This window comes from Apteryx mantelli, chromosome 4 (genome assembly GCF_036417845.1).
Source record: "Apteryx mantelli isolate bAptMan1 chromosome 4, bAptMan1.hap1, whole genome shotgun sequence".
Lineage (NCBI taxonomy): Eukaryota > Metazoa > Chordata > Aves > Apterygiformes > Apterygidae > Apteryx > Apteryx mantelli.
In genome coordinates, this window is record NC_089981.1 from 40701562 (window position 1) to 40845740 (window position 144179).

The window sequence follows — 144179 nt, forward strand, 5'->3', positions numbered from 1 at the left end:
GGAGACAGGGCAGGTCTTTTCTGCTCTCAGTAGTCTGCCGCTTGAGAAAGGTTGGGTGCCCTGGTGACGAAACATACAGAGAAGGCAGAGTTACTGAATGCCTTCTTTGCTGCAGTCTTTACTGTTAAGGACAGCCCTCAGGAATCCCAGGCCCTGGAGACAAGAGAGAAAGTCTGAAGAAAGGAAGACTTCCCTTGGTCGAGGAGGATTGAGTTAGAGATCATTTAGGCAAGCCTGACACCCACAAATCCATGGGCCTCACTGGGATGCACCCACGAGTGCTGAGGGAGCTGGTGGATGTTATTGCTAGGCCACTCTCCATCATCTTTGAAAGGTCATGGAGAACAGGAGAGGTGCCTGAGGACTGGAAGAAAGCCAATGTCACCCCAGTCTTCAAAAAGGGCAAGAAGTAGGACCCAGGGAACTACAGGCCAGTCAGCCTCACCTGCATCCCTGCAAAGGTGATGGAGCAGCTCATCCTGGATGTGATCTCCAAGCATGTGAAGGGTAAGAAGGTGATCAGGAGTAGTCAGCATGGCTTCACCAAGGGGAAATCATGCTTAACCAACCTGATAGCCTTCTATGATGGAATGACTGGCTGGGTAGATGAGGGGAGAGCAGTGGATGTTGTCTACCTTGACTTCAGCAAGGCTTTTGACACTGTCTCCCATGACATCCTCATAGACAAGCTCAGGAAGTGTGGGCTAGATGAGCGGACAGTGAGGTGGATTGAGAACTCACTGAATGGCAGAGCTCAGAGAGTTGTGATCAGCGGCGCAGTCTAGTTGGAGACCTGTAGCTAGCGGTGTCCCCCAGGGGTCAGTACTGGGTCCAGTCTTGTTCAACTTCTTCATCAGTGACCTGGAGGAAGGGACAGAGTGCACCCTCAGCAAGTTTGCTGATGATACCAAACTGAGAGGAGTGGCTGATACACCAGAGGGCTGTGCTGCCATTCAGAGAGACCTGGACAGGCTGGAGAGGTGGGCGGAGAGGAACCTCCTGAAGTTCAACAAAGGCAAGTGCAGGGTCCTGCACCTAGGGAGGAATAACCCCTGGCACCAGTACAGGTTGGGGGTTGACCTGCTGGAAAGCAGCTCTGCGGAGAAGGCCCTGGGAGTGCTGGTGGACACCAAGTTAAGCATGAGGCAGCAATGTGCCCTTGTGGCCAAGAAGGCCAATGGTATCCTGGGGTGCATGAGGAAGAGTGTTGCCAGCAGGTCGAGGGAGGTGATCCTCCCCCTCTACTCAGCCCTGGTGAGGCCACATCTGGAGTACTGCGTCCAGTTCTGGGCTCCCCAGTACAAGAGGGATGTGGCACTACTGGAGCAAGTCCAGCGAAGGGCTACCAAGATGATTAGGGGACTGGAGCATCTCTCTTATGAGGAAAGGCTGAGAGAGCTGGGCCTGCTTAGCTTGGAGAAGAGAAGGCTGAGAGGGGATCTTATCAATGTATACAAATATCTAAAGGGAGGGTGTAAAGAGGATGGAGCCAGACTCTTTTCAGTGGTGCCCAGTGACAGGACAAGAGGCAATGGGCACAAACTGAAACACAGACACTTCCATCTGAACATGAGGGAAAACTTCTTCACTGTGAGGGTGACAGAGCACTGGCAGAGGTTGCCCCGAGAGGTTGCGGAGTCTCCTTCTCTGGAGATATTCAAAACCCGCCTGGATGCGATCCTGTGCAACGTGCTCTAGGTGACCCTGCCTGAGCAGGGGGGTTGGACCAGGTGATCTCCAGAGGTCCCTTCCAACCTCAACCATTCTGTGAGTCTGTGAAAGCCTTCTGGGTAAGCTGTCAGTATGGGAAGAAAGGATTTCTCTCACCACCTCCAAAAGTCTGCATGTTACCTTCTAATTGGATGATTATCTAGATTAAGTCAAATCTGTCTTCCTTCTGCCAGTTTTAGTACTGTCTTTTCTTTTTAAAAATAAGTGATTTATTCTCTATGTCCTTACAATTCTGTCATAAATTTACTGAGGGGTCTCAGCAGACTTGGGCAAGCGGTGTGGTTTTATTGCCAACAAGCCAAGCTTCTTCAGTCCCCTGCTGGGTGGGCAGCAACCTAGCTTATTTTTAAATTGTCTGTCTGAAGAAATCCAGTAAATCTTGATGTGATTAAGGTGCTGGCACTGGTGCCAGCATGGGAACTGCAGTAGGGTTTGGAATGATTCTCATGTAGCCCATTGTCCTTTCTTTTTAGGTCCTAATGGCAGTGGGTTCCCCCGGGAGGAATGGTATTTTTGATGCTTACAATCTCAAGTCTACAGACTGAAAACTCTGACTCTTTAAGACTGCCTATGTGTTCACAGAAATTGTTCCTCCCTAAACATTCATTTTAAACTGTTGCATTTATGTAACATTTATATGAACTTTTTTTTTAAAAGTTCTGATGTAACCCAAAGTAGCCTTTATTTATTGTGACATATTGTCTGTTTAACTTTGCATGGGAAAGAGTAACCTTCACACTTGCTGGGTCTCATGCTTTCTGCTCCATGCTCCACAGTCAGCCTGGTGCAGGGGTAATGTTACAGCCTCCCTCCCTTGAGCTGCGTGCTGATCACGGCTGATCAGCCGGAGCAATAATTCACGGACCAGCTGCCACAGGTGTAGCCACAGCCAGTGGGAGGCCACGGTACAGTCACACAGCCAAGAAGCTGCTTCCCTAAATGGACTCCCTGCTCCTTCCTGACTCCCCATGTGGCTCTTTCCCCGTGCTAGTGACCGGGGTCGTGGGCCAGGGACACATTGATACCACATTACATGGTGGGGAGTTCCAGCAAGAGAAAGGGGATTTGAGTAGTGTCGTAACGTGGTGAAAGTTGGTGGCACTGATTTGCACTGCCCTTGCCAGAGCTGGGAATGCACGTCCTATGTTAAGAGCAAAATATACCGCCCATGCAGCAGGATGCTGACAGGGCCCTTGCTGTGCCCACCAAAACTGACCTGCAGAAAGCAGCACACTGTCTATGGGTCTTTCTCACACTTAGGGAAAGCTGAAGATGGGCAATTTTTAGGTACTGATGCGATGTAAGTGAAAGCAAGCTTCTCTCCTCATTCACAACTGTGAAACTTAGAGGCAGATGGAGATGTGTTCAGCTGTGGAAATTCCAGACAGCAAAAGCAAGTTGCCTTTCCTTCCCACTCCCTTCCTGCCCCTGTATTTTCACACCCTCCTACTTTGCAAAATCAGGACTGGAGCCCTGATCCCCCCCCCTCCTCACCTTGTGCTGGAAACGCCACAGCACCACCAAAGAGCTTTCCCTTTGCCTTTCTTACTTCCATCTCCAGCCCTGCCCACCCTTCCCAAATAGGGAGGTCTCCAGCATGAGGTTACTTCATACAGAAATGAATCATGATGCCTGCATGGGAGCTGCAACTAGCACCTTCAGCAGAACAAATTACAGGGTATCTCTTGCTCTTTCCTCTTTTGTAGGTGCTGTGTGATTAAAAACGCTCCCAAGTGGTGAGTGGGAGCAGTAAGCAGTCATTCGTTCCTGTGGTGGCCAGGCAGTGGCCCACAGTTCCTGCTCCTGCTTACTGTAGACCCTAACCTCCCGCTGCCCTGAGCGAGCTTCTGCAGTGGTATGGAGAGTAGAAAAACCTGAACAGCTGGAAAAAGGAACATAGATTGGGAGTCTAAAACAAAAAAAGAAAGGAAAAGAAAAAGACCTCACAGCCTCATTATGGACCAGTTCCTGCACTAGTGTACATAGGTGCCAGGGCCCTGCGGGTGCCCCCAGCCCCGCACCACCTCCCCAGGGAGGCAGGGAGCCCCCGCACCCGGCCCACGGCCCGGGGGGGCCCCATGGCAGCTCAGGACAGGCCTGGCCCTCCCGGGGCCGTGCCGTCGGGGTGCCCGGCTCTGTCCCAGCCCCCAGCTCGGCTGCTGCGGGACGGCGCTGTTGGCAAGGGTGCGCCATTAGTTCAGGCCCCCTCCTCACTGCACTAGAGCCAGGCTCCTCTTGGCTCTTTTCAACAGTCCCGTGAGTCTTCTGTGCATTTTGGTTAGTGGCCAAGCCTCAGAAAGGTGTGGAGGAAGATGGGAAAGTGCCTCCCTGTGTTAGCCTACCCTTCGTGGTAAAGTGAAAGAAGAAGAAATTTGTGCTATATATTGAGCCGTGAGTCAGGCACCTACACTCAAGGAAGAGGTGGGAGGTCAGACTGTGTGCTCCACACTGCTGAGTGGAGGCCTGTAGGCTGCCCATACAGGCAGCTGAGAGGGGGTGGCGACTGACTCTCGGCATGTGCCTTGCTTCGGCGAGCCGCTGCATTCAGGCAGGGTGGCTCGTGAGCCTTCCCTCGCTGCGCAGCGCACCTCCTTCTCTGCCCGGGCTCCGGTGCTCCTTTAGTCCCCAGCGAAACAACTGAGCCCACCTAAGTGTAGGAAAACTACTCAATTTTTTGAGCTGCGCTACCCTCCTGCCAGGTCGGTGAGCTGAACCAGCTCACGAAGGGCACCACAGAGCTCTGGGCAAGCACCTGGCGAGCACCGGGAGCCTTGGCTGGCCATCCGGCATCGCCCTTTCGCAGCCCCGAGCGCTCCCGGTGGCTCCGTGGTGCTCTGAAACCTCGTCCTGGAGCTTCATCCTTCCTACACCCATGGCAGCTGCACTGCAGCTGGGGGAAGAAGTGCGGCCTCGTGCTTAGAGAGGCGAGCACCAGCTGTTGTTGACTTGGTCAGCGTGCGTTTATTTGAAGATACAGCCATGCTGGTAATTGCTGCTTCCTGCGCAGAGTGACCTGGCAGCAGAGTTCAGGAAACCTGTGACAAAAAAAGTGAGAAAACAAGACTTATTCAAGTGCAGAACGTGTCAGGAAAGTCCTTGAACCTTTGTGTGCCATCCAAATTTCCCAACTTCTGTTGCCTAGCTCACAAGTCGCAAGCTAAGGATATTACTACAGAGTGCAGCCAGCCGCTGTGGTATCCAGGGAGTTTCCCAGAGGGAAGTGTCCCTCCTGCAGAGTACTGGAAATTCAGCATGTAAAGTCAGCTTGCTTCTTTCCTACAAACACTCAGGCTTCCTAGGAAGTCTGCAAGTTTTGCTCTTAATTCAAAGCGGGCAGAGTGTGGTTAGTATTTGGTCTTTCCCTGAGCAAAGAGGCGATGATTAGTTGTCTTACTCATTTTTCAAATGTAGAAGGCAGATTTGGCAGCACAACAACGGCTTAAATGAGATTTTGTTGCTTATCCACCCATTCAGAGAACACTTGCTGCCCCCTTGCTATCACAACAGCTTGTGGCAAGGGCACCGAGCACTTAACTAAATCAACAAAAGCTTCAAAACGTAAATGCTAGCTTTCAAAGCAGCCTAGCAGTCAGAGCAGTGAGGGAACAGCTTAGTCTCTTTAATACAGTGTTCAAACTGCATGTGATAACTACCACCTTCCACCTGTGAATTGGCTGCCTTTCATTCATTATATGCCAATGCAAGTACACCTGAAGATGCAGAGACCTTGAGCACCTGTATGAGTTACATTCAATCATCATTTCCACCTGGGAGAGTAAGTGTGTCTAATTGCTGTGTCAGTTTACATCTGCTCTGTACGTAAGTTAAATCCTTCCAGGGGTTGAGTCCTGCCAGAAGCACCTTGCCAGGCCTGGTGAAAGCTGCCTGAAGTACAGAGTTGCTGAGGGGCAATGCGGGATGAATTAGCAGTTTGGGCTGTATTTCTCAAGTCCCAGTGATAAAAGGAAATATTGATTCCAGTGAAGAAATAAGCAAATTGGAAATTCTCATTATTGAGTCATAGTTGCTAGTTGTAGGTGGCCAGCACACTCTCCAGGCCACAAATAGGGGTGAGTGTGTACAGGAGATGCATCTTTGTACAAGTGAATGTATGGGAGAGGGCAGTGAAGAAGGAAACATGAAGGCAAAGGAAATAGCTGACTAGATGAATCTTTTCAGTGTGAATTGCTATAATACAAGATGAGGTAAAGGGTTAACTTATAGTCTGGTCATCAGCTTGTTCATTAAACTAAGAGAAAGCAAATTCCTTAAAAAAGGAAAAAAAACAGCTTGAAGAGTCTTTCCTACCCTAACCTTCTACCATAGCTTACAGCAGCTTTTCAGTAGCTATAAATTGTAGCAATATTCAGGGAGTCCCTTTGAAATATCTGTCATTAGGCTTCAGAGCTAACTCCCAGTTATGCCAAGAGCTAGTTCGTAATTCTTATGGAGTAATTATTATAGACTGTATAGTAACAGCCTCCGTTATACTGGAAAATAGATTGGAGTCACAGAATCAGTTTTTCTGGTCTTGAAATTTATGAAGACAGCTGCATTGGCTCACATCCAGAAGTTTTCCTCAGTTGCTATCATCAGTGAAAATTACTATTCCCCCCCCCCTTTTTTTTTTAACATGAAAGTGTGAGTTCTGTGAGAATTGCTAAGGCTCCTGGAAGACCAGAGAGGCCAGGTATGAGATACGCCGGGTTAAAGTCCGTAGCTGCAGCGGTACCAGTGGGAAGGTAACAGAATGAAATTTATGTATATTAAATGTCAGTGAGAAACCAAAAATCTGGGCCATGTATCACCTTCCCTTTAGGACTCCTAAAATGATTTACAACCATTATTACTAAAAAAAGCCCTCTTTTTCAGTGTGGGTTTTTACTCCACTCCACTCTAAACAGCTATTGACTAATATATCTTAATGGTTCTTGGAGCAGAAGCAAGAAGCCCCCGCTTCTCTCCCGCGTATCTGAAAGGGGCTGGCTCACTTTTAAAAATTGCCAAGCCCGCTGTCTTCCTTTGGGCTCATCTCAGCCCGATGAGTTATCGTTTATTGGCGGCGCGACCGCATGCGGGAGATGGGAGGGTGTGAGAGGCCCCGCTCCGGGGCGCAGCCGGGCGCCTGCTGCCACGGGGTGGCCGTCCCCCACGGCCTTGCCGTCGCGAGCGCCGGTCCCTGCCTTGGGCTGGCCTTACTGCTGGTGTGACCGGGACCGCCTGTGGCTGTAACCCCGACCAGACGTGGTGGGTGTCCTGGACAGACCCGAGGTAAAAGTGCCAGCTGTCATCTGATCGTTCCCCTGTCAAAGGAAGACTGTACTCTAGTCTACAAAAGTCCAGCACTTTGAAATAAAAGTAAATACTGAGGTAAACGAGGCCTGGCAGCATTTGTTGCAAGCCAGCAGGACACCCCCACTACTCAGCCAAACAACCAAAAAAACCCAGCTTCAACCACTCGCTTCGTTAGCTTCCCCAGCGCTTAACCCAATCCACAGCTGCCTGCATCGTCCCTGCTGTCTGCAGAAATGCTCATTGCCAGCGCCTTGGATCACAGCACGCGTGGAAGTTAGTTAAGATACACCTGCCTCAAGTTTGCTTTTACCTGCGCTAGCACCCTCGTTAGCATGTGCAGCTGGCCAAAGCCGGTCGGAGCAGCAACCCTCTGCCCACGCAGCCTCAGGTACAGCAGTCGTCGTCGTCGATTTTAAATAAAAATCACAGCTGCATCTGGCACTGTGTACTTGTACCGACTGTGAAGGGGTAAGTGAATTAGGTTGTCAGAGAAAGCAGGTGTTTGCTTTGCAGTTATGTTGTTCCTATGTGCAGATGTGTTGTTCCTACATTGCTTTTTGGGGAGGTTGCCCTTAGTATGGGAGCCTCAGACAATTTCTGAGAGTCTTGAAGGAAAGCAGATTTGTTTTTGTCCCCTGCCCTTTCCCCAGGACCAGGCAGGTTGCCTCTGCCAACACACACACACACATGCACCCACACAGGCTCTTCCCTGCCTCTCCCTCCTTTGCAAACCAGACTCCCTTCACCAAGGCCATATGCAGCAAAGCCTGTACGGCCACCGGTCCTGCACCCTTCATGTGCATCAATGTGCCATGGTGCATCTATTAAGTAGCTGTTCCCAGCCTGTGACACTTGTAGAGATGTGAAGTGACTCTGAAAGCAGGCAAGTTCATTTTGTTTATGCTGTACAGGGTACAACATGTTGCTATTATTGCAGAAAATTGATTTTTAGGGGGAGGAAGGGCCAAGCTCCAGAGACCTTAGCACCGCACACAGCCACTTAACACGGCTTGTGGCAAAAGCCAGGTGTGCGTGCAGAAGGTGATGCTTTCTGGTTAGAGCAGCCATGCCCATACTCGGTATATCCTTGCAACTTTTTTCCTATCCTCTGCCCTCCTGAGAGTGCTACATAGGGGTCTGTCTTCTTGCTTACGTTGATAAAGCCATGTTTAACTAAGTATTGCAGTTCTGCTCTATCCAGTGAAGTGCCAGCTCTGTAAATGGAGCTGGTGGATAATAGTGACTCTGAACTGAGAGACCTAAACCAGTGCAGGTTTTGGGTGTGCCTTGAAGTCATGAGAGGTCATCTTACATTAGTATCAAATGCTACCAGCAGGCTCTGCAATAATCCCCTCATAAAACGGAGGATTGTGTCAAAATGCTGGCTGACGCTAGGCTTCTCTAGCATCAAAGCAAGCTGAAACCTCCCTGGAAGGGCAACCTTTGGTCAGGGTAACCGCCTGTGAAAGCAGGTCTAATGTGATCCTGCCATTAAATCTTACTTTTGCTTCAGACTCAGATAATAGCTACCAAAAACTGTAGGTCTATTAGAAAGCTGGCCATGAGAAACATCCTGTTAAAAGCGTGAATGGGGGAGGGAGGTCAATTATTTAGGTCACTGGACAGCAGGGGACTCTCTTATGGGAGAAAATTGTCCATTGACCCTTTTTAAGAGTTCAGCATACAGTTGAATGTGAGCATATCTTACGACTTCGAAGGAAAGCAAGCAAATACTATGGTTAAATGAGCTGTAACTGATTGGCTTGCATATTTGAAAATCAATAGATCATAAAACAGGCATAGGTAGCTCTAAAGGTTGAAGGTTACACAAGAAGGGGAAAGATTTATTGTAATTTTGCTTTGAATCAGAACTGCCTGTTCAGAGATAATCCTTGCTGTGCCACTTACCATCACTTAGTGCTGAACCATCCACCCGTGGGATTGGGGTCCAGGACTAAGAAATGTGTCTGAGAAACCTACAAATCAGAATCACTAAAGGCTGGGGGAAAGGGCAGGTTTTGTACTCATTTATGTTGCTGCACCCTCTGGGATTAGCAGAGTAAGTGTGAAGGGGGAAGAAGGTGCTGGATCAAAAGTGATGGGAAAGAGGCCTGAGTTCATGGCTTTTCTTTCTCAGACTAATATGACACCACTTGTTGAAAGAGATGGGGCGGAAGGAGTGGGGAAGGAGTTTTCATCTGTGGAAAAACTTCACTCAGTTAAGAAATTTTGCCAAGAAAAGAAATCTCCCTGCTGGGTGCCAGATTATTCTAATCAGCTAGTAAATGTTGCCTCTTGAGGCTGGGATTTATTGATGCTGTTGACGCCGAACCTGTGTAATATCGCTGTTGGACCTTTCAGGAGAGGCAGGAAAAGCCATGTGTGATAAAAGTCTGGCCCACAAAATTATGGAAAGACAAGTCAAGCAGTGTGGTGAGCTGAGACAGACCCGTATGGAGGTTCTCAGTTGATAATAAAGATTTCATATGATGGGCCCCAAACAGCAAAAGGCTGTTGCAAGTGAGACCAAAATAAAAAAACTTCACAAATCAAACCTTACATGGAGTTTTGAGGCCAAAATGACAGGGAGAAAACCTATCCATATCGTATTCATGAGCTATTAAGAGGACTTGCAACAAATTAGACAAACATCAAGCCCTCAGCAATTCTGCAAGGACTTCCAAGAAAATGGTAGCTTTTGACAGGAAAATTTTAGGTGTCCTTAAATTATGCCTTTGTAAATAGTCCTCCAAAGAAATAGACATTCAGTAGGAATTACAGTGGTGGAAGAGATACAGGGGGAGGACATGTTGCTGGTAATGTGCATTTCCTACTGAGTGTCAAATGGACCTATTGATGTTTTGGTATGTTGGGAGACTTGAATTTGTGGAAAAATAGCAAAAAAATTTTAAAAAGCATTGACCATGACAATTCTGTTAGAAGCAGTGAGTGGTCTGTAATGCTCACCATGGGAATAGCAGGATGTATGTTAGTTTGTAGTCTTGCATACTAAATTCTGCCTAATCCTGCAGAAAAATGTTTATGAGTTGGGAATCTTTGCCCTGTTACAAGTAACTGTATTTTGCTGGTGAACCTTAGCAGCTTGCCACACCAATTTGGAAGCTAGTACATCTTCTTTCTGGAAAGACCTTGTTACTTTGACTTTTAGGAGTTCAATTTAATGTCATGATAGGACTCCCAGACCAAAATGGGTGCAAAGATAATACATTGGCAAAAGCTTTGCATTGAAGAAGTAACTGAGAGAGCACGCGAGAGGATGAGGTGTGTCGCCCCGTACACACAGGTATCTGTGTTTGTTCTTGCATTCCTTGTAATGGGCTATTTAAGGGGCATCATCCTCACTTTGCCTGGGCTGCTGTGCTTTCAGGGAGCTACAAGCCTTGTCCAGTGATTACAATTAAATTCAGAGAGATAATTTAGATACAGGACCTTTGATTGCATTTTGATGCGCACCAGCACTCCAACTCTGTTATTCTGATAAATTACGGTAATGCAGCTGTTAAAAAAGTAACAAAACGGCTTACCCTTTCTGCTTTCTCTCTCTCTGAGGAGGTGTGAAGGTGTGGGAAGCACTGATCTGGCTCAAAGAGAGACAGACCTGAGGATGCTTTGGACCTAGGTTTGGACTGAAACTATCTTTATTAGAGTAAGATGCAGTGCCTTTGCATTCACACACTTGCTCACACTGCTGTCTGAAATGGTCTTGGTCTTCTTTATCCCCAAACCTACGGACACCTAAAACTCCCTTCTCAAAATATACCATCATCTTCTTGATTTGACAAGTAAAATTCACCAACTTTGCATTTAAGAATAGAATTAATTGTAGGCACTTCAGTGGCTTGACACAATTGTTTCCCTAGAGTTTAGGGTAACAGTCACAGAGAGGAATATCTGCTTCTGAAGACAGAAGAAGAAAACAATAGCAACTACCCATCATTAGTCTGTATGGCCTGCAACAGAATTGTCCTGAGTCTGCAGAAAACTCTCTTCTTCAAAGATCAGGTGAGACAAGTTAAGATTCATCTCATTGCTTTTTGTAGCATATTAATAATCAACTAAGTTACATGGAAATTGGTTTCTGTCTGGAAAGTGTAAAAAACCTGAAGATTCACATTTTTGTATAGTTCATGATGGGATTTTTAGCAAGCAATATCAGTTGTGTTTTTAACATGCTGAGAGACTGTAAGAGGTTGGTTTGTTTTGCCAAACCTGTCAGCACCCCACTGATAAAGCACCACTCCGTTTCGGTGTTGGCCTCTTGGTGCCTCTGACCTTTCACTTTTCCACACGGTAAGGCTTCCCCCCCCCCCAAAAAAAAAAAAAAAAGTCACCAGAAAAAGTATGTATGGCCTACGCACTCATTTCACTACAGGCTGGCATCTCGCTGAGCTAGGTCAGAGTGGCTGGTACCTCAGTGAGACACGATCAGCTAGCTCCTAAGGAGGAACGTGAGGTGATGAGGGCCTTCCCTGTGCTTCAGCAGCAAAGGAAGGGCTTGGCAGGGGCTGCGTGGCAGCCTAAATACTTAACCACAGTCACATTAGGAGCGGCTAGTGCTAGCCTGCAATTAAGAGCTGATTGGGACAAAAGAGCAGGCAAGAACAAGCTTCAGCTATCTTCTGCTGTTAAGATGAAATCACTAAACTCGGAAAACTTCATGTGTTGTACTGGCTCAGGCATTGGCCAGAGCACCAGCTGAAAGGGAAAGGAGGCTCCTCTGTCAAGGGCTGGACTGAAGCTAATAGGGAAATAAAATTCCTGTTTCACTATCTCTGCCTCTCACACAGATTCAGGAGTTTTCCCCATCCACCTGAGAGAGAGAAAAGAGCAGAATAAAAAGCTTTCAGAGCTGTAAAACCAGAGTGTTTATTGCAACAGAACGACAGGGTTCAAACAGCTGCCGTCACCAGGAGACTAGACAGTGAAGCAAAGCTCCAGGTTTTGACTAGAAAGATTAGCTGCATGATGCTATAGTGCTTAACCTTCATCTACCCTCCCCTTCCCCCCCCCCCCCCCCCCCCGGCAAATAGCAAGGAAATTTCATTTCAGCACTATTCTCTATTCTTTCCAACTAGAGAAAACGTGCAGTCCTGAAGAAGGAATGAAAAGCAATGATAATGGTTCTGCTTGGAATAAAACATCAGTGAGGGCAGACTCAAGCTATGATTACTACATTAGACCCTCTTCTCCTGCTTCCTTGCAGCAGGGGGAAAAGAAGCAAACAGGAGAAACAAACACAGTTCTGTCTGTGGGGTTTTTTTTTTTTTTTTAATCCTTATTTGCAAACTGCAGAAGACAGCAGAAATAGCACAAAGTCCTCAGACATTATGAGACATGACAAGCTTACAGTAAATAGGTGCCTCTGTGGTCATAGACATGTAATTAATTTTAGCAAATAAGTGAGAAGTTTGACAAAAAGAAATTAAAACCAGGAAAGGAAAAAGACATGAAGGCCACAGTGACCTGGAAGACAAAATTTCAGAATCTAAGCCTGTCAGAGCCTGTGAGGGCTGTGGAGTCACCAGGGTCCCCTCAGTGCCCAGGCCAGCCATCCCTCTAAGATGAAGCAGACAAAGGCTCAGTGGTGGGAAACCGAAGAGGGTGAGGCAGTGGTGACAGTGAAGTGGGCTTCCTTCAGCCAGTCTTCCTGCAAGTGTAACCATTTCCTTGGTGAACAGTGTGGGGGGAGCGGGGTGTTTTTTGCTGTTGTATTTTGGGTTTTTTTCCCTCCCCAAAAGGAACAACAGACACAATTCATCAGCCATTTTACTCATTTCATCCAGACAGGCCTAGTTTCCCTACCCCTTGTGTCTGGTCCATTAACCTCCAGTTCTATTGCTGTTTATTTTTTGCACATGATAACAGCACTCCCAACCCTCATCTGAGCTAACTCAGTAAGGCTATGTTTTCTTGACTTTTGCAAGTGTCTTGGAACAGGCTAAATAATAGACAAAGACGCTGAACGAGAGCTGCAGCACACACCAGGTAAAGTCTAGCACTGAATGTACTCACTGGGGATATTATAGCAAGGAATTGCATATGGAGTTTTCTCTTTCCAGATGAACACCTTTAGTACATGGCTATTGCTTTTCTGGGAGCAAAGTCCCGGTTCAAGTCTCTTGAAATGAACTGGCATTTATCCAAAAGATATTTAGTCAGAAAATTCTGGTCCATTGTTGTTGTTTCACTAGTAGACCATCAGGTCTATTAGTGGGGTCAATACTTAACAGAAACTTATGGGTACATAAGACCTATGTTCACATATTTGTATTTATATAGACATGGGCATACTTTTAATTGCTGGCATCTTGTATTTCTGCATGTTGACTTTCTATTCACAGGTGCAGCTGCATGTGCCTATTTTTTCTTGCTTGAAAAAAGGCAATTGCTTGTCTTTCGTCTCATCAAAGGAACATTTTAATGCACTTAGGAGTATGGAACATTAAAAATGGAGGATTAAAAATAGATTAACACAACAGATTCTGTTGTCTGACCATGCTTCCCTATCCATTATCAAAGGAAGGTATTAGGACCAATTTCCTCCATGAAAGATAAAGTCATAATTAACATCAAATTCTCAGGAAATCTGGTGGTATTTAAAGGTCTTCAAAATTATACACTTTTAGATTCCTCTTCCCTCCAATGCTGTTAAAAACAAATCCAGAAGAACACTGTGGCTGAGATAAATTAGCAGACTGCCATGAAGCAAGCATGTCTTTTGAGAGAGGAACTCAAACTCCTGCTGATTTCCGATCCGAGCCTCTTGCAAAAAGTTTCAACAAATAGTTGCTTTTGTGACCAACATAATAAGCAAGCAGGATGTGGCCAGATGATAGGTGACAATATGTGGGGTGTTTTTCAGAGCTGCATCTTGAATGACAGCATTGTCACAAGAATACTTAATTTATTATCAATTACACTAGCTTTGTCTTCTCCTGGTAATGAATAAAGCTAACACTACCTGTTAATAAACTACAGTTTTTAATCTTGATAGTGTTTGACTGCTATATGATACATGATCTCCTTCAGTATAAAACGGCCAACTCTGAAACCCACAAGACTGAGAAATTACTGGGCAGGTCCTGTAGTAGTTAATCTTTCTGAACAGCCCCTGATATGAATAAAGATGCAACATACATACACTACACAGTGTAATTAGTTTATTTTTCAAAATCCTGTCAGAAATATAGCTGTGCATTAATTACAAAATATATTAAACAATCTATTGATACTTCCCAGAGAACAGGAGCACTTCCATTCTGTTCAAATGCAACCAACGCAAACCTTTAACAGCAACCCCAGAATAACTTTTGCATCAGCCATCAACATATTTGATGAGAAAGTGTCACTAAATAATAATAGGAAGGCCATTCTAATTTTGTTTCATTAGCAAGTTTAACCCCTTGATGGCAAACATGACCAGGCCTATCATGAGACCACCTAGAAAACAAGTCTATACATCTTATGTATCTGAGTTCCCACATATACATGACACACCAACATTTTTAGTAAAATAATTTTCCCTGCCCTGCAGGGGGAGACATTCAGAGGCAAAAAGAAAACACTTTTGCAATATATTATACTTGGAAAATTTGTGCCGTAGCAGCTTTGCAAATACATATACTAAGAGTGTCTGACTTTAAATATGTTCAAGATTAGAAATATGAAAGATAAAAGAAGCTAAGCCACCTTCTAAAACACCTTGAGAACCAATAATGCAGCAAAGCATTAACAGTTACAGAGCTAAAGCACTCTATTCCTGAAAAAATGAAACTGGTTCAATCCCCGTATTACTCCAGATTTGTTTTAGAGAAAATTCTCAAGGCTGCATACTCTTCTGCTTCCATTCAAGTATTTCTTGTCGTTATACCTCAATCCACCATAGTATAATGATTTCTCAAAAGAAGAGATCAGATTGGAGGAAGGCAGGAAAAAAAAGAGGCTGCTTCACTGGAAGTGTATTTTCACACAGGAACTGAACCTTCTAGTGCTAGCCTTAAAGTTCGAATAAAGGCTAGCAGGACTACATCTGAGATGGTAACAATCTAGACTCGTAAGTTCTTCCATTAGCTGGAAATGATATTTGTAAGAGAAAGCTCTGGAACTGCAGTTAAAAGAAAGAGTAGTCTGGAAGGCGGGGGGAGAAAGAGGAGAGTTGAACAACAAGATGAATAAACCTTTCATTAACATTTACAATTTGTCAAAACAGAAAAGTTTTAACTGATATTTAGCAAATTAGCTATGAAAGTTTTTCATGTAAAACTCTGGCATTATAGTGATTTGGCATCATTCAGAGTTTTTCCTGGTAATAGTAAGATACAAAACTAGTAAAGTAGCAGCAGTGACTAAAGCATTCATATTACTGTGGTCAATACAGTATTATACATGCACTAGCTTTCTATTTCCTATTGGATTGTGCTATTGTACAATATTAACCTGATTCACTTAAACCCCTAAACCTGTCACCAAACCGAGCTTCCTCCCAAGCGAGAATTCCATCAGAACTAATGTAACGCTCAAATCAAAAATTCAGCTTCTTGTACTTGAAGGTTCATGATGCAAAACTTCCAAAGGAAAGTATTAATGCACTTAGTGGATCTTGGTTACAAACTCTTAGAACACAGACTAAGAGCATTTTTGTTAATATCACTGAGGTTGAGGAAGGAACTTAGACAGGAAGAAGCTCTCAAATTACAAATCTTTTTCCTACCTTTCTCCTGGATAAAAGAGAACCTCAGTAGTCTTAACATCTTGGGAAAAACAAAACAAAACAAAAAACAGAGAACTATCAGCCTGAAAAAGACTGCAGAACTAAGGTACAGTGTCAAGAACTGCCTTCTGTATTTACTAGACCTGGGCACTGTTACATACATTAAAAGCCCTTGGTTAAGAATGGTTTAACTACTACGAATGCTGTAACTGAAGACACACCCAAACAGTTCAGCTAATAGGTTGAGGCTATTCCATGTAACAAACTACTTAAGAGATTTTAAAAGACATAGTTTTAAAGCATGATCTTTTTATATTTTGAGTAATATAAGCTCACCTGTCCTCTAAATGCACAGACTTAGTCTAAATAAAACTGACTAAATAAGTCAATGAGACCGTCTGCATTTACCATTAGCCAGGAAGTTCAGGTTTCAGTAGTGGCAATACTCCATTGAACATAATCCCTCTTCAATTAATAGGCTCCATCTGCAAAATAAACTTTATTCAGCTGGATATGATGAAAAAGTGGTATATTGCATCTTGAAATTTTTGATCTCATGCAGGTAAGCAGAGAACCCCCAAATCAATATATTATAGTGCTCTTTCATTGGCCTTCTATGTATTAAATATGCACTTTCCTGACTGATGATGCTTTCTGGATTGCTTAGGGAGGGGTTAAATACCCAGGATGCTTTCAGTATCTTTTCAGTTGCAGTGTCTTACGTCTTTAGGTTGTTTCACTAGTTTGGAGAAATAATAGAGAACATATGCTTATGTATGGCTTAGTTCTTTCTTCTGTATCTGACTGTGTACTTAAGTTATGGGATGAACAATTCTCTCCCCCCCCCTTTTTTTAAAGACAAAATTCAGAACTTTACCAGCACCATGATACATTAAAAACTTATGTTAGCACCACTGAACTTCAACTACTCAGCTTTGACTGGTCAAAGCTAATTTATATAGCATACACTTAGTATAGAAAACAGTAATATATGCAATTTTAGGAAGCTCATGAATTCTTTAAACAGCAAATCTAGTGTTTGGTAAATGGGCCAGTATGAAAGCCAGAATTTTCTTCTAGAGAACAAATAGGATTGCAATCTTTCCCTCACACTAATTGGAAGGCTTTTCTTCCCCTCCAAAATGTTGAGGGTGGCCCAACTCCTATTATCTAATGGCACAGAGAAATACCCATGACTCTTGGATGTTGATATGGTCAGCTGTCCACTGAGAATTAACAGGAGACCACTGTATGTCCCCAGAACACCATGGAATCACTTGAACAGATGCAATTTTAGGTCACAAGTTCAGTTTTGGTGCAAATTCAGATTTGATTAACGGTTAAAAAAACCAAAAAAAACTCTGGAACACCTCGTCTAGTTAGTACATACCTTTGCTCATGTATCCGCTCATAACCTGAAAAATGTCTAGCACTAGGAGGAGGTCCTACCAGCCCAGAAGTATCCTGTTCTAATGCTAAACAATCTCTCTACCAACACTGATTGATATTGTTGGCCTGGAATACACACTTACAAAAAGATTGGTCAAATGAAGAGAATTTGGGGGGTGCTTTAAGACCACCTTACATGTTTCTTCAGTGAACTCAACTCAGAGTCATTTAGCCTTCTCCACAACACTACCACATGTCTTTCAGAAATTCTAATATCAATTCTACATCAACATGCAACTTCCTGAAGCTAACTTCACAGGAGAGAAGAGTCACAGCATATCTCACTTTAGGTGATGTTGGCAAAGCCTTAATCTGATTTAAGATTTCAAGAGAAGCACAGCCAATTCAAAATTCTTGATGAGTCAATATAGACACCATCTCAACCCCAAGGCAAATCTTCCCCGAGTTCTGTAAAACAAAACAAAAAACCCCCAAACCCTCAGCATTATTTATTTAGCTATTTCCCTGCTACAGCACAGGTACATCTATACCAAGGCAGTGAGGCACAAAGGTTCACAAGTCTTTTCTGATATGACTTTTGTTTCACCAAGCAGAGATGTCCAGGTACTTCAACAGGATTCTTCTGCAGGCAATTAAGCTTTGATTATTAACAACACTTCATTTAGTTAGCTTGCTACAGAAGTAGCTTACTACATTAAGAGAGAATGATAAGTAATATTTAAACACATGACCCCAGAGAAAAAAAGTATTGTGTACCAGCGACATCAAGTTCTATTCAGGTGAAGATCAACTATGTTAGCTTGCAGAGTGACACTGATTCAGACACTGAATCTTATGATCTTTACACATTCAGTCTATATAAACCAGGAAGCGTGCTTGTAATCCGTGGCTGAAGAACATGACCAGTGGCTCCATTCCCTTGGTCAAGACTTTCAGGTTAAACAGCCCCATCAGTACTGCGAGCCTGAAATCCTTCTCTGCGAAGACTGTTTAAGTCTAGACGTGTTAGGACCTCACAGCGCACCAGAAGAGTATCATCCTTTACAAAGGTTCTTTGCTTCAAGGTTTGCAGGTGCATGAAAGTCACATAACCAAAACCTTTTGGATTGCGGTGAATTGTTGGTCTCTGGAAGGCTAGCAACTCTGGCTTGGCTTCCATTACTTCTTCATGATTCTGCCTTTCAGGTCCTTCTGACTGATCCAAAATAGAAAGTCGTATTGTGCCTTGGAAAGGCCAAGGCAGATGGCTGTCATATTCTCCTTGCATAGTGTGGACAAACAGAGATATAAAGTTAGCACAACGCTGAGCATTTGGTAATTGGATATGCAGGCGCAAACACAGCTTGTAGCCAGGTTTTCCAGTATAGAAGCCAGGACTGTGCATCACAACAGGTCGCTCTTCTTCCTGGGCTTTCTGAAGTCCACTGAAGTTCTCAATCTTCCAGATATAAATACCATTACATTGTTGCGCCTCCATTTCAGTAATTTTTCCCTCCAAATTTCGGATAGTACGTTTGAGTTCTACCATGTGAGTATTCTGAGTCTCCATTTTAGCAATCAGTTCTCTGATTTGGTGATCTTGTCTTACCAGACGACCCTCCAACTGCTGAATAGTTTCTTTGAAGTTTTCGACTTCTGGATTACAATCATATGTGGCATGTGAGACGTGGGAGAAGAGGGTAGGCTCAAAGGGTAGGCCGTTGATATAGGGTACAGGATTCGTAGCAGTAACACTGATATTTTGAAAACTCTGAGCCATCATTCTCATGTGAACCTGAGTGAACTCTTGCATATGTCGTGCCAGTTCATTCCTCTGCATCTAGAATTTAATGAGATGTGGCATTAGGAACATATGAAACATTATCTGCAATAACAACTTAAAATTGGCTCCAAAGAAAACTAAACTACTGTTTGTTTCTCACTTCTATTATGGGAGAAAAACTGGATTGTGAATCAAGGACAGACAATGTGACAAAGTAGCATTTTACCAATGGAAGGCGCCAAGTTTAAGATCGCCAAATGAAACAAACTGACAAATGAAAAAAAAAGTGCAAATTCCAGTAGGCAATTACTGTTTAACTCGGAATAATCGCATGGTGAAAAAGTGCTAGGATTCCTTCAGTGATAAACATATTTAGTATTTGTTCTGTATCCTAAATCAGCACTGTATTCCCTTCACTGAACTGCTGAAATGACTCCAGAGTACCAAATATAAAGGCTTATGAGAACTGTAGGGGAAAGGATGAACAAAAAAATTCACTCTTAGAAAGAGTTATTGCACAACTACAATGAAGAACATCCAAATAAAATAATTTTATAATTTAATCAAAGTTAGAGCATTCTCAAGTTTCCTTCACTGAACTCCAACAGCCATGTTTGGTCGCAACTTTACAAGAGATGTTAGAAGAAGCTACTTTATTGGCATGAAAGCTGAGAATACACTCACAGATTACCAAAATTAGTACATCGAACTAATCATCCACAAAGAATTTTTTAAATTTGAGAAGGGCTTTTGGAAAGCACTGTATCAGGCCAACAGGAGTGTTTTAGAATTAAAAAAAAACAAACAAAACCCCCCCAAACCAACCAATCACACAAAAAACCACCCACCCACCAGTCCAAATAGTGATTTGTGAATGAGACAACAATAGGAACATCTCTTAAAAATGCAGAAATCTGCAATTAATGATTCTGATAAAAGGCTTACCTTTTCAGGACACCCAAAGGCGCTGTAAAAACATGGTACGGGGGCAGTAGGACAATCATTATCATAATGGTTAGGCATCTAGAACAGAGCAGTCGTGAAGTTAATTTTTCCATCAAGAGTATTCTCTTATAACATCTTAAAAGAATAGCGCTACATGGACACTGAATAGGCATCTGAAGTCAGATCAGTTTATTCCTGTATCATTTCTCAAAGACATATGGCAGTTTTGAACAAAAAGGTCAGCTAATGAAAATAATTTGACATCCTCCTTGCATATACTCTAGCACTTCATTGCCTTTGGTCTCACATTAGGGATCAGCAAATATCCAGGCTTTCTTGCTGTAATATAAGCCTTTTGTTTCTAGCTTACCCTCAAGCTAGATCACAGTTCATCTCCTTCCTGTCTGTAGCCCTATTTTCATATACTTAAAAATAGTTGTCTCTATTAACTATCCTCTTCCCTCAAAAGCCCAAGTTACTTCAATATTTCTAAAGGCCCATGTTTTCCAGACCCAGTTATCTCACTGCTCTGTTTTTGCCTTTGTCTTTACTGAACTCAGCCCTGTTTTTTCAGACTAGTTCTCCAATTTCACAAAATCATTCTTTATCCTAACCCAGGTCATTAGCTTGACTGCCATCCCATCCCAAAAAAGCGTGAACGAGAATGTGCGTGAACGAGAATGTGCGTGAACGAGAATGTGCGTGAACGAGAATGTGCGTGAACGAGAGTGCATGAGCGTGTGTGAGAGAGTGAGCAACCATGAGAGAGAACAAGGAATGAGAAAGGGAGGGAATGAGAGCGCAAGAAGGAAAGCGTGCATGTGAGAGACAGTGCGCGAACATGAGAGAGAGCATGACAGAGCACATGCGTGCACGAGAGACCGAGCACGAGAGCGCGCACAAGAGAGTGCGCGAACATGAGGGTGGGCATGAGAACGCGTGCGAAGGCAAGGGAGGGCACGCGAGGGAGCGTGAGCGAGCCCGAGAAAGAGCGAGCGAGAATGAGGGTGAGCACGAGGGTGAGTGAACGTGAGAGAGAACACGCGTGTGTGCCAAAGGACAAGTGCGAACGAGCATGCGAAGAAGCACGCGAGAGCGACAGTGAGCAAGAACGAGCAACAGAGAGCGACAGTGAGCAAGAACGAGCAACAGAGAGCGACAGTGAGCAAGAACGAGCAACAGAGAGCGACAGTGAGCAAGAACGAGCAACAGAGAGCGACAGTGAGCAAGAACGAGCAACAGAGAGCAAGAGTGTGCATGAGAGACAGAGCATGGTTTGTTTGCTAGTGGATGAACTGTTTCTTCAAGTTTAATCTGACCTTAAAGAAGCAATGTGGACACAAAACATCTGACTCAAATAAGGCCCAGAGGAAGGCTGCCTCTTACCTGCTCTCTGATGAGCACTGTATTGCAATATTCACAAAACACGTTGGCTAGTGGACAGGTTTGGTCGTGAAGCTTAATTATCAAACAGAGAAAAAGAAAGGAAATAAAGAATTAATAATGTTACCTATGGATAACTTAAAAGAATGCTGATAATCTCTGCTGAGATGATCAATTTTTATTTAAGTTTCAAATTTTGCATTTTGCTGAATTTAACTGTGGAAAAAAAAGACAATCTCCTTACCCTGAACAGCATGTTTCCTATACCTCTTGTTTTTTCCCGGTTGCATATGAGAAATTCATAAAGATGCAGAAATTTTACTTCCTAAAGCTCTTATGTTCCAAAGGAGTCTGAATTTAGCTAGACATTTCTGAAGTGCACATTCAGTTCCAATGGAAATGTATTAAATGATTTTTTTCTCGTATTGCTGGAATGTATGAGGTATCATTGACAATTCACAAATATGATACCATATACTTACAATAAACTTAAGAGTCCTTGAGATAAAACACACCCATTTATGGAGAAACAAATGGAAGCTAAAAAGGGAACGGGCTGTGCCCAGCATCACCCAGGTAGAAACACAGAACTACAGGAAGAATTCAGAAGTGATCCTTGTCTTGTGTGTTAGCAGATTCCCCCCTTAAGATGCATCTCTCTACACATTCTTTCTGCCCACAGAGAGGCAGAACAAACTGTAAAAGCAGGATACTGTTCTGTTATTTTGGGAGTAGATATTGCCCTCTCTGATGATCAGGCCAAAAATCAATGGTTCTTACACCAAGCCTTTGGACACCACAGGGTTTCCGAGTAGTGTGTCTAAGCAGAGTCCTCTCCCCAAATTTCTACTGTCCTAAACAAACATCCTGGAATTCACAGCTTCTCACCTGTGCAGCATGGAAAGTTCTGCTAGACAAAAAAACTTTTTTTTTTTAAACTGATGTTGCATTTACAAGCAAAAACACATGAAAGGAGATGAAAGACGCTCTTGCTTAAGTACCTCTTTATCTTCATAAGCCATAGATGTGGCACAGTTTGGACAACAGACTTGACGCCTCGGACACTCCTGTGTCATGTGCTCTTTTAGGTGGTTCTTCTGGAAGGATCCTTGGCACTGTGGGCACTCCACAGTGGAGAAATTGCACTGCAGCTGGTGATCCTGAACATGGGCAAAAGAAGGCAATTTGACACTGCAGACAGGTACTAGACTCTCAGCTGTCCAAGGGGAACATAAACAACTTGGAATCTTTCCTTCATGCAAGCAATCCTCATGGTGACTTTACTAACTAATGGCCTGTCAGTGTCCCATTACTAAGATGAGGACCTTAATCAGAGCTTTAACAATGCCCTCAGGTAAATTCAGCTGTATGATTGCCCTTATAACAGTGTATTATTTTCCAAAACAAATAATTATTTCATCTAATATATCTGACTACTTTGAGGGAATATTAAACTGACTTTAGGGAACCCGTGTGCAGTACAGATAAAGTTGATGAAAAGGCAAACAAGAATGATCCTAAAGACCAAGCTGTATTAATATAATTTTTCATGTGCTATGATGTTCACTTGAGAATGACCTAACTACAGTTACACTCTTCTTAAAAAACAAACAGTTATAGGCTTGAATGAACAATATATTGAATCAGCATAAACAGGTATCAGGTATGACCACCTGTATTAAGTTACTTTGAATTTTTACTTGCCTAAGAAAACAGGGTTCTGTATTTTCAAAACTAATTCTCACCTCCAAATGCCTCAACTCCATCTTCATAGAGCAGCCCTTGTTGGGACACCTCACCATTAATGAAAGGATTTCCCGTTTAGCGAAGTTGTCAGGAAAAAGTTGATTTTCAAGCAGAATTTCATTGTCTACTGGACATTTATGACCGGCATCTCTACAACGCAGAAAAGAAAAAGATGGAGACAAGGAAAAAGAGATTCCAAATTTTCTTTGCCCTTAATTTAAAATAATTTTATACTATCAAGACATTTGTGGCCAATTTATAACACATGAAGACAGTCTTTGAAAATAATGGCATGTATGCAGCAATTACCAGAAATTATACAAAGTAAATCAGAGAAATTGCCAATATACAAATTTCACTTGAAGCGCTACTATTGTGATTGCAGTACTGTTCTAATTTAGTAGTTTCTAATTGGACAAATGCCCTGCTGGATACTCTGGAATAAACTTGAGGAGGATATAGAGAAGCTGAGAACTTAGGGTCCTATTTCTGCAAATACTTCACACAGCTCAAACATCAGTGAAACAGTCCTTTAAAGATTCTTGGACCTTCTCTTTCTTTTGCACTTTATAAACATCTTATTTTGTTACAACAGTCAAGCCATTCGTACCAGAGAGAGAAGGCAGAGAAGTCTTCTCTTTTCCAGATTCATTTCATCTATTTGACAGAACTTTCTGTATAGCCCATTTTCCTGTCTCTGTTTTAAAACCATTGGACCAGTTGGCCCGCACTTCAATCTGTGTATTTCTGCACAGCAAGAATTACTAAGAAGGTGACATTAAAACTATGAAATGGCACTGGGTACGGGATCTGGTATAGTATCTGATACCATCTCAACAGCAAATTGACTGGACGTTCAATGCTAACTGGTGAAAGTCTGGAATCTGATGGTGAAGCCTAGGTGCATGCAGCTCACACAGGGGAAGTGACAGCATGTGGCACTTCGTCAAGTTCTGTCAGCCTGTGCTAAAACATGATAATCGTCAGAAGTGGAAGCAAAAGGGGACCCTCCCCAAATTTTCCTTAAAAAAATATTACCCCATATTAGCTCATTTCTGAAAGCAGTAAGTCAACATACACAACTAAATAATATAGTTAAGGTGCATGAGGGATCAAAGTCTCTGAGCTACAGTACTAATGGAAAATAGCAATAATATGGAAAAATACATGAGCTGGAAAAAAAGTCAGAGAGCATTTGCAGTGCAAAGATCAAAGGCCAGATCATTGTTTCTGCTTGCAAGGGTGAAGAGAAGCAGAACCTAGTGGGCTGCAGAGGACAGGAGGGAATTTGTGTTCTCTGTTGGACAAGGAAATAATTGGTCAGCAACTACTTTATTAGCAACGCTGCGAGAGGAAGTGGGGGGAAACGTTAGACTTCAGAAAGAGACAATGAACTTCCTTTCCAGGGTTTTGCTCTTAAGAGCTAGTTTGCCACAAGTCTGAGAGTCGCTCTCCTAAACAAATGGAAAAAAGAAAATGTTAGCGCACCATTTCATCTTGTAGCTCCCTCAGTAGCGTGCTGATCTTTGCCACAACCCAGAAACCTTCCCCCAAGTCACAGGCAAACTACAGGAAACCAGCTGTTACAGTACAATTTGGTTACAAATATCCTATTTAGTGAAGTTTATGGATAGTTCAGTATGCCTGCTGGTGAGACAGCAGCCTTACTTCAACGTGCAAAAGGTAACTACGTTTAATAATAGCCAACAATAGATTAATTTTAAATAATGATAACTGGATCCCCAGTTTAAATGACTAGCAGTCTGGGGTTAAAACAGGAATGCTTAAGGCCGCTTAGATCTAACTACAAAGAAGATGCTATAAATTTCCCCATCACAGAACTGAGTTCATGCACTTCAGCTCTAATTTACATTGCAGGTTGTTACTCCTCAGTGGACGCTTTCCTATGCTGGAATTATTCATCAGGGTGAGCTGTGCCACCCTCAATGGTACCTGTGAAACAATGATAACATACTATGAAATACAATGAATATTCATGTAATTCCACTGGCAATTTAATTATAGATATGAAAAGCAAAGCCAGAATAATCCTCTTTGAAGAAGTCTGTCCCATGTTTTTAGCAACTGAGTGGTTTAACCTAGAAGCAAAACAGCAGGCATACAGCTTAACTGCAGTCCTGCAGGTTGTCTGATGACCTGCTCGCATCCAAGGCTCTCCCGGCTGCCCCTTGTCAGCTCATAACCCTGCTCATCTGATGAAGAAGGGTCTGACATTTGGTAAGCCCTGCTACAAGCCCTAAGTTAGCTTTGACATAAGACACAGGAGAAGAAAGACTAGAGAGAAATTTAGTTAGCTACTGCATCTGAACTTAGTTCTAAAATTTCCAACGAAATATTTTGTGGACAGTAATATTTGTAAACTATTACTTGCAGTTACTTAGGTAGGCAAGCATCTTTGCTACTGTGACTGATCGAGCTTTACAGTACTTAAGACAGCTTTACTTAAAAAGATGCCAAGGCTTTCTGAGAAGCAATCATTTACTGTGATCAAGTCCATCTGGACTAATCATGTCCTGTGACAAGATCTAAGCTTAAAAAGCTTTTTTGGCAATTAAAAGCTTTTAAAAAAATATCTTCCTAGTTGCAGGCACATCTTCTTCAGCACGGACAATTACAGCCAATACAACTGTGTGCCTAAGCCACAAGAAGGCTGAACAATTACTCAACAATTACTTGTCCACCTTGTTATCATTTAAATTCCTCAGTCTTGGTGTTCACTCAGAGCAGACAGTGGGGAAATGAGGAAGAAAAACAGAAGCAATTTTTTTCTTGATCGAACAAAGGCTGTGACAATCCCTTAATAAACAAATAATACTTAACAATGCAAAAATCATTCTCCATTCTCATTTTATTTCTGCACAAGCTTCTCAATGACATCAATCAATATTGTACTATAGACACTACATACCCCAAATTAACAGCCCAACCCACGTATCCCCATTAAGCATCCAGTTCAGCCCTTCCACTTAGAGGAGTCTGGCACTTTAAGCACTCTGCTCTACTTTCACAAGCACTCACTCAAACTGCACTCCAAAGACTGATTTCAGTGGGGAATGAGGCAAAATATCTGCTATTAATTAAACATCTGAAATATCACAGTGATGTTCTATAGTCTCCAAGATGGAAAAAAAAAACCCTGCCACCTGGTTCAGTATTCACTAAAATAGTTAATACTATCCAAAGAAAGAAGTGAAGTAAAAAGAGGAAAGGGTGTAACACAAATAAGAGCTTCTGGTTATTAACACTGTTTACAGACCTGCAAATGCTCTGTTAATTTAAAAGGGAAGAGAAACCATTTCCCATGCCTGAGGTTTAAGAAGGAAGCTTTTCTACCTGCTATGAGATATGTTATGTTCTCAGCACAGACTTACTGTAGTTCCTCACTAAGTACTGTGGTAAATTCTAACTCATGAGCATAATTTTGCAGCTCACCAACAGAAGCAGAAGGACTGGAAAACAGTATCACCGTAGATACTAAGGTTATGAAAGGCTGGAAACAAGGGACCCTTTGCTGGTAATCTTAAGTTTAGTTATTATCCCCATCCCCTTTTAAAGCTAGGAATTTGGTCTTCTTTGAAGTGATTGGTAACTAGACATTTCTAAAACTCAACATAGTTATGCACTGACTAATTTACCTTCAGGATTTATAGACATCATGCTCTCATGGGAAGGTTTAAAGATTTCTTATTTTTTCTTTCTTCCACAAATTCCCAAGTTAAAGAAGCAGATAAAAATTGCTATTGCCAAGAAATACTGCAAGCTCAGAGACAGTAATTAGGGACTTCCAAATTTAACGGCCTTCATTAGTACAAAAAACCTACTTCTATGCTTACAAGCACATAATATTCTGTCCAATAACCTCTTGAAAGAATTTAGGTTGGAACGTGTGAAACAAAGGCTAGAAAGTGAAGCCTTAGCCTAAGCTGCTTGTGCCTAAGCAACAGGAAACACACAGTCATAGCTGACAGGTTTAGTATTGCTTTTGTCTTATTCTGTGCACTGAGCTGACTTGAATTCCACTAAGCAATGCAATTGGGCAAGGCCTGACTTATTTGTTGCAGAAGTAGTAATGTCGTGAATGAGGGGGGAAAAAAGGGTGATCTCCTGGTACAGTTAGTGGAGTTCTGAGCATGTCTCAGCTTCCTCAGCAGATCCATGGGACAGTCACTTTTCACAGGCAAAATGTTCTACATTTTCTGGATAACCAACTTGCACTCTTTTCTTAAAAATATTGATTAAATTAATGTCAACAAGAACTGTGCTTGCAAACAAATGCAATAAAGTTTTGCATTTCCTAGAGAGGAGAATAACCCACTCTTTTGCTGTCAGAAGTAGGGAACGTAAAATCAAGTTCATCTTTCTGTACCCAGCTCTAACACTTTCCTTCTTGATCTAAAAGGGATGCCATGAAGAAACATTATCAGCATCAGATACAACAATGACAGAAGCTACAAAGAAGCCCACAAAACCACAAAATACTACATTCAGAGAACACATTTGCCAGCATGCAATTAATTTATGTGAGCTACAAATGCTGAACTACGGGTAAATGGAAATCTAATAGAACTACAGATAAATGGAATGGAAAACCATCAAGAAAACACTGTCCATTCTGCATGCTAAAAAAAAAAGTGCCTAGGGAAAACAATGTTACAAGGCAGTGCTGAAGACAATTTCATGATCTTATGCTCAAAGGTGTGAAAAGTAAGGATGGAAATTAACTAATGCTGGCATTTTCTGATTTAAGTATGCAGCTTCAGAGCTCTAAGGACTTCAATGATCTTATAAATGCAGCACAGTAGGAGTATTTAAAAAAGAAAACAAACAAACCAACCAATTTCATTATGAGGGCCTCACACAGAATTCAGTCTTTAGATTCATACCAAAGAACCATGACATTTGAGCCAAGGGAGTAATTGATAAGACAAAATCCAGCTTACGCTAAGGAGAAAAGTCCTACAGCATAATATCTAACCTGTCAATGTGTTCCAGTCCTTGCTGACACGAGTGAGACGATGACTACTGTATTCCAGTTTGAGGGGAGCACATTCCACCTGCCACTGAACCTTCCTCCCTCTTTCAACCATTCACTTTTAGCAGCTCAGCCTCCTCTTGTCTTCCATATCTCACTCCCACTCCCCTGAGTGCCACCTAAGTAGCTTTTACATAAAGCTATTTTCTTTCCTTCAGCCCAGCGAGCAAGCAGGCGATTGCTAGGGGAGAACAGAAAGCAGAAATTGCTGCATCTGCAGCAAGAAACCTTGTTGTCTGTGGTTACTGAAAGAAGCAATCATAAAGAAAGGTCAGCTTTTACAATCCTGGCTTGAAGATGGAATTCATTTGGAGGATTTGGCTACCAGATTATTATTTTTTAATTTAAGGTTTGCTCAGTCAAAATTTTATACTCATAACCTGGGTGAGTTTGTATAAATGGCAAAATATCTAATGCTCTTGCAACCTCCACTGTGTCAAGAGCTTGCTTTTTAGGATCTTCATAGGAAGATTCCACAGTATGCTGTTCCAAAAGGATTCTTTTATGAATTTGCTTTTAATCCCTTAGATAAAACAACTTATTTCTTCTTAAACAAGTTTTTAAGAAAGAACACTAACATACTTATTTTCAGGTAGACACTTGGCCAAAGTAAGTCTGGCAAAGAGACAGATATTACTGTTTTATTAAAACTCATGATATTTTGGCTATACATGGTGTTTATTAGACAGCATCTTTAATGAATTATAAATTGAAGGAGCAGCATCACCATTCACTGATGTGCACCTTAACAAGTTCTATTCAGTTTACATTGCCTTTAAACTGTCTTACTTTGGCAAGTGAATTTCTTCTTAAAAGCAATTTCCACAAATTTTCCTTTACCTTATTGATTTGACAATGCAGCCTTTGCAAAAGCGGTGTCCACATGGTGTCTGCACTGCTTCCCGAAGAGCCATCAAACAGATTGGACATTCATATTTACTTTCCAAGGGCGGATCAAACTCCACATCATATCCTTGAGTTTCCTCTGTGAAAGAGCTTGGAGGATTTCCAGCCCCACTGTTGACGCTTACACTATCTTCTTTTGCTCCAACACTGCAGGCACTGGCCATGGCTGCACAGCAGCCACTTTCCAGGTCTCGGGCTCCACAACTGTTATCACTATGTAGCAGGCTCATAGTAGCTAATCAAGTATCACTCAGAAATGCTCTGCAAGATGACAAAAAGAAACATTAATTTCAAATATTCTAAGATCTTGCTTTCCAATCAAGAACAAGTCATTTCTATTTCTGACCAGACACACTGGAACATAGCACCTTCTGCAGATATGGTTCTACTCAAGATCACTGGTTTTGTTTTGTCCCAGTTTCTCTGTTATATATCTTTTTACATATCTTGTGATACATAGGAGAGAGCACCGCATCCTGTCACCGAGTTCTAACACAAACATACACACCTTTCTGTAATCTCCTTCATCTGACTACCTAATTTCTGTAAATTGAGGAATATTCTCTTTCCTGGCTATGTTTACTCAAAATGCCTCTTTCCCCTTTCAATATTATTTACTTCTAAAGCATTCAAAGACAATTTGCACGAAAAATGCTGTACAAAGCCAAGTTTTATTGGATGAAAATAGCTCAATTTCATATTTTCCTTGCAATGAATAGATGTTATTTAACATTTTTTTGTATAGAGGGATTTGTGGTATAGGTTTTAAGTTATTTGATAACACCAGTTTAGGTGCAAGCCCCCAAATAAAATGCAAATCCAGATAGCCAAACAAGTAGACACTGTGCTGTAAATGCAATTCAAATATATGGCAATGCTGATAACATATTAAAACTGTCAATAGGATTTTGAATTGAGTCAGAGAGAAAGGTAATATTTCTACAGCTCAGAAAGCTATCCACAAACTAATAGTAGGCAAATGACTTTCTTGCTCTCCTGTCTTTCTTTCAGTATAGTTGGGAGGGAGGACAGGGGTCATGACTGTAAGAACAGAACACAAAAGTCACAGTTCCCTGAAGAGGAGTGAATGACATAGCAAAGCCAGTTTTTAAAATATTGCTTACAAAGCAGGTTGAACTCATACCTGTGAAATGAATAAATGCTGGTATCCCAAAACTAATGTTTCTACACAGAATGAGGAAACTGTAAAGAAAAGTTTAAACAACAATTTTGTCATTATCATAAACATTTTCTTAGCTGAGTCCTCTTGTGGTCAGTTTTAGTTTTCTATAAATGACACTACTCTGAAACACAGAGACCATCCAGAGGCAAAGTGCAAGGTACTATGAGCTGACTAGGGTTACAAAGTCAGGCACGCAAAACTAGGTGCCCACCAAGCTCAGATTTGATCTTTTGCACAGACAGCGGGAAAACTAATCAAGAATTAACTGGAAGAAGATTAATCAAGAATTGAACTGTAAGGGTTGTTGCCCTGCAACATTACTACCTGCAACTTGCAGCAAGGGGGGCAGGGAGGGGGCGCAGAGCTGGAGGAGGAAGAGTTAAGGTGATCACAGCCTCAGGGAACTGACCTTCTTTTTCCTTTATCAGAACTCTAACATAACAAGTCATTTTAACAAAATGCTCACAAACAGGAGGATGATATGTAGGTAGTTTTATTTGGCTATTCAATGTAAGATACCTGCAGATTAAATCAACAGAAATGTTGATCATGCAAAGCCTCAACTAATATCTACTGGAAATACACTTGAACACACGCATAACTACAGAAATGCACTTTAGATCACCTTCAGGTGGTCTAAACAACTTTAATTATAGCAATACTGCCCATGCATGTTTGAGGTAATTTTGTTTTTCTAGCTAACCAGAAAAAAAGTAGATCTACCAAACAAAAAACAGGCAAAGTTACTATACTTAGGCCAGTTAGAGCTAGAATCAAAACAGAACTTTTATTGTATGGTGTAAATATGTAACTTTGCATTTTGTGGAGGTATGCAAAGGTATGAGAAATATCTGAAGAGTTGTGTTGCTAACAAATACCATTGAGATGCAGAGTCACAACCCACAGTTTGATAATTTGGGGTTGTATTGAAGCAGTCAGCAACGCTTACTTTATACAGAAATAATTCTAGAGCGGAGCTGTCTGGAACTTTATCCAAGGAGTAAAGTTTACTTCTGTTCCTTTTCTCTGTCTCCCTTACATTATCCCTACACGTTATCTCGCACAGTAGGCTTTATAATCAAGGCTTCTAAATACAACAGCAATACAAACTAAACACCAAATAACTTCTCAGCAGTTGCTTGAAGCACAATTCAAGAACTATGAACTTAGACCCATGGAACTGAGCAGCCCCCAAAATTACTTAGAATGGAAACAGAAGAATCAAGAGACAGAAATATTTAGAAAGATGCTCTGTAAAAGAAAAATTTTTGAGATTGCCATGGGTGGGTCTTCTTTCTCCAGAGAAAAAACTGTTTCCATGATTAAACTAACATAATTTTTATCTGACAGCAGCTGCAGATGTTGATTAATCCACAGGCTATATTTTGTGAAAAATCACAGGAACTCAATTTGGGCCAACAGAGTAAGAATGTTGGTATGCAGGATACCAGAACGCACAGGCCAATCCAGGCCTGAAAAATTCACGTTATTCTATGCCACAAGGGGCTACTTAGTGAGACTAAGAAAGAGAAATATGTATCCCATTAGCAATGGCACAAAGGAATTCAGGAAGTAGCAAGGAGGAAAATATCATAGCTTTCCCCAAATTCAGCTGTCATGTTAATTGCAAAGTGCACTGATTACAAGTCTCTTCCCTTGGGCTCCTTATAGAAAAAAAAATCCTATTTGAAATATTATTCTTATAAGGAAGAAAACAGGATCTGACTCAGTATAATCTTAATAGCTAAACACTCTGCAGATTTAAGTGCTGTGCAAGCGGTGCTCTCTTTCCCCATTTAAATTGTTCCTACAGACAGGAGGCAGCTATGTACATTCAGTTTACGGAAACAAAAATCATATACCAGACTCATTTTAATGATTGAGTCAGTGCAACCAGTCAGCATCCCAGTCTCATGCAAAAATCCCCTTATTCAGTGATGCACTCCACTCTCACATGGAGCTTTTTGTCTGCATGTAAGCAATGGGTTCACAAAAATGAGTGCAAGTATCACTGTCTCCTCTTCATAGATAGGGAAATTCAGGGACAAAGATGCAATTTAAGCAAGATGATTAAGAGACAGATTTTGAACTCTGCTCACATTTTAAATGGAATTTGTAATAGGATTCCTCCTACTACTCAGCTCTATTTCACCTTATCTATGAGGGAAATTCTCTTCCCCTCAAACATATTTATCAGTGCAGGGCAAGGCACACGTTTCCAAATCAAAATCTACAATGCTGTTACTCAGACTAATAACCAATGCCTGATTACTCCACCATAGCTTAAAAAGATTCACTCACAAGTTGTAATTATTTTAGTAGGCATTTTCTGGTTCTTGTTGCATTTATTTTTTTTTCCTCCAGGAGTAGAAGCACAGATTCAATCTTCATGTACAGAGCAGAGCTACAGCAAAACTAACTACAGAAGAGTGTAATTTTAATGTAGATGACAGGCCTTTCCCTTGAGGCAGGTGGAGCAGACCCAGGCAGAGCAGGCAATCTGTGAGCCTACTGGAGCAGTTTTACATGTTCTTCTCCCCAGGAATTTAAAATATTTTCAGGCTAGAAGAGGGTGGATTTAAGAATAAAACCTGTTTGGGTTTTGTATATCCCAAATTTCATGTCAACTTGCTACACTTTCTTTTTGATTACAAAACAGATTACCAGTGAAGTAAAACTTAACAAACATCCCCTGAAAACCACATCAGTTTTTCTTCCTACTGATAACATTTTTTCCTCTTAGTCTGTGCTGAACAAAATTGGTCTAGACAAACACAAGTATATCTATCTGCAAATATTAATTTATAACATCTTACTATGGCAGAGGCTTTAGAATTTATCCATTTTTTTGACACTGGTGGTGTGATACATTAAACACTTCAGTAGCCTGTTCTGTGACTTTTTATGTTTGGACAACATCAAACCAAACAGCCTTCAATTCAAGGAAACCTGAAATTAAACCGGAGCATTACATGGTGATTTTCCCCTTTGGTACTGTAAAGTTTCTCAGGCAGAGCAGGCCTGAAAATTAAGTTTGCTTATGCACCTGAACTGCCCTTTCCTTGAGCTAGGAAGTGCCACCCGAGTGGCTGAGTAGCCAGACAGAGGGTGTTAGCTTGCACATACGGGGCTCCCATTCCTCTCCCAGAGTCCTGGGGCCCCCAAAGGCTGCTGCCTCCTCCCGAGGCAGCAGCTTTGTATTGTTTGACAGCAGAAAGGAAGGTGCTTTCCAAGCCAAATGGTAACGGTCAGTATTTGATCATCATTTATTCTGCAGGAACCTGGAACGCTCCATCTCTAAGGATCAAACCTTCACATTCAAAAACCAGACAGGACACAGTTAAGACTACATGGAGCTTCCATACTCCTCCTCCGACTTTTAAGGTCAAACCATAATAAAACATTTCTTCAGCAAGTAGCCTGTGCTATGACACTATTTACTGTGTTGCATTACAAAGTGATTAGGTTAATCTGTGATATCACAGTGAGGCCAGAACAGCAAACTCCTGCAAGAATAATGTACCTCATGATTCACAAAAAACAATTTCAAACCAGACTCTCACTAAAAAACCATCCATATTTTAAATTACTGTGTGCAGTGGAAGTCCACACTCCAGCTTGTAAAGTCTCATAGTATAATGAAGTTTAGATGAGACTTTTACAGATTTTCATGCTCCACCTAAGAGTCATAGTATTAATCCAGAATCTTTTCTAAATCAAAAACCGATTACTGGTTCCAGAAGATATCTTCTGACCATCTGGGGAGTTACACTTTAATTAAAATAACAGGAAAGGGCTAGGAGTACACATTGTGTTCTGTTTACACTGAAATACGAAATGATATTTTTATGCATTTGGCAAAGTTGAAGGAACACCATACAGAGTACATTAGTTACTATAAAACAGAACTTTTTGAATAACAATTGGTAATATTAAATACAATTGATTTCCACATTATCTATTTCTAATAAAATTCATACTGAGTAGCCATATAAATAAGAAAATCAATACAAAAGACTGCTCCAAATCCCTGTCCTTATTTAAGTTCCTGATTAAACTTTCAGTCTGGCTGCACAGAGCCAGCAGGGGGCAATGTCTTCAATGCCACAGTAACAGCAAAACTGGCAAAACTTTTCATTTTCCTTCTCCTGCCTCATTAGGAACATTTTTGCACATACAGATTTCTGGGTCATGAGACTGACAGACCAGTGGAGCGACTTTGGATGATCTGTTTATGAAGCAACCTTGCAGTGCTTATTCCCAAGCACATTAATCAATAGTCTACTGACATCTGATAAGCACCATGCCCAGGGGCATTTGCATCATCAGCTTGGCCCCATCTGGGGAGAACACATAAAGTGATGCAAGTTCATGTTAATTAATATGTATAAAATACTTTCATTTCAAAGTTATCAAAGGGCTAGACAAGCAAATGCAATAGGCGATTCAAGCAGAATTCATAATTGCAAAAAAACCAAATTCTGTTTTCTTGTAAAAGCCTACAAGCACGTTTCAAACACTTTGTTGAGCTATTAACTTTTTTTAATGCAGTAACTGTTAAGACTTCCACATCTGTTAGCTAACCACTATAATTAATAGTTTTACATGTGACCCCAAAGACTTTAAATAAGAATTTACTGTTTGCTTGGAGAGCATGCTGTCAGTCTTTTATCACGTACGCATTTGTATGCTTAAGTGTTACTTACGAGACTAGATGGTGGCATATTCCCAGTTATGTATATATTTTATCCCTTTTAAGTTCCACTTAAGTATGTCAGAACAACTTTAATTGTATTGAGCATTGGAAGTGCTATATATTCTGCTTAACATCAAAATATTCCATGAAGTTTTTCCTTGCTAAAAAAAAATAAAGCCCAAACCTTTTTGCAACTCAGTTAAACTTCTAGAAACATTTCATTAAAAACTGTTCAGTCAGCAAATACAAAGCAAGTGCTATTAGCGAGAAGAACAATCCTCTCTTCTCTACTTTGGCAGAGGCTTTTGCACGGCGTGCCTGTGCTCTCCCTGAGTAAACTGAGAACACTTAGGCACATTGTGCCTTTCCGCACTCCTCAGTAGATCTGCTGAGAATTTAAGGTGCTGCCATAGTGGGGACAAAGCAATCATTAGGACAGAAAGCAGTTCAGACAGAGGCAGGGAGCCTTCCTCAGACACAGGGTGACTCAAACTTGATGTACTGATTTCAGCAGAACTAGACACACAGCCAATTTGGGCGCACAGGCATTTGCAAGACAAGAGTCAAAGCTGGAACTTGATAAAAACCGTGGTGGCTCTGCTCTGCCATCAGAAAAGCACTATAGCAATGGACAAATGTCATTTCAGTAAAGCAAGACACAGTCTCTTGACTGGATTTAGTTACTGCCTGTCTCAACAAGCAGTCAGTTTATACCAGGCATTAGTAAAATAATTTGACACCCTGGGAAAATAAATAGTGAACTAAGCACACTTTCCAAAACAACTGATTTATTTCTCCTTTTTTCTTTACCTTACACTCACTTTTATTTTCTCTTTGACATGCATGACACCCAGCATCTTGTATGATCACAGCCCTGATCTAAATTTTTTTTTAATATATTTGCTTATCTGAGCAGCACACAATTGCTACAAGAAGTTACTTTTCCTGACATACTATATTCATGGAAGCTCAACAAGTGAAGAAAAAGCATGTTCATCTTCTGACTTTTTTTTTTTAATTCTGAAGGTCCAGCAGCGTAAGTATCTAATGTGTCGGTTTTCCTTTTTAAATATAGTTGCTCATTTTAAAATAGATAGCAATATTGCTTTAGCTGTTTGCCTTCAACAGCACCTGACTGAGCTCCACAGATCTTCAGCTGCTACGAAAAGCGGAAGGAAACATGGAAAGTGCAGCAGGATTGCACCCGAAGTGATGCCTGCCACGAAAACAGTCCAAGTGCTGCGATAAGCATGTTTGTGACTTTCTCTCCCCCCGACAGCAGCGGGACTAGCTTTGCGGGCCTTCCCCACCGCGCACAGGCGAGGCCGCTTATCGCAGGTGCTCACAGAGCGGCGCACGCAGGCTAACGCGCGCCGGGGACCGCGTCAAAGCAGCTGCCAGGACCTCTGCTGCCCTCCCGCTCCTCCCGCTGCCCCGTGTCGCTGGGAGGGGGGTGTCCCGCAGCAGCAGCAGCAGCAGCAGCGTCTCCCTCTCACCTACAGCCGAGGTTTCCACCCCAGCCTGGAAGGGCCCAGCGTGCCCGACCCCCCCGGAGCGCCGCGGGGCCGTTTGGGGCAGCGCCGCGCGGCTCCCGGGCCCCCGAGGCGCTTTCGGTTTCGGGGCAGCTCTGGCCCGGCCCGGCCCGGCCCGGCCCCTCCCCGCCCTCCCCGGCGGCTCCAGGGCGGCCCCAGGGCGGCCGGGCCCCGCGGCCCCCCCGCCGCCGCCCCGCACTCACCGCCGGCCCCGCGGCCCCGCCGCTCGCCGCCCGCCGCCACTTCCGCCTCCTGCGCGGCGGGGCGGCGGCGGCGGGACGGAGCGGCGGCGGCGGCGCGCTGGAGACGGCGCGGCGGCGGCAGCGCCCCCTGCCGGCGCGGCGGGGGCGGCGGCGCCGCGCGTCCCTGCCGGGGGGAACCTCCCGGGCAGAACTATCCTGCAGACCGTTTTATTGGGGAGAACTGTCCCAGCGGGGAAGGCAGCCCTGGTGCCGAAAAGGAAAACAGAATATATTTGGGAATGCCCGAACTTCTCGCTCAAGTCTTTGTTGCGGACACCTTCGCTGCCTCGGTCTTCTTGTCGGGAAACGTAGTGTGCGGGCGCGCACGAGGCTGGAGCACAGGGAGCGGCGAGCGCTTCCCCGGGGCGGCGGCAGCGGTGCTGCGCGGGCGGGCCTTGCGCGGGCGGGCCTTGCGCGGGCGGGCCTTGCGCCGCCGCGAGGGGTGCCGCGGCGCCCCGGGCCGCCGGCAAGCGCGGGCGCTGGCTCCGGCTCCCCCGTAGCTTGCAACAGCGGGCGGTTTTAGGGAAGTGAGGAAACGGGACAGTGCGAGCGCAGGCCTGGCTTCGTTTCCGTAAAAATGCCCCCGGGAACTTGGCTGTTTGTATCGGTGAGCTTTCTTGGCAGCAGTCTCGCGCTAACGTGTCTTGCTTCATTTGATGGGTAACAAACAATCGAGGATCCCTGCGTTTTTTGATTGTCAGGGTTTTTTTAAGTATTTGCCTATCTGTGGCAAGAGGGGGGCTAGGCGAACGGAGGACCAAACTCGGTCGCGCTGCAAACAGCAGGACACGACTCCCCCGATCTCAGTAAACTTGCTCTTGCTTTTACACCAGAGCTGAATTTGCCCGTGAATGAAATGATCGAGCCGCGTATATAAAATACCCTTTGGATCATAACTCCTATTGATTTTAGCAGACTGCAAATATTCTGAGCTGTTATTCCAGGAGGGTTACCAAATGGTCTCTTGTCTGCGTATCGGGTAGTCGTTTACGTCCAATCAGCCTAACGAAGCAGATCAATGGCATTACTGCTGCAGCTCTCGGCTCACGCATCTGCATCCCTCTGCAGCTCACTGGGCCATTGCATGTTTTCCCCTGTGATTTCAAACCTTCGCCCTGTCTCGGTCAGACCAGGTAACACTTTGGTTACTAGATTACTCTTTAGTGGTACCTAGCACATGCAAGGCAATACAGAAAGCATCAGTCAGATGTAGTGAAGCTGCCAGAATACATCCGAGCCTTCTGCATATAGAGAGGAGATGAGTACGTCCAAATGAGGCATTATATACTTCTGTCTGTGAGGAAGCTAGAGCAGAGAGGCAGAAATCACAGCAGCAGACAAGGGATCCTTGGCTAGGGCTCCATAGTGCCACAGTAAAGAAATAGCTGTATTAAGAATCATGCATAAATTTAATACTTTGTGGACTCTTCTCGCCAACTGTCTGAGTTTCACAGCTATCCTTTTTCTCCTGCTGAATGGATGAACTGTTTGTATGTTCCTTTTGTTATCTGTAAAATGAAAAAAAAATCTGTAAAAATCATTTATCCTTACATAGCTTTGTAAACCAGATACCCTTAGCTAGAGACTTCTCCATGGCTGAAAAATACTATTTTTGTAACAATCTGTAAGGTAGTCAGAGCATTGATGTCCAGGTTATTTTGATTGGGAATCCAAGGAACTTATCAGGGGAGCTTATTGCAAATCTTAATGAAATGACTTTCTTCAGTGTAGTTTCCAAATCTTCATGGTTTATGGGAAGCTTAGGCCCATAGTCATATGTATTAATGCCCGCATTGTAACATAAAATAATGCAGAAAAGCTTTTTTCCACTTGGTGGTGCCAGTTGCATGGGAAAACAAATTCCAGCAGTGGATCTGCGCTGCTCAAACTGTTGGGCAATTATGCTCTTATGGACATAAGGCACAGCTGAAGCTGTAGCAATCTGAGATCAATTAAAACCTTTACTTGCTTGTGGTATCCCTAGAAGATAATAATTCTTCAAGGTGATTTCCTGGGTGTTTGGAAGTAAAGCCTTTGACTATGCTTACTTACACTCAAGTGGCTCCTTTGATAATCAGGCGCTGCCGATATAGTGCTGGCTTGTTTGCACGGGAGCTCTGGCTCCTGGGAAATGGGGCAAGTAGCCAGCCACCTGGGTGAAGTTTTGAATAAGCACCTCAGAGGGAGAAATTTGCTAAACTACTTCTCAAAGAGCCCCAAATCCCTCAAACCAAACAATGCATATTGTCAGTGAACTGCATCTGCTGTTTCAAGATAAGGGAGGAAAGTGGTACGTGACTGCAGAGAGAGTGATTTTGATTGATATCTGCTATTGCAGCCTGATCTGAGATGTTTTTATAAAGGTCTCTCCAAATGCTAGTGAGTGAATAGTAAATATAATCAGGTTGTTAGGAAGTCCAGGCAACACAGGGACAGCAGAAGAACTGGGTTCAGGAGCCATCACATGCTCTCAGAGGTCAATAAATACTTCAGTCATGGGATGCTTGGCCTCAGCTGTCTTAACCTGAGAATAACGTCTATGCTTTCTGTTCCACCTTATGCTGACACTCACATTCAGTTGTTACTACTCCTACACACTGGGATTTTGCCCGAGTCAAAGTTTCAGTTTGAGCAAGGATATCAGGGTTTGGCCCTGAACTTGGTTTGCATTCACCGTGCATTATTTGTTTTGGTATGAATCATGAGGAGCTGTTGGCCGCTCGGGTGGTACGCAGCACAGCTCAAGCTACTGACTCAGGACTAACCTCACTTCTTTAAGTCTCAACACCTTACAGGAATTGGAAGCAAAGAGTTAATAATAGGAAGGGAATCCCCTCACTTTTTTTAACCTCTAGCAAGTGCCAAATATTAGAACTTTTACTGCCTTTTCCCTTTGGCTAGCGTCACTTGGGCTGCTGCAGCCTCAGCACTGTGTGAGATGCTGCCAGGCATTGCCGTGTCACCTGAGTGAGCCGGGGCTGCAGCGAAAGCACAGCAGCTCCCCGAGAGCCTCCTTGTCAGGGCAGGGTGCTTAAGTCGGAAATAGATTTGAATCCTGTAGAATCACAAAGTCTCTTGAGAAAGAAAAATGCTCGGGTAGGTGTTTATATTGTTATTGCTGCTATTGCCAGTTCCTATTTTTGGAGTGTGAACTTATGTTCACTTTTGGGAAGACTTGATAGATAGCTAGAATTTACTGCACAATGTTGTGTGTGGAGACTGAAATCCTTTACATTGCTGTTTTGTGACAGAATTTGGTTTCTTTTTCACTTGGAGGCAGTTTCTGAGACAGCTGATCTGTAGAAAATAACAGTCTCACATCTGTGCTTCTCCAGAACAGGGACTCTAGTGCTCACCGTCTGTGGCTGCTTGTGGCCCAGAGCTGGTGTATTATGTAAATAAGACACAAGTTATGCAAAATATATAGCTAGTTTTCATATTTTTGATTTCTCCTCCCTGTCCAGGCTCTTCAAGACCCTGGACATACATCACCAGATAGGTAGTATCCTTGAAAATGAGATACTGGTATCAGAAGAAAGGACATTTTGTGATCCCCATTGTCAGTTCACCCAAAAAACAGAAGCTTGGCTGCAGGTGACCTGAGGAACCGGACAGGAGGACAGTGGCCTTCAAGAAAATAGCTTTGGTGAGTGACAGTAATGTGACCGGACACCAGGTTCTCCTCTCTGATAGATAACAGTGAAAAAAACAGCTCTGAAACTAGAAAGAAGAAAGCCAAACACAAAACTTTGTCTAAAAAACCAGTGCAGGTGTTCCTCAGACAGTGGCTGTGTACTTATTTCAGAGCCCAGGGGTCTCACGCAACAAGACCTTGTTTTTTATGAATTTTGTGGTTAAGCCTCATAAATTGCCAGGTGCCACCTGGATCTGAGAGCTCTATATTGTGCTGAGTTGAAGCAACCTGTGGTTAGCAGCAGGGTGGTACTGGGAGCTGGGAGGGACAGGGATAAATGAGACAAACAGCACTGCAGTGACTTTAAAAAGCAGCGGGAACAGAGGAGGAGAGAGAGCTTGCACGAGAGTGAGCAGGCGAGCTTGGCATTTGGAATAAGCTGAACAGACATTTCAGCAGCTCTGCAATCTGACAGTGAGCTCAAGGTAGGCTGGCAGTACTAATGACAGCATCACAGATGCTTGTAAGACAGCCGAGTGTTGATTCATTTTCCTGTTTTAATGTGCAGGTCGATGATTTTACTTTATACGTGCTTCTTGACCTCAGAAGTTGTTCTGTTCACTTCAGCGAGACTATCTGTGGAGTAAGGTCTTCTTTGACATGAGTAAAAGTATTACAATCTTGCTCTTGTTCTGAAATAAATGAAATATTGTGAGCTGGAAAAAAAAGCAATTTCTTTTTCCTTTTCAAGGTAAAAAAGAGGTGATATTAAACACAATCACAGCTGTCAGAGCCAATTAAATTGCCATGGCTGGGGTTCCTGGCTGCGGGTCACTCTGTAGGGATCTGAGTGGGGTGAACAGTGAGGAGGAAGACTGTTTGGTGTAACCCCCAACCATCCCCCATTAGAATTACAGACCAAAGGCAAATTTAGAACGAGTAGCAGGAAATATTCCTAGCACTGGGAATATTTCTAGCTCTCCTGAGAGAGCTGCTGGAAATGCCACCGCCTGTGAGCTAGGCAATTCAAAGTGTTTGATGAATAGCATGTTGACAACAATTATCTACTGCAAGAGGCGAAGGTCAGGTGACCAGAGAGGACTTCTTTGTCATTCATTTCTTCCAGGGGATGTTCAATGAAAGAGGGAAAAAAAATGATGCTTGAATTTTTCTTTAGCAGGGGTAAACTCTGTCTGATTAGAGCTGGAGATTAATAGCAAGAGTTAGGCCATGGGCTTGGAGATAAGTGTGGCACAAAGGTGACACCTAGTCACAAATCTGGATGAGAAGAGAAAGTATTAAATACTCTGCTCAAAATGTAGTCAGTGCTGGCTGTTTCTTTACAGTGAATTAGTCAGCAGCTCTGCAGAGGCACTGCTTGTGGTTTGGGAGATGCTGAAGGTGCAGCTGGAGGCGGTGAAACTACGCAAAATGGCATAGGGTGTTATGCCGAAGGAAAAGATCTGCGGACAGCATAGGGCAACTCAGTTACTCTGTAGGTAATTGAGTACACGTCTATAGGAAAGCAGGACTATTTGGGGGCAAGCAGGTTATTGCTCCATGGATAGACTTTACCAAGTCTGCCATGGGATGCAGCCACAAAAGGGAGACAGCAGCACAGCCCTGAACACATCTGGGCACAGCTGCAATTGCAGGTCTATGGACAGCAGGATGCAAGCAAGCGCGTTGCCACGCTTGATCTGTGAAGGACAGCAGGGGGCCACAGTGCAGACAGCGATATTTAGCAGTATAGGCAGCTGGACAGAGCCAGGCAGGCAGATGGGGACAGCAGTATGGGCAGCTTGTTCTCAGTGGGATGAAATGAAGAGAAGCTGGGAAGAAAACAAACCTTGAGTTTTGCTGCCAAGGCCTAATGAACAATTTTGAAGTTAAACACAGCTCTTAAGGCAAGAGCGGAGTGGGCTGATGTGTCATTCTGGACCTGGAACTTAGTCAAAGCATGCAATCCTTTCCTGATGGGCTCTGAAAGATGTACTGAAATGTTGCTTTATGGAAAGGTTATAAATGAAATAATCTGAGAAGCATCCTGGGCATCATCACTTTAGACCATGGACTGGATGTATGAAGCACACCTTCAGAACAGACACAGAACAGAGATTTCTAGCAGGTTAAGTGAAGTGCTAACTGGGGATATAATCAAGTAAAGAAACCAAAACCATACCCACATAACTTCTAGTTCAATTTGTATAGTCTTAACGTATAGTTTTCCTCATTTTTGTTGCTCATACCAATCAGATTAGTAAACAAAAAATACATTAGAAAAGTTAATTTAATCTTCTCTATACTATTTGTTTATTTCTGCACTTCTCATAGCCCAGTAGTGAAAGGTAGATTAATCAGTTTTGGTTTTGTTTCTGCACAGATTTTTTTTTATAAGTCTGATGCAGTAGAACAAAGTTGCAATGTTTGGGGTGAAACTCTTGTATTTATTTTTATACAATACCATATTCCCATGGCAACCACATTGTTATTATTTTTAGTTGTTTTTCTATGAAAGCTAAAATTGGGGTCAAATTTAAACAAGTATTTTAGCTTTCCAGTACAAGTAATCCTTAAAAATAGAGTTCTCAGCAGGGTCCTTAAACAGATGACTAACTTAAAATGTATAAATATTTTCTCTAGAGCAAATCTGCAGCCAGCATAAATTGCCATATCTCTTTTAAAGTCAAGGGAACTATAGCATTTTGCATCAAGAGAGGATACATTCCTCCAGCTTTAATGGAGCTACTCACATTCAGTAAGCATATGCTAAAGCACTTCGCAAAACTGAGGCCTGAATAAAGTCTGCGTTGGGATCAAGTAGTATGTGCTGCTCTGCCTGTACAGAATGGTCTGCAGGAGACGCTTCAGTTCAGAATCAAGGACCAAAAAGTGGTGAGAGAGCAGTGGTCTTGAAGATTTAAATAATATGCCATGAGACAGACACAATTTTATCTTTCAGCCACCAGTCTCATTCAGTTTTGTATAAACTGAACTGCAAGTCACCAAACTTGCAGTCTGTAATTCTGTTGCCTATAGTAGGCTTACTTGTGGTAAGCTGAGTTAGGTATGAATAGAATGGGGTAGATCTGGATATCAGCACCTGATGACTACGTGCTATATGTGCATTGGTGTCCTAATAGATATGTGCATGCCTCAGGGTCAAAGTCAAAATGCTTTCAAGTACTTACGTGAGGTACTGAGTGGATGGCTCTATCTGGACCTCTCAATTCAGTAGGTGCCTTGTGTAAGGTAACTTACTTTCAAAGCATTTTTCAGTCAAAGTGATTAGAATTGTTCTATTAAAAACCATGTGCTTTATGCACGGGCATCATTATTCATTTTGGAAATAAACTAACTTACAGCTTCTCTCTCCTTCTCAGGTGACCTGGTTTCTACCAGACTGGAGATGTCAGTAGCATCAAAAATGGACCTGCCTGAAGAAATTCAGCATCCATTTACAAAATTTTCTGAATGGAAATTCAAGCTGTTTAAATTGCGATCATTTGAAAAAACACCTTCTGATGACACCCAACATGTAAATAAGTATCAAGCAGAAGAGGTAGCTTCTTCAGAGAAAAGCATTATAGTGCATAAAGATGAAACAATTCCAAGAGGAGAAAAGTCAATTCGGACACAGACAGACTTAATGGACAATAGGCAGGCACTTGAGAAAGATGCCAATGACATGAAAATACAAGACAATGAAGCTCATTGGAACAATCTGAAGCAACTTTGCCGCATCTGTGGAGTTTCACTTAAAACAGGTTGCCACAAGAGAAGTCATCCAGTACATGGGCCAGTGGACAGTGAAACTCTGTGGCTTCTGAGAAAGAAAGAGAAAAAAGCAACCTCTTGGCCAGACCTTATTGCTAAGGTTTTTAAGATTGATGTGCGAGGAGATGTTGACACAATCCATCCCACTCGATTTTGTCATAACTGCTGGAGTATTATCCACAGAAAATTCAGTAATGCCTTATGTGAAGTATATTTCCCTAGGAACACCACGATGGAGTGGCAACCCCACTCCCCAAACTGTGCTGTGTGCCACACTGCCCGCCGGGGTGTCAAGAGAAAAAGTCAACCACCCAGTGTACAGCTTGGCAAACGGCTGAAGACCATTGCAGAACGCGCTCGAATAAACAAAGGCCTTAAGAACCAAGCACAGATAAAAAACAAAAACTTAATGAAAGAGATTGCCAACTGCAAGAAGATACATCTCAGTACCAAGCTCCTTGCAGTTGACTACCCAGCAGATTTCATTAAATCCATCTCTTGCCAGATTTGTGAGCACATTTTGGCAGATCCAGTGGAAACAACATGTAGACACTTGTTTTGCAGAACTTGCATCCTTAAATGTATCAAAGTTATGGGCAGCTATTGTCCCTCCTGCTGGTATCCTTGCTTTCCTACTGATCTGGTAAGCCCAGTGAAATCCTTCCTGAACATCCTTGATAGCCTGGGAATAAGATGCCCTGTAAAGGAATGTGATGAAGAGATTTTGCTGGGTAAATATGGCCAACACCTCTCCAGCCACAAGTTGATGAAGGAGCGAGAGCTTTACAGTCACACAAATAAAGGTGGCCGACCGAGGCAGCATCTCCTGTCTTTGACCAGGAGAGCTCAAAAACATCGTCTGAGAGAACTGAAATGTCAAGTCAAGGCTTTTGCTGAGAAAGAAGAGGGGGGTGACATAAAGGCTGTATGCATGACTTTGTTCCTGCTAGCTTTAAGAGCAAAAAATGAACACAGACAAGCAGATGAATTGGAAGCTATAATGCAAGGGAGGGGATCTGGACTTCACCCTGCTGTCTGCCTGGCAATCCGAGTCAACACATTTCTTAGCTGTAGCCAATATCATAAAATGTATAGAACTGTAAAAGCTGTCACTGGGAGGCAGATCTTCCAGCCATTGCATGCTCTTCGCACTGCTGAGAAAGCCCTCCTACCCGGTTATCATCCATTCGAGTGGAGACCTCCCTTGAAAAATGTATCCACTAACACAGAAGTGGGTATTATAGATGGACTATCAGGGCTGCCACTCTCAATTGATGACTACCCAGTGGACACAATTGCAAAGAGATTTCGATATGATGCAGCCTTGGTTTCTGCCTTGATGGACATGGAGGAAGACATCTTGGAAGGCATGAAAGCAAAAAACCTGGATGACTATTTGAATGGTCCCTTCACTGTGGTGATAAAAGAGTCCTGTGATGGAATGGGAGATGTCAGCGAGAAGCACGGAAGTGGGCCAGCTGTCCCAGAGAAGGCTGTTCGTTTTTCTTTCACAGTCATGAGCATTGCTATAGTCCATGGGAACGAAAACATAAGGATCTTTGAGGAGGCAAAGCCCAATTCAGAGTTGTGTTGCAAGCCCTTGTGCCTTATGCTGGCTGATGAATCAGATCATGAAACTCTGACAGCAATCCTGAGCCCTCTCATAGCAGAAAGAGAGGCCATGAAAAACAGTGAACTGCTGCTTGAAATGGGAGGCATCCTGAGAACGTTCAAATTCATCTTTAGGGGTACAGGATACGATGAGAAACTTGTCCGGGAAGTGGAAGGGCTGGAGGCCTCTGGTTCCACGTACATCTGTACTCTCTGTGATGCCACACGCCTGGAAGCATCCCAGAATTTGGTTTTCCACTCCATAACAAGGAGCCATGCTGAAAATTTGGAGCGGTATGAAGTATGGAGGTCCAACCCGTATCATGAGTCCGTTGATGAGCTCCGTGACAGAGTGAAGGGTGTTTCAGCCAAACCTTTTATTGAGACGGTTCCTTCCATAGATGCGTTGCATTGCGACATTGGCAATGCAACTGAATTCTACAGGATTTTCCAGCTGGAAATAGGCGAAGTTTATAAGAATCCTGATGCATCTAAAGAGGAGAGGAAGAGATGGCAATTGACTCTTGACAAACACCTCAGGAAGAAGATGAACTTAAAGCCTATGATGAGGATGAGTGGAAATTTTGCTAGAAAGCTCATGTCCAAAGAGACAGTAGAGGCAGTATGTGAATTAATAAAGTGCAAGGAAAGGCATGAAGCCCTAAAAGAACTGATGGACCTTTATCTGAAAATGAAGCCGGTGTGGCGATCTTCATGCCCTGCCAAGGAGTGTCCAGAACTGCTGTGCCAGTATAGCTACAATTCGCAGCGTTTTGCTGAGCTCCTGTCTACAAAGTTCAAGTACAGATATGAAGGCAAGATTACAAATTATTTCCACAAAACCCTTGCTCATGTTCCTGAAATCATTGAAAGAGATGGATCCATTGGTGCCTGGGCAAGTGAAGGAAATGAGTCTGGAAACAAACTGTTTAGGCGGTTCCGAAAAATGAATGCCAGGCAGTCCAAATGCTATGAAATGGAGGATGTCTTGAAGCATCACTGGCTATATACCTCTAAGTACCTCCAGAAGTTCATGAGTGCTCATAAAACATTAAAAAGCCAGGGCTTCACAGTTGATCCAGAGGACAGTTTAGGTGACTCCTTACCATTGGAAGGCTCCTTGGAAAGCAATGATTCAGGGGAATTTTAAATGTAATGAGTATTTGGAATTGGGTTCATGATGGTGTCTTCCTGTAAGGAGGCAGCTTCTTTTTCAGGCCTGTGGAGGTACAGGGAAGGCTGAAACTATCGTTTTTGTACTCCCTGTTAAAGGTGCTGAGTGGAGTTTCATAAACATCCACTTCTGTTTGTGGTTTCCAAAAAAGGCAATGCAGTGGTGCATTTACCGGTTGTTAGGTGAGGTGAAAGGGGAAACAAATGGGAAAGAAGGGTCTTCCGTTTATTGTGGTCTTAGATTGTTGTTTATAAGTGGGAAAGCTGAAGTAAAGAAGGTTTTATATAAAGTGATATTGTGGAATGAATATTATTACGGAGAGTTACAATAGTTGACGAAAAAGTGAGTGTGGCTATTCCTTCTGTTTGCATTTTATTTACTATTTTACTCTTTACTTTTTGAGAGGGTATGATTATTTTATTGATGGTCCTCTGGCTTTTATAAGTGAAGATTCAGCAGTGAGACACTTGGATAATTGTTTTGGGATAAAGTTCAGTTATTTATATAAAATACTGACTAAAGATGCAAACTTTGATCTCACAAGCTTTTAAAAATATTATTATTTAACATTTATGTTAGAGTGCTGCCTAGGAGCAGTTAGTGGTCTCACCATGCTAGTTTGCTATATGAAGATACAGGAAAGGTAGCCAGAATTTTTTAAAGATATTTTTATTGTAGTACATTTACTCTAAAATGTGAACCATTTTGTGCTCCTAATTCAGGATTTACAATGTCTTGGGCTTATCTCACTATTCAAAGTACATTCAAACTCTGCTGTGTACCTTGTTGTTTGACAAGCATTATAGATTTCTATGGTAACTTCAGTATATTGTATAATTTTTATTAGTACAATTTTATTGGGTGAATTCCTGGTGAATTAACTGTATTTGATACTAAGTTTTTTCTCATCTGGGAGATGTCGCTTATTCTCACCGTCTCATTTTCCAGATCTGTAAAATAGGAATGATATTTATTAACCTCAAAGACAGTTTGCATGAAAGATTAGTTAAAAAGCAATGAACTGCCTTGAAATTACTGAATAGTGGGTTTTACATTATTACAGCAATGTTTAGTTAGCGTTCCTCCAAACATCTTATGCTGTATTAAGTGCACCATTATGTTGGTGGTATTTGCCTTTTCAAAGTGTAATCGCTACATGACTGAAAACTACTTAGATCAGATGAGTTTGCGCTTGTAATTCTTGTAGATAGTTAATGTAGATTTTTATTAGCAGCCATGGATAAAAGGATTTGAAAGTTGACTTGTAAAAATGTGAGATTTGGCCACTAAATTATTCCTGCACATATTACCTGCATATAGGGGGCAAATCTAGACTTTGATTCAGCAAAGCGTTCAAGTGAAAGCTTAAATTCAAGTGTGTGAGTTGACCACTGACTGCAAGCATGCTTACAGCTTGTTACACGAATTTGAACACACACTTAGGTTCTCTTGCTGGGTCAAACTCTATAGCCAAGTTTTGTTTTAAAATATTTTTAAATATGAAAATTATGAACTTAATTCCATCAAGTATTTATGAAATATACTCAAAAGTACCTGACAGACTGGGAGCTATGCCCCTAAATCACCTAGCCTTTTAGAATTGCACCTGTAGCTAAGGCATTATGCTGTCTGGAGAAATATTTTTGAAACAAGATTAAATGGACAGACCTAAAAGAATCTGCTTTGTTTTTTATTTTGATGTGGCAGGAACTGGTTTTGTGAGTGTAAGTGAACAACAAACTTAAAGACTTGGTGGTCTGAGGCTTTCTGCAGTAGTAGTCTCTGTTTCATGTTATTTACTGTATCTTTGAGAGTCTGATATTTACTGTTTATGGACAATGAAAAAATAGAGTTGTGTTAGTAATTGGTATAAATATTAGTGTTATGTCTTTCTTTTGATTTTCTTAATTGAAATACTAATTTTTAAAGTCTTCTATAATTTAGGATTTATGTTTTTATATAGTTTCTTTAAACATAGTGTAATATTATGTCACAGTTTTGGGTTGGAAATAATTAATGTTCTTTACTTAAAACACATTATTCTAAACACTTAGTCATAAGAACTACAGTGTCTTTTGTATGGTTCACTATGTACATCTCCATTTACTGAGTGTTTATTTCTAGATTAAATGATTTCTTTCAACTGTTTGAATAAAACAAGTATTTCCCATAGAGCATAAATACCAGGCTTACATAAATATCATTCTTCACCAATAAATGCAGACAACAAGTATAGCTGTTTCCCATGGAGTATAAATATCAGGTATTCACTAAAGAGCATCCTTTAGCAGTAAATGCAGACACAGTTTGCATTTTTGTTTGGCACGTACTTCATCATGCAAATAGTTGCACATATATTTTTTTCCTCTGTATGTCTATTTGGGATAACTGTATTACCTTATATTTTATCCTGGACTCTGCTTGAATAATCTAAGGCCCAGTTTAACCATCCTTACTCACCTCATGGTGATTTTCACTCCAATTAAGTGGTATATACAGTTTACGCTGCCTTTGCACAGGAGTGAATTTCAGCCCCAAGTAATTCCACCCTGTTTATTGCATTACACACATGCCATTGAAGTGACAGACCAGACTGTTCATTTTATGCAAGTAATTTCACTGACTTCACTGACATTTTCAAATTTCAAATTAACTTCAACAAGCTGCTTATGCAAAAGCAAGTGATTTTTCTGACTGCCTTCAAAAAGATTGAGTAAATTTTTATCCACAGATGTATGGTTTCTCAAGACTGCGTTTATATTCTGGGGTAACTTATCAGACTAAATAGTATATGGACTAGGATGCAGGAGTGCGGTGGCATGTGGAAGTATTTTTCTGTGAAATTTTATTAAGCCATCAAGATGCATTTCACATTCTTCCAGCTATGGATGGAATAGGTGACATAAAAAGCTAATACTATCTTTTTCTTTTCTTTAGACTTGAATCTTGTTTAATCTTTTTTTCCCCATTGTTGACATTTTCTTTAAATCAAGAGACTCTCTTTGACAGTTTTGAACTCATTAAAACAAACAGCATTGAAACGCTAGGCACTTGCAAGTGAAGCTTTTGTAAACAATAAAATAGCAATGCTGCATGCACACAGGCATGCATATGAAGGCAAGCAAATTTTGACTGCAGACAGGTGCATCATTTGTTTACTCAGTCTATTGTTAAGCTTTTTGATTTTGAAGAGGCTTTAGAAAAGTGGAGATGCTTTTATTCATTTTACTCTTGCAACCCTTCACATTTCCTTTTTAATTTAATATTTGGTACAAAACCTGCAGTAATTACTTCTTGGAGAATAGTTTTCTTGTTTTGAAATTGTACTGAACTGTATTTTTATACAATCATATTATGCATCTTGTTTTGTTTGGTTTTATTCAAGGGCTTCATATTGTGAATTGCTGTGTTACAAAATGATGTGAACTATGTTAGAAGTCACGATTCTGTCTCACATTTTTTTTCCTTACAAGAATATTTCTATTGACTGTAAAGGAATCAGCCTTGACTTTTTGTCAGGTAGTTCAGAACCAGATTCTAGATATTTACAGCACCCTAGTTTCTGACTTGATGGAGTTTTATGCATTGTCTCACAGCACTTCTTTATAATTTTACTTTTTCTTACTGTGTAGCAGCTTCTGTATTCATAAAATCTATTTAAAATAAAGATCTTGTAAATATTTAAGTTCCTGGATTTGTATTTCTTATCAGTTTTTTAACTGTGCATATAATGTCATGCTAACAGTCTTAGTTTCCATTCAAATTGTGGCTGCTGTTCAAGTTTAGATTGTTCTAATACCCAGAGACTACAGCTGTGATTAGAGGCCCATTCTGGCAGCTACTATGTTAACACAAATGAATATTACTCTGTGAATCCCAACAGTCCTTTCAGCACCTTACCTCCCAGGCAACTGTTTGACAGAAAAATAAAACACCTTTAAAACCAGGTTTATTTATTCTGTAAATTCCTTTTGCTTCATTCACAAATACCATCCCAGTGTTTGTTTAAAATCAGCCTTGCACTGTTATGTCCAGACTATTATATTAAGTCTCTTTATTGGCTTCTGTGCATCCTCTGCAACAGATTTTGGCTGCTCATCATTGACTTCAAAGTTAGCTGCAAAAATTTCCAATCCACCTTTTAGTTAACAATTTCTAGTTTCCATTTTTTCCACTTAGGAAAATCTTTTTTTCTTCCACGCAATGATATCTCAGGGTCAAAAAAATTATGTAAACCAACCAGTTTGGATGGAATTAATGATGAGCGAACTGAGCATTTAGATGATTAGCTACGTGATTTCCTTATGCAATCAGGTAATTAGACATCTAAATTCTAGACTTTATATTGCCAGCTTAATTCTTTCAGCTGACCTTGAATAAAAAATGTTGGATGAAAAAAGAGAACCTATATAAAACAAAAAACAAGCCCTGGAGAGTTTCCTGGTAAATTAAGATGTTTTAATTCCTTTACTACAAAATCCTTAATAACTGAGTGAATTTCACTTCCCAGGTATTCTTATTAGAATTAGAATCAGATGAAGAATAATAAGGCTTACCACCACTCTTATTCAGAGTACTGTTTCAGGTGATTGAATATGCCATGTTTTTCAAGTGGCCAACCACCTGCAACTCTCGAAAGTGTGGGTGGTTCTTTACCTTCTGCATCAAGATGAATTTGTTGTTCTTAATATTGTCCACAATACAACAGTACAAATTATAAAAGACATGAATTAACATCTTTTGTAGCAGCCTCAGGAGAGAGATCAAGAGGTAAAATAAAATAGCTATATTTTCAATGCCCAGCTCTTCCTCTAAAGATGGGCATTGTGAGCCAGCGTACTGGGGATATACAATAACCACCAACTAGTAGAGGTCCCCCACACATGTGGTAGTGGCCAGTGTTCTCATCTTCCTCTGTATGTGTATGTGATGAGAAATCTGAAGGCTTATAAGCTGACTGGCCTGCTTTTTTAAAGAAAAAATCAGGGGCTTCTGTGTGTCACAATTTTCAAAGGTCAAAAAGAGACAGCAAACTGGAGTTTGATTTTCAGAGGGTGTTGCTCAAGCCCTTCTCAGAAGTTAGTCTCCTTTGAAACGGCATAGGGTAGGTAGTCAAATATGGAGGGACCTAGAGCCACCAATCGTTTAAAAAATGTAAGCCAGTCCTTCTGTCTTTAATGCATTGAGTCTAGTGGTAATTAACTCTGAAGATTTTTTTTCAATCTGAATTCAATCTTTCCCTTTTGCTTTGGGCTCCCAGCTGCATTATTTCCACTCCTTTCAATGCTCCATTGGTGCAATGAGTCACTCTGAGCCACACCACATAGTTTAGTGCCACCACTAAAGTTTGTGCTGTGCCCTTCCTGTAGATTAATCTGGTACTTCAGGGTCCAAGTACTTCTTGCAAGCAGTAAAATCCATATATTATTCTCTTAAAAGCTGATAATGACAACATAATGTCCCTAAAATGTAACTGGGAACCGAGATGCTGCTTGTTGTGGTTCCAAAACACCTAGGTCAGATAAAAAAGAGATTTTCTTTTGCACTGAAATCTACTTCATTTTTACCTTCTAATTCTACTCTGCCTGAAGAAGAAACATTGATTAGCTGGTTTTGAAGACAATCAATGCTCTAACAAGTACATGCCCCCAAAGCGTCATCAGAATTATCATGGAATTAATTATTTTCTGCAGTCTTTCAAATGCTATGACAAGTGTCATACACTTCATTACAGACTGATGATCATACATCTTTTTATGTTTCAGTCCTTTGGAATATTATATTTTGTTTATGACCACCTTCCTGTCCCTGCAATGAGTATAGTCTCTGAAGTGTGATTTAATGCTTGTTATGCCACTTTCTCTATGAGGCTGGGACACGGCTTGACTAAGCAATTTCTCCCTCCTTCTGAAATAAAACACACATTTAAAAAGGGCACAGTCCAAATGCACAATATACTAACATCATGGGCCTGAGCAGGAATATGGTAAAGTCAGACTGTGAACTGCTCTTTTCAGGAGCCTTAAAATAAAGGACAACAATTTAGCTGAGAGTCTGAGGGGGCCACAAATTGTTCTGGTGCTTGGCAAACACTCAGCTTCCCTCCTCGAGGCTCCTGGTGGCTCAGGGAGCTGCTGGGGCTCCAAGCTTCAGTCTGGAAACTCAGGGACTGTCTTAACATACCGCAACCATGACACCAATGCCTAAGCCACCGGCCATTATCTCATGTCACTTCTGCTACCCCAGTGTCGAGCTTTTCCTTTGGAAAATGCTTCCATCCTTTTGTTTGTCTGCACTAACAGTGCTTTAGCTGAGTAAGACCCATGACTAACCTTCAAAAGGGGATATTGACTATCCAGTTTCACCAGGTTGAAGGGACTTTACATGGGCGTGATCTTCATTCATTCCTTGGAAAAACATATAGCACTAGACTCTTAGCTCAAATAAAATAGCATGACAAAGGAAACTTGAAGATGGCATTGAAATCCATGAATTTATACCAGTATCAAACTGTTGAGAGAGAAGTCAGGATGATTTACCTCCCACTTACAAGCTCTGCCCAAACTATAACCTTTCTCAGCATATGAAAAGGTTTGAAACTGCAACTTTGTACTGTAGATATTTGTTTTCCTCTATTGTTTACTTGTGTTGTGAATTATTAAGGGCAGTAGTACAGATACACATTTGTGACGACAGGAACACTTAGCTGCATGTGCTGCTTGGTAAAGGAGTAGCTGCTCAGGGCCTGCACATACTGATTAGCTTGCTGATGGCTGTTCCTGTTGTTCTTCTTTTTTATTCAGGGGTCCAGCATGAGAGCTGGACTGTGAATACTGAGCTATTATTGCAGGCTCACAAACGTGGAGCTGAAGGTATTGATTTTTTGAAAAGATGTTTGGAACACTAATAAAAATAAAAAATAAAGTCAAGGATGATGAGGCTTTACAAATAGCCAATAAAATATCCACAAGAAAGTTAGTAAACTCTTGGGCTATTCAACCTTGACAACGTCCTTTTCAATCTGAATCCAATCTTCTCCTTGTGCTTTTAGCAGCTAGCTGCATTTGTTTCCACCCCTCACAATGCCCCATTGGCTCAGTGAGTCATTCTGAGCTACAGCGTACACTTTCAGACTTTCACACTCTACAGTCACCCTAGGGGAGCAGAGAAAGAAATGTGTAGCAGAGGACCCCAAGTAAATGATGAAAGTCCTGCTCATCAGAATGAACTTCTTCCGAAGTCATTGGGAATTCACAGCATGGAGAAGCTGTGAAGCCAGAGCCCTTATCAGACTTGGGATGGACCTCCCAAGCACACATGCTGTCCTTTCACAGACTTTGGGGTTTATAGTATTTGATTTACCCCATGAATAGGTGAAAAAAAATACAAAATCATTTTTATTATAAACTTTATTAGCTTACTACTTTTTAAAAAAACCAAACACAAGGCATTTTTTGAGCATAGTGGTTTAAAATAGCAATTTGATTTTCGTTGTGAGATGATATATTCCACAACTAACCAACACTGACATATAACCATTCAGTACCTCTTAAAATCAAAAATTAATTTTCAAGATTTTAATGCTCCATATGTAAACTTTCCATAACGGAAGTTCCTTAAGAAAACTGACCCTCAGTGTCTGAATATTTCATTATTTCTGATACCAGGGTCTTAAACCATCACTTTAGTTTAAAACCAGTGTAACTACTCTAATTTTAATTCATTACACCAACATAAATGTGGACTAATGCAGTTATAAATTAGGCCCAGTATTTCTAGAACTACTCACTAAGACAAAAAATTAAAATGGGTAATATGATGTTTTTTATGGACAGATGCTAAGACCAATGAGTACATTGGTAAAGCCGTATTCTACAAGTGGGTCCTTTAAACTCACTGGGCATAACTGGGGAGTGAGTTATAGCATAAGATACAGCACAAAATTATCAGTACTGGGCTGTCTGCTCGCACAGCGCCCTGTATGAGTGGGGTTCCTATCGTCGTTTTAAGATCTGGATGTTACTAAAATATACATAAAGAAATTCTTGAGCTTTGAAATTCACCTGAAATATCGAGATAATTAAAATCAATTAAAAAGATCTCTAGGAGCCCTAACATCCATTCTGCTGCAACCAGTGCTATCTGTCTTTGACTGTGATTTCACTTCCTCCCAGCCAAATACAAATCAGTGATTTAAATCTATTCAAATAATCTCCGAAGAAAGGATTTTTTCACTGGTGTTAACTTCATGGCTTTCTTTTTGCGCAGTGGTTTCATGGGTTGTTTTTTCAGTTGCCCCACCTTCTTGGGTGTTTGGAGCCCTTTATTAAGGTCAACATGCTCGTTGCAGAAGTATTTGACATTTGCTTCCGAGAGATGCAGGAGCATGGTCTCTGACAGATCCATACATTGTGCGTGGACCCAGTGGCCATCCCTGCTGGAACACAGGATCATGGCAGGCTTGTTGAGTTCTGTTGAATAGAAAGGGACCCAGGTGTTAATGTTAACATTGCAGCTAGCAGAGCAGGTGATCCAGTAGCCCGTTTCTGATTCATCTTCTTCATCATCTTCATTGTAAGTGTCAGTATCATCAACATCAAAGCTACTGGCTTCAGCACTAAAACAAAACTCTTCTGAATCTTCAAACGGAGTGGAGTCTCCTGGGTCTTCAGTAGATGTCTGACTGCAAGTTTGGGCTGTCAGTTCTTCCTCCTCATCCTCTTCTGCTCCTCTGCATCTCAAAATGTAGAAGTAGTTTGCATCTGAGATCATCTGTTTGTTGTCCCCTGGAATGCCCAGCAATACAGACCCTTTGCCCATATCACAGCCAAACCATATCCTGCAGTGTTTAATATCTGGTGTCCAGCGTGGGGTCTCCCTTTCAACAATCTCTATCTTGTTATCTTCTAAAACTATGGTGTTACAAACCAACCTTTTCTGGTTGTCAGACTGATAGCCCCCAACAAGGACAAATTCTGTATCACCGATCTGAGTCACAACAGCACTTGACACAGATATCCCACCTGGCAATATAGTGCAAGTCACAGCTGGGCTGCCCAGTGGGAGATCAACTTTTAGCTTGTATAAGCTGGGGGCCCTGATATTATTTTGAAGTGAATGACCACCCAAAATGTAGATCGTATCATTTTTGGCAACAGAAACATGGAAAGAAAGTCCATCTTGAAGCTCTGGAAGTATGTATGACGTACAGCATCCAAACTCGAAATCAACCAGAAACACAGATGGCAAACAGTCAACTACGCTATTCCATTTTTCAGTGGTTCTTTGTCCAAGAGGAACATATGATCTTCCTCCAAAAATAACACTCATGCTTTTTCCCCGGCTATGAACTACATTAATTGTATGTCCATATCTTGCTTCAGGAACATCACCGGCCAGATCTTTCTCAATGCATTGAAATGTGGTTCTCTTGCTATTTTTGCTTACAAGACTCATAATGTAAATCTTATCAGAAAGATCATTGTTAGGTGTTTTCCCACCGTGAATGATATACTGGTACTTATCGGACTCTGCATTGCCTCTGAGAGTACAAATAGCAGGGTAGCGGAGAGGGGGAAGATAACAGGAATCTTTAGAGAAGATTGCAGGTTTCATTTTGAGCTCATTCTGTTTTATATCAAGGAGGAAAACACCAGTGGGACAGGATCTCTTTGGCCATCCTTTCTGCCCAAAAAAGAAAACATGCCCATCAAAATTCAGCAGAGAAAAGCCTGGCTGAATCAAGGATGAGTTACTGATGGCTGATACCATCTGCAATGACATTACACCTGGTGACTGGGTCATATTATGATCGGTATCTGCAAAAGAAACACATGAAACATGCTTTAAAAACTATGAGAGAATTTAAATTTACAGAAGACTGACTGCATTTTCCTGAGTAGGTTTTATCAAATTGGCAACTCAGTTCTCCTATCTGTTAAATGGTAATATTGATATTTATTAAGCTTTGTAAGATACTCAGAGACCTAAAAAGAGAGCTTCTTCTACCAAGCAAGAATTGTGCATCAGTTCTGGGGAATTTTGTAAAAATTACAGATTGTTGGAACTTCAAAGCAAAACACTTGGTGCAGGGGATCCTTTACTGCTGACATGTCAGAGGGTATGTGTAGCGTAGCAGGAAAGAAAGAATACGCCCAGGAAAGACGAATTTCGCAGAACGGTTGCAGACACGAAATCATGCTTGTGAATGCTTTTTTTTTTCAAACAGAGGGCGAGATCCTCGCTCGCCACGCAGCGCATGAACGCGGCCTCTGCCAGCTCGCCGGTCAGCGACAGCTCTGCAGCTCTAACGTCCGAACAGGCGCAGGGAATTAGTCACAGGCCTTATTCTCCTTGTTTTGGGGGGGGGGGGGGGGAAGGAAAAAAAAAGCGCTTCCCAGAGCCCTCCGACGAGTTTCTCGGGCAGACAAGGGACGCCAGCGCCCGCAGAACGGTTTGTATCCCGCAGCCTGCCCGCTGCCGCCGCGGCCCGGCCCTGCCCAGCGCGGCCCTGCCCGACGCCCGCGGCAGGCCGGGCCGCGGCGGCTCCATGGCAACGGCGGCCGCGGTGCCTTGTGGGGGCGGTAGTTCTGGCGGGCGGGCGCGGCAGCCCGCGCGGGGAGCGGAGGTGAGTGGCGCCCGGCGGCCGCGGGCGCCGGGACGGCGCGGGCAGAGCGGCGGAGGCGTCGCGGTGCCGCGGGGGCTGCGAAGCGCGGCGCGGCGCGGCGCCGCGGAGGGGCCCCCGGGCAGCGCGCCGCGGGCAGCCGGCCGGGCAGCGCTTCGGCCGGGCCTCGGCGTGTGGCGGCGGCCGCCGCCCCGTCGCTGGGGTCTTCGCCTCCCTTGCGGACAGCGCGGGCGGCTCTGCTCCCGTCCGGATGGGCAGACGGGACCTGCCCAGTGGGCGCGAGTAACGCACGAGCAGACAGATACAAACCGTCGTTGAACGGTTTGCGGGCTTACAAGAAAAAGACGAAGATTTGTTGAGGGCGTTTAGGAATTCTCAGCCCCCGGCGTATTTCTGCCCGTATACTGTGCTGGATCCCCGTAGTGCCTGTGTGCCCCCCTTTCGAGGGTGCACGCCGCTGTACTAATACAGGGATCTGCCGTTAAACGCTTTGAGTCTGGTTTGGGCATTCATCTTACTGTCTTACATCTACTTCAGAAATCTTCACGTATGACTATTACTACAGTCTCCACCATGTCACAAAGTATTTTTCAGATACTGAACAGCACCCAGTTCTGAAGACTAGAGATCAGTGTAGACACAGAGTGGGGAAGGACCCATGATAATGATTAAAAGTGAGACTGATAGACGACACACAAAGCCTACTGGTTAAATAAACACACTTAACTCCTTTCGTCCTTGTCATCCCTTAACGCTCTGTGAACTCTACGTGAGCATGCAGTTCAATAACTAAAAGAGTATTTCCCCTGGATTCTGTGAGAGGAGTCGCTCCTTAGGCATGGGGCTGGATTGCTTTGGCTTTCTGGGTTGTCCCAGGCCAACTGCGCTGTATTGGCCCTCAGCGTGGCTACGCTGGCCTCTACCTCTAATCTTCCATCACCACCACCGATTCCTGTGGGCCAGCACTCACACTTACCTGCCTTGGAGCAGTTTCAGGGAGCTAAGGAGTTAGGAGACTTACCTTATAACAAAGATTTTTCTGTGGCTTTATGTTAAAAGCCATCTCACTGCAAGGTCAGATTAGCACTACTGCCAGTCTCTATGGGAGGGAGGCACATAGAGGCTTCATGCCCTTTGGTGACAGCTATCCACTAGTTCAGTGTAACACGTATATCAAATGTAAATCTCAGTCTACTGCAAATTTGACATAAAACAGCTTGAATTTTCTTCAGTGAGTTTATATATAGGCAGTGCTTGCAAGGACTACTTGCAAGGAACTGCTGCTGGTAGCTCCTTTGGTCTGGTTGCTCAATCACGTGCACAAGCCCTGAGTCGTCAGATACACTTCAAATGTCTATATCCAAATTTTACTCAGCTCGATAGACTTTGTACCAAGTGTTAGAATTAGAGAGGATGATAATTCAGGAATGTTACATGAAAATGGCCCTTGTGAACAGGAGGAAAGGGAAAGGAAACCTGGAGAAGCCTATGGAGGGAAACAGACAAATGACTTTGTTGTGGTGCAGCACCAGGTAGAGGGCAAAAGACATTACAAGAAATAAAGATGGATAAATAGAGATGGGTGGAATTATATAAACAATTACCAGTTATGGTGACCTGAGTCATGCTTCATCATATTGGATGTTTTTATGAAAGACGGCGCTTCAAGGATCATACAAATAAGTGAGAATCTCAGCATTCCTTTTAACAAGAATACATTTTCTAACTCCTGTATTTGAGAAGTGAACTGTAGAGATCTGAGCTAGAAGCTAAACGAGAGAAGGAAACTAACATTCTACCCTATTTTTTTAAAACTAAACTTATGATTCTATGAGCGCTTTTTTTAGTTAGCAGTTGTCTGTACAGCAAAAAGATATTACAAGGAATTCAGATTTAGATAGTTTTAATGGGAGAGCTATTTACAGGAGGATCAAATGAAGAGAGAAGGTGCTTTCTAAATGTACTAGCTAATATGATTTGAAATGTCTTGTAGTGATTAGTATGGAAACAGATGGACATATTTAAAATTATGATGGGGAGGGGATTATTTTAGAAACTGGATTACCAGTATGTCAGCTCATATATCTGTTTTTTATAAATGTTCACTAGAAATTATGGGATGAATGGGTTTTAGCAACAAAGGGTAGATTCAGGTGCCTAAACATCAAGTGTCATTTCATATGCCTTGTCGTCTAGCTGCTGCTTATGAAGGCTGCAGATCTCCCATAGGACCTGTGTCCTAGGTCCTAAGACTATCTAGGGTTTATAAAATACCTATGGTATATAGGTACCTATGTTTAGGCACCGAGTGACTCCCAAAGTGTGTTTCCTACTTACTGTTCTCTTTGATCCTATGTAGTAATTGTTTCGTCATCAATGTGCTGTGCCTGTTCCTTGATTAGGCAACAAAAGCATTTTAAACAGGAAAACAAGGAATAACCAATATTGTTGTTTAATCTGACTTTTCATATTAGTATTTATTTTGTGAACATTAAAATAATACCATATTCATGACAGTTTCACAGCTACTAGAATGCTACCATATAGTGTATGATTTGATCTTATGAACTGTAGCAAACCAAAAGTACCTTTCAGTTAGAAAAAAATATGGTATTTGAACAACTCTGATTAGATACTCTAAGTGAATGGATTGCAAGATAACATGGAGTCTTAGCTGGTAAATGCTCATTGCTGTCCATCAAATTCTGTCAGCAGTCTTGTAACTTGGCATGAACACATTGTGGAATTGAATTTATTTTGCAATATTATATATTTTTCTTTTTCTCTGATTGCTCTGCAGGGTCTACTTTTGCAAAAGGAAAAGAGCATACCCCTGAAAAGCAGCTCCCAAATTCTTCACAGTCAAAACCCTATTCAGACAGCTAAAGAGCTTTGAAGTCCTCCATAAAGAGGGTTAAGAAAGTAAGTTTTTATATAGTATTTCTCAAAACATTTGCTAACTATCAACCAAGTTTGCTTTGAGCAAAACAATAAGTTAGACGTACCTGGCTGATAGAGGGTTTTTGCGTCCTCCGAAATCTTTCTATGTAATTGGGATTCAAATGTGAGCAATTTGAGGAATCTTCTCTGACTTCACAGGGGGTTTGTGGCATAGAGAGGCAGCCTGATGGAGGGGAGTCTATCTGCTTAATTTGCAGATGTGCTCCTGAGAACTCAGTCTACTGTGGCTAACTGGCTGCAACCGTTTTTTTTTCTTTCCTCTCTTGTCTTCAGATGGCATAACAAGGAACCCACCACCAGCTTTAGAAGCTTTAACTCTTTGAGGTAGAGCCAGACCAGAGTGAAAGTAGATGTCTGTTACTTAGATTGTAAATGGTTTGCAGCTTGCACTCCTTTTTATTTTAATTCTACTCATTGCTAAACTTGGCAAGCTCCTGATCTTTTTTGGAATTTTTCATAAAAATAAAACCTGAAGTAATTTTTGAGTTCAAAGAAAACATAATTCCAATACCTAGTAAAGAAAAATAAACCCATGCTGAACGGATTGCTGTCCTGCTTTCCCCAGAAATTCTCACAGATAAGTAGATTGTGACATTGAAATAGAGCAAAGGAAATGACAAATGCATGCAACCCAATGAATAAGGGCTGACTAAAAGTCTAATCCAAAGTCCATTGAAGTCATTCAAAATGTTTTTTTCTTCTACTTCAGTGGCCTTCTGATCAGACCTGAAAAGAATAGTAATACTTTGCACCTTTCTGTGGCATTTTTCATCAGTTTCACAGAGCTTTTTTCCAACAAAAATAATTAGGCTCTTAAGTCCTCTGGGAACATGTCCTTTCGACAGCTAGCAGTGCAGGGCACAGAGGATAATTCACTTGCATAACAGCACAGCAAATAAATGGAAGAAACTGGAAAACAACTCGCTCTTCATAGCTCCCTGGTTTTAGTGTCCTGGCCTTACTTCACCTACCCCTGAATTACAACATCTGCTGCGTAATATTTTAGAAAGACCTCATCTCCCATTTGAAACTGCTGTGAGAATATAAATAGGAAGATCTTGAAATGAAATTTGATTAGTAAAGGAAAGCAAACATAGCGAATGTTTGTGGAAATTGTCTTGAGACCTTTAAAAACTGTGATGTAGGTAGGATGTGGTGGTGTCTCATCTGAAATACAATAGCTCCAAGGCACTGTGTCCTGTAACATTCATATGGGCCTATTACTTTATTACTGATACAAGGATAAAAGTAGACTCTACTGCAGTGTTCAGAGCTAAAGAACTTCACTTCCACCAAATTTAAGGATGTTCAGATCAGGTTTATTTCTATTTCTAGTAGTGCCTGATGATATTTGACAGTTTCCTATCCAAGTGCTTGACATAGTCTGATCCTTGTTAGAGTGTGTGATCTACTGGCAGAAGACATAGAAATGTGTAAAAGAAAAATTTCTCCCTCCTTGTGTCTCATTTAATATTTTAGATTTGTTTTATTCTTCTTCTGCCAGTTAATATGCCTTATCTTTAGAAATTCTTTTTCCAATTACTGTGGATGAGAGAACAGAGAAATTAAAGTTTGTTGGCAACAGCATGTCAGTTTTGGATGAGGAAATGGTCTGTCCAAGCTGGCCTTCTATAACTGTCAGTGACAAACTGCTTTGGGGGAGCTGCAGCAAGTAGCTTTGGAATAATATATCTACAAGGCAGAAAAATCATGTTCAGAACTGTCCAGTTTATAGCAATAACACCTAGGATTTGCATCCTGAATTTATTTGGCTTTGAACCCATGCAAAAATGTATAAACAGACTTTTTCTTTACAAATTCTATTTTAATAACATTTCCAAAAGATTGTGCACTGTCATGGAAATGTTTTGTTTCACTTGATTTTCTTCTACAGTTAATTACTAAAAATAATATGTGGTTTACATCTTCTTCATTCCAAATCATTCCAAATTGCATTCAGATATTTCCAGGCTTTTCAGCGTATTTTCTGCCAGTAAAGCAGAGTCATCTCTGAGATGGAACTTAGCTGCCTCACAGTGGATTGCAGTAATACACTCCAGTTAGGCAGAGAAAGGGAAGGCCGTCTTATTTGTTTGCGTAAGTTTAGCCAGACAGAATGCAAATGCTCTGTTGGAAATTTAGTCAAGACCTACAGGCTGAAACCTGTGAAAAAATGGCACAGGGAGTCCTAGAGTCTTCAATTTTCTGTCTCATCTAAAAACATCAGTATACAGTATTTAACATGTGAGTGACTGGGTTTTATTTGAAGGCCTTATCTAAAACAGCTGATTAAATCCAGCTGCACTTTGACTGTAAAATCCAGGAAGATCACACTCCAGGGGACAGTGGCTACTGTGTTTCAGAACAGTGTTTGGTGCACAGGAAATGTTACCCTTGTCATAGGCCTCCCAGTGGTCTTTAAAGTGAGCAGTACTCTTGAAGCAATTGGAAATTCATAAAAAACAACTGTCTGATCATGCATAGGACTGAGATAATAGCACTGAAATCAAACAGGAGCAGTGTGCTTGCTTGCAATTAAAGCCCTTGGATACATCCTTTAAAAGCCCATGCTAGCTGCGCATGAAAGGCATATGTTTTTGACCATCACAGAGGTCAGCTTTGAGGCTCAGTAATGCACTTATGTAAGCAGATGCAGCTCCTATTCAAGCAAATTGCTGATGCATTAAATGTGTGCCCTTAAGACCTTCTCCTGCTGAAGGCAGTGGCAAACATCCAGTTGATTTAAACAGGATTAGAATTAGGCCTTTAGCTGTTGCAGATCACATTGAATTGAGAAATGCTGCAAGAAACATCACTTGAAAATTTTTGTCCTTTGTAATTGAAACTTTTTTTTTTTTTACTTTGTTCTCATAGTTCAGTTGACCTACAGCTGCTCAGACCCAGAGCTTTCTACTGCAAGGTTAGCTCTAGGAGCTGCTGTCGAGTTGCAGGTGGTGGGTAGGGGGGAAGAAAAGGAGAGAAGTAGGGCAGGATTGTCGAGCAGGGAGGCTTTGCTTTTGCAGCTGTAGCTTTGCAGATGTCAGGGCAACAAGTGAGGGTGCTGCCAGGAAAGAGAGTTACCTGCCTGCTAGAAGGTGGCACTTTCTCTGCTGCCCCATAGGGGACGTTTACTCCTTGCTCAAGGCAGTCAGGCACTCCCCGGCTCACTGCTTTTACTTGGTCAACTTCCAAAGTGCCATCCTGGGATGTTTGTTAAGATACGCAATCACAATCCATGCTCAATAGAAAACATTTACTAAAGACAGGCTTCCACTTAGTTTGAGTTCCAGCTTTGTATACCTCTTTTCTCAGTAGCTACAGTAGCAGCTGTAGCGATAGCGGAGGTTTGTGTGCCCTGGTAACAGCTGCTTTTGCTAACGTGGAAGAAGCACGGCTTTCTGGACCATTTGTGAGCAGTGTTTCTGATGAAGATCTGCTTTCAGAGTTGCATAAACAGATACAACCTGCTGCCAAAAAGGGCGATCCTGCATCTTTCCCTTGCTACCACTGCATGTTCCCACTGTCCCCTTGTGGAGGCACTAGTGATCTTGTGGCTGTACAGAAGATCAGCAAACACATGTATTTAAAACAGGACATATGTATTTGCTCAGTTTAGTTTCAGTTTTTAGATGGGTTGTTATTTTGTCTAGCACAAGGGAAGGGAATTAATTGCCAGGGGATGGAGAGGGAAAGAGGGTCGTGCTGCCCTTTTCAGGAGCAGCTGGCACTTAGATAGGCTTAAAATGATTCTTACTCCACAATCTTCTGATGCAAATTTACTCCTTTTGCACAGAAGTATGATGCTACTTCATTTTTTATTGCTGTAATATTGTAGAAAGTACTCATCTAGCATCTTCTTGACTCACTAATATGTTAAATGCTGGTAAGACAACCAAGGATAGAAACCCAATACTTTTTCTCCAGAGACACTAATCCCTGCTCTTCAGACTGAGTTTACTTTAGTCGATAACAACCTTGGACACTCACTTGTAGTGCTGCATTTGTGTATTGAACCAGCCTCCTTGAGCAAGTTATAGACAAATACATGGGTATATATATTACTGTCAAATGATAGATGGGATGATATTTTTGGTAGTGCAGTCTGGTGGGCAGATTGGGATGCTGTTTGTAAGAGAGAGCTGGGGAGGCGCCTGTAATGTCCTGAATCACAGTCTGCTTTCTCATCATCCCTGGAGGGGGATGGTTCCGTACTTCGTCCCTTGAGAACTTACTGCATACTTAAGACTTGCCTATACCCATGCTGTATTGCCTAACTACACAAGTGGTCAACCTGCAGAGGTCATTTCTGCATTGCCTTTAGCCACCCTCCGCATCCCTGGCGATAGCTTAATTTCTTCTATGCTGCTGAACTGACCAGGCCAAAAGAGTTTCTACAATCAAGGTATTTCTGGTTCAGACCAAAGTGTAAAAACTTTATGGATGAGAGGTGTTAAAGAAATGTTTGTTGCTAGTTTGGTATTGTGGGTTGTAAGAGTAGGGTTGCTTTTATGCGATGTTTTGTTAGATCTGAGGTATTAAAGACTCCTTTGAAAAAAGTAGTTGTGACAGGTATAGTTACTGTACTAGCTGTGTAGAAAAAAGGATCAGGCATTGTGCAGTGGTAGCACAGTGTAAGATGTCACAATAATGTAGCTGTGTTGAATCTAACTTACACAGAAACAGATTACAAAATCTTGGGAACACCAGGTGTATTTAGTGATCTTGTACATGCACCAACATAGTAACCTCAAAATGAATATTTCTGAATAACCTTGTTTTTACTGAGAATGACTTTTAATAGAACAAGTTCATAGTATGGAAACCTGACTTTAACCTATGCCAGAAATTTTAGTGTTTTTTTTTTATGAATAATACTATTATGTAAGATTTTGGTGAATTTGCAGAGGTGGGTAGCTTACTGCTCTTTCAGTCTAAAAAATCAAAACCTTGATTTTGCATTTATTACCTATATTCTATTTAAAAGAAACATAATAAAGCACTCAAAAATGCAATGTAAAACAGGAAGCCGATGTTCTGCCACATTTTTCACCATTTAGTAGAATTAATAACTGTGTAATTGAAATCATGCTAATACTCAGTTGACCTGCCTCTGTGATTCAGTGCAGAGATTTCTGGTTTGGCTTAAACTGCTGGGAAGATGACTGCATTTTTGGAAATAAAATTGATTTTGCACAACCTGCTGATGATCAGCAAAGCTTAATGAATGATCGTCTCAAGAAACCTCATTACGGAATTTGGATGGATGAGCAGGATTTAAATGCAAAAAGAAGAAAGTATAGTTGCTGCTTGAATGCACCATTTACTGATATTTGACTCTAAAACTATTCAGAGCCAACACAGGGAAAGGATCAGATATCCCTGCCTTACTTTAATTGAAACCTCTAAGTTACTTTGATACCTCTTGGGAGAAAGAAGGTAAGTTCTTGATTTCAGTGGTAGTTACTCCCTAGCAGAACAACACAGTCATTTCATTCTTAGAGGTATAGTTGTGTCCAGTTCATAGGTTATGGGTGATTCTAATCCACTGTTGTAAATTAAAAGAACCTAGATTTTTTACTTTTTATAAAAGTTTAAAGAAGTCATTGCCTTGATGCTGTGAACTAGATGATTGCTGTAGCCTTTTACTTTCATGGAGCTCCCTAGCAAAGGTCAGAGTCTTCTGGTCAGCCTGGTTTCAGTTGTTCATGTCACAAACCTTCTCTTCAGCTGACAGTTTGGTGTTCATTTAAGATAGGCTCAGGAATAAAGTAGGTGGGAAACAGCAGAAAGTCAAGTTGGAATGAAAATGAAAAATGCAAAAACCTTGATAGGCTGAGATAAGTTGCTGAATACTTCTCTAGTACCATCCAGCCTAAGCATATGTTCAGTTTCAGGAATAGTGGATGTTCTCCAAATATCAGTCTCTGTGCTTGCTTTCATCTAGACTGACAAAATAGCACTCTGCAGTTCTTCAAATAATTGAAAATAGTTGGGACAGATAGTTCTAGCTCTCCATCTCTCCTTTCCGTTGTATGAGTAAATGGGTGCTCTTCTGATAGAACCTAACCTTTTATTAGGTTCTAGTTGGTTCTTCCTATCTGTGGTCTCCTGATTTCTGCAGAGGTAAATTAGAGCATCATGGCAGTGCAAGAGAAGGTTAGATCTGTGTTGGACTATCACCTCTTCAGTTGCAACAGCAATGAAATGAGCAGACGGATGCCAAAAACACAGTTAGGGTTTTCTCCCCTCTTTTCCAATTTAGGATATGTTAGAGTATGAATAATTAAGTGAACTTATGTTTGGCAATGTGTTCTTTGTGTTTTTCAGAACAAAAATTAAGGAAATGGGGCATATAGATTATATGTTATTTTATTTCTTTAACCAAGATGAATGCCTTGACATAGTTGACAGCAAATCTCATATACTAGTGTTAGCCTGTAATGACTATATTGACTGTAGGGGAGCTACTCAGGGTAGAGTGCTTTGACTTGGATAAAAATTTGGTCCATTCCTTGGCAAAAAAGCTGCCAGTCTTGAGAAAGTGATCTTTTTGCATGCTTGGAAATCCAGGGAATTTTCTCAACTATTTTTTTAAAAAGTAGCACTGTTCTGGTGAAGTTTCTCCCAATGCATATATATTGAAGTGCATGCTAGAGGGAAATACATAGGCTCAGTGAAATATATTAGTGTACAACCTTTAGGGATAACTTCCTCTTTAAAGTACGTCATGAGATTTCAGATATTAAATATTAGATTATATTCTAAGGGTATCCAGTACTGCTTTTTTTATGAGGCTGATGTTCAGGATTTTACAAATGTAATTTGGCTACACTTTGTCAAGTTGAATTCAGCATTGCACATCCTAGCTATCCATAAGGACTCAAAACATGGTGTTTTTCCAAAGTCTTGTTGTACTATTCCTCCCCTACAGCTTAACCAGAAGAGGATGTTAAAACCTGAAGTAAGGTTTCCCAAATTCTGTAGAAAGTAGAGACTGGGCAGCTGAGTAAAAATTCAGCTGTAGCATTTTGCTAAAACATTAATCTGGACACTTAATCTCAAATTGATGTTCAGGTGGCTGTAAAGCACAGCATTCACTGAGAAAGCTGGTGCTGTGTTTGGTTAATGATGCAAATATTCCCCCAAATTGCTTATCAATTTTCTAGCTTACTAGAACATTTTAGAGTACAGGAATCTAAGCTGTATTGCCAGCCTTCCTCTGATTTGTTAATAAGTCATTTAAACTCTCTGTGACTCAGTTTTCTCATCTATAATTGAGAATCATATTTGTTTGCTCTTCCTCACAGGACTACTGTGCTGTTTCAGTTGTGTTTATAAAAGACTTGGAGATCCTACATGCCGGGTGCCAAAGAAAAACAAAAGGTTATTACCATTATTCTTGGTTAAATGTATGTATTTTTTTTTTTTCTTCGACAGTGGTCTTACAGATCACCACAGTCATTCATGTAATGAAATTTAGCTCAAACAATGATTGTGATAACTGAGCAATAATGAGGAACAGAAGGGCATTGCTTCCCTCTAAAACCACCATAATTTGCATAAACTGCTCTGAGTGTTTGGTAAATAATATTTTGCTTGGTCAGTCCACAGAGAGATTAATACTGGCTTGTTTTTAGTAAAACATTAAAAAACTTTTTAAGCATTAGGTCATGTGGGTATGCATGTGTTTTTGTATCTTCAGAACATTAGCCTTCTTTATGAGCTGGCAGTCCAACAACATTAGAGTTTGACATTAGAAATCATGCTTTCTTTTCCTGCTAGGCTCGGAACCTTCTTGTTCAATCTTACTTAACTTCTTAAATAAGGTTGACAGCCCTTCCTTAGTGTAGTTGATCTGAAGTTTTGCCGAAGAATTTTCATTTCCAAAAGACACTTTTTAATGCTGTGCTAAATAAAGGCAAGAAACATGGGGCCACATGAAAAGCAACCACTAAGTGTATGATGTATTCTTGCACCTTTATCACCATTAATGTGTGCAAACTGGTCATTTACATATTTTTAGTTAATCTGCCACTGTGTGAGAGATATCTGTGTTTTAATAATGTGCCAGTTATGTGTGCTCATGCCCTGGCCTGGATTTTTCACTTCCAGTAGCCTGGTCCTACATATATCAAAAATCAGTAATATTATTAAGTATTTAACAATGTTAACAACAGCATTTACACAGCTTTTACAAGCATTGGGCAGTGTTAACTTCAGCATATTTCACTGATAGCTGTTTCAGGGCCATTACTTCCCTTATAGTCTGCTGAAGTAATTAAGATCAACTGGAAAGCTGTTGCTGACTGACTGAGGAGTGGAGCTCTCAAGTGAAGAAAAGCATCCAAGTGTTCCTTCAGCTCTCAGTATTTATTCCCTTTGCAAGATGGGATCCATGCTTTCCTCTGTGACTGCCTCATTGCATCACACCCTCTGTCCCACGGGCTGTCTCAGCACACACACATCAGCATGATTTAATGTGTCCCTCCAAAATCTGGGTTTAGTGGCTTTGATGGTAGAGTGCGCAGTGCACCTGCAAAATGATGGATTCAGTCCAAACTCTGAATGTACAAGTGTCCCAGTTGTAAAATCCAACATGTTGGTGAGTGGTGTCACTGTTTCGGCAAAGAAGGCAGGGATTGATAGGCTGTAAAACTGAACAACTTAAAATGAGGGGAAGGAACACTGCTGAGAGAGGTCGGCACTTCTGTGGCCCACATGCTACTCGAGAACATAAATTTTAGTCAAACATTCTGCTAGTCTCTCCCTTTACACTTAAAATAACTATGTTCCCTTGAATTTGGGAGGAATTGTTGTGTAAAATCCCAGTGAGAGAGATCAGGCCTTCACAAGGAGAGAAGAAAAATCTGCACATTCTGATGCTCATCTGTGTGTGTTAGGGACTCTTCAGTTAATTTGTTTTCTGCCTACAAAAATGTATGTCTCTTTCTTTTTTATTGCAGGATCATGGAAGAACAACTACTGAACAACAGCATCCTTGATCAGTTTATTAATAGCCATGAGCAGTCATATGAAGAGTTCCTAAATACATTCACTTACCTTTTGAAAGGTATGTAACTTCCAGAATATACCATTAGAAATTGCAGAAAGAAGGGAAGGTAGAAAGAGAAGCAATGTTATTAACCGCCATTCTGCTACTCACTTGCTCTGTGACCTTAGGCAAATCCTTCTCATGTCTTTGCTTTTCCTATCAGCAGTGGAATCCCTAACAACAAGTTTCCTTAATTTAGTTAACAACTGCTAAGGTATGGCTCTCGAGGTGGTTAACATAGCAAATTATGAATCCTTGTGATCCAAATTTTGCTCAGTTTAGGAAGATGGAGCATTGTGGAGTATCTGGAAGGATAGGCTGGGCTCTCCCTAAGTAAATCTTGCATCATTTTTCTAAGGAAGCATCCATGAAAGAGGAAGAGCGTAGCGAACATGCATAGCAGTACAAGATGGCCTAAGATCATGGTTGTGCAATTCGGATACTTTCATTGGTTTATTAACACTGGGCTGCTGTGCTATGCTGTGGTATGCGTCAAGCTGGCTATACAGATAACCTGGATGAAGGGACATCAAATTAGGCTGATTAGGCTGAAAAGGCCTCATGCTTTGCAGATGAAATGAAAGCATTAGAGGTGGAGCTTAACGCTGATGTGAGCATTGCTGAACTACAGGAAGTTCAGATCAGTATCCAAATTCTGTAGCTCAGGTTCATTTCTGCTGGCCAAATTAAATCAGATGCCATAAAAATGAATGTGAGTTACATATTACTCAGTTATAATTCTCTTGACCGCAGCTTTGTAGTTAGAATGATATCCTCATCTTATTCCAGAAGCACTGTATTTTCCAATTACATGATGTGGCATGCTCCATTGATTGGCACTCAGAAGTCTGTCCTGTCCTTGTTCTTCAGGCAGAACTAAGTGTCAGTCACAGGCACTGAGCAGAAAACCAGTGGGGGAGTGGAAGCTGCCATAGAAATAATCTTATGGCAGCCTTCTGTCTCTACTCCCAATAAAAATTAGAAAAGAAAGGAGGCACTGGGGGATGAGATAAGAGGATTGAAAATTAGGTTCTAGCCTTCTTTATGTATGATTGATACACTGGGGATAGCTCCTATCTTAAAAGCATGCTGCACATCATGATGCAACTTGCAAAAACCCTCAGCATGTAGTTCAGTCACTTTGATAGTCACTACAGCATTTGCCACCAAGAGTGTGTGTATAAAAGGTGGAGTTTTAGCTGAATTAAATGCTTAGAAATGCACTTTTCTATGCTGGTATAAACAAAACAACTCAGGTTGTTTTCCTCCTATCTTCATTTTACTTTAAAAATACCCAAAGGCACTGGTTTGCATTATAAACTAATGACCTGCAAAAATTCCACTTAAAGCACAAGGCTTTTTAGCATCAGAACAATGCAAAAATACTCTTAAATATATCACAGTCTTAGTTTCTGTATTTTGCATTTGAAAAATAGTCATTTGACTTTCAACCAAAATAACTGAAAAAAACAACTGTGATATCTTAATAAGACTATGTTAATAGGCTCCAGAACTTTTCATTTTCATGTCATGAGTTCAGCTATCTACTGTGGGGTAGGGTTGTGTGTCAGTATATTAAGAAAAAAAAAAGTAAAATCTGACCATTTCAGGTTACCTTTTTGAATTTGACCTGATAATGGTGTAGATCCACAGACTACATCTTTACACAATGGGCACTAGTGTTAGAATTTGCACTTGTGCATAATTAGATACGGAGAGATCTATTCATATGCACAAATAACCTACAAGTCTATTCAATTTTGTGTGTAAACATCTATGAGGCCTTTAATTCCTTGAATATCATCACCGTCTGACAGATTTTTGGCTGTCATAGCACTGGAAACAGAAGAAATACATATAATTAACTAGATCCCACTGATTTCACAGGCTACCATGTTTATATAAGGTGATTTTTACTTGTGTGTGAATTTGTACTAGCGCCCTTATTAGGGATTGCAAGGGCATTTGCACCAGGAGTTTCTTCATTATTCTGGCAAGCATCTCATAGGAATCTGAGTTCCAAACTGTTGTTTAATTTTTCTTCATTTGTTAAATTCACACAGAGTGAAATTGAAAAGAATACGTACTTCGAGTATAAAAAAACAAGCATCATTGACTGTTCTGGGATATCTAGAAAGAACTGTTTGAGACTGTGAATGTCAGCCTGGAATATTCCCCTGTGAGCCCATTAAGATCTTTTACTGACAGAATATTTCCATTCTTGTAAATATGGGAAACTGAGTTTTAATGCATTTTTGCATCCCTGACTTTATAGGCTTTTTAAGGATTAGGATAATATCCTATTAAAGAAAATCTCATTTTTATAATATTGTCTTTGTATATCTGAATGTGTGATATTACCTTTGGCTACTCTATAGAGTAGGAATAGAGATCCTATTCTTCCTTGTATTAGTTAAGAGAATGTTCTTTTAGCTTAGCTCTAGTAGAACAAGATTTGGAGACAAAATAAGGTAATTCAAAAATCTGTGTAATTTATTTAGTGATATGTGTATGGTTTAAATAGCACACAGATACATTATAACTTAGTTGAACCGTAAAACCATATCTTTGACATAAGAATTTAATCTTTCTGACTTTGGTATTCCTATGAAAGTAACTATTTGAGTCTGCTTGTTTTAAAGTGTGCTTGTTGCTGTGACAGAATGATAGACTTATTGATGGGTAGATCTTATAGCAAGGCTTTTACCTCACTGCTACCAGATCTGTTAATGATAGGATGTGAATAAATTTACTTAAATGTCATTTAAAAACTGAGCCAGCATTTAAAGCATTTATATTCCAACAGAAAATGGCCTATATGTTTTAAATGCATAATATTTTAAAAATATGGCAGCACTCCTTACATAATTGGTAAGAATTTTAATCATTTTTATTGATCCTGTAGTGGATGAACACTTGAGGCTTAGGTTAAAATTCTAGTAAGTCCCCTAGTTTTCCTATGAACAGCATCTAAAGAGTGTTTTTTGTTGAAAGGATAATACTAACAAGATGCATAGATAGGTGAAAGGGCTGGCGAACCTATAGTAATATCATTTACTAGTTAGAGCACAAGACCAGAGGACTGAAATTTTCATGCCGTCTGTAAAGCTTTGCAGCAGCTTTCAGTTTCTGGAAAAAAGCGACCATCTCTTTTGTGCAAACTCAGAGCAAGGACATTCCGCAGGAGGAATCATTTTCTTAGTCATTGATTTTAATACATTCATTTGTCTTGCCCTTAGAATCACTGTACTCCTTATGCTTATGTCAAGTTACGTATTTAGTTTTGCTGGTTTGTTCTTTTAGCTTTGAACAATCTGATAATAAAACAGATGACTGGCATTTACTTTAAGGTTGTAAACTCTCCTATGCTGTTTAAGTCAAAAGAAAAATCTTAAAAGTGACGTCTTGACGGTGCAGCTGGATTTATCTGTTGACCCTTCAGTCCCGTGAGCCCTAAGAAGCCTCAGAAGAGCTAATTTACAAAGAAATTGATGACACAGATTTGTATGGATGTGATCAGTGAGTGGGCTCGCTCCTCAGTGCTGAACACTTCCTAGAGCTACCTTGGGCACCAAATCCGTTTGAAATAGACCCAATCCCCACTTTTTAAAAAACTGCTACACAGGGCAAGGAGGCTCTTTCAAATCTTAGAAAGAGCATTTGAAATCTGGTGGAGAGAACTATGAGGTCCAAAATTAGCAGGCAGCATCTGCTTGTTTTTCTAAATTCAGAGGAAGATTGGGAAATTCACTGGAGCATAGAATATCTCCTTTGACCTTCTACAGGAAATACAGAGAAAAACAAAGAATGGCCCAAGCAATTACTCCTCTCCCACTTCTAAAAATATGAGATCCTGAAGTCAGTCAGCTGCATAGAGAAATGCTTCTTATCCAAATCCAAGTGTAGGTTCAGAGTTTTTCCATGGTGCTGGGCATTTAACCACTGGGATTAAATTCAGTCATTCCAGCTGTTTAGTTTTCTCTATTTCAAATACCTCATGCTACCTGGCACTGAGTTTGGGTCTTAGGACTATGGTCAGACCCATCTCTAAGTAAACTGCACTGTGGATATGTGTTTTGTAGGCTCAGTGCAGTTGTTCTGACGCTTTTGTGCCTAGCAGGCTGACAAGCAGAGGAAGCTGGAAAGTGACTGACCACTTCCCGGTTTTCAGGTGGCATGCAAGCGCCAGAGCCTCTGTTGTTGTCATCAGATTAATTTAATTCCCCAGGGAAGGCTGGGCGATGTAGTTAGTTCACAGTCCATTTGACAGTAGCTGTCTGGTTCCTTTTTTTGTTAACCACGCTTAGGAAAAACAACAACAACTTTAAACTTCCTACGTAAGTGCCTGTGAAGGCACTTTACAAATGTGAGCCTAACAGCAGAAAGCACAGCAGAAAACTATACAAGAAATGACAGTAAATTCACTTTAATTTTAAAAATGGACCAGTAGGACAATACTAACCCCAAGAGAAATTTGCAGCCTTCTTCGTATGAGCGGATTTGCCAATAAAAGCAACTAGGCAGTTCAATAAAACTAATTAAATTAATCTGTCATCCCCAGGGAACTTAAACAGGGCATGAAATAGGGAAACAGCATCAATTCAGAGCTTTTTATTGATGTGTTTTGCTGGATCATTGGAAAGAATTGGTTGGGAGAAAAAAATTGCAATTTTCTATTGATCATAAATTCAGTAGCCATCTCTATGTAACCTTCATTCAATATAGTATAAAATCAAGTATTATACAGAGCCCCTAAATGAAGATAAACAGGCACAGACATAGACATAGACAATAGATTATTTTTGAAATAATGACAGGGAATCTGTTTTGTGGCTATTTTTTGTCCTTAGATCTCAGTGGTATTTGCTATGTAAAGTACTTCATCTCCATTTTATAGACAGAAAAAACTAAGGCCTGAAGAGGGGAGATGACTAGTGTAAGTTTGCCCAGCAGCTCGCTGGCAGCAGCAGCAAAGGACAAAGGCACTCCGACGCCTGCAAAACCTGACAGTCCTTCAGCACCGGTGCTTCCCTGACAGCAGTTGTTTGTTCTTTTGTGTGATGCCTTTATTATTAAGCAGTTTCTAAAGATTGTTTCAAATGGATAAACATGTATGTTTATTCTGTTGCATTTTCGCTTTCTAGAAAATAGAGAAAAGGGAAATTTTTAGTAATTTTATTGTTGATATTTTTATACAGATTTCTTTCTACTGTAGTACATTGGCTATGGCTGAATTGTATAGTAGTATATAAAACAGTAACACAGAATGAACGCTTGTTCTACCTCATCACCTTTCCTTGAAAGGCACCAAAGTTTGCTAAATGCGGCTGCTGGCTGTTTCATGACCTTGCAGGGAGGTGAGGAAACCCTGTTATCCTTCTTTCTCAGATTTGGAACTGACACAGTGAAAATATTGTCAGAGATCAGAGCCCTTTAGTGACTCTGCAGGAAAATCAGAAACAATTCAGGGGACTTCACTTCCAGTTTTGTGCAGAACTCTTTATAGAAAGTACTGGGAAGGTTTGTCTAAACCTGCATGCTTTTCTGTGTTCAGGATAAAATCACACGGAAATGCCTAATTTCAAGAAAGTAGATATTTGCCAATCTTTTTAAAATCAGGCTTCTCTGAAGATGCCTTAATTTGGGTATGTCTTAATTATGACATCCAAAATCAAGCATTTTTGAAAATCTTGGCATCTGACTTTTTATGATGGGTTATTAATTGGTTCCCGCTTGCTGCACTCTTTTTATGATATTATTTGTTATGAGAGGAATACATTGTGTGGAGTTGTGTCAGATGACTGGGTCCTTTAAACAATTTCATTGCTTCTTTCAGTGTTTATCTCTGTATCTGCTAGTGCTGAATTCTTCCAGAATGCAATTACAAAGAAGGTTTTCAAACCAATTCTGTCCTGATTTATTAGTACATCACCTGCTCTTTTAAAGTGTTCCCAATATATGTGTTTAATGTAGTTTCCTTATGCTGAGGAGAAATTTAAGCACGTCTGTGCTTCCTTTGATAGTAAAACAGAAAAACAACTGTAACAAATACTCTGTTTCTTCTGGTAATAAACCCAAATACATTCTGTTTCTGTTAGCTAAGTTCAAAGTATGGCTCACTGCAGCCAAGATTCAGAGAGAAGTATGAAGTTCCTGTACACTGAGCTAGGATTTTCCTACTAGTTACTGTCAAGCTTAAAGCTATTCCTAAACTATCCCCCAACCATAATTTCGAAACTGTACCATTGTTTGCATTCAGCAAAAGATAATGTAGATTTTCTGAAGCCATCGGAAGCAGGCCTACCTTTCTTTATCAACTTCTGGAAACAAATCTTTACTTATACCTCCTATATCCTGATAAACTCTCAACTTACAACTGAAATGGCACTACTTGGGCCTGATCCCTGGTAGATATTAACAGGCTTAGCTCTCTTAATAGGAATTTGCTGGTTAAAATCAGCTGAGGATCTGCCCTAAGATTTCTGTCATAGGCTTTTTGAATTCTTTTAAGATTATTTTTGGTTATTGTCTGTTGGAGGAAGGAGGATTTTGGTCTTCAGCAGGATGCTGAAATGGTCAAATGAACATTTGCCTTGTTATTTAACTGCCTGCATTAAAGTATTCAAATGTAGGTTTCTGGCAACAGCACTATTGAACCATGGCAGAATAATATATGTTTTTAAATGATCAGCTGGGCTGAATGTGGTATAAACAGGAAATATTACCACTTTTTCTAACGCAGTACGTAAAGCACAACATAGACATATATATTGATACAGATAAACAGCACATAAAACCACAACATATAGGTTACATTAAGAAAGAAAGAAGAGATACTGATACAGTAAAAGAACAGTTACACTCTTGAAAATTTAGAACTGAGTTAGCTATGTGACTGAAATACACTTGAGAGTAGCAGTCATTCTTCTTTCCCCTGAAGGAGGAAAGTCCTTTCCTTCATGGTTTTTAAACATATTGCAGGGAAGTATACAAAAATGGCAGTCAAAAATAATAATAGTTTACCCTTCTAAGTCAGTAACAGTCCCACTGAAATGACTTGCCCCAGTCCATATATTTATTTATCCCAGCTGAGGATACGGTTTAGTGAACCTTTTGTAGTAAATTGGCGCTAGTGAGGAAAGAACCAGGCCCATATTACTGAATATAGTAAAAGTTGACCTCTTAAATGAAAAAATAGAGATAAACAATACTTTTTACTAATTATTTGTGCTTTAATCGGGGCAAGATCAAAGACATTCAGGGAGAAGGCTGTAGTAGCTGAATCTCTGCTCTGGTGTAAACTGGAAAGAACTCTGGGGATATTAATGAGTTACACAAGAGAAAAAAACTGCAGCGAGGGAAAGGGGATTCAGCAGCATAAATGCCCTTGTTAATTGAAAAGGAGGTGAAGTACAGAAAAGGAAGACCACCGTGTTTGACATTTTGCACTTCCAAGATGTGTTACAAATATTAATTTGCACTCTTGGACAACTAAGTTGTTATTCTCTCTGCTTTATAGATAGTTACTCTGACAAAGGAGTTCTGCTTTCCCAGTGCCACTGTGAAATCACTGTCATTGAAATTAGTGAGGGGTTTGGCTGAGTAAGATTAGAATTTGGGTAGTTAGGGGACAGATAATTCAGATGCTAAGGGTTAGCAGATATTATATAAGATTTATGGAAAATCCATGGCCTTCTTGCATGGCAGCAGGAGGCCAGGCAGGATACCCCTAAAACACATAAAACAGCACTAGATAACTATGTTTAGGCATCTGAATTGCACCTGGATTACTCTTATTTATGGATAGACAGGCCCCTAATATTGAATTCCTCCAGCTATTTACTGTAGGGGGTACTTGGGCTTTTTGTTTGTCCCAGAAAGTCGGACAAACTCAGTGTCGATTTACAGTGATTTATACATGTAAATACATGGAAATAGGAAGATAGCTCAAGAATGTAAATCAGAGCAGATTTTCTAGGCTAAGTAAATTTAAAATAAAACACTAAGTTCTGTTCTCAGCTGTACAATACACAGAGGGAGGCTCCAAATTTTGACTGAGTTATTGCGGAATTATGTGTGGGAGCAGGTTTGACTAAATTATTAAAACAAAAAGCTTTAAAATTGCCTTCCCAACAAATTGTTTTTTCAGGCTTGGGAATTTTTCTTTCCTCTTATGGCTTGGCATTTAGGGTAAATCACCTCAGCACAGTACAGCAGTTTGCATAGTTGCAAATAGGTAAAAACAGGTTCTTCTATGCTTACCTGTGTCACTTTCTCTGTTTTGAACATCCAAAGTGATATTTTATGGAAACATTTCAGTGACAGGCCTTAGACATGTTTTAAAATGTGGCTCGGAACACCTCTGGTTCACAGCATGTTTTTGCTGAGGATGTATTTGAAGAATGGAGATGGTAAATGAACATGAAAGTTGTACTCTTGATCTCTGTACAAGACAGATACCATGCTACTACAAGTAAAATTATTTTTTGTTCAGGAGTCCTGTACAAAGTCACTCTGTCATTTGAATCCCAAGTGTTCCATTAAAGCATAACTTGGCAGGGATTTAACGGATTCACAGGCCTTCTACTGGCCAGCAATTTGAGGACAAAGAAGTAAATCAGAACTTATGATAATAGCTTTGCTATATTATATTTTTATAGTTAAATAGGACTGTTTCTCATCCTCACCCAGTTCTTATAAAGATTTTTGGAATGAATTCATAGAGGGAAATACCTGGTAGTTTATATTGTGTAGTCCAGCATTTTATGCCAAGCCAGGTTTTCCACAGTATATTATTGATTGCTGTGTCTGCTCTTGTTTTGCAACATTTCAAACCAGAGGACTTTCATCATTCTTCTGGGGCTAGTATTTCATCTGATAGATTTCACTGTCAGGAAGTTTCTCCTGATAATCCTGATAGCTCTCTTCTCTGGCTCTGTGATAAGTGACTCCATTATTCTTTGCAATATGTGCGTGATCAGTGGACATTTTCAGGAGATTCCATTCCAAATTGGAAGACAGAAAGAATTTTAAACAATGTAGAGGATAGATGGACAGAAAGAAGGTATCAGTGGGATATACTTTCTGATAGAAATATGTTTGCGAAGTCTGCAACATACTTTTCAGTGACACACAATTATGATGAATATTTCTCTTGAGGGGCTCAGATTTACTTTTCTAGAGACCTGAGCTTGTTATGTCATTGTTAAGGTGCTGACAGTGGAACTTCTCAAAAGTAAAACTGAAAAACTTTCTGCAGAGTGAGTATGTGAATATGGAGGAACCTTCTTCCTCTGCTGCTTTCTTTTGTGTTTGTATCCTTTATTTTGGGCTCTTGTCAGATGTTGTAAAGACCAGTGTTGTACATTTGGGTCTGGGCAGGCTGCGAACTGTGACTGTGACTAACGAGTCAATTATCAGTTAGGCAGGGGGAAGGCAGGGCGGTCCTCCTGCTGGCTGGAATGTGATCCTTTTTCCTGCTCTTTCCAAAGTATGGACGAGAAAGGTTGGAATTCAGAATGTTGTCAGAGACATGACATTTTTCTGCAAAATGTAGCTTCTTTAGATTTAGAACAATTCATGTGAGGTTTTTTTAGTATAATTTTGTTTTAAATTATAACTCTGACTGCTTCAAGGGAGCCAGTTACCAAGATGCACGTGTTGAGAAACTAGAGCCATCAGTCGTTACTTTGGACAACTGAAGAGCGGCCTTCACTGGCCCTGAATGATTATGCTCGAGGCTAGCAGTGTACTGCACTGTTTGTTTCACCCCCCAGTTTTGGTGACACAGCCTCATTATGCACATGGTGGCTTATGTCATATTGTGTCTGCAGCATGCAGTTTTGAAACTGCTTTTGGTTGCTTAGATTTTTTTCTCTTTTCCTTGTGAATTTTTCTCTACTTGCAGTCATGAATCTAGTATCACATTGTATTTGTGACTGTTTCATCGAATGTAATGTTTGATATTATATAATCCAACAGCTCTGCAATGGTCTTAACCAAGAAAAGTTTCTGACAGCAATTTATGACTGATCCCCTAGGAAAAGGGACAGTGCTTCTAGTAGTAGTCTGGGATGGATAAATGGCATATAAATACTGAAAATACACTTGATTTCTTATTAGTTCATTTAATCTATCTAGCTTTTTAACTGTGACAATAACTCAGCTGCCCCAAAATATATATATCCTATTAAAATAAGTTTGTGGGCTTATGTGTGTACCGTCTAATTATAACTGTCCAACTCTGTGTCATAGATCTTTTGATGCTAAAAATGATATTCTTCTAGTTGGGGTATTCAGAATCTATGATTTGGAGCAGGGTGGTCTGATTTATATTCCAGTATATCCAAGATTGGCATGGGTTTGTGCAGGAATATCATGTTTATTCAGAGAATATCAGCTGTATGAATTATGACTCTGATCATTCCAGTTGATGCTTTTTGTCTCCTTGTTGACCTTGCTGAGAAAAGTATATGTTTTCCAGAAGCTTCTTCCCAGGTCGCATACATAAAGCTCCCTGAAATGTGTACAGTGAGGACACTGGGTCCTCATTACCTGTAATTACACTCTATAGGTCTGCTTATGTTTGGCTACATAATTTGCTCATGCAGATATAGCCTGAAAGCCATCAATATCCTTTTGTGGCTTCTCAGTCTTTAATATGAAACTTTTACATTCTTAGTATAAACCAGGAAGTTCATCCTGTTATTATCACTATAATAATAAAAGATTGAAGCTTTGCAAGCAGCTTGTCTGATTCTTCCTGTTAAGTTGAGAGACAATAAGAATATCTTCAAATAGCAGGTGATTATTTTACCTGTCAAGAGTTTCAGAGGGCTTCTGGTGTGATATGTCATTTCCACAGCTTGAAAAAGAGAGTGTGTAGGAAGAAGTGATTGCCCATATGTAGTGCTGTTTCCAAATATTGTTTTAAGAAAGTACATGTTAAAAAAGCAGGGAGAAGCCAGATGTCGTATCGAAAGACCTGGGATTTAGGAATTATCTCTGGTCTAAGACTTAAAATCGGTTTGCTAGGTTGTTCTGATCTGGTGCAATTCACTTTTTATGAACCTTGACTCTTATGAGTATAGACTTTAGGTTGTGTCTAGAATGCCAGCCCTTTCAGTGTCATAATAACTGGGGCATGGAGCTGTCCATGGGGATTAATAACTCTTTGGGAAAGGGGACTGCTGAATGTACTAACCCCGAGGGCATCATTAAGACTATCCACAAGAACGACTTCAGTGCCCATAACATATAATTATGCCTTCAAAATGTACTGCAGTGTTTCTTATTGTTGTGAAGTAGATTTTTCAAATTAAAAGCAAGAAACTTGTTAAATTCAGCATTTATTTTTCATTAAGAACATGTGGTTTGAAGTCCATTTGAATTTATTGTCCTGCAGCTGCTCCATATTTGATAATGGAATTTTTAAAATAGAAAAGTCATGCAGTTTTATTTTGACCATGATTAATATATTTTTTTACCATGTTGTAGGGAAAAACTATTCAGCATGAGGTCAGAAATCCATACTTCCATCCACATACTTGTCCTGATCTCTAATGAGCTCGTATATCCAGCCTGCACTGTTGAGATTCGGTTTGATGATTGGCTAGCCATATCCTGATTCTGCTGGCTGCTCTGTGCCCTGTGGATCTGGTAGGACAGTCAGCAGAGCTAATAGTTGTCCTATGCTCCTGTTGTCAAGGGAATTTTTAAAGGTCTGAGAGATGTCCCAAGCTATCACCGAAAGCCACACTTTTGTTTTGGAATACTTTCGTATTTTCTGTGAGGGCCCAATTAGCCACTACTGATAGATAAAATAAACATGAGAGAAGGTATTCCAATCTTTTGTCAATGCACTGTCAAAATCTTTTTCCAGTCTGTCTTTCAAGATCAGAGGAATCCCCTAAGGAAACCAACCCTGCTTAAACTTCTGCATTTAATCTTTAATCTCAGGAACTAAACCTCTGACCCACAAATATCACTGACATGCTGCTATTTGTTAGTCTGACCAAAAAAATAATAATTACTGATAATTTTTTTCCCACACAGTCAGGCTGCAGGTATACTGGGGCAAATCAAATAAGTGATGCTCTAAGTGAAGATCATACTACAGCTGTTAAAGACTGAAAGCTGCAGTGCCTAGTGATCCCAGTACATCCAGCTAAAATGAGAGGATGTTCTACCAAATAAGGGTACAAGGGCTAGATACACTGTAGGACGAGGAGTGTAAATGCTTGCTCAGTGTCAAATGCAGTGTAGGAAGCCGACCTCTGCAGTTTACTTTCTTATCTATTCCTTAATATGAGAATGCTTAGGCTTGGGCATCTTCCTGGACAGGGCTCAGCCTCTCCTCAGATTATGAACTGGGACTCCCCCTTTTTGGGGGGGTTCTGCCAATTGTGTCCTGTCTCTTTTCTTCAAAGCAGTAACATGTAGGTGATAATAGGTTATAGGATGCGTCAGTGTATCTGTTATGTGGTCCTAGACTGGTCGAGGTTCTGACAGTGCTGCCCGTGGCAGCATGAGGGCTCTGCAGGGGGGATTCAAAGCCCCTATTAGTAAGAGCTCTGACAAAGGACCTGCCAAGGCACGCTTCCCTGCTAGACAACATGGGCACCTGCCCGCACAGTTTTGAGATTCACACACACAACGGCACATGTTTGGACTGATTGTCAGTTTAAACAGAGTGATATCAATACATTGAGGTAGAAAATATGAAAACTGCTTATTTTTTTTTGACCAGACTGTCACTGTACTATGATCAGAATCACAGTCTTTTCTTATGCTTGTTAAGAAAGTACCCCATCAGTCAGGTATGTGAAGGAATAGGTGCACTTGAACTGCTTAAGAAATCAAGTGATTTTGTGAGTAAAGATCTTGCATAAGCACAGCTGTTGGACTTTTGGAACTAGACATATAAGTGTTGGAGCATATACTAGTTTTAGGGAATGAGGGGCATTTGGTTTGGTCTGGTTTTAATTCAAACAATATACAGATAAAATGGTTCTACTGAGTGCATGCAGTTGCTATTGGTTTTATACTGGTGTTACAAAGAAAAGTATCTGTCTTCATACAGGCTGGTGTTTGCAGTGCCAAATGTAGGCATAGGCACAGGCATATGTATGTGCCATTTTGCATAGCAATCAGATAATTTTTATACAAAGTGTTTAAATAAAAACAAAACTGCAGCCTTTCTTATTGTCTTGCTTTTTGTTATTTTCAGCCCTTGGATTTTTTTATCAAGCTTTCTGTATATTGCATAAACTTTTAAGACAATGAATTCTTCAGTATCAAGGCATAGGTGATACTCTATGCACTTTAAGTTCAAATTCCATATTCAGCTTTATGATAAAGACTGCAAGATAGACGTCTATGCATCATGTGATCTACATGGAAGGGAGAGTGGAAAAATGGCTGTGTAAAAGAAGTCAATATTAGATCTAATGAAATTCACGTTTTTCTTTTTTCTTGGATGGTGTATTATGTTATCTATCTGGTGTGAGTCTCCTTGCAGAGGAAGAGGGGAAGACAATACAAGGATGTAAAGCGGATTTCCTAAGAAAAACATTTTCTACATCTGCGTTATCAAGCAGAAATAAAGAGGATGATGGCTCACCTGGAAGACGCAAAGAGCTGTCTGTGCCTCTCCCACCACAGATGCCAAATGGGAATGAGGTAATGAGTTAACATTTGTCCATGTGAACAAGCATTACATTCAAAAAGATAAAAATATGGGGAGATATACAGTCCAAATGGTAGAGGCTGATGGCATTATCCCATCTGAGGCAAATATTTAAAGTACTACCCTAGTGTGTAACACAGAAATACCTGCAGGGATCATGTTTAGCAGTGGCATTTGCTCTACTGAAGAGCTGCCACAATCTGACTGATAAATAAGGAGTCCTGTGAAGACCATTGTCATGTTTTCACTACAGGCTGCAGTTAACAGTAGAGGTTGTCAGGGCAAGAAGGGAGAAAGTCTTGAGAGTATGGACTCTGTGCACGGATTTACTCTGCTTCTTGGGGATATTAGCAAGGGCTGAATTCTGTGTTACTGAAGCTAAATTGCTTCAGCTACCTAAAGTAAACAGTAGGCAGGCAGGAGGCATTTTTAATCTTCTGAAACCCATAAGATTAGGGATTTAATGTGTAGGGACAGGAAAACAATAGACATCATCTAGAGAGAGTGAGGTGGGAATCTGTGAGTTCTCTTGTTAAGAACTTCTACCTTCCTTCCTGAATAACAATGATAAGCTGTGATCTAGCCTGTAATCAAAAATTCCCTTCATTAAACATTTTATTATAAAAGAAGTAGAAGATCATATTGTGCAATATACAGAGCAACTCACTTAAGTGAGCTGAAAAGCTGTGGCTATCAGGTCTCAAAGAGCAAAAACTGTCATTTTCCTCTGTACTAGCACATGCTTTTGAGGTTAAATCAAGCACGGTTTTTAAAACAATCACTTTCTTTCAGTTGATTATATAATAATAGTGACAAGGATCTTTTTGCCATTTTTCTCAAAAAGAATGTGGTTGTCTCATTGGGATAGACTGCCTTTGGGTCTCTTACTGTATCCACTTTGGATGTGACTTTCTGACCCATAAAGCAATGTGCAGCTTCCATTATCCATTCCATTATTTATTTAATGGAACATCTTAACTTTTGTCTTTGTTGCTACAGAACAAAAATTTCAGCCACTGCACATTTTTATCCTATTAGCAATTTGAGAAACAAATACAGTAACAGTAGAATGCATTAGAAAAATTGCTAGCATAGTAGCGGGAGGAGTTTATATTGCAATAAATTGGCCACTGTAACCTTTAAACCTGCCCTGAGGAAAGGAAAGGGAAAAACTACTACTGAAAACAGTGCTTTTGTTCTAAACACTGCTTTTTAGGTATACTGTGATAACTTATACCGCTGTTCCAGTGGATTCAGTCTGAACCTGTGTAGGATTTCAGAGGATTACCTATGTACGTACTATTTTCAGGAGCACTGCATTCACTATTTTTTACATTTTAAATACAGTGTAAAGAGTCCATATGTGTAAATCAGGAGGAGCTTTGATTGTGATTTTGGTTCTGTTTCATGCATATAAGTATTTTTGCTTGCGTACCTACAGACAGAGATGAGCGAGTGCTGGAAAGTTGGTGGCCCTGATAGAAACAATCTCAGTCTGTCTGAAAGAATGAAGGCGAGGTTTTCTTTGATTTCCTTCAAGGTGGGGATTATGAGTAGAACATGACTAATTTTTGTTTCATTCATTTACAAAGTATTTGCAATTTGTTGGTGTTTTTCTTCCCTATCAGCAGGAAAGAGGAATGAGAGCATCACCATCCAACATTTTTTCAAATGTTAATGAATGTGTACTTTTGTAGTATAAGGGTTGTGTAAGTGTTAATGAAAACAGTGTCAAATCAGTTTGGAAAAAATGATCTATGAGCATCTCTAATTACTACATGAAAACACAGAAAACTACCTAGTGCATGTAGTAAATCCACCATGGCAACACTGTTCACAGGGCCCATAGCTTTTCTCCACTGTCTGTAAAGGCTTCCAGTTTGAAGGTGCTCATTTTGACTTTAAAAAATTCTTTGTGCTCTTCCCAGATTTAGCTCAATGAGGTAGATCTTTTGGGGTGATACTTTTTAGGGAGATTGAGAAGAACAGTCTCAATTTCTGTTCTCTAAATTACTCTGCAGTTTGTTCCAAATCATTAAGTTCCAGTCTCTTCTGCAAGGACGATCTGTTTTCCTGGGCTTTAGCTAAAGTGATCAGATGCATGGGATAAGTGAGAAAGAACTCTAGTTTTTGAGTCAGACTGAATCCTTTTAAGACTTTCCATATTTTATAGGTAGCAAGACTGCAGAGTTCCAAAGTTTACAACTTGCAGATTGTTATCTCAGATTTATGCAAACTGAAAACAGCTTACTGATAAGCAAAAGAAAACCCAAACTCAAAAAAGAAAACATACCATTTTACTTACAGCCATTTCATATACTTAATTGATGAACTTATGTACATGTTTCTAGAATGAAGCTCTATTTTCATAGAAGCATGGAAAGGAACCTCTGGAGGTCGTCTAGTCCAACCTCCAACTTAAAGTGGAACTGGTGCCGACATTAGATCAGGTCAACTGTGGCTTTGTTTAGCTAAGCCTTCAAAGCCTCAAAGGGGGAGATTCCACAAGCTCTCTGGGAAAACTAATCCAGTGCTGCACAACCCACTTAGGAAAGGAGTTGAAGGGAATCTTTGTTCTGTCTTTCTTCACAGTTTGCTTCTAAGAGTCTCTCTTCCAAACATTTGTAAGATTCTGCCAGCTTTTTACATTGATCATAAAGGCTGAGAAAGACCTTTCACTCTTACCCAATGCATCTATGCAGAGTGCTACCTCAAGTAAGAGAGGCCTGTTCCTATGAAGACTCCTTCCTATGAAATGTTTTATTCTTCCGTCTTCCCACCAAGTTCCTGAAAGTTCACTGCAGTTAATATGCAACAACTTTGGCAACAATTTGTTGGCTATCCTTAAAAACATTTCCTTTGAGTTATACATTTCAAAAAAAATCCCAACATATGCTGTCTTGGAAAAATTCAGGGGAAAATGTAGAAGCTGAAGGAGACAATTTAATGATTTGGTCTAGTTTGTACTGAAAGGAATGGAATTAACAGATTTTCTTCTGTATTCTGATTTTGAGCTTTTCCTGCAGGTGGGCAAGTACTTAGATTTGCAAGATATTGACACAGATGAAGAGACATACAGTGGTAGGTTTTCCCCCCTTCATATTCACAGTCATTGTCTGCCTTTGGATTCAAGTGTATTAATTTTCCTTTTTTTTCATGACTCTGAGACACTGTTTCACAGAACCCTTTCCCCTCTAAAAAGGATGTACTCCTTCAGTTCTTCCATTGCTAGAAAATTTCCAACTACCCCAAAATTAAACCACCCACTTCTTTACTCTAACAGGTAATGAGATAATATGTTTCAAACAATCTTTATTATACTGTGTCCTTGTGAGAAGTGATTTTTTTTCCAAGATTTTTCAAAATTATGAAACACTTTTTAGTAACATTTCTACATTTTTCCACACTTCTATTTAGTATTGAACTTATTTTGATTATATAGGGTTTCTCCAAATAGTAATGTGATTGCTAAGAGAAAGGTCTATAAAGTGGAAATATTTAATGAAAATATTGTCCCTACTTATTAAAATGATTTCATCCTGGGCTTAATATAGATTAGATTAATTTTGAATGCACAGCGAAGTTCTCCAGGAACTCCAATTGTAAGCATTTCAAGTTTTGTTGAACTATTCCATGCATCTGTAATAATTTTAGCTCTCTTAATTCTAAAAAAGTAAATAGAAATCCTGCGTTTGTAGTATATTTGTCTACTATAAGTGCTTGTGTGGTCTTTATCACCACCAGAATCTTTTCATGATTAAATCTATTTTCCTCATAGATACCTGTGAGTGCCCAAGGAAACCAAAACACACAGATTAAGGGATTTGCCTAAGGTCACTGAAAAAAGCTGTGACAGAGCAGACTTTTGTTCCTTAGGTCCTTGGTTATTGCCATTTGATTAGTCTGCCTAATCTGTTAACTATTTGATTAGTCTTCGCTTTCTGTATATACAGAATTCCCATGCAGAGAGCTTGCAGACTTCCAGTTGACAAATATTTAAAGCTTGGCTGTAACTCACAAGACAGCAATAAAACAACCTAAATCAGGTTTACAGCATTCTTTCCTGTAACCCGGGCATTTCAGAATGTAGGGATTAAGATAGTGGTCCTGTATCAAGTACAGAAATCAAGGATTTCTCTTCTGTGTAGCCTTCATGTGCACCATTTTTTCCCTTTGTAGGACACTTGTGTGTTCATGTTTTAATTTCTATTAAAATCTGTTAAAAAAATGGGGCTTACTGGTGGAAAACTAACCTTAAATTTTACTTGTATCATAATGAAAAGAGGATTGTGGTCCTATCTAGTTCAGTGGAAAAATTCCTAGATATCTCTAGTTCAAAACAGGCCACAAAATTGTACAAGCCCAACACTAAAATACCAAGCAAGGCAGTGAGGAAAAAAGAGCTCTGATGGAGCTTGGTAATAGTTTACACTGCCCCTTTCCATACCATGCCTGACTCTTTTCGATCATTTATGTGTATTTGTGCACGTGTGTGTGTATATCTGTGTGTGTGTGAGAGTCAATGTTAATCAGACATATTTGGAAAACACATAGTAAAATAGATTGCATTTAAACAAGTTGAGAATTACAAGAATGATCATCTGCTTGTACTGTCTGAATATCACTTTATGCCAGCATATTTGGAAAATCTTTCAGTTACTGCTTTCACTGGTGATTATAAAAATAATAATCATAACATTATACCATCACTACAGTAGATTATCACTGTGCTAACTACTAGCTTTTTATGTGACACTTGATTTGGCTTTCAATATCTGCTCTCCTCAGCTCTTCCCATGAGAGAGCATTCTCTACACAAACTGCCTCAGTGCAGAAGGAAGCCATATCCACCCCTAAGCAATCTACAGTGCCCATAATAACAACATTAAGCATTTATATTGTATTTTATAACCTTGAAACACCGCACAGCCAGGAGCTAATTATTCCTGTAAGCTCTGTAAGGAAAGTAAACAGCATCCAAATTTATACCTGGAAAATCCACAGCCTGGGTCTTGCCCAGGGCTTCACTGGAGATAGTTATTGAGTCAAGATGAAAAATTTCCCCTTGACTCCTAAGTTAGCATGCAGAAAATAGGCCTCACAGTCTGATATTTGTCTTAAATGATAAAATTCACTTGATAGGCTTCATGATTACAGAGGTAAAATCCTCACCCCTGTAGAAGGCATTGTAACAAAATGCAAATTAAAATAGAAAATGGTATCTCTATTATAGTTTGTAATAATGAAGTAATATAAAATAATATCCCTAACAACCGCCTTAATAAAGGATTCATTCTGCAGGACTCCAAGAAGTTTATAAGTAAGGCAAAGAGTTACACAAATTTGTAAGGCATTCTGCTGCTGGCCTTTTTATATGCTGCCACCTATATTCAAAACAAACAGTAGTCTTAGTGTTCATATTGGCAAATCAAGCTAGGGCATCAAGTAAAGAATACCACACCTAGCTAGTATAATTGCAACAAGATTTTATCTCTGCTTTTCTCTCTTTTATCTTGGCAACACCTCAGTATTTCTGTACTTCTTAGCTTTAAGGGCAGACCAGTTAGCAACTGTACTTCAATACAATAAATTTCACACTTAAGGGGAGGTTGCTCAAAGTTGGCAGTGTAAAAAGCATGACAGAAAATAGGCGTTAAAACATCCTATCTAAACCAATGCTTTTGGGGGAGGCCCTAGGAGAATCACTGTAGTGGGTTTTTCTTTTTTTTCCCCCTTCTCTTTTTTTTTTTGTCCTATGTCCAATGTCTTTTAAGGTGTGAACAGCTGCTTCTTATGAAGAAAACAGCTCATAGATTTAGCCAGTGTGCAAATATACTGTAGCTGTTTTCTGTAGACAGCACCGGGCTGAAAGCCTGAAACCAAGGCAGTGCTTTGCATTGTGGGACTTTGGCACAATAAACTCTGACTGGCAAAGTAAGTAAAGTTGCTTCCTTAAGCCATAGCTTTAACCCATAGTGTAGAGACAGTGTGTGGATGGTGGGCTGTTTTAATTTCTCTTTCTCATTAAATTTAATCTCCAGCTGTAAGTAGCTTAAGGCAATAATACAAATCATCAGGCTTTCTCCTGGGAGAATGCTTAGCACCCATATTTTGGCAATAGATTTCCTTTTCAGGACTGCTGACAAATCACCTTCTGCAGGCTCAAAGAATGGGTGGGTAATAATAGAATATTTGCATAAAGCACAAAATATATAAAATGCATGTCTAGAGCCCTTGAGTGTGGTATTTGTTAAATACAGAAGCAAGTAACAACAGGACTGATTGAGTGTTGTATGGGTGAGGATACATAGGCAAGGATATCACAGTTTTGTCCTAATCTGGCTTGGAAGCCTAAAGTACTGCAAACTTGTTTTTTCAAAGTCCCCATTATCTGTAATCTCACAGAAGTTGTAGAGAACCTGGGTGACTCAGTTACTTTGAAGCTGAGGCCAAGCACTACTATTTGTTTATTTAAAAAAGCAAACAGTTCTTTAGACAAATTATGTCCATATCTGTTGTTTACATAATCTGTGTTTTCTCATTTGTATTTTGGACCCATATTTACATTCAGGAAGATAAGCTTGGGGAACAGGATTCAGAATTAAATTCTGTGGATTTTTTCAAATATGGACCTCCTCCTCTGCCTGTGAATCTCCTTCCTTTCCCCCCCCCCCGTCTCTGCAACCCATTTAACACTGCTTAGAGATGATCTCACACAAGGCAGCTCCTTGGGGCTAACAGCCAGAAGCCTGAGAATCAAAGGAGACAGCAAAACTTAGCTTTTAAGCTTTTTCCTTTAGCACTCCCTCTCTCCTCAGCTTCCATCAACACTATTTTTGTCAAATGTAGCATCTGAAAGTGGTAAAACCTGAGCTGATCTATCTATAGCTATGCATTGGTTGGGTACAGTAAAGACAGACAAGACTTTAAACTTCTTCACTCTTGTAAATTCAAATCGGATTTGTACCAACAGCATCTTCCCCCCCCCCCCCCCAATTTTAATTAATACATCAATGGTACAAAATGAGCAAAGAAACCAACCCAGCAGTGTTCACAGATGCAGTAATCACTTTCTGTAGATCCATCATGGGGGGGGGGGGGGGGAGAAGAAGACTAAAGGTAAGAGAATTGCTCAGTTTCCAAACCTGCCCTGCTATGCTGTGCTGGACTTGAGTAAGATCCCAGGATGTCACAGCCACATCAGCCAGGGAGCTGATTCTCCATAGCAGTAGGAAAGAGGTATTCCAAAACCTCCTCTCAGTATTTTGATATCACTGCCTCCTCAGTTATCTCTATATATGGTGCCACTGGCAGTATCTAAGGCATTCCTGTTGCTAATTAATCACCTCCACAGAGAACATAATTAGCAGCTTAATTAGGATCATCATCCACTAGTGCTGTAGCATCAGCCTGAACCAGCTGTGAGGTACTGGCTAGAACTTACAATAGCCTACAGTTCCTTTGGGAGCTCCCACTGAGAAAGAGGACTGTCAAAACTCCCTAATTTTTCTCTCTGAGAGAGTTTCTTGATTAAACATTATCAGGGAAAGCAGCATTTACCAATTAGACTTTCATATGCTGTCACACAGCCAGAATAGAGAGACAAAGCTCATTTCTCGCATGTCTACTGGCAAGCAAAGGTTGATTACTGCATTCTTATGGGGTGATTGAAGGAAATTTGAAACATTGTTTGCATTACTAACAAGCCTTAAAAAATTAGAACTGACAGTCTGAGTATGACAAGCACTTCTTGCTAAAAGCAAAAATAAATTTCCTTCTGTTGTCCTAATTTTAAGAGTTTTCTTTTTGAGTCATTGCCAAGGCTGTTACATAACAGTGCTTCCTCCTCATCTTCTCTCCACAGATTGGTCTGTTGGGGTGGGGAGAAGGGAATTAGCTCCTACTACAGAAATAATGAGCATTCATATCAGGAAGTGATACAAACTTCTTGATGTCCAGGCCTTCCTTCCTTCAGTGAGAGTATATGTTTAGGATGCAGGCTTGAAACAATAGCAGAAGATCTCACTGCCTTTGGATGAGCATTCACATCTTCCCTGTGTCCTACACAAATAGTTTTGACTCCAGTCATGAAAGAATGAAAACAGCAGTTGCAGAGCATGTGAAGACATAACATATACCTATGGACTGGACTCTGTTTTTCAGAAAGCCTTCTCAAATAACTGAAACAGAATGAGCTCAGATACTATGCTGAGAACAAGTACTGTAAGTGCATAAATGGCTAGAGATAGATATAAGTAACCAAGAGAATAGGGCTGAAAGCTGGAAACCACTTACACATGAATCATGAGCCAAAAGATGAAAATTCGGGAATAAGATGAGATCCCAAGGGCATGAACTTCAGCTCTTTATTAAAGATTATTCCACTTCAGAAATCAAAAGTGGTTAGCCCTACTGGCTTTGAAATTATATACAAAAACCAGAAGAAAAATTAAATGAAAAATTTGGTAATGGATTTTTCAGGAAGGCCTAGCTAGGAAATCATTTTTTTCAAATTCGGATTTACAGGAGGATGACAGGTCTGTAACTCAACTACTGTTGTGAAGGTGTGCAGGTAGAGACACATGGCCACTTCTTCTTCCTTTTCACATTGGATCTATGTCCACTCTTGTTATTTCCATTTGTTGACATTTAGGCAACACTTTGAAAGTTTATTCTGAGATTTCAAGAAGGAATCAAGCTACTAAAATCTAGTATAAAGCTGTAAAGAAACTTGCACATCATCCAGAAAAAATAGTAGGTAGATTTACATAATCCTTCAACTAAATTGTGAGACATATGGTCTCTTTAAATTTCTTCATAAAAACATTACTGAGAGAAGACGGCCACATTTGTGCTATGGTAGAGCTGAGATTGATTCATGTTAAAAGATATTTCTAAACCTAAGGCATGTCCTTTGGCACTGCCACAGAAAGCAAACCACTGTTCCCAGTGTGAACATTTTGCTTAAGAAGTATGCAAAGGAAAAGTGATTCAGAAAGTCTATGCATTTGTGAATTGTGGACCAAATCCTGCCAACGTGGAAAGGCATACATGTCCCCATATCCCAGATATAAGGAAGTCCTCTCAAGTGCCTCTTTTTGGAAAGCTGAGAGAGGAACAAACATCCATGAAACATCCTTAAAAAACAGAGACATCTGGCACTGTATAGCGAGGTGGGGGATATTATTACTTCTATCAGGTGTTTTTACTTAACATGTCAGGGGAATGTGGGAAAAGCTTTCTAAAGATTCTTTATGCCCAATGTACAGATGTTGAAACTCTAGCAAAAGAGAATTGAAATAGACTGTCTTGCTAATCAATGGCAAGATGAGGGCTCAGTTGGGCATTTTATAACTCCTACTGCAGATGTGTCTGCTCAGGACTTTTCTTCCATGTTATGAAAGAGATTAATCTAATCCCACATTTTCTCTGAGTTTAGGAGTTTCTAGATCCAGGGTTTTAATTCAGCATCCTCAAGAAAGAGGAGTTAGCCATCTATTTTTGATCAAGTTTGTTTTTTCTTTAGTATAGTATATCTTATGATCTAGATTTTAGCTCAGGACTGCATTTGTTTTAAAGAGAACTACCTGTATTATATATTGAACAACAATAAGAGTACAGCACCCTTTGACTAACAAGCTTCTGTCTCTGTCTGAGCATTGCAGACTTTTAGACATGATTTTGCTAATTTATACATTGAATGGAAAGATAAAGTTGTGTATTTTGTATTCAGCAGGGTCATTAGTTCTTCCAGGAGAGGTGGAACAGACAGTGATTTGCTGTACACTTTCTTTTGATCAGCCTATTCAATGGAAGGTCAGGACTTTGTCAGTTATACAGCCATCGGACAGCAAAACACAAGAGGTATGAGGTCAGATTTATTTAAACACTATTGGGTTTTTTTTTAACCTTATTTCCACATAAGAACAGGGGGATATAGATGAAATGTGTGCTGTGAGTTAACAGTGAATTTTTAAATTAATTATGAATTCTTAAATACATTAAAAGATAGATAAGTACTCTGACAGAAAGGTTACTGTTTTATGTTGCACACTGCTATTATATAAGCCTACATTTTTTTCTTATTTCCGACTTTAAACTGTGTGTGGACTTCTTTATATTTAATTGATATAATTCACAGAATACTGAAGTAAACTTTTGCAGTTCCTGACCTTTTAACAAATTATGACTTACATAGAATGATGGCCCATTTAATTTCCAGGGATTTCATGATTTTACAATATACTGCCATTCTCGTTGGGCTGAGTGTAGGAATCATCTTCTGCAACAACCAGTTAGTGAATGATACATCTAATGTGACATTTAAAAGAAAAAAGATTTTAGAATATATTGTGATCAGAATTGGGGTTTGTCCTCACAGAAATGAGTGGTAGCAAGGTGCTGCTGAGGATCAGCATTGTGTAGGTCTGTTGTGAGGTTTGCATTATGGGTCTCAGTCTTTTAATCAGAAACAATCAATAAAAGTTTTAATTTAAAATTGCCATGTTCCCTCAGAATTTCAGTCATATTCAAACCGGAAAAGAAGGTATGGATTGCTCACAGGCTTATTTTAAGTCATTAAGCTTCCTGTCCAAACAGCTGGTGTGAGCATTAACTTTCAGGGATGTTTCTATTGAAAAGAATTTGTCACCACTCTTTTCCCCTGCCTGATCATTATAATAGAATCTGCAGCTAGCTTCTGGCTAAAACTGGGCAGTTTTGATAGTTTCATATGTTTATTGATGTCCCATGGGGCTTAAATCAAGTTTATAAATGATGTGTGACCAATGAAGAATTGATGTTTTTGCAGTGCATATGGTGCCTCCTTTCCTGAGCTCAGTTGTGTTTGGTTCTTTGCAATAAACTCTTAAAAATTTACCATAAAGAACAAGCCTGCTTTGGGAAAAAGTAAATGTTTTAAAATGACCTTTCAAGCTGTAATACCCACCATTCTGTGAATAAAAATACTCACTCTTTTCTCTAAGCATTGATATAATTCAAGGTTTTTACCTTTAGAAATATCCATTGGTACACAAAAAGATCCAGAATGAGGTATTATAGTTTGCTCATCTGGTGACTCCTGTATAGCACCGCAAAGGAAAGAGGATTGTAGGAGCCTGCTGTGTTCATAAAGGATTGCATATGACTCTAAGCTATAATTTGTGAGAAATAGATGAAGATCCCACTGCATGCAAAATATATTTCCATTTGAGAAAAACTTGGGTTAGGCAAGAGAAACTGAGTATTCTTACACTGGCAAAGGGTTTTTTGCATTTTTCAAGAATAAAGATGTATGATTACCACAACTATTTGGTTGGTGTCAGGCTGCTCAATACTTAAGTTGAAGGCACTCTTTCCCCTAAATTATGCACATACGTGTGCCTTCATTTAGACATTATAACTGTGGCCCAATTTTCAGAACTGTCAAGGCTAAACAGGTCCATTTTAAAATCCCTCAATGTTTCAAATTGTCATTGCTTTGAAAATTAAGACTTGTGTTGCTTATGGCAGGACTTGTTTAGAAAGGGGAAAAGATATTCCCTAGAGACATCCCTGCTTTGAAATGACACAGTTCTCTATCCATCAAAACAAACCCATGAGGGAAAGGCAATAGAATGTGGCTGCCTAGTCTGTAGTTTGGTTTTCCATACCCTGTGAAAAATAAACAAGCTTAATAGCGCAATGTAGATGTAGGAGAGCCTGTGCTATGGACATATTTGTGAGAAACTTCAGGGGAATGTGCATATTTCTTAATGTATTGCTAGTGAAAGTTTAATATACAAAAATAAGCTCTATTAAGATCCAATGTATATTTGCCTAATTGTTAAAGAAAAACTCCTCTCCCTGAAAATGATTCCTCTGTCAAATGTTGTTGGGAAGAGGCTTAGTGAATGACACAGTAAACTGTTTGTTTTGGCCAGCAGCTTTGCTTCATCTCTCTTCCTTGGTTTTCGCCATAGATACATTCCTGGATTTTGATATATACAGTGCAGCATACATGACCTCCCACAGACCACTGCAAACTGAAATTGCATTCACTCCGTGGTTGAAGTACATTATCACAGAACATTTACCTCCCCTACCCAGATATTTATGCCTTCATCTATTTCTGCTTAATAATTTATTTCATAAAAGATAGAGTTTTTTAAAATTAACCATATATGTTAATATCTGCTTCCTAGCTGCTTTATTTGTTGCTATTTTCCCCCTGCATACACATGGGTGAAGCTGAATATATATTTTCCATCCACTCACTATTCACATGTGTTCAAAGTGGGGTTCATTTCACCTAAATTTAGCCTTAAGTTTAGTCTCCTTTGGTCCTGTCATCAAGGGGAAGACATAAGCACCTCCAGAAAGTGATTCATCCCACTTGCTGTAGGCATTTGTACTAAGAGGTAATGTACCTCCATTCACAGGCTGACTCTCAGGCTGGTTCTTTTTTGGCTAATTGATTACCTTAACCTAGAGGCCTAACTTCTGTATGGCTGCGATTGGGAAAGATAAATTCTGCCCTTCCATTCTCCATCATTTATCTTTAGTTTGAGCATTCCAAAAAGTATTTACAGTGCCTGTCATTTTAGCTTTATCTGTGGAATGGCACCAGTGAAACTTAAAATGCAGATTCCATTGACTTCCTTTGGTTTAAGATTTTAATGATAGGCTTCAACTAAGGTTTGTTTCTGCTAACTGCTATGCATAAATACAAGAACAAGGAAGAACTTATAACCTGAAGACAGGGTTGGTGTAGTGAAAGAAAATGGAGGGGTTATACCTTTTGGGAGAACAATAGAGACACAGAGACTGAGTGACTTGTCCAGGGTGATGAAGCAGAAGTAGAAAATGGGCCAAGACTTATTGACTCACAGTCTAGTGCCCCATGCTCAAGTCAAACTTTCTTTTGTCCCAAGGACCCCAGTGCATATTACACTTACATAAGATAATGGCATACATGCCTTTTTTTTCCCTTTTTTTGCTCATTGTTATTGACCTAGTCATTTTTCTCTTGAGTAGACAATGAACTCACCAGTGAGTATGTGTGCATCCTTTGCATAATTTGAATAAGTGAATCATAGACTGTCCATAATTACACGGAAATACAGGTTTTAGAAGGACAGAATCAAGCTGTTCAGTTAACTGTAACTCCACACATCATTAATAAAAAGAACCAAGTTGACAATTATTAATAGACTTTTGAAAGTCTCAACTTTAAGGTATTTTATTTACAAGATTACTTTGTAAAACAGCCTCTAGCAAAATACTTCAGTTATTACTATGAATATTACATTCTTTTCTTCTTTAATTTGGACATGCAGGGGCTGTAAATGAAAATGATTCTTTCTTCAGATGTGTCTCTGTTTGAGTAAATCACATGGGCAATCTTAAGCAAACTGGCAGTTTTCTAATAGAGCAAAATTCTGTTCCCAGAGAGCTTCCAAAAGGATTTCAATTAGATGTTAAATGAGACACCTGGAATTCACATATTTCTCTCAGCTCCTTAGGCAAAAATAACAAGGTAATAACTTGATCAGCTCAGAGGATTCAGTGTTTTATTGCAAAATGTCTTCCTTTTGAAGTAGATCAAAATTGCAGTTTGCAGTCTAAAAATTTTAGATCACTTGTCTGCGTGGAAGGTTGAGATGAATGGCTTCTTGGGAGAAGAAAAAAAGAACCTTCAGTGCTTTGAGAGCACACTGATAAATATGCAATGTGAATAAAGTTTTTTGAATGTGCAATGAATGGGTAACAATTTTTTTTTAACAAAAGCTTTTCCAGTATTTCTCTACATCTGCATGAATTATTAGTGGAATGACATGAAGGTCAAGACAAAGGCACAATGAATAAGTGTTTACTTTCCATTGCTATGCTGGTGCAGGAAGGATAGATTTGATTTTGTAGAATCCCAATGAAGGTTTACTGTAATTTAAATTACAGTAATTTAAATTACCTACAGATGTGGTAACAAACACTGTTACAACCAAAGTAACTGAAAAATATTTGCATATTGCATCATATTTTAGAAGGATGTTCTGGCCTTCGGCAAAGGAAAGACAGGTAGTAATGAAACCCAATTGCTGGTACCCTTACTGACATGGAGTTTTAGTAAGCTATGTCCATGGCAAAGATGAAACTGGACATGATTGTGGTGAGCGGGTGAAGGAACTGACCGTAGCCTTGATGGGAAAAGAGCTTGTGTGCATGTTTTGCCCCATGTAAGCTTTTCTTGAATGTGCTATTTATAAAAGTTAACTATGGTTTACCTGTGATAGTCTGTGGATATAAGCAAGACAATGTTTGCATGCAGAATTAATATCTTCTGCTAGACCAGTTCTTTCCACAAATGTTGACTGCTTATTTATATATGCATATGGTCTACAGGTCTGCACCTAGGATTAATTATATGCTACAGCACCTACTGAAGCCAATGTAAGCCCATTCCCTAAAGCACTGAACAATACAGACACTTAAAAATTCAGCAAAATCAAATATTGCCTGGTCACTCAGGCTATATTACAATTTACTTGTAGTGACATTAGATTTTAACAAGGGTGTAGACACTTGCAGAATATTCACTGCCACGTCTTAACGGTCAGGTGCCCGGCCACGGGAGAGGAATCTAGTTACCACCTCTATCACTTACTAGATGGCATTAACTGTATCCATGAAGCTTCTTCCAAAATGTTACCAGAAATTGTGTGTGATACTGTGTTTCTAAATTGAGTAGTGACTGTAAGATGCTGAGTGTTTTTCCTCTCATTCAACAAAACAAATAAGTGCATGCTTAACTTCAGACACATAGTCACTGGTTTGAATAAGGATTCATCAGACATTTGAAAACAAGCGTGTGTTTAAATGTTTTGCTGATTTGGGACTGTCTTTGAAACACAGAGCCCTTGAGATCTGCTGTCTATCATGGCTGAAATTTCTAGACATTTTCTACTAACCTCCTCAAAGCACAGGGAGCATTCCTGTACTGCTTGGGCAGTGAGTATGCCTCTCCTCTGTAGTTCTGGAATTCATTTGCTGTAGCTACTTACCATGAAGCTTTTGTGCCATGGCCCCCTGCAGTTTCTTATCAGTGTACAGCTTGTCATAGTTATTCTTTTAAATTATTTTATAAGCAGAGAGTTTCTTCTAAGATATTTCAATGAGAAGCAATATAGAAATGCTACGCTATGTCAACTAAGCAAATATTGGCAAATGCAGCAAGACTTTCTGTTCATCATCCAAGAAATCTAAACTAGCCAATCCTACATTCACGAGATAGTTAAAAGAAATTATTAGAGCCTGAAAATTGATTAGGTGTAATTCTGCTCATTTTATGCATTTCCTTTGCTGAAACTGTGCTTTGGGAAACATGTTATATTAGTATCAGATGCAAGTACACTGAAGTTTTATGTAATACTAGTCCAAATTTTAAGGATATGGAATCTGTCTTTGAAATTTAACATAGTCGTACATAACTTGTCCATATCCCTGCAACGCTGCTGCTACAAGTGCTAGAAATGTAATAGATGTGTGCAAAGGAGGTTTTTAGATTCCTTGCCTTGAGCAAAATTAGCTAATGATATTCATTCAGATACAGTACAGTACAAATGGGGCACATTAAATGGCTTAAATTAGGTCAAATTGAATAATTGAATTTATTCTTTTACTTAAAAACAACATAATCAGCTGAGAGTGCTGGAGTCTGAAAAAATAGTTTAATTAAATATTAATTAAAAGTTTATACTTTGAGCTTCCTTATCATTACTTGCAACAATATTATTTATGTATCTGTTTTTCCTCATTGCAGCTACTAGGGGATGATGTTCAGCCATTCTCACTTGATGAAGAATTTGATTATGACAATGTGGCTTTGACCCCTAAGTTCTCTGAAGCTGAGCTGAAGGCCATTACAGACTTGTCTGAAGAGAAGAAAATGGAGACAGATGTGAAGTCAGCAGGAGCTAAAGACTGAGTCAGATGTACCTCGCATGGCATTCTATGCAGTGCTGTTGAAATAACATTTTTAGGGGGTAAATCTAGCTCCCTATTGTACCCTTATTTAATCTTTTTATCTGTATGGTCTGTAAATAACATCCTCAAGTTTTTTTTATTTGTTCCACCAAAGCGTCTTGGAGCCCTGAGATTGCCTTCCCAGCCACCTTCTTCTAGTCCTAATACAAGCACAGAATAGAAGGATGGTGCTTGCTAGAAGGAAGAGTTGCTTGTGTAGTAGTCCTTCAGCCAGCAAGGAAGTATTTCTTTCCCTTATATATGTATGTACATGGACTTGTGCATTCAGGTTGGCTAAGGAGGTCTGTATTTGTCCCTAAATCCAATGGGATTTTTGTGTACATCTATGACCTTATATATTCTTAGGCTGCAGTCCTCAGCTACTTTGTTGTTTTCCAGCTTGTACAAGGCAGTTGGAAGGATGTCTCAAATAAGAGCCATGAATTCCCTTTTCTAGAAGAATCCTTGAGTAGGGTAGAGCCTTTATTGCCTCAGGCTAGGCCTGCTGGAATAATTGCTCCTTAAGACCAACACAAGCTGGTGCAACTCAGAATAGTTGTATGGCTACTCTAACTTGTATTTGGTACTGACTCCAGTTCTTGACTAACTCAAAGCTAGTCCTAAAACTGCCTTTGCCTATTTCGTTCAGCAATGCAAGTAAGAACTTTATGCAGCTGAGGAATCAGCCTTTAGCCTCTCCCTATCTTTCTATCTATTCAAAGATACAGATTTACACCAGCAAATAAATCCAGGAATGTTTTTCATCTCTTCTGGGTTACTTCAGTTCTGCAGAAAAATAAATATTCCTATTTCCAATAAACTTTTTAAAACAGATGATCAAAGTTGACTCTGTGTAACTGCTGACAATTAAAAAATTAACTGCTACTAAAAGTCTTCCAGACAGAGAAAAAATAGTGATCTGTTAAAGAAATTGGCATTGAAATGCTGTCAGATTTTACATCTTTTTACGGGAGATGATTCCAGATAGCAGTTTAGGACTTAAACTTAGCATCACTCAATACAGGAAGCTCTGGAGTTGAATAAAGTATGCATAGTATAGGTGGGAGAGAAGAATGTGCATCTCTAACACAAGATAGTATGTACTCTTGCCATGAGATGTTTAGAATTCAGCTTTTCTCAGCTTACCAAGGAAACTTTGCTAGTGAGGCTTGGTTTAACATTACATTACTGAATTGTATTATTGGTCTTTTTCATTCCAGTATAACTCCATTAGCTAAAGTTGATTGACCAGCATTTTCTCCTTGGCCTATCTCCATTATCTCTGATGTAGGAGACTAACATGATGAATATAGTAAGAGAGCCTGAGCGGGTAGATTAGAGACCAAACTACATGTTGTTTAAAGGCTTTGGATGAAATCCATAAGGACGGGTGCTCCGTTGTCAGCAATTTATAAGAGCAAAAAAAGGTGCTTGTTCCAAAAGAAATTATTTGGATCAATCATTTTTTAGGCTAAAACCATGTACCACTGAACCCCAAATTTATTTTGAGGAATTTGATTAGGGGGATATAATTTAAGGGGGAAATTAACAAACAACAGAAAAGCAAGCAGTCTTAGCTAAAATGTTTAAGGAGAGTGATATAAAACCAGAAGTATGTTGTGTAGCAAAGCTGGTCTGTATAGGATCTCATTGGTAGAAGGTAATGAGAAAAGTATTTTTAGCATCTACACTCATACTGGTCCTGTAGTTAAAACAGATTTTGATAGAATTGGCTGTGTAGCAGATTTTGCTGTTGTTTGGGAAACATTTTTTTTTTTTTAATTTGGACTGAATTGAATTGAATGAAAAATTTTGTTGAACCCAGGATATTTTGAATGAAGATCTTCAGACCCAACTAATTTCAAGTTTTCAGTGAAATGTTCAGATAAAAATTCCTAAGCAGATCTATTTATTAATTCATCTTATTCTGTAGGATGTAGATGTTGTGTATAAAATTGGAGGGAAAAGAAAGAAGTTCTGGAAGAGCTCTAGGAGCAACTCCAAGGGGAAGAAATTGAGAACCACTTTACAAAGATACTAATGTCAGCCTTTAAAAACCTTGTCAGAGGAATAAGCAGGACAGCCTTCTTAACAGATATATGTATAGCAGAGATACAATAAGGAACCCTCAGTCTAAGAGACCACTGTGTACAGAGTTTACAGACAATGAATTGGCCATAAAAAGAGATGAACTTTTGCGGGTCTGTGGAATGATTCACTGATGATAAATTTGGTACTCTTTTTTGTGTGTTTTATAGAAAGGTATGGGGGACACAAACTACAGATCAGTCCTGTTGGAGTCTTATTACCACTACAGTCAATGACAAAACTTGTCCAAGGGTTCATAATGATCTTCAGGTCAAATCAACTCTGGAATCTCTAAGTGCATTTTCTATTCATTTCATTAACAATTTTCCCCTGTACACTAGGGATACATTCAGCCATTCAGTTCCTTCTCTCATAGGCAGATGATTCTCTTACCAAATGTTCAGACTACATATTATGTTCCATAAGTGTCATTCAGTATATTCATTATATGGTTCTGTTTGATTCTTCACTGCAGAATATCCCAACAAAACTGGAACCTTTTAGTGACATTCATCTTATGCAGAGAAATGGGGATAATCCACTTATATTTACACCACTCATGAGTTATATTTCTGCTCTTTATTAACAGAGATGAATATCACAGTGGAGATTAAGCAATGTAGGCTAGATTTTCTGCACATCTCATTTTATTGACCTGCCTCTGTGGTTGTCTTTGACTTGCTTACGTACCTTGCCTTTGATTATCCTGCACAGAGAAGCCATATTTTCCTTTTCTCCATTAACAAATCTTCATTTTTAAGAACATATAGTTTATGTGCATTTTAAATTTTATACATGTACATGGAGTGAGTTACCTGGAATTGTTTCAGTATTTGTGAAATGGTTTGGAGTCTGAATAATACTATATGTTTTTTTCTCTTGTAGCTTGTAATCTCTTTAATGTTTTAAATTTCCAGTAGGGGTTGGTCAGGGCCATCCTCCTTTTCTATTTATGGCCTTTTCTAAGCCTTCCAAAGCCATTTAAAGTAAAACAGACATGGAACAGGAAACTCTTCAAGTACCAGTTGGAACTGACTTAGAGATTATTGCAGTAGGGAATAATATTTGCTTCCTACCACACTGACCAGGATTTTGAACTGCAGAATCTCAAATGTTGGTGGATTCATTGGAAATCAGGGCTGTCTGATGCATCTCTTTAATCCCTTTGTCTCCATGTCTTCATTAATGTCTACAGTGCAGTAAACACATGGATCCAAACCAATCAGAGAGCTTATCAGTATTAAACTTGTTGCTTAGGTGGGTGTTTGCAGAAGGAAAGTGGCTGTTTCCTTTCACAGTCTTGATGGATCCTGGGCCATAGAGAGGAGCTCCCTGAGTTCTGTGGCGAATGAGGCTGGTATCTGAAGGGTTGTTTCCTTGGCTGGCCATGATACAAGCATGGGTATTAATGCTCAGAGTTATTCCTCATGGATGTAAGACGAAGAGTAATTATTTGCTGAGATAATGATAGTAAAAGAAAAAGATAATAATTAAGAAAATGAAAAGAGGTGCAGACAGATCTGACTCAGACATTATTATAGTTTTAAATGTATTTCTATTAATGCAAAAAGGTATGATTATATACAGTTGTAAACACAGAGTACCACTGAAAGCAAGTAATTCTAGTGCAGAGAGCACTCACCAGATAATTCAGAACACTATGAAGAAGGTGGCAAGGAAACAAATACCTGCTCTTACAGGAAAGACCCTCTGATCCTCTGGCCTTGATTTTGTGCTGCTATAAACTGGCAGAACTCCACTGAGGCCATTTATATTCATACAGAGCAGACAGAACCCTGGTATTTACAGTTGTAACTGAAAGAATATACAGCCAAATCAATTCCTGAATTAACTTTACTGAATATAAAGCAATGTATATGACCCATTATCTTTATGGGAAAGCATTTAAATGCGGAGCCAATGCAAATGAAATGTAAAAACTATATCTTAATTGTTCAGTTACTAATTTTACACAGGCCATTTTAGAGTCTTTCTCTAGTGTTGTGTGTTCAGAACATCGGCTTTTTGCTTTAACAAAAATATCAGCTATATTTTCAAGTCATGTTCAAATCACAAAACTTGAGCATATATGTAGATACTAATAATTTCCTTCTCACTTTTTTTTTTTTTCTCTTCATCTTGGCAAGGCTTGAAATGGACTTTGCTTTATCTTGGAATTGTTTTTAAAAGACCTCATATTCTTTGTAAAAACATATACTTCATTACAAAGGAGGATTCTCTCAATTAGTGATGGAACTGAGCTTAGATTTAGATCTTTTTATGCAGAAACCAAAATAGGACTAAATTCTTAGTTATTCAGCAACCTCATCTATGGCATGGTTTGGCTAAACAGCCACTTGATATCACATGGTCTACTTGAATAGCAGGCTGATAACATATCCTATTGTCTTCTATACCTTTATTTTTACTCAGGAGTCTAAGTGATAGTTTTGTTCCACTTAGGTATGAATTCTTACAGCTCTGTAAAGAGACAAGTCAGTTAAACTGACCAAAGAAGCTGAAACAGGAGTTTTGTACTGGGGCTCCATGCACTCTCCAACCTGCTGAATAATTTAGCTGAATGTGGCTATTCACCTCTGCTCTGCAGCGCTCCATATGTAAAGACTTGTGTCACAACTGCTGTAAACATTATATTTTTGAAGGTGCCAAACTGAAAAGTGATGACTGACAAGGGTGGGACATAGATTCATTGGACCTGCTCGCCTCTTTGGGCTGCATGCTGAACAGGAAGCTTACTACCTAGTTCACAGTCTACGGTTCAGCTTAGGATCATTGAAGTTGCACAGTGAAGTGGAGGAAACCCTTGATGAGGGTTCAGGCTGGCCTCACGAGATGAGTTCCCTGCACCACAGAGATGAGCTCTTGTGATAGCTGTGGGCATTCCCACCTTGGTGGCCTTTCTTGTGGCATGGCGTCAGTTAGCACAGGTGGGTGTGAGGTGCCACATGTGTCCTGGGGCTCCTTGCGGAGGCCACGGACCCCTTCTCTGAAAAGCGGGTTGGCTGGGCCGATCCCTGGCACACGAAATTCTCCCAGGTGCTAAATGTCTGCCTATCCCTTGTGAAAGCAAGAACGACTGTTTTCTTTGAAATGGTATTGACTGAGTTCTGGAACTCACCAAATTATTATGAGTTTGGTAAATTTGTCGTTGTTGGCCATTGGAGGTGACATCTTGGTCTGTGTCAGCAAGGTACCATAAGGCAATGTTGCAGGTGTATGAGTTGTGAAATGCCACGGAGTTAAACTAGAGATAGCTTTAGTGCTGGTTTATAAGAAGTTTGCAAGAAGAAAAGCAAGTGTTAAAAGGTACTGTCATTTTTATAGACAGGCTAGTTTATTTGCAATTGCAGTGCCCCACAGTTAAAATGGAAATCAATTTAATGCCTTATGAAAATGCAGAAATATTTGTCTCATTTACAGCACTTCCAAAAAGGACAGATAATAAAATTCCCCTGATTAACGATCTATAATTTTATGTGCTCTGTGGTGTCTTTTTCAGTACATCTATCCCCATAAACATGTTTCAAAATAATAAGCAAAAATGGATCTGAAAAAAATCCCTAAATCTAACTTCACACTGAATTTCAGGCTGTAACAACTCTGTGTATTCAAAGCCCTCTTTGGTATATTTGGGAATATTCGGATGTTCCCAAACTTTGGGGAAGTAGAAATTATTCTAAAAAAAAATCTCTAACCAAACATTCTCAAGCAACCATTTAGTACCTATCCAGATGACAAAAAGCAAAGCAATCAGGAACATGCACCTAAAAAGCACCTACAGAATGTAACAATTAGAATAACTGCATCCTATAGGGTGGTAATAATACTTTATAAAATAACTCTAAATATAGTAGAATTAAATGGAAAATCATTTTTTATAGAGTGAACCAAATACAGATACTAAAATACTCTGTTGACTTGATACAATTCTTAAAAATGTTTCAGTGCCCTATTGAAAAATTAGTTTAATCATGTAGTAATTTATCTGGATTTACAACACATTTATCTCTTGACCCATTAAAAAGAGATTAAAAATTGTGTGAGATTCTTCAGTGTATTTTGTGGCACTGCTAACACCATAAATTAACTCTAAAGCTTTAGCCTCATCATATTGGATGTTATAACAGAATTTGATCTTTTGTAGCTGTTGTGGTTGGGCACACTGATACCACTGTTTCTGGAGTCAAGGTGTGTACTTGTAGCAAGTAAGCCTTAATATTTTTTTTTTGAACTCATATGCTTTTCTATTCATACGTATAAAACCATGTAATATGTAATATGGTATGCATAATTCTTAGAAGGAGGCAAGCGTCTTTTATTATGTTGCTTTTGCTCCTCAGAATAATATAGCTAGAGGACAAATCCTACCCCTTACTACTGTTGATTCTGCCATTTAGATTTGCTGCAGATTGCACATTTGTTCTTTAAGAGAGAAATGTTGAAATGCATGTTTTCCTCCTCTTTTCCGTCTTTTTTTTTTTTTTTGTCTTTCCAGTATCAGATTTACGACTAGCTTCCCTAAGCATGACAAGACACTACATTAATCCAATGAGATACTTCCCTGCTGGATGAAATTTTACAGTAAAAAAGATGGAAGGCTGGTGTCTAGGCCAGGAAAAATCAAAGCACTGTTAGTATTTCATGCACAAGCTTAGCATTTGCAAAGCTTTCAAAAACAAACAATCAGGAAAAACACAAATGATGGTCAGCCTGCTTACCGAATGAAAATTTAATTCCAGATTGCCTGTGTTTAAGTCAGCTGCTCACACTTCAGTTCCTCTGCCCACCAAGGATTCTGTTAACGAGTGTATTTCAAAAGCCAGACTGTCAAAAACACTGACAGCTAGCACTAGCTGAATAACATTTCCTCCATGAGATCCATTTAAGACTTTTGTTTTGGGTTGCAAAACACTTCTTGAATTCCACAGATATATTTGTCATTCATGAACATTCATTAAGTAGACTGTATAAAAAATAATGGCCTAGCAGGTATCTTTCTGCTGAGAGCAGGAAGAAGGGAGGTAATGGGGAGAGAGGTTGGCTGGACAGCAGAATATTGACTCTGTGCTATATGTGATGTTTGCTGTCTTGTTTTTGATTCTTTTGCAATATTAGTGTGAGAATCCTGGTTGTCAAAAGAGCTGGCTGAATAACAGTTCTCCCCCACTAAGAAAAAACCCAGATGCATGAATGTGCTGGCAAGGAAGCTATCCATATTCAATTGGCTACTGTTCCAAGGGGAATATTACTCATTATGGGCCATGTTTTACAAGTTGCTTGAAACTGAGGGAATTTACCAAGTCACAGGATTAGACTGTGATCACAGATGTCCAAATGAGTGTTTATCTGGTACTACTTGTAATTTCATACTTCACAAAATTTCATTTTTGAAATGTATATTTTTTTGGTACTTTTCACTTCATTAAGGGTGCCCCAGAACCAACAGACCAAGGTCATCCTTCAAAAGTGGTATTGAAAACAAATAACTTGGAGTGCTCTGAGCAGAAATGATGGAATTAAGAATAAAATAAAATTAAGTAATGCTAAGTTTAGGAAAAAAGGGTAAACATTTGCTGAAATCTGCTAGACTCTGGAAGAAAAACAGGGGAAGCTGGTGGAGTTGATTTGCTAAAGTCAATTAAAACAAGCCTGGAAAAGTATTGGAGAATATGCTACAGGGACAAAATACAGCATCAGCTAGGAGATGGATTTGATTAATATTCTCCTTCTAAGTCTAGTTTACATGAGAATGAATGGTTGAAGTCTGAAGAATTTTGCATACGATGGCTATCATCTTGGGATTCCAATTTTTGTAACTGAAAAAAGTATGGTTCAGTTTGGTGGTGCAGGTTCAGTCCGACTGTTCTAGCTCCAGAGCATCTCTACAAACTGTTGGTATGTCTGCAGGCTGGACAATCCATTTATGAACCATCACTGCAGCATTTGCAAAAATGTGAAATGGTCGATTATTTAAATATTCTGCTCTTCTGAACATTCTGATTGCATTACAACTGCATAGTAAGATAGGAGAGAAGAGTTTTTTTCTGCTCTTGAAAAAGCAATAGTGCTTAAGTTAGAAGTGAACTTGAAGTGGAACATTAGATCAGAGCCACATTAGGGCTTTGAGAAAACTTGTATTTGCATATGGATATACGTGTCATGACTTCATGGCTCAGCCTTATCTCTTTACCTAAATAAACGACATCACCTTTGATCTAACTTTGGAATATGTGAAGCCAAACTTTCTCTGGAATCCAAAACCACTGTCAATTTATATTTGCAGGGCATGCTTCTTTTACTGTTTATTCTTACCTTTACTGGTCTTATCTGCCACATTAGACAGCAATCAAGATAAGATAAGGTAAGATAGAACAGGATATGGCACTACTACATTTTTCAATAGGTGTGGGGAACCTTCTCTGTCTTGAGAGCTGAAGAGGCCATTGAAACACCTTTGGTTGGCCACTCATCAATTTGAATAGATGCATATTCAGTTAAGCCTGTATTTTCACGCAATATTGTTATTACCCAAATTGGGGTGGTGCTGCTGGTTTAAATAATTCAGAACAGAACTCAGTTCAATTAACTTCAAAAAAATTCTGTCTTTTGCTCACTACAAATTCCTCTTGGTACTTCCGTTCCATTGTAGGTGTATCAGAAGCAACACACCAAACATTTGTCTATTGTAATTAGACTCTTATATATGATTCTAGTTCACTGGGACATTTCCAGTGAACTGCAGCTTACCAAGAGGCTCCCTCAGAAGAGAAAGTATTTTTTATTTTTCTTTATGTTCCAAAATACACCTCCATGTAACCCTGCCTCACCCTATCCTCCCAAAAGGAATGGCTAGAAGGTACTATCAGTGCCTAGACCATTTACCACTTGTTAGTTTAAACTGAGTTTTCAATTTTGCTTTTCAGTTCACCTTTCCTAACCTTTCTTTTCCAGATGGAATTTTATTCGTAGTGCCAAGCACTGAGGAAACAAAATCTATGTTTCTTCAAACTAGCGCCATCCTATTAACATTCAGAAAGATGTTTGCTCATGTATTCAGTATGAGAGGAAACTGATTGCTGCCTCACAGTGAAGTTTCTCTGGTTTAAATGTTAATTGTTTTAAGCACTCTGGAGTTTTCTGTGGCCTCCAGGTCATTTTTTTTTTATAATGGTTGATACAATCTCTCAAAAGAAGGGGAGAAAAAAGTACTTTGCTGGCCTAGTTTCAGGTAACCTCTAAAAGCTCAAGTGGACCAATTACACATAAAAGAACAACAACTTTTGTGAAGCTTCATTTGAATCCCAGAGGAACAAAATGATAGAAAATCAATTAACTTTCCACATGAAAAAATAGCTCATATTGCTAAGCTTTCCTTCTTGATTATGTTTGGAAGCAAATTGCCTTGATTATATCTTTGACGGGGAGGAAAGCCTTTTAATTAATTTAATACATACTACAGCAGTGCTAAATTGTATCATGGAACGATTAAGTGGGCCTACACCGATATTTTTGCCCTGTTGAAAATGGATATTGCTTACTTTGTGAGTCATGCTCTTGCTGGGTTGACGCAATTATCTGTTCATTGCAGAGCATATGACATAAAAGCTATTAGGGCATTATATATATAAGGGAGGCTAAATAGAGTAAACAAAAAGTCAATTTAGGTAGAGAGTCTGAAACAAGTCTCCCTTCGTCAGAGTTTTGGAGAAATACAAGCTAAACTTCACGGCCTGTACCGATGTTAGGGACTGAACCAGAGCCCAAATTCCAACACAGCCCCTATTTTGGGAATATTCAGGCTTCAGATCTAATTTGTATTGGTCCTGGATTGAAATGAGAAGTGGATGTGATTCTCCATCACTTCACAAATGACAGGCAAACAGTTGTTCAGCTAGGAACTATTGACATTAAATTTGTATAGCATCTACAGTAAACTAGCTGCTTCTTAAACCTTAATTTTGCCTCAAGCTCTTAGCTGAAAACAATTATATTTGCTGTGTTTGCTAAGATTTTTAAATGACATTATTAATGCAAATGTTCAAAATGCAACATATATAAAGAAATAATGCAGTTTATGTTTTTACAAATAACGTATGTTCTTGTATCATTAATAATATTACATTATATCTTTGAAATAATACTAAGAATCTTCTTAATTTGTCTCTGTTGATAATGCAGATTATCCTGTCATGCTAAACTAGTATGACTAGGTCAGTTTAGCTTCCTTGATGGATCTTGCCTATTAGGAACATAATCACCTGCACAGTGTTTTCCATACTGAGGTCTGTTGGCTCTTTCCTAGTGAGTTGTAGAATGAAATATCCAAGAACTGAATAATAAAGGAAAGAAAGAGTCCCCACCAGAGGATCTTTGTTTTTTGTGAAATCACTCATAGCTGTCTAAATTCAGATAAAATATTATCACACATATTTCTAATATCCCAAGGTCATAAACAATAAAAAATTAAAAAAAAACCATAAAAGTGAGGAAAAATACTCTTATTTCACGTTCCCTATTCTGATTTCTTAGAGAAGAGCAAACTGGTCAGGGACCTGTTTATAAAAGAAAATTAGCATGTATGGTTAGGGAAAGAATCAGGATGGGAGAGGAAGCTTTTCTGCAGCTGTGTGAAGGTGAATCTATGCTAGAAATGAATCTTAGAGTTGAAGAATCATGGCTATGAATGCTGTACAATAAGACTTGCATGTTCTGAGCTAGTGGGTCCTACATTATTTAGAGCTTTGATTTAATAACTAGCATTTTGAATTGTGACAGAATTCGGCTGGTAAATGTTAGTGTGCAAGGAGCACTGTCAGATACACTCTCTAGGCTTACGTACCAATAAAAATATTTAGTATTGACAAAAACTTAGAGATTGGCAAAGCCAGCAACTAGAATGGCTGCATGACATTCTCTGACATTAGGTAGAGAGATGCAATTTGCACCACTTAATTCAGTAATGATTCACTTTTCTTGAGGACAGTTTTCAAATCCACTTGTGGCTCACTCAGGGAGTCCATTTGTTGAAAATATTAACCCAGTAACTGTCCCCTCACCCTGGTCTCAAATGACTGTTGACAGTCTTCTGGACCAACTGGGGACTGTAGCTTCAGTGAACCTTACTGTGATGATTAGGCTTGATTGACTGAGTGTAGTCAGTGAATGTACTTGAGAAAACAAATGTATTTTTTCCACACTGCTGGTATAAGCACATATTTGCTCCTTGCATCTGTGGCATGAACAGTCCAATGTAGCCCTCTCACTTCCCATCAGTAGGCATTAGGACAAAAAGATCTTTTTTATTTTTCAAATTCTTCTTTCCTGTCATCACAGATGCCATAGATGTATGTATTGTTTTTAGTTATACCAAGTTAAAAATAGCAAAAATATAATATTCATTCACATTACTGTATTTTGATTGCATTTGGGTTCTATTTTTAATGCTTAGCCTTCTTCATCAAGAGAGAAAATGTACACTCCCTTCTTGTTAAAAGACAAATATAGGCAGTTTGGGAACTCTCTTAGTTCTGAGATTAAACATCACAGTTAACCAAGACCTGATTAACCAAGACCTCATCCCTCCAAAAGACAGAAGAGTGGATCAGAGATGGAAACTCTACGGAAGCATAAAGGCAATCATGTTTCTACTATAACTGGAATGTGATTTTCATTTGGTTGCTCTAGGAATGAAACTGCCTCACAATTTCAGTAAAAATATTAAGGCCAGTACCTTTATACAAAAATAATGTGATATTTTTCAGTTCTTGAGTTTTTCACTTAGACCAGGGATCATTAATTAATAACTCAAATTGTGCCCCATGAATGCAGCAGACCAATAAGAGAATCCCAAGTGTGCTGCTAACTGACTGGAATTGCTTAAGAGATTAATGGTTTTTGGACAGGGTTTAAGGGAAGGTTGACAACGGAAGAGAAATACAGACACTAACTAAAATTTTTTTTTTTTTCTGAGACAAGAAAGATTAAAGGGCTGAGAGCAAATAGATGATTCAGTTTGGGAAACTGGATTAGAAAATTGATATTGTGCTCACTGAGCATCATGTAAGAGTTCCAAAATACTTTGGTTGGGCATCATTTTCCAGTACCTAAGTCCAAATAAAAAACTATATTGTTAGGGGGAAAATACTCAGTTACTCTTTTTTTTTTTTAAAAAATTCTTTTTCTAAAATAACATGGAAAGGAGTGTAACTGTACAGATACCACAAAAATAATGCTCAGATTACAACACACGGTGGCAATGTTGCATCACTTCTGAACTATATTGTGTAGTACTTACCCAGCCAATATTCATTTACTAAACAATAAATAGGTAGATGCAGTAGAGTGGTGCTTTACCCAGGGAATATTATACTTGTACTTGGTAGCACTGATTGTGCTTTCTATTAAAATATAGAGTAAGGTATAGGAAAAATAATGTATTTTTTTCCTTTTTACCACTATTGTGTAATTTGAATGTGTGCTAAGCACTGATACAGTTTAAATTTTGCATCAATAACATACCTGGTATTGCAAAAAGATCTAATTAGCTTTATTCCACAGAACCAACCGTACCTGCCTGAGAGCAACACTTAGGGTAAAAAAAACCCCACCCATCAAGCACACAGAGAAATCGGGAACTGTGTCACACTGACATTAAAAGGTTTCTCCCTCTCAGAAGAAAGCTTTACTGTTCAAACATGCTAACCATGAACTCTCACTTACAAAAAGATCTCTAGTCTAAATATAAGCTTTCATAAATGTCTACAAAGACATGGTGGCATTGCGAAAGAACTGCATATATCTTAACAGGAAAAGTTTGTGGCGTACATGAGCATGAGTTTCTGGGTTCAGCGGGATGTAGATGGCTACGGGCACAACAAAACCCACCCAAGTTGGTGTGGTTTGGCCGAACCACCAACCATCTGGTGATCATTTCAGCAGAGGAGCCAAGGGTTCGTTCATTTGTGCACCTTCCCTCTCTCTCCTGCCTCACAGAGGTCTCTTCAGAGGGAAGACTTAGTAGGGGAAGAGTTATACTATAAAGACAATATTGACTTCAGAGTATTTCAGGTCTGGGAATCTTTCATATTTATCCTGCTTTTGGTGTGCTGTGGCAGTTCCACTGGTTCCATTCGCAAGCCACATTCTTTTGTGTTTTTTTCTGTATTTTTTGACCTCTGTGTCTTGGCAGACATGCCCTTTTCTGTGCTTCTGCCTAGGCTCAGCTGAATCCCTTTACCCAGTGTGGAATTGAGGATTTTTTTTCCTTCCATTTTTCAGCCTTTTAGGCCTAGACCTGTTATCAGTCATTACTGGGTTATTCCAACTGTCCATACCTCTAGGAATGTGGGAGCAAACCTAGCTCTTGCCTTATTCTGAGTGGGAGAGGTCTAGGCGAATAGTGAAGCTGCAAGGGCTTAAAGTGACAGAGGCTGAAAGTACTGTGCAAGGAGGAAAATGTAAGTTTATTTAGTTAACAAATAAATCTCTGCTCTCTTTGCCCCTTTCTCCCCATTCCACCAGACACAAATGAAAAATAAAATAGAAAAAAAAAAACAAAGTGTGAGAGCCAGCACTCAAAGGAAGCCATACTAAACCAACCGGTTAGATTCGTGCTTGGGAGATAAGCACTTTCAAATCAGTTGATACAGGTTGATTCTTATGAGCAAGGCATCCACACAGGCTAGCAAAAAATAAAGATTAGGAATTGAACAAGTATTTGGGTCACGTCTCTACTAATGTTGCTGTAAATAGCGGCTGGCTAGAAACACTGAAAATGTACCGAAGTAATTGATATAGTAGTAGTGATGAAATTGATTTAGCCTTTTTTTTTTAAGTTTAAAGTCCTTTTTAGGTGTGCATTTCTAGGATGAAAATCAAGAGCCCTATAATTCCATGTCTTCTTTTTTTATTGGTGAGAGGTACAGCTTAAGCAGTAGTGGAGAAAAACTGAATGGAAATTTGCCTTCAGCTGATAATCAGGAGTTTGGTATGCAGGTAGTTCCTACCCTTTACTAAGTATAACAACCAAGACCAAGGCCTTTGAAAATATTCAGGCAGGAAATGTGCCATAGCATTCCTTTCCAAGTGCACTAAATAACCTCTATGTTATGATAACATATTTCTAATGCCAGTAATTTTCAGCAAGAGAGATGAACGAAGAAGTGCCTTTGGTATTGTAATTTCTTCAAATTAGAGAACACCTGTCTCACATGCCAGTGTCTCAAAAGAGTGGTTTTATACAGTTACTTATCTTTGGATCCTATTACCAATCCTAGGAGTGGCTTCTCTGTTTGGCTAGTGAAGTTCTTTTCAACTTCCCTTCTTCCCTGCTTAGGAAAAACAATGATAGCTTCCATAGCCCTTCAATCAGTGTTACTTTTCTTTCATTTTTCCTTATTCAGCCTCTGCCAAGTTCCCACTTGCACACCTCCATAAATACTGCTTTGTGATTGTACTATTTTGTGTGATTTTCTGCATTCTTCGTTTTACAGGCTACACTACTGAGGATTAACAATCAGGAAGAGTTTCATTATGAGCCCTTGGCCCAACTGTATACAGTCACAACATAAAGAAATGTATAACCCTGTATGTCTAAGCGATTTGGTTTACCCACTTCCTTCTCTTTTTATTTAACATTTGAGCTTGAATTGAGAAGAAACAAACTCAAACACTGTTAGTAAGAAAATGATGATTCCCTTTTGTAAAAATTATCATCTGTGATGTGCAGGGAAATCAACAAGCTAAACATTTGTAATTTAAAAAGAAGGACATTAAGAGACTCATTCCATAATACTTACACTTCTTAAAAAAAAAAGGCTTTTGGTTGTTTTCTCCCCTTACACATCAGTAGAATATTAGTTCTCTAGTCTCAAAGAAGTGCTAAGAAATGTTTATCAGTTGCTCTGTTATTGACTGAGATAAAAAATTATGCTTTTGGCACTTTGTATTAATGGCATGATGATCTTCCGCAGCAGCTTCTGCCAACCCTTTTTAAAGGACAGTATGAGTGTCATTTTCCTAGTTGAGGCATTGAGTCCCCAGAATGCCAAGCAAGGCCTTCTTGGTGTGTAGATTTATTTCCACTCAGTGGCTAGAAGTATTTCAGTAAGTGAAAGGTGCAGAAGAGAAATACAGTAGGTATAGATAGCATAGCTTTAAAGGCAGATGCTGTAGAGTACTGACTGAGGGCCAGAAGGTTACAGACTGATATTTAATGCTCATCACTAGTTCACAGCTGATGTACCTTTGCTTTCCTGCCCTGATAATATTTCACTCAGTCAAGGTTTGATGAAAACAAACAATAAAATCCTTAGTGACATCATATATTTTTATTCCTCAGGAATAGCACATAGAAAAAGCGTGAACTTCACATACAGATGCTGCATTAACAATCTTGTTTCCATGAAGTACATAAAAAGGATTTATTGTTTGGGTTTCAGATGTAGCATAAGCTATTTTAGAGGCAGAGGGCCAGATTCCCAGTTCACCTGTGCAAGAGTGAATGGAATGAAAAACTTGTAGTTCAGACAAGACCGCGGAAATGCAATCCTCCAGTCTGCCTAGCAACTTGAACCAGTTCCTTCTCAAAGTGACACAGGCATAGAAAACGGCTAGTGGGGGGAATGGCTTTGCTGTCTTGATTATCTTTCTGTTTGTTCTTCTCTACTACCCTGCAATCAGCAGGCAATCTGTTTTGTAGCAAACACCACTTGAGGCTGGATTGTCTTTGGGTCACTTCCATTTCATGCTTTAGTACATCTTAGTAGAAGCAACTTGCTTGGATGTCCTTGGAATCTGCAGAGGGGGAAGAGAGCTCCTGCATTTAAAAATGCATTCCAATCTTTTCCGTGCTATTCTTTGACAAATGTTTTGTCCAGTCATATTAATCTATTGCCTTGAAAATCAGTTCATATTAAAGAAAATGCCTGATCTCAATTGATAGATGTTTCACTTGTCAACAACCTTTCCCCCTTCTCCCTACCTCAAATATCTGTTCTAATGCTTTATTGAGGTTAGCATAGTGGACCAGCAGTTGCCTGCATCTATTTTTTCCCCATCCACAAATGTGTTATCTTTCTACTCCCAGTCTTATAATACTATCCTAATTGGCAAATTTATTAAAAATCCTTACTGCTGGGCTTGTGGTTTCATCTGTCAGCTCTCTTACAATTCTGGCATGAAGATTCTCTGGTTCCCTTTATTGAGAGCATTAAGATCTTGGAGGTTTGCTTCTTCCTCAGAGCATAATTTTAGTCTTCAGATCCTCAGTTCCATTAGCTATCATGTTTTTGCCCACATGTTCAACATCATTGTCACTACTAAAAACAAAGGAGGGTTTTAGTCTGTGGGCTATAAATAGAGTATTTTAGATCTCTCTGCCATACTCTTTTCTTCCTGCGCATTTATCTGTTTTCTTCTTTCATTAATATCTGTGATACAAAAAGGATGAGTCTGCCAATAAAATTTATTAGTGACAGTGCTGGGAAGTGCTTTCAGTATAGAAAAGGGCCAGAATACTGCTCAGGAGGCATTGGTTTCCCTTGAGAATAGGAACAACATGAATTATATGAAATTCAGTAATATAAAGTGAAAGGAAATTTACTTGGATTTGCCAATAACCAGACCTACCGCTTCTAGTTGGGAACTCATCAGGCTTCTGGTAAGAATAACGGGAAGAGGACTTGGACATTTTAAATGTAACAGAAATGCACACCATTTTCTAGTCCCATCTTCTGTCCTGTGCTTTTGAAATGTAAGTTTACTTAGCAAGGAACATCTTGGACAAGGAATTAATGTATTTTTTTCCCATGATGTGATAAAAGCATGTATCTGTTAGTTTATTAATGGTTAGATGCTGTCTTTGTAATAGAGGATTTTTGCTATTCCAAACATTTGAAAGACAGAGGGAAAGAAAAGGCTATTGTCTAAGTTTTTGTTTTCTTTAAATGTTATCCCTGAAGGTGCGTGTATTCGTTTGAAAATAATTGCAAATGTCACCACTCTGCTTTCAGCTTATGGGTTGCCTGGCTTTCAGGGATAAGGGCACTTAAGTTGCTAGTAAACTCCAGCCTAGAAATACTCTGGCCTTTTCAGTTCCTAAAACATATTTCATAAGCAGCATTTCCTTTCTAGCCTGCAGCAACAGGACTTGACATTTATATATTGCCCCACAAATATATCACATAATGTTGTCAGATTCTTTATGATTAACTGATGTAATTGACTTCTGAGATAAAAAGAAATGTATGTGGGAGAATCCACAGAATAAAACAAAGTTTGGATTTTATTCCAAAGTTCAACTAAGAAAAGGAAAAAATAGATCTTTCCTGAGGACAGCCATTGCTTCAGGAAAAACAAGCATATGAAAAGAGACTGCACCAGAACAGGTGAGAAGCAAGGGCATTCCAAATTTATCCTACACCTGGACAGCGTATCAGATTCATGTATCAGAGAGAATGCAGGAAAATAGAGAACAAACAATTCATCAAAGAAGTTAGAGCTGATAAATAGCATTCTCAAAGTTTACAGTAAGTCTTCTGCCTTTAGGAAGGACTGAATCACACTGATTTTTTGGACTAACCTTTTACTCAAGTATTGCTCAAGTATTAAGCTTACCGGTATCATTCCATTCCACATCTGTCTAAATGCCTCACAACTGGATGTATTCCTGGTGTTGTTTAAAAAAAGACTCGAAAATTTACAATGGATGTGAACATCACCAAACTTGCATCTGAAATTGGAGAGCAGGGGTCTCACATGACATTCTTTTACTACCTGATACTTTAGGTGGTTACTTAGAATATTTGACAGTTAAAGCATTCAGTGGTTAACTGAATTGTTAGTTTAGTCAAACACTTTCAACAAACATATTTATAATGTGGTTTAAAACGATCTGAGCGTCTCTGAGCTCCAGAACCGCAGATTTCTGCATGAGCTATATTAATTCAAAAACATTTTTGTGAGAATTCAATAAAATGGAAAAGAGCAACAGCAGCATTGAAATAGCAGTGTAACACACAAGAAGTCAAACAGGAGGGCAGTCATTTGAACATCATGTCCTTAACAGTAGGAATATTTCAGATCTCATTGTAACTATTATAAAAAGAAGAAGCTTTTGTTAATGTCCTGAAGGCTTTATGTATTAGCCTGCAACTCTTGCTTTCTACCACTGCACGTCTGGGTAAAAGACTACCAGGATGAATATCATTTTCCGTTTGCTTGATGATGAAAAGAGGTCAAATTAATCAGACTGATAGGAAAAAGGCTTCTATTGATTTATTTATTTTTACTGGAATGCAGTGTGATTCTAGGAAATTTATGTTTCTGAGGAGGGCAAATCATTAGATTCCACAACTCCAGAGGGACCATTAATGATGCTAGGGTAATTTGTAACTAGGCGGTGGTACACTGTATCTCCTATTTGAAGAGTTTAGGAGCTCTATCTAATCTTCCTTACTGCATATATTAAGAGCTTCTCTTTTTGTTTCATATCATAGCAACCAATCACAAAGAGCAATAGATACTGAGTGAATCCCTAGCTAGTTAGTTTTTCACTACAGAACTGAACTTCAGCAATGGGAAATAAATAAGAATACTTCAAGACCTAAAGAAACCTGTTGTTCTTGTGTTAATAAAAGAATATTGAACAGAGGAAGGAATAATACAGAGAAGATTAAATGACTCCTTATCTCGTAGTGCAGTGACATTTTCTTATCCTTCTTAGAATTCGTGGCCAGCTCTAGGAGTTGTGTTAGTAAACTTGTATATTAAAATTCAAACTACTTGCTGAACTTTAAAATATTTTCCCTAATGCCCACTAGATTGAAAATAAATCTTCATTATTTCTCTATTTGAGTGGCTTCCCTCTGTCAACGCTATTCTGTGAGTCACCAGTAGCTGATGCATCACTTTACCTTTATTTAGACTGGCTAGAAATGCAGAGTGATACATATTATGAGTCAAGTAATAATTTATGACAAGGTGTACAGTATGCAAAATGTCATATAATTTGTAGAGATTAATGCATGAGCCAAGTACAAATACATTAGCTTAGCCAACTATCTGGAAAGCAAGCTTAATGAAAGAGAGAAATGAATGCAACATAGGAAAAAAAAGACATTGTGGTGACAGAACATCGTACATCAAATATGTATTCCATACATTATCATATATTACCTGTATGAATTAATAGCTCATCTCTGAGCTCACATACATGGATACTCATCACTGGTAGGGATGGACATATTTATAATGGGCCAGTTATGTCTGATACCACTGATCCAAACTCTAGTGCTGGAGGTTGAATTTAGAAAATGCTAGTTTTTAAAAAGTTTGTTCCAGGGCAACATGATGTCATATTTCTAGATACAGCATTTCAAAGCATGTTTTTGAACCATTTTAAAGCAAATATCCATGGCTCACTCTGCTACATCCCATTTCTGCAATACAGATCAGTAGAAAAGGCAAGACAAAACCTCAGTGTCTTCAAGTCTGAGCATTTCTAATAAACTGCTGCATGTTGTGATCTTTGGGAAAAACCTGCTTACATCCTCAGGCATATATGTAAAGATATGACTGCACCTGTGGCCCATATTGAAGTTGGCTTCAAAAGACTCTAGGTTTCTTGGTTACTCTCTAAACCTGGAATATTTTCTGTGATACCACCAGAATTTACATTGTAAAGCTCTTGACCTTCAAGTCAGGTGTTTTTCCTGGAGTCTTTTGTGTTGACACTACTCACAGATGGGTACAGTCTAATTTGAACCTTTACAGATACTAGTAAGCTTAGCCTTGATGGAGGCTTTGAGAATCTTAAAAAACTACCATCAGAAATGTGTGACCTGCCATCTTGCTCTTTCTTCCTATAATGGCAGACTCTGTTTGTCCTCCAATACTTTTGGCATCAAGTGTTACAGCTAGTTAAGCTACAGGAGAAGGCAGTCTATACCTCAGCATCTTTTCACAGTTGCAGGCCCAGGACTCCCCAACCTTTATGTCAAAGTAGGGGAGACAAGAAAGAAAGTGAGTTCAAAGAAATAGGCTTAGAGAGAAACATTCATTCTGGTTGATGTCCTTCTTCTGTCCTAGAGGCTGTGGCTGTCTCCACATGCACACTGCAGACCCTGCCTGGCATGGTTTCTGAAGCTCATTACAAATTGCCATAGGTGATAAAGATGACTAGCTGTGTATTTACTCCTGCATTGTGGGCTACAGTGTGAAATTTAAGAGCCCCTCAATATATAGAAAGTCTAACTAGATGATTGAATGGACCTTTCTAGCACTATGAATCTGTCTATAGATATATAACCATTAGGATTCTGTTTTCTGTAGGCAGCACCATTAAATTTATGGGACTTGGCAGTCTGCAGAGGTAGCTGCCATTCCATGAGACAGAACAGATGCTGCCTGTTACACTGAAACGCACAATACCTTGTTCGGAGAGTCTTTGTGGTTCATATCAGTTTAAAATAGATCTAATACATTTAAAATATAGATTACTTTAGGGACAAGGACAAATATAGCATAAACCTGTTATACTGACTTCTCTCCATATGGAATTTAGATCAGAAATCATAAAATTATAACCAGAGGATGTTCATCAGAAATCAAGATTTCCTCCCATGGTATTCCGTCTTTGGTCATAGTTTCATTTCCACAGTCACTCCTTGGAGTGAAATCTTACACTTAGCCGTTCAGATACAGTCTCTCTTGATAGAAAATGTTCTCAAAGATCGCTCATGGAAAAGACTACCACAAATGTACTGCGATAATATTACGGCACTGTGAATTTGAATATGCATAAATAAATACTGAATCTTCACACAGTGATTATCCATATGTTTCAGGAAAATACGGGTTTAAATTTTTATATGTGTGATTTACAAAAAAAGACACTAAAGAACTAAAATATTTCCTGTTTTAATTCCTAATTTTTACTAACAGTAAACGGAACTGTTGACAGCAGGAACTATTTTCCCATATATGTAGCAAAAGAGTGGGTGCTACATATGAAATACCAGAGCGTATTACAGAATGGAAGTTGTATGTTTTTTAGCAAAACATACTTTGGGAAACATTAATTACAATTATTTATTTCTCGGTCACTCAAAATATGTGTGGTCTACATTTTAACCAGCTTTTTCACAATTCCTTAGATAGTTTCTTGGTTAATATGGTAACATAAGGAAAATGTTCAAGTTCCTTTAATTATTTTATTCTTGTGAACCACATGTATTCAGCATGCATTTGATTTTGAAACCAGCTAGGGAAGAGCTTTCTTTTTATTGCAGACATGACTTAAAGATGGTGAGCATTCATTACCACATGAAAAAAAAGTAGAAAAAGCCATGTCTTCTGCTCTGTCTTTGCTTCAGCAGATTATATGATATCGGCACAGAACAACAGTAGCAACTGAACTGGCTTGCATAGGAATGAATAGAAACAAAAGTAACCTTTGCGAGGGTCAGACAGTGGGCTGAAAGTTTCTAATCAGCCCATTTCTGGGCTCAAGATTTGGGGAAGTGTATTCAGTGAAAGTTATCTAAATACCGACTTTTGACCTCACAAATGAGTTAAGGAAGAACAGGTATCCTGCACTTACAGCTGTCATTAAGCTAATGTATCTCAAATGCTTTTGTGTGTATTAGAGCAAAAAGAGAGGTCATATTTCTCTTAAATATGTGCTGAAGGCTATCTTCTGGCTGACTGTTATAAAACACATTAATTGGCTTCCTCTTAACAATGTGTTCTCTCCTGCCTTTTGTTGTGTATACTGGCTATTTTCTTTTGTAGGACTCATGTGTGATTGTATCTAATCATAATTTTCAAGTGTTATTCACTCCATGAGGGAGAAACTGTACTGACAATAGTGCTAAGCATTGTTTGCTTCCAGTAATCTACAGAGATTTGCTGGTTCATTTCTTTTCCCCATAGTAATTTCATGATATCCATACTGCCTGATAGTTCTCTGAAGAAAAGTATTAAAAAGTACCTATTTTTTATTACTTTAACTAGAGCCTGTTTATCTTATTATTTCTTTTTGTACCTTTCTCCTTGGAATAACTCCTAAACTGGCTTTAAACTCTTTTCAGTTTTTATGATTCCATAAATAATCTTGTTTATGTGCAGAATATATAAGTCCATTCAGGGACCTTACTCCTGACTCACACAGAGGTAAATATGGGAGAAGTATCTAAAGATAATTAAGCTTTATATATTTACAGGACGAAAATTCATAAGGTATCTTTTATTAATATATTTCTACTGATGTTCTATTCTTTGTTCTATTTTGTAAAACAAAGTTGGTGTACTGAATTCTGTCACTTTTAATTATACTGATTATGCTCTCTAGACCTTTTGTTGAAGTTTGCCCTGAAGACTCTCTCAAAATGAGATTTGCTATCCTTATGAAGTATAACCCTGAAAGCACTGCCCAAGGGTGATGTCTGGGTCATCAAAGACCCCCTCTCTGTGCCTGGGCACTTCTAACAGTGTAGATGCAGCCATGTATGCCCAGTCAGGCAGTTGATGTGACCTGTCCACTGTCTGAATGTGAAATGAATCAGTAAGTATCCTCATGGCTGCTCCTGAAACTACTCTAAAATAGTCCCCTTGTTTAAGGGGTCATGTAAAGACAAACACCATGAAGTTAGATTGTAGCCAAAGTGGATGGAGAGGAATTATCCTCAGGAGCACCTTTGAATGGGGGGAGGACTCAAAATGAGGAATGGAAACTCATTCTCCAGCAGGATGCTTCCAGTGTCTTGGTCCAGGTCACTGTGGTGGAACCGCTTGGTCCTCCCAAGGAGGGAAAACCCTCCTGAGACTACTCAGACAAGGGTTGCTAAAGGGACTCAACCCTATTTTGTTTGTATGGTTTGAGTTTTTCTGAAGTGACTTAAAAATACCCAAAGGCCTTATATTCAGCTTCAGTGAATGGATTGTCTCCTTTGCTCTACCTGGGCATGCCATGCCAGATGATCTCCATGTACAGGGAAATATAAAAAACCCCAAATATGTATGAGATCAGTATATCCATTCATCAAATAGGATACAGCTCAGCAGGTGCAATTTAAAGACCATTGAGGTATTTCTACTGAATAAGTTTTGGATCAACCTCTCGGTTTGGTTATATAGATATATGTTTTTTGTATCTATTACCTTCTAATGTTTCATGAAATTATATGTCATTCATAAAAGGGATGCCAGCAATGACCAAAAATGCCAGTTTATTTTATCTTCTATTCAATAAATGTCCTGTGATTTCTTCTGATTTAATTGACCGATAAATGATATAGCTTTATTAATTTTGCTAATTTTCCAATGTGTAACCTTTTGATCTCATTATGTTTAACCATGTCCATTATAAATTTAAATCAGCATGCACAACAGCATCATTACACACTAGGTCTGCATAGTATTCCATAATCTGTGGCTCATTTGAATTTTCAGATGTAATTATCCACCAGTTCTTTCTGTTTCTTGAGAAAGGATAGTGAAAAATACTCAAATAAAACTTTATTCCATGAACTTTTATTTCAATTATCTCTATTTTGTCTGCTGAGAAAAGAGCAAACCACTTCAGGTAAGTATTTTATTACTTGATGAATTCCCTTCAATTTCCTTAATGTTAATCTTTGAGAGATTACTATGTACCTCAGTTCCTTTTGCTCCTGTTCAAAGGCATCCAGAGTACCAATACTGTCTATATTCCTTCCATTTAGCTTCACAATTTTTGTTTCACGTCATTTATCTTATAACCAGAAATTGAGCCATATTCCCTTATTATTTGGAATTGTTCTGGGATTGATTTTGAAGGGATTGAAATATACTATAAAGCATCATCCACACAAAAAGGAATTTTTATGAAAGACATTCCCTCTTTCTATCCCCCTTGTTTTCTCTCCCTCTTTCTTATACTGTCTGTCAATGGTTCTGCTGACATGGCAGAAAGGAAACAAGTCTGCCAGTATGTACCCCATTGTGGACAGGGTACAGAATAAATAACTCATCTGCAGGTAAACTGTCTCTGCTTCTTCTTTCATTGTCTTTTCTTCCTTCCTTCCAAAGGAAAAATTGGAGGAATGTGTAGGAGATGCTGGAAGTCATGTTTCTGAAAAACAGTAGTGATAATAGAGGGGATGATTTTCCCCATGCATGAGGTGCAATGGGTACTGGAAAGGGGGGCTAGCCTCTAATCTTTCCTACAGTCTCCTAATTGTAAAAATAAAGTCGGGGACATAGATGAGAAATCTTAATCTCAGAAGTTCCCCTGGAAAGTACATTTCTGTGGTTATTCTACATGAGTGGGTGGTGAAATATGTTAAATCACAACTCTTTTTTTGCCATGGGATTCTATTCTCTTTTTTAGGTGAAGCCAGGTATGCAACTAGTGAAAAAACTGCCTTCTTCTAAGGATTCAGAAAATCAAATATGCAGGGTCTGCTCTTTTCAAAAAGTGTGCAAAATGTTTAGAAACTCTGGGATTGCGGGTAGGCTGGGAAACAGATTTCAAAATCTAATGTCTATCTTTATTGTTATATTTCTCCCTCCCCCCCCTCCTAAATTGTACAGAACAGAATGCTATGAAAACCACTGCAAAATCTTTCTGGCTCAAAGAAGAATCAGGCAGTTATGAATACAGACACAGACTGTGGTCCAAGTAGGTGTCAGGACAGCTGGTTTCTCACGTGTTTTATTGTATATTGCAGTACAGTGTTCTTTCCTGTAAGAGTGCAAAAGAATTGCCTCTGTGATAGCTCTCGAATGCTGTATTTTTCCTCAGTTTATCACAATTACTGAAAAACTTCTGGCTAAATAATCATGTTCAAGACCTTCAGATTTTTCACTCCATATCTCCTGTGTGATAGTTTAATTGACATAGTAGACTGCTGTATAAATCATGAAGGGAAATGGAAACTACTAAAATTACTTTTTCATGAAGCTACTGGTTAGATCAGAGACTTCTTTCTCTTTCTTTGACACTTTTCTATGGAGAAGCCCACCGTAAATTATAATGATGCCAGATTACCATTTTCCTGATCCTCCAAAACTGACTGACTGTTGGAAATCACCAGCAAATGTCTTCACAGAACATTGTGTCTTACTTATCAATAAGGAAGCCAGGGACTGTATATGTAAAACGCTAGGTAAGTGTGCATGGTTATGTCCCTCTCTGTGGCTGGCTAACCCACAGTATGTAAGAATTCCTTACCCTGTTTATTAGATATATTCCTTTAGACGATGTAGTAGAGGCCTATGATGAAGACTGCATGTGTGTCACTCACAGACTACTCAGAGTAAATGTTATTTCAAAGGGTAAAGTATGAAATTGGAGTTTACTACATGCATTTGACAAAGAATGTCTGAAACTATCCTTCCCTTTACAGCCAAACCATCAATCAATCAAGCCCCCTACCCTTCCTTTTAGAAAATACAGTCTTATACATTAATCACCATTGAATACAAGGTGGGATTTTACTATTCAGAAATGGTTTGTTTATCAAATTATTCAGTAGATGTAACAGACTTCTAGCAAAGATACAGGTACTTAGAAATGTATTCTGTGTAGTCCAGATTTGACACTGCACTTTGTGGAATGTATTATAATAAAAAAAAAGTGCCTGTCAGCTATGTTTTCAGTCATTATCTCATATCAAACTCTAACATTAGAGGAAGGTCACACTCACAAAAGAAAATAGTTTTTGATTACTGTAGTTATGGTCACATAACTGATAATCTGCACAACTGAAATTCAGTCCTATTCATTACTGGGAAATAGTGACATTTGGTATGGTCTGATGAAAGGCATGATGGCACAAGGACAGATGGGTACGAAGATTACAGCAGAGCTGGTGGAAGGGTAGAGCAGATGGAGGGCTGCAGTAAAAAGCATGACTGGAAAACAGCACTGCTAGGTAGGGTAAATGTGGAAACAGAAGAGGTTATGAAAACCAAACAGAAGAGGTTTTGTGCTGCCCTGTTTTGGTCATCCAGTTTTCAGTTGATGTATTATAATTTGCACTCCTGCTCATCTCACTGTCCAGCCAGTATCATTAGATGGTCCAGAAAAAGCACGTGAAAATAAGTGTTGATTGGATAGTTGCTCCTGTTCACATGCAGTCCACTGACAAGACTGGGACTGACTCACCATTTCCACTGACTTTTCTCCAAAAAGTTAAGCTCCCAGACAACACATGAATGTCCCACCCTAGCAGACTGCAATATAAGTTTGAGATAGGAGAGTGAGACAATGGTGGGGGCTGAACTGGGTGACCATTGTGTTGCCCTGGAAGTTACACTGCAGCCAAATGGAGCAAGAAGCAGGAAGGTGGGCAGCGACATCCTTCTGCCCTGATGTAAGAACAAAATTGATTGAGAAGGATGGCAGGTCTTTGTACTAGCACCATCTTTGTACTGTGATGTGTGTCAAAGTATAGCCAAATATGCAAAAACTTTGATAATCAACAACAGCCTATTTTGTAAGGGAACCCAAGCTCTACTTCTGTGAAGAGGGCTGTTTTCTTTCTGGTAGGAAAAAAAGTTTATTTTATATTTAATGTTTAATATTAAAATACAAGAAAAGTGTAGCTGTAGTGAAGGCACTTAGGAAGGAAGGAAGAAGGAATATTTCAGAGGGAAGATCCTTAGTGTGCTGTTCAGAGAGCAGGTAACATGTTTTCTAATCTATTGTCACAGACTTGTCTTCATAGATGGTTCCTCTTTGTCTTACCCAGCACAGCACTATTCCTTCTGAAAGTTACTGCCTGAATGTATACAAGTGATAAAAACAGGCAGATGATATAGTCTCTGCTTGTCCTGAGGAACAATCATAAGGGGGTAGTTAGGCCTGGTTTGCAGGTAATGAGAGGAGAGGAGCAGATGGGCTTGTTGAAGTGGACAAGACCACTGTGTTTCCCAGTGCTGAACCACAGAAACACACATAGAAATTGTCTTTTCGTCTCTTATAGATGTCAAGAACACACTGACTGCTTATCTCTGTGTGCATACTGTCTAATGAGATGATGTGAAAAAACAGGATAAATACCTGAACCTATTATTTTGAAAGCCAGGGGAAACCTCTTTGCTCTCTTCCTGTGTAATTTGTAGCATGAGAAGCTTATGAGAATGTGAGTGTGATGAAAAGCACATTGGTCCCAAAGGGCTCTCCTTCAGCATGGCAATGTTAGAACTTACGACACTGTCTGGCCAGATACATTTGTAGAAATCAATGCTAAGGCCTGGTTTTCTGAAATGAAGTAAGGGCCTCTCAAGATGTAACTTGTTTGAGTGGGGTTTTGTGTTTCCTGGCTGGTGGGATTCATGACAAGAGAAGCTGAGGATGGACTCATCCTTGCAACCAAGGGAATGGCCTGAAAAATGCGCAATTGGTTGTGACTGTGATTAATGATCTGGGAAGCCTGTACATCGGGCATTCTTCTACTGTGTTTGTCTCCAAGTGGGGAGGCATCCAGATCTAAGAATCATTCCAACATGAAGGATGCTTAGCTGGTTTTCTACGTAGTTTGCCATTGCCTAACATGGCAGTCTGAGAGGTCAAGCTGGATGGTCAGAAATGACCTGCAGAGGCTGTTTAGACATTCAGTTTCTGGATGCCATTGCATAATCCTTTTCCCCCCTTACACCATAGTCTACATCCCTAAACGTGCTGAGGAACTGACTGAATATTAAGGGCAAAGAAGTTGAGGTAACAGAGACAAGGGGCATACCTGGGCCTAAAGCTTGCAATCAATAGTTTGTAATTGATTCAAAGCAGCTATAGAAACCAATTTAGGAACCAGTTTTTTACCAGACAGGAGAAAAAAAAGTCTGTTTCCATACAATTGAGGAGGAGATGGGAATAATTTTTAATCATAGATGTATTTATTCCACCTGCTTGATAATATATTTAAATGGAGTTAATTTAACAGGGCTTCTTAGGAAAAGCTAACAAAAAATTTAACCGTGGTAAGGGATTAAGGACATCTTCTGGGTAAGCAACATCAGGAAAACAAAAGAGAAGCATTTGCTAATTATTAATTGGCAGGGCAAAGCTCAAATAAGCCCCTTGAACAAACTAACAAAGTATGTCACATCTCTCTGGCAACTCAATGTTGCTGTAAATACACTATTCCTGGTGTTGATTTGCTCATTTAAGTGATCTCTGGTGTGTCTCCACCTTATAGTTGCGTTTGTAATGCGGACACATAGTCTAACTGGGAAGTTTAACCACAGAGACAGCAGAAACCTATCACTTGCAGATGAAGTTAAAAATATTACAGGAGGTATAACACCAGTTTGCACCATAGATGCCACAGTGCAACGAACATGGCAGGAGTTATGGCTTGGTACTGAGGCAATAGTGGAGTGAGCACCAAAGTTGCACTCTTGAGGAGCTGCAGGTAGGGGTTGATCTCTTGAAGTGAATGTGTACAAAAGGAGAAATTCTGGGTGCAGCCTGCCACGAGCTATTACTTTAGGATAAGGGGACTGCAGTAAAACCATGCTAGACTTTGCTATCAAGCATGATCCTCCCACAGCTAGGCTTCGTAGCCTTTAAAAACGGTTTGAGCATTACACAAATACCAGATGCTTGGTCTTTTATTCAATATCCATTTATTCTGACATCTGGAGAGTCAAGTGAATTGTTTAGGTCAGCTAGAACTTTGTATGGAGATGTACATACAAGGCCATTAATGCCCTTTCAGTAGCTGCACATCAGTATGCCCTGCTGCGTTAATGTTTTCAATTCATTCAAAGGCTCTCAAGGGCACATGTTGAAACATAAGAACTCAACAGGCAGTGAAGTAGTGAATCTGAAAAGATGAGATGCAGTGAACATTAGACAGTAAATGTGCTTCATTTCTAGTTTCCTGGGTAATCACAGCTTGGAACAGAGCTGCTGAAATATTTTAAGCTGTTCTGTAGACTGAAAGCAGAGCTTGTGAAGCACAGACAATCACATCTAAAGAGGTCTTGGAGATCTGTCATTTTTAACAGCAAAGCAGTGAAGGTATTTTTACAGAGTGAACCCCCTATGCCACCTTAAAAGAAAGGCAGCAATGCAAAAAAAAAAAAAAAAAAGATGCAATGGATTTCTGCATAAGGAGGTGTCTGTAAAATGATAAATTCACCACTGGTTTATTACTCTTTGTAAGTCATGCAAAATGAGCTACTGAATATGGGACTATTTCTATTACTCAACCTTGCAAAAAACAAGAACATGTGAGCAATGCATTGAGACTGTGCACAGAACCAGCAGAATTCATTCATCCAATACACTTATTTCAGAAGGCCACGCATTTTTATCATCCAGTTAATGCATTAGCTCTTCATAATGGAAATGGAACTGAACATGTCAAGGAACACAATAGTATTTTAACATACAGTTAGCAGATCCCTATTAATAATAGGCTCATATCCCAAGGCAGATTTACTCCGTTTAATTTTTTCTGTTGCAAAGGAGAGGTTAAATCTAGATACATTATTAAGCAGATAGAGCAACTTTTTATACATTGCTTAGAAGAGCAACATCAGTTCCTGGGAGATTTGTCATACTGCACAGGCAAACCACATGTTTTCAAACAGCTCCTGGACCAGCCTTATTAGCTAGAGGTGGGCATATTTTTTTCTCTGTAAATAGTAAACCTGAATAGTAAGAAGAATTTCAGCCATCCCAATATCAATCCCAATTCTTATTTTTGCTGAATATTTCCTTTTTGCAAATTTCAAGCAGGTGAGGAGAGGGGAGAAGGGAGAGAGCAAACTAAAGACAGCTGTTACGCTGCAAGAGTCCTGCAGTAGGAGATCACTCCCTGGGGTTCAGTTCTTTCCTGAATCTGCAGGGATTCAGATCTGTATCTTGAACCTCCTGGTGTACCTCCACTACCAAGGACAGATAGATGGACAGAAGGAGTAGTCCGCACCCCCTGAGTCAGGACCATTCAAAACTGTTTCCCAGGAGAATAAATAGACAGCTGAATGTCTATTCATTGAGATAACATCACTTACAAGGATGTTAGGCCTGATTGGAAGCACTGAAGTTGAATCAAAATTAGGTCTTTTTTTGTGCCATCACAATAAATTGAATATATACCAACAAATATATAAAATGAACTTTGTGGCAGAAATCAGAGAGTTCTATCCAGATCAATGTCCTGGAAGCTGGAAGCAGAAGTAGTAACGTAGATCCCTTTTAAAAGATCAGGATCTTGTTCACCAAGTGTACTATGATTATTTGGATAATAAGCTCTATAATATACTGGTTGGTGTGCAGTATTCTCAAGTGCATAGCACAGTAGTAGATAGTTGGAGCAATTTTGGGGAAGAGAGCTGTAATGCCCTTTCAACTTATTTGTTCCCCAGATAAAAGCAGTACAGTTTGCTGATCTTGATCTTTCCCAAGGCAAAGTTCACTTTTATCTGTGAGCTGCACTATAAGCTCTTAGAGATCAAATTTGCTGCCTATAAGCAGAAATATTTTGTCCGAGCCCACAAAGTATTTCCTACTTTCACACTGACATCCAGGCACCAGTAGCACAGATGATCTTAAAAATACAGCGTTAGTCTATTCTGTCCTCTTCTTATTTCCTTCAAGATTTTTAATTATTCCTCAGCAGACAGATAGGAACTATTCTGTATTTCTGTATGTTTCCATGAAGCTGAAAGATGAATGTTACCTGTGGCTTCATAAAACTCATGTCAGATTGTTGTTGTGCTTTATTTGTCAAAGTTGCTTAGCTTGTGACATCCACAGGGCTCAGAATATATACGGAGTCTTCTCTCTCAGACTTTTTAGTGGGAAGTGCAAGAGCAGAGTTTGCCAAAATACAGAGCCTATTGTCTCTTCCGTGGGCACATCTGACTTCTCTTTGATGCTGAGAGAGATGAAGACACATATCAAAGGGATGAACTGATGCCCTACGATTTTACAAGGCCTGGGGTCAAAGATAAAACAGTATCAGAAGGGACTGTGTTGTAAATAAACAAACAGCATCATCTTTGACTTTCAGTGTACACTGAACTGTGCACTTTAGCCTGTGAGAAAGAGTATGAAAAAATCAATTTGCATTGAGGCTACTAAACTGTTTCATAAAACATATACTTAGGACAACTTTTGAAGTATGCATTGATATGCATAGCAAAAAACACCACTAAAAAAAGGCAAATTTGAAATATATCTGTCTTTCGTGACTCCTCACAGAAGTAGACTCTATTCCTTAAAATAAAAATACGTATTTTTTGATAGTACTAACAGTTCAATATTTATGCTGTCGAGGGCAATGCCCTGAAAATGAGAGCTACAGCAGGAGGTGTCAGGGATGAGTTCCCCAAGTTACGTCCAAGTTTGTGGCAGACTATGGTAAGTGCTGATCTAGTGACTTTGTGTGCATCTATTTCTACACGGTTTGTTAGGTTTTTAAAAGACTTTTTAGTGGGACGGCACCCTGAGCTTCTTCTAGATATGGAAGGTTGGGTACTGAAAAACTACGACTTACAAAATGCCTTGTCACTTTAGAAATGCAGGCCATTTGACCTTCTTGCAAGAGTCATAGTTCCTTCTTGTCATACTGTATTACAAAGTTATGACTTCATTATATTTCGTAACTCTCTTTCTATAAGCTAGTTTAATCAGACACAAAACACAGGAGAATTACTTTTGCTTCTGCCTCATTTTATTACATTGCTGTTAGCAGGTAGTTTACAGCAGTGTCACTGGTCCTTATTTCTGCTCCATGTAGCCTACATTATTCATGTGCTGAGTCTTGTTCATTAATGTAAGGCCCTTTGAAGTTTAGTGTGGCTTAGCTTCTTTGCGAGACTTTGAATAATCCAAAAAAGAAAAAGTGATATGGAGTCTTTAAATTTCCTTCTTCCCTCTAAAATGAGGGGGAGCATAGGATACATGGAAGACCCACCAAACTCTGACTGCTATAAAAGTGAAAATTTCATTTCTATAATCCTCAGGGACAAACTGCAAGGAGTAAATCCCATGACAGTATCCATTTAATGGTATGTATTTCAAAAGCCATAAAACTAAAGTGAGAGAGACACTCAGTGTATGTGAGAGAGGTGAATTTGGAGGAACGGGAAGAACTTGGTAGTAATAGATTAAATGACAGAAAAGTTCAATATTGACTGCTCTGCAGTAGAGCTATTCAGAAATTGTATTTCAAAGTCCTAAACCTGGAAATGAATGGCTTATAGGTAAAAATAAGACTGGATGGCAACTTATTGCATGTTTGTCAACACTGCACAGACAAAATTCACACAAGATTTGCTTATTTTGTGCATGGATTGATGTTTTACAGGGAAAGGCAGGAGTTTGTGTAGAGACAGGCTGATAAAAGGGATCTTGCAAACTTTTTAGGTGAACAGTTTTCCATCATGCAGTAAGTCTACTCAGAGGACACCTCAGGTTTAGAGATATAAGAAGAAGTGACTTTTGTTGCCCTAAGACTGAGGAGTCAGAGATGGATAAGGATCTTGGACAAAGAGCCCTAAGGAGAGCCTGGGGTCTTTCTCCCTGCAGCAGCTGCTGGAGAAGGCCTTGGCAGCAGCGTTGAGGCAAAAAATGTAGCTTCCAGTACAGGCAGCACTGTTAGCCCTACCTGTGTCCCACACCAGCTCCACCTCCCCTCAGGAGAGGCACCAGCCAGTTTGGCTTTCCAGGACTACGCTAAGCTAACAAAGCAGGTCAGGTCACTCCTATTCTGCTGCCTTTGCAGGGGAGCATTGCAGAGAGCTGTCTTCTTTGCCTACATCCTCTGATTTAATTACACAATTATTAAGATAGAAAGAACTGATTTACAAGCAGGCAAAAAGAAGCAAAAAATATGGGAGTATGATTTCTTTTCCTCTTTAAATTTTAAGAGCTAGCTTGGCCAGAAGGACCAGCCATTTGTAACACTGAAGAAATGACACTGTAAGGCTCACAGCATTTATAAATGGAGAAGGGGGGAAGGAAAGAAATATACTGCTCCAGAGATGTTAAACTATTAACAAGAAAGACTTCTTTTGGTTATTCTAGTCAGAGAGTATATCTGTCAAATTCAGCACAAGAAATTCTGGTAATTAATCCACAGGGACACTTATGCATCCAATCAGATTTGAGATACCTCTGTTCTTGGCACAGGTAATGTTTCATCATTGGACTGGTATAAATTGGCATTTAGCTGAAGATAGCATCTGCACAGAACATGCGAATTTTTTGCTTGTCAGTAAACTACCTCAGATTTTTTCGATAAAGAAGCAGAGAAGAAGACACAAGAAAGAACTGGGAGATGCTGAAACCTTAGATCCCACTGGTAAGAGCAGAGAGCTTTACAGACTGTATTTTACCCTCTTTCCACAAAAGCCCCATCCAGAAACAATTGCCAAGTCCAAACTCTAATCAAATAGTTCTCATGCCATCTCACTGAGTAAGGCAAAGAAAACCTGATATGAAGTCTGAGTGCTACAGTAATCATTACCCTGCAATCAGAGCTGTGCTTGCAGCACTGTGGCTATATGAACATGAGCGCTAATCTAGCTAGCCCAGACTCTACTGAAAACAAAAAGCATGGACTTCAGTGGGACGGAGGACTGTTGGTAGGATCCACGGAGGTGAAGATGCTTTTGCTAGGTCTTCACTACTGCTGCTATCCACATTAGACAGCTGTGAGTTTGCCTGCTGTCCTGCTGTGACTACACATTTTGCTGCAGGGGAGACACTCCTCTGGGCACAGGGGAGTTTCCAGCAGACCCAGGAATTTAACCTGCTTTCCTGAGACATAGCTCAGTCTCTTAAAAGTAGTTAAGCTGTTTTCATCCTCTTCAGAGAAGATGCAAGGACAACAGCTGGGACTCATCGCACCTCACCTTTAGGTGCCTTATATTAGGAATATAGTTGTTACAGGCATCTTGTATAGTCAATGGAAAAAGGGAAATTCTGTCCATCTGACACCACTGGAGCTGCCTTGTTTCTTTTTGTTGACCAAAGGGAAACTTAGCCATTTATGCTTTCAATTTAGGGACTTTGTCAGGTGCCTGAAGTTAGAGGGGTGAAAATGTGTCTACTATAGCCAGATGGCTCTGAACAGGTGCTGCGATTTTTTCTCAATCTCAAAATAAGTTCTAGTTTAGTGGCTCTGCTGTGTAGTTACTATATCCGTAAGTACTGGAAAATCAATACTCTTTTAAACAAAAGTTTCAGTGTTCAGCAGCTGGCAGGGATTATCAGAAAGCAACCAAAACATGTTCATAACCATTGGTGACTGGCAGGACTTTGAATGTGGACCACTACATCCACTGACCTCTTTGGAATGTTTTAATTGTGCCAAATAAAATCTATACGGCAATCCTTACAGCTATTGGAGATTCCTTTAGGGAGCTTTAGTAAATGAGACTTCCAAGTGGTGACTTTGTCCAGTGATGTCAAATGAATATTGAAACTAATCCTTTTTTAAGGCAATATTTCAATATGATGGTTTAAATAATATCTTCACATGATTCACTATCAATAACATATTCTGACAAAGGAGAATTGTGAAATTAAAAGGACACTGGCCTCAACCAAATCATTTCAATTTATATCAGCCAGAAAATTCTTTGTACTTTATAAGGCACTAAAAATAGACTGAAAAAAAAGATTTCTCTATATAAACTTAATACTTACAGTTGCAAATAGACTATTGCTGTAAGGCATGTTTAATATTGTCACTTGTTTGCTCTCAGAAACAGTGTAAGAAGCAGAAGTTTTATTCCCCTCAAGAGCTAGAAGTGAGTGAATATTTTAAAAAAAAGAATATATGATATTCTTATGAATAAAATTCACTTAGGTCATATTAATTTGGATGGAATTCAGGATCCTTTCATCACTTATCCATGACCATCTAGTAAACAAGTTTTTTAAAGCAAAAATATCACTAATATTATCATCACAAATACTGGTACAGTAATTACATCTAAAATGTCTGACATTTTAAAGAAAACAATTTATTATTCTCGCATACAGAAGAACCATCACTAGTGATTAGTGGAAATGGTAAAAATATTTCTCATAAAATTTAGATTACCCAATCTAGGAAGCAAAAGCTGCCATGTGAGTTTGATGACTGACTACAAGGTGTGAATTACATGTTAAAAATGATCACTGTGATGAAACAACAAGCTGGTCTCAACAAGTCATAGAAGACTATTTATTGTTGATGATTGTCAATTCTTGTCTTCAGAGAAAAACATTCATCAAGCAGGAGAGCAAAATGAGGGGTTCAGATTAGGAAGTGAGTGAAAATCACAACCCCGAAGAAAAAATGAACCTCTGGATTTATGTGATAGGTTTTTAAAACAGCAGCAATGCAGTCTTATAATACAAAGCTTCCTGTAGTCACAAAAAATGCTTTTCTTTCTTGAATGCAGACAGATTTTCAAGCAGAAGCTGCAGTAGTACCAAGTGATTTACATATAAATTAATCCATATTAGACCATATGAATCATTCACTCCTTCAGGGGAATGATCACCATCCAGTTGGTCTGTTCACCTAAGTCAAGTGAATGCATAATGTTAATTGTGGTACACACGCCATCCACAATCAGCAGATTTAAATAATTAGGTAGACTTTACTGTTAATGAGTCTTGCGTTTCAGTTCTACTGGAGATGGGCCTAAGTAACAGTCCTGAGATGCAGTTCAAATTTCCACAGTTATTTGGCAAGATCAAGAATGATTTTTAAATCTGTCATTTTCTTCAGACCTGCAAATATGGTCTGACACGTGGTAACGCCAGGGAAAGTCTGGACTTAGTTCGTTGGCCCCAGTTACAGAACCTGGGTCAAGAGAGCAAGGCTGAATGCCCTTGTCGCATGACATTAGTCAATCTTCACTGATGCCAGTATCTTCTTTAGCAAGGACACGCTCTAATTTCTGCTAAAGAAACTGCTCAATTACTGCCTTAGCACTAGGAGTTTAATTTTCCTGGCACACATTTCTTTCTCTGAAGTGGATGTGCTTAGGTTAAGGAATGAAGGTGTTCTGAGAAACAGAAATTGCTGAGTATTGGGGCTATGAGCCCAACAATTCCCAAATTCTCCCAAATCCTCCTGGGAGTTCCATGCTGGTTTCTATCATACAAGACAATATTTCAGAATTAAAAAACCAAACCAACCAACCAAACCGGTCCTGATCAATCTTTACTAATTTGCTGCAGTAGACACAACACGAAAAATGCATAGAATTAAGGTAGGAGCTTTTCTTTCTTTATTCTTTATCTCTGGAGTCAAGCTAAAATGGAATACAGTCATTAAAAGGTTATCTAGTGTAACAACCTAGCCAGTAAAGGCAGAAGCAGAAGGCTATATTCCTCTGTTTTATGAAGTATCTCATGGCTGACAATCAGTGAACTAAATCCTTCGACAAGGAGAGATTTACAAGGACTTGTCTACAGAGACAAAGTGTTTCTACAGACTTCAGGCAGCCCTGGGACCAGAGATTAGCAAAACTGCACATAAATACAGCTTACAGCTACAGAATGCCACAACAGGGAGCCTTCAACAGGAAACTATTTGTAAATATGCCTATGGAAACAGGTTTTAAATACTGATCATAAAATGTATAGGTTTATAACAGCTTTACAGACCTTTGTATTGGACTTTGAAAAGGTGTTTTCTTTGATGAACTCAAACTATGTGATTTATGTCCCTAGAATTTTACAATCAGACAGTATCTGATTCCTAGCTACTTCAAAGTCTCCCACTTGGAAAATCCCAAACCTCAATGCTCCTATTTGGACCATGATTGAAGGTTATTCCCTACATAGCGCTGTCTTCTTAAGGGGCTGGGTGGTTTTTTGGTTTTGTTTTGTTTTTAACTGAGTGATGAGCATTAGAAGATGGATCAGATAGATTTTAAATATCACAAGATGTTAAATATTAAACACCTAAGCAATACTTAATTAAGCAGTTGTACTCAGCAGGTGGTCTGGTTCTGAATGGAGATTGCATGCCTGGGATGGTATTACGCTGGAAAAGACCACGTCTGATTACCTTTATTAACCACCTCAGAGGGGTAGTAATCAACAGTTGCAGAAATTTACTGCCCAAGAAGCACATTGTTATCAATGAAATGAACAAAAATTATTGCAACCCTGCACTTAATGGGCACTACTGCCACACACACAACAATACTGGCAAATCATTTTGCATCCCGTTTGTGTTCAGGTACTATTAAATCTGTTACTTAATACTGATTTTAAGTAGGATTCAGCTGGATAAGTAAGTGGAGTACAGATTGCTGGTACCTGTGTCGTGCTGGTAAATCTGCGACTAGCATCGTTTGAGAAACAAAACTTAAATACAGCCTTCAGAGACTGTGTGTATGTCCACCCTGTGAAAACGTATTCTTATTGCTTGACTGTACTTTGACATTAACTGTCAAAACTGCAGCCACGGTGAACTTGACGTGGCTACACATACCATTACAACAAAAAATTCAGTCAAGAATCATCATGTCAGGGCAGCATAAACATAGGCTTGGGGTACTGCTGAAAGTACCGAATTTTGTTTCTGAGCAAGGGCAACTGTCAGACCCCAACAACCAAAGGTCACTTTAGTCATCACATCTTTTGTCACATGCTGGTGCTGTTAACCCCATGTGCTCAAAAGCTGGCAAGTTACTTTCCACATAGCTAAATCCCCAGTAGAAGCAAGGGAAGATGCACATCAGTGTATCTCAGCTACTGATTAAACAGTTCTCTGGATCAGAATCTTAAATTGCCTCATTCTTCTTCCAGCTGGATGTAGGATCCTTTTTCACTTCTTGCCCTAAGCTGCTAGGCATAATATGTCTGTGCACTGTATAACAGTTACTACATGTGCCTCATAGACGATTGCTGGGCAAAGTAATCTCTCCATTTACTTAGCTCTGTCTCTCCAGGATACATTAGTATGCCGATGAATGAGTCTACTATTCCAACCCCCTGAGCAGCTTCAAGGACCCACCATTTCTTTTAAAATCCATCTGACAGAAAATATGTCTTTCTTCTTCCCTCAAAGGGGAACAATTACCCAAGCTGTCCAGACCAAGCCCAGGGCCAGTGATGGGTTTCCTATCCATAAAAATGACATGACTTTGAAGCCCATTGTCTCACTGCCTTGGTGGGCTGGAAAGCAGGAGTTTTATCCTTCTTGAAAGGGGAGAATTGCAACTTTGCTACCAATTGCTTTTAAACTCTGGAATGGGATGAAACGACAAACGTAATGTCATGACACTGCTATAGTTAAAAAAGGAATTTGAGAAAGGATGTTGCGACATATGCTGAGCCTGGTGCAGTTTGAGTCAAAGTAATGAAAACATCCAGCTTTATTAGATGGGTAAGAAAAAGGCTCACAGAATTACTTAGATTTATCTGAAATGTTCCTAAAATGTAACAGTTGTAATGAAATGGCAAAGGATGGAAATGGTACACATTTGTATTATGACCATTTCAAATCAATACTGATCACCTCTTCGTGTCATACTTCACCAACATGTATTTCTTGTATATCAGATTAGTAAAATACTTCAGGATCCCTCAGGATTATAATCCTTACATCATGGTAAGGTATTATTATTTAATAATATCTTTCATACACCAGTTCCTAAATAAATCAGTGCTATTATTAATACCTGTTATTTCATATACACTGTGCTTCCTAAGGATTTAACATCAACTCATTTATGCAAGTGATGTGAAAAAGACAAAAAGCAAAGACCGTAACTTGGGAGCTGAGAAACATTCTTTAAAGATGTCTTTAAATGATATTGCTACTTTTTAACATCTGCCTTTGGCAGCCTTCCCTCCCTCAGCACAATTACTAAGTCAGGACATTATTATTATTGCATATGTGATGAAGATGCAAGATACTTTATAAAAGACTATTTAAAACAAATAAAACCTGTAAGCATTCCCATTCCCAACAGCAGAGTGGAGATATGTAATAGAAAGATAGCAACAAAGTTCTAGGGACCAGAGTAAGAAAAAACAGTAGTTCAAGTTCATATTCATTCTCCTTACATAGTTTTATCTTTGCTTTCTGTACTATTTATTTCTCTTATTATGAAGAAAAAGTTTGAGTCCCCAAAGTGGGATAGTTTAGAGATTCTAACATTCAAAAGTGATTATAAAAATAGATTGATACTAAAAGTAGCAATGGATAACCTGACTGACACCAAGTCAATACCGAAAGTACTGCACCATCAGCTTGCATGATGCACAGAGGGATTTTTTCTAAAGAATCTCTCTTTTTTCTAAAAAATCTCTCATTCCTGCAATTTTGTTGTCTTAAGTAAAAAATGTATTGAATAACAATAGCAATTAACAATGAAAACATACATCATGAGATACCTGCAGCATGCTCAGGCATAAGTGCACATAATCCCGCTTTCTCCTGATACTATGAAAATATCTTTATATTGTAAGATAGTATTTAAAATTTCCATGTGCTCTTTATCTTTTGAGCTTGAAATAAGGGCCTTGCATTGACAGCATAAAATTTTCGAAAGCATTTAAGGGTGATGCTTAATGCCATTTCCAAAAATGAGCTGAAATTTTCAATATGTAAGCCTCACTGAGGGTCAGTGGAACACAACCATCCTGGAGCTCTGCACCCAGAGCCACAACAGGGGCCCAGGTGTCCCAAGTGAGATAACAATGCTTTTATGTGCCTAAGGTCCAAGACTGTGATCCTTAGATCTGCTCTCTGGTTCCTTAGACTTCTGAAGTTCCTAGAAACATAAGCTTTTGCCAGGAATGTTTCCTAGGAGAGCCATCTCCACAGGGGTGATCTGCATCTTTTTGCCTTCTCAGTCTAAGGAGGACCAAGCATGTAATTACTGCCTGCAGAGCACTGTGCTGATTGGGTTGTGCTATCCACTTGCTTACTTGCTTGTTCAGATGTTGCTACATGAGTGCACAACTGGAGACCGAAATCAGTTGCAAAAGCCACTGTCTAACACACAAAACTTCAGTAACTAAAAGGCATGACTGCATAAGTGAAATGATTTGACATTTGTGGGCTGGTTGACGATGGATTAGGGGTGATCATTAAAACAAAGACATCTCAGAGAATTGGAAAAATCTTCGTACTCTTGAGGTATAACATCACCAAGAGACATAAAGCCTTTAACAGAATAGAATAATAAATATTGTTCTGATTTTATTGCTTACACCAACCAGTATTGAAGACATGTAAGAAGACAGAACTTCTCAGTTTACGCTTTAAAAAGTAGCTAGAAAAATTTGAAGCCAATAATTCTGAAAGAGATCTTCCCCACAGGATACAAACCATCATTGCAAACTTCTCCAAGAGTTAAATATTTTAGATTCTCTTCAAAATCAGCAATTTAATAGAAAGATCCCCCTTCATGCAACAGTGCTAAATTTGTTTATTTACAGCAAACATTTAAAGTTTGAACATTTTTCTACTACAATACTACAAACTCACACTCTCATCCACAAAACATCCAAAACCATGGTTTTGTTCCTTTTTATAAAATTAGCTTCTGATTCAGATAAAACTGTGGATAAATGCCCTCAGACTTTCTGTCAAGGTCACTCATTGGCTGCAACTCCCACTGAAGTCAGTGGGAGTTTTTTCACAAACTTCAGTAAAGGATTAGATCTGCTCTGCCTGGCTCAATTAATGGTAGTGAAAGTACCGCTATAAAAGCAGAATGTCATGACACCAATTCTGATTGCTCATAGTCAGTTTTGCTGGTCAGTCTGGAGGGGAAGTTGTGAACTAATTCAGGAAAAGCTGAACACAAAGGGAGCACCAGCTCACTCTAAACACATTTAAAAGCAAGTTTACAAAAAGAGACCTAATTTTCAGGAGGAAACACAAATAAACACTCCAAAATGTTTTACAAGAAGCTGTAAGAGAATACCTGTCCCCTCAATTCTCATATAATTAACAGGTATTTGAGCTGACTGAGGCAGGAGTGGGTGAGTGGGGGAGGGATGTGTTGCTAAAATAACTGGAAATGAGGAGGTGGCCAAATTCCTGTGAGCAGTCAAGAGTTTGAAGAATACAGACTGGGGATGCACATTTATGGGAACTTTCATGGCTTGGTGCCAAATTTCGAGCTGAACTGACTCTTTCCTGGAAAAATAGCCATGTGATAAGGGTGCTCTCTCAGTTGTGGTCTGGAGGGCCAGGATAACATTGCTTGTTGAGCAGACATTTTTGGTCAACTTTAAACATAAAAATGTCTGAAACTATAGGGCACCTTTGTCAGCCTGGTTTTAGGTGACTGCCATTACAGCAGGAGCCACAGGCTACCCTGTGGCTGAAAAAAGAATTTTTGAACTAGGTCTCTTGGTAAAATAGCAGTTATATTGAAAGGAGAGGTAAGGGGCATTAACATGTTTAAACTAGTTTTGTGATAGCCTGTGAACTAAAGATGTCACTCAGAAAGGTTTGTAAACCCATAAAGATTGCCTGTTCCTATAATTCATTATCTTTGCTATTATAGACTTTTTCTGTCTTACATTTAGGACAATTCTTTTTTTGCAGCCATCTTGAGATAACATTAATAATCCCCTCTTTCATTTGTACTATCTCCATGGAAATATTTACGGACAAGGCTCACATTTCCCTGAGTCCTTCTTGTTACAGAGAGAATTAATTTTGTTTCCTCAGTCACTCCCTCTCCTACAAGTTAGTCTATAATCCTTCCATAGTGTTATTTTCTTGCCCTTCTTTGGATTGTCTCTGTTTCTACAATATCATTTTTAATCATGGGCAATAGAACTACATATAACTTCTTAAATATAAATGAATACATGCCATCTGCTCTTTTAGTTCCTTGACTGAACAAGGTGTAGGGTCAGGAACATACTTTCAGTACTTGTGGCGCAAAAGCACCCATTTGGAGACAAGATATCGCATAGAACTCTGAAATTATTTAATAGACATATGGGAAAATACAAGAGAAAGAGGCTGTCTCTGCAGTCTTACAGAAGGCCCACACTACAAAATGACCAAATGTAATTAATACCCATTAACAATCTTGGACAGACAGGATGATATGGTCTGATTTTTTTTTTATCAACCTTGACAGGAATATTTAAAATAACAATATAATAAATTGTGTGTGCTTTATATTCTCACATTTTTGCTGCCCTATTCAGCGCTGAAGTGAAGGAGACAGATTAGGTGTTCATCTTCCCTCAGGTTTACATCAAAAAGTAAAAGATGACATCCAAGAAATTCAAAGGCTCTTGTGCAACCGGGCCTCCAAGAGGACTCCTCACCTTCTCTGTGTCAATTCCTACCACCATGGGGCACCAACAGCTAAACTACCTTCAACTCTCTTGGAACAATGAGAAGCAGCGGTTGACCCTCCTGGCCAGCACCATTCATACGGGAGGGTAAGTGTCTGCGAGGAGGGTGAGACTGGCATTCTTTGACAACAGAAGGACTAAGTGTCCTTCATTTCATACAATTAGCTCTACTGAGTAAGGCCAAAGGGGAATTTTTCTTGGGGGTATGCTGGGTGCAGCCACACTCCATTCAAAATGCTAAGCTGCACTTTAAGATTATTTTAGTCTAAAAATACCATGGAAAAGAGAGTTTCAGCAGCATAGCCTTAACTTTCCCAACAGGTGAAACTAGGGCAACAGGAATGATTAAAAAAAATTTTTTTTTTAATTTCACATGTGTAAGAATGGAGCCAGAAGCAGCCATCATTAATACTTCCACTGAGCATTTTTCAAGACCTACTGGAACAATCCTTGGGGAGGATTTCATCTGTTAATTGCCCTTTAATAGTTGGTAGGCATCCAGCTATTGTCCTATAATTTAATACCTAAACCACCACTTCAAGTTTCATTCAGATAGATGTTCTGACAGAAGTACTGTTTCAGTTTAGATTAGTAAAATTATCAAGACTGCAATCTGTTTTTGTGATTCATATATCTATTCATTTGCTCCTGTAATAATATCACATCTACCAGCCTCATTAACCATGACAGACCTTTAAGCTCCTGGTGGGTTATAGGGTTCTAAAGTGTTATGAAGTAATTCATGTCACTATAATTTAAACATGATGCTGTTGTTATTACTGAATCTATTTTTTAAACTTTTTTTCCTTACTAGATTTATGCAGAAATGTTTGGTCGTATATTACACTTGGCTGCAATGGTAACAAAAATCTGGGTAATTACAGATGATGAATGGTGGATACTGAGCTCTTGAATATCTACAACAACCTTCTGCCCTAATGCACATCATAGTGAAGGTGCTCCAACATAATACTAATGAAGAATATTACATACCTGGCTCTGAAAATGAACCCAAACTGTAATCATTATGCATGAAGATATTCAGATTCACTGTCAAGAACTTCATCAATGAACCTTTTCGATATGATTAAATGACAGAGCATCCTAAGGAGTTATTAAAATCCATACCGAGATATTGGAATTTTTTTGTATATACAAAATAAGATTGCTCTAGTCATTAGTCAGCAGTAGTCACAAGATAAGACATTGCTTATATTCTGCATTATACTTTGCCCCTGAAAAGTGACAAGAGAAATAACATCTTGTATTTTTATAATACTAATAGTATTTCTTCATCTCATATAATCATACTTTGTAATTATTCAGTATCTTTCACTCAAGGATCTTAAAGACTTTTTCAGTTTCAATCAGTACAACCTAACAACCTCAGTGCTTGTTAAGTAGGTTTATTGCTGTTATTATATACACTCAGTGCATTCATTTGGCAGCTTCCCACCATGTTCACACATCTATAGTGGTGAGATGATCGTTATAGAGTCAGATACACTTCCCTAATTTTCAGGATCAAGCCAGTCCCAGATCTTTGAGATACTCTGCTTGCAAAGGTCAAACTCCAGTCAGTGTCAGACTTGGCTCAAAGAGCTTAAGGTATGCCAAATTGCCCTCTACATTGACTTCATGACCTAGACTTCTCCATGCAGTTATGCTATCCCTGCTCAGGGAATAGCACATTCTTTCTTAAATGAGATCAGAAAAGTGTTTAGGAGTGCAATGAATCAACATGGACCAGTTAGCACTTCCAGGCCAAACAGGTGAAAGGGGACACACAAAGTACAGTTAAGCTGGAAGTCAAGAAGAGTCAATCATCTTTATTACTCTGTGGTGGACTCACTTCAGATGTAACAATGCACCCCATTTTGGTGAAAGCTAGGTAAACAACATGAGCAACAAGCTAAAATTATTCTTGGGTAATTAGAACAAGTCCTGCTTATGCTCCTGCAAATAGATGGTCCAAAAGGATGGCCAAACATCCTTTGTGTTCAATAGGAAAAGGAATTCTATGCCACTCTATGCCCAGAGAACAAACATACAGAGAATATATTAGCTTTTTACAGTGCTTTTTCTCTCTGTCATGTGTTTAAACATGGGAGAGGAGGAAGGAAATATTTGCCAAACCGGTGTTATTGCAGATGTGTCAAAATGTTCAAGGGAACAAGTGGATTATTAATCATCTGAAAGGACTCATCTGACAACCCATAAAAGGCAAAAGTTTTTTTATTTCTGTGAAAAGTATCTATTCTCTCAAATTGGTTCCCTTGGCAGACTGACAATTATGGGTCAATAATTACTCCAACTGCTGAAGACGATTTTGAAAACTTAAATTCAAGCAAGACTGTGATATAACCATGAGCTTTCCTACTGCTTTGTAATACTAAATAGATCACACATAACATGAAACAAAAGTATATGGCAGCATCTTGGCTGAGATACAAGTAATAGACCACCATACTTCTTAACTGGAATCTCCTCACACTTACTGAATATTTACTGTTTCTAATAAAATCTTAGCTGTTCTGGAAGATGATCAGAAACAATGTAACACCCTAAATAACCGCATTCAGAAAAGCTGAGCAGCTCAGAAGATGAAGGCAGCCAGAGCCACAATTCTACCCCTGGGG

The 144179-nt window shown here is 39.6% G+C and overlaps 4 protein-coding genes across 13 annotated transcripts; 2 read left to right on the top strand and 2 right to left on the bottom strand.

Moving 5' to 3' along the window:
* Positions 1–14190: 14190 nt before the first annotated feature.
* On the bottom strand, positions 14191–36612 carry TRAF6 (TNF receptor associated factor 6). Of its 6 annotated transcripts, none has more exons than XR_010884136.1 (8): positions 36577–36612; positions 28897–29223; positions 23003–23153; positions 22259–22417; positions 21261–21332; positions 19875–19952; positions 17924–18986; positions 14191–16242 (listed from the first exon to the last, which is right to left on the bottom strand). XR_010884136.1 is itself a non-coding variant. In XM_067296304.1 (7 exons), exons 2-7 carry the CDS (start codon positions 29190–29192, stop codon positions 18105–18107), a joined length of 1638 nt encoding a protein of 545 aa, XP_067152405.1. In that variant the 5' UTR covers positions 29193–29223; positions 36577–36612; the 3' UTR covers positions 14191–18104. The 6 variants fall into 6 exon arrangements, 1 of the variants encoding a protein (XP_067152405.1); XR_010884135.1 differs by having other exon boundaries at positions 14191–16496; XR_010884139.1 differs by having other exon boundaries at positions 14191–15174; positions 16166–18986.
* A 7046-nt stretch (positions 36613–43658) lies between these two features.
* Positions 43659–47046, top strand: RAG1 (recombination activating 1). The gene has a single exon (XM_013959356.2). The coding sequence runs from the start codon at positions 43659–43661 to the stop codon at positions 46785–46787; it is 3129 nt and encodes a 1042-aa protein (XP_013814810.1). The 3' UTR covers positions 46788–47046.
* Positions 47047–55010: 7964 nt separating this feature from the next.
* On the bottom strand, positions 55011–56594 carry RAG2 (recombination activating 2). The gene has a single exon (XM_013959586.2). The coding sequence runs from the start codon at positions 56592–56594 to the stop codon at positions 55011–55013; it is 1584 nt and encodes a 527-aa protein (XP_013815040.2).
* Positions 56595–57393: 799 nt separating this feature from the next.
* On the top strand, positions 57394–99976 carry IFTAP (intraflagellar transport associated protein). Of its 5 annotated transcripts, none has more exons than XM_067296305.1 (9): positions 57394–57438; positions 60236–60357; positions 67704–67779; positions 69360–69466; positions 82968–83128; positions 84577–84675; positions 86150–86216; positions 92869–92999; positions 98932–99976. In XM_067296305.1, the coding sequence occupies exons 4-9, from the start codon at positions 69364–69366 to the stop codon at positions 99094–99096; spliced, it is 726 nt and encodes a 241-aa protein (XP_067152406.1). In that variant the 5' UTR covers positions 57394–57438; positions 60236–60357; positions 67704–67779; positions 69360–69363; the 3' UTR covers positions 99097–99976. The 5 variants fall into 5 exon arrangements, with proteins under 5 accessions (XP_067152406.1, XP_067152409.1, XP_067152410.1 ...); XM_067296308.1 differs by having other exon boundaries at positions 86162–86216; XM_067296309.1 differs by lacking the exon at positions 84577–84675 and having other exon boundaries at positions 86162–86216.
* Positions 99977–144179: the final 44203 nt, after the last annotated feature.

Coding starts and splice junctions, on each gene's coding strand:
- TRAF6 (XM_067296304.1), bottom strand. CDS start 29,192: ATGAGCCTGCTACATAGTGATAACAGTTGTGGAGCCCGAGACCTGGAA. Junction 23,154..28,896: donor TGCATTGTCAAATCAATAAG/GTAAAGGAAAAT, acceptor TCTGCGTTGTAG/AGATGCCGGTCATAAATGTC. Junction 19,953..21,260: donor CAGTGCTCATCAGAGAGCAG/GTAAGAGGCAGC, acceptor GCTCTGTTCTAG/ATGCCTAACCATTATGATAA.
- RAG1 (XM_013959356.2), top strand. CDS start 43,659: ATGTCAGTAGCATCAAAAATGGACCTGCCTGAAGAAATTCAGCATCCA.
- RAG2 (XM_013959586.2), bottom strand. CDS start 56,594: ATGTCATTGCAGATGGTATCAGCCATCAGTAACTCATCCTTGATTCAG.
- IFTAP (XM_067296305.1), top strand. CDS start 69,364: ATGGAAGAACAACTACTGAACAACAGCATCCTTGATCAGTTTATTAAT. Junction 83,129..84,576: donor AGATGCCAAATGGGAATGAG/GTAATGAGTTAA, acceptor GCGTACCTACAG/ACAGAGATGAGCGAGTGCTG. Junction 84,676..86,149: donor TTTCTTTGATTTCCTTCAAG/GTGGGGATTATG, acceptor TCTGATTTTGAG/CTTTTCCTGCAGGTGGGCAA.